We start from the raw sequence: 144,179 nt of genomic DNA, 5'->3' as shown, positions 1-144,179 counted from the left end.
AGTAATGTTGGAGTAGGGTCACAACCAGTAATGTTCGAGTAGATTCACCATCAGTAATGTAAGAGTAGGGTCACCACCAGTAATGTTAGAGTGGATTCACCACCAGTAATGTTGGAGTAGGGTCACCACCAGTAATGTTAGAGTAGATTCACCACCAGTAATGTTAGAGTAGAGTCACCACCAGTAATGTTAGAGTAGGGTCACCACCAGTAATGTTAGAGTAGGGTCACCACCAGTAATGTTAGAGTAGGGTCACCACCAGTAATGCTAGAGTAGAGTCACTACCAGTAATGTTAGATTAGGTTCACCACCAGTAATGTTAGAGTAGGGTCACCACCAGTAATGTTAGAGTAGAGTCACCACCAGTAATGTTAGATTAGGGTGACCACCAGTAATGTTCGAGTAGATTCACCACCAGTAATGTTAGAGTGGAGTCACCACCAGTAATGTTAGAGTAGGGTCACCATCAGCAATGTTAGAGTAGGGTCACCACCAGTAATGTTAGAGTAGGGTCACCACCAGTAATGTTAGAGTAGGGTCACCACCAGAAATGTTAGAGTAGAGTCACCACCAGTAATGTTAGAGTAGGGTCACCACCAGTAATGTTAGAGTAGAGTCACCACCAGTAATGTTAGAGTAGGGTAACCACCAGTAATGTTTGAGAAGGGTCACCATCAGCAATGTTCGAGTAGGGTCAACACGAGTAATGTTAGAGTAGGGTCAACACCAGTAATGTTAGAGTAGGGTCACCACCAATAATATTAGAGTAGGGTCACCATCAGTAATGATCGAGTAGGGTCAACACCAGTAATGTTAGAGTAGGGTCACCACCAGTAATGTTAGAGTAGAGTCACCACCAGTAATGTTAGAGCAGAGTCACCACCAGTAATGTTAGAGTAGAGTCACCACCAGTAATGTTAGAGTAGAGTCACCACCAGTAATGTTAGAGTAGAGTCACCACCAGTAATGTTAGAATAGGGTCACCACCAGTAATGATAGAGTAGAATCACCACCAGTAATGTTAGAATAGGGTCACCACCAGTAATGTTAGAGTAGAATCACCACAAGTAATGTTAGAATAGGGTCACCACCAGTAATGTTAGAATAGGGTCACCACCAGTAAAGTTAGAGCAGGGTCACCACCAGTAAAGTTAGAGTCGGGTCACCACCAGTAATGTTAGAGTAGGGTCACCACCAGTAATGTTAGAGTAGAGTCACCACCAGTAATGTTAGATTAGAGTCACCACCAGTAATGATAGAGTAGAGTCACCACCAGTAATGTTAGAGTCGGGTCACCACCAGTAATGTTAGAGTAGAGTCACCACCAGTAATGTTAGATTAGAGTCACCACCAGTAATGCTGGAGGAGGGTCACCACCAATAATGTTAGAGTAGGGTCACCGCCAGTAATGTAAGAGTAGGGTCACCACCAGTAATGTTAGAGTGGAGTCACCACCAGTAATGTTAGAGTAGAGTCACCGCCAGTAATGTTAGAGTAGGTTCACCACCAGTAATGTTGGAATAGAGTCAACACCAGTAATGTTGGAGTAGGGTCACCACCAGTAATGTTAGTGTAGAGTCACCGCCAGTAATGTTACAGTAGAGTCAACACCAGTAATGTTGGAGTAGGGTCACAACCAGTAATGTTCGAGTAGATTCACCATCAGTAATGTAAGAGTAGGGTCACCACCAGTAATGTTAGAGTGGATTCACCACCAGTAATGTTGGAGTAGGGTCACCACCAGTAATGTTAGAGTAGATTCACCACCAGTAATGTTAGAGTAGAGTCACCACCAGTAATGTTAGAGTAGGGTCACCACCAGTAATGTTAGAGTAGGGTCACCACCAGTAATGTTAGAGTAGGGTCACCACCAGTAATGCTAGAGTAGAGTCACTACCAGTAATGTTAGATTAGGTTCACCACCAGTAATGTTAGAGTAGGGTCACCACCAGTAATGTTAGAGTAGAGTCACCACCAGTAATGTTAGATTAGGGTGACCACCAGTAATGTTCGAGTAGATTCACCACCAGTAATGTTAGAGTGGAGTCACCACCAGTAATGTTAGAGTAGGGTCACCATCAGCAATGTTAGAGTAGGGTCACCACCAGTAATGTTAGAGTAGGGTCACCACCAGTAATGTTAGAGTAGGGTCACCACCAGAAATGTTAGAGTAGAGTCACCACCAGTAATGTTAGAGTAGGGTCACCACCAGTAATGTTAGAGTAGAGTCACCACCAGTAATGTTAGAGTAGGGTAACCACCAGTAATGTTTGAGAAGGGTCACCATCAGCAATGTTCGAGTAGGGTCAACACGAGTAATGTTAGAGTAGGGTCAACACCAGTAATGTTAGAGTAGGGTCACCACCAATAATATTAGAGTAGGGTCACCATCAGTAATGATCGAGTAGGGTCAACACCAGTAATGTTAGAGTAGGGTCACCACCAGTAATGTTAGAGTAGAGTCACCACCAGTAATGTTAGAGTCGAGTCACCACCAGTAATGTTAGAGTAGGGTCACCATCAGTAATGTTAGAGTAGAGTCACCACCAGTAATTTTAGAGTAGGGTCACCACCAGTAATGTTAGAGTAGAGTCACCACCAGTAATGTTCGAGTAGGGTCACCATCAGTAATGTTAGAGTAGGGTCACCACCAGTAATGTTAGAGTAGAGTCACCACCAGTAATGTTAGAGTAGAGTCACCACCAGTAATGTTAGAGTAGGGTCACCATCAGTAATGTTCGAGTAGGGTCACCACCAGTAATGTTAAAGTAGGGTCACCATCAGTAATGTTGGAGTAGAGTTACCACCAGTAATGTTAGAGTGGAGTTACCACCAGTAAGGTTAGAGTAGAGTCACCATCAGTAATGTTAGAGTCGAGTCACCACCAGTAATGTTACAGTAGAGTCATCATCAGTAATGTTAGAGTGGGGTCACCACCAGTAATGTTAGAGTAGAGTCACCACCAGTAATGTTAGAGTAGGGTCACCATCAGTAATGTTAGAGTAGGGTCAACACCAGTAATGTTAGAGTAGGGTCACCACCAGTAGTGTTAGAGTAGAGTCACCACCAGTAATGTTAGAGTAGAGTCACCACCAGTAATGTTCGAGTAGAGTCACCACCAGTAATGTTAAAGTACGGTCACCATCAGTAATGTTAGAGTAGAGTTACAACCAGTAATGTTAGAGTGGAGTTACCACCAGTAAGGTTAGAGTGGAGTCACCATCAGTAATGTTAGAGACGAGTCACCACCAGTAATGTTAGAGTAGAGTCATCATCAGTAATGTTAGAGTGGGGTCACCACCAGTAATGTTAGAGTAGAGTCACCATCAGTAATGTTGGAGTAGGGTCACCATCAGTAATGTTAGAGTAGAGTCACCACCAGTAATGTTAGAGTAGGGTCACCACCAGTAATGTTAGAGTAGGGTCACCACCAGTAATGTTAGAGTAGGGTCACCACCAGTAATGTTAGAGTAGGGTCACCACCAGTAATGTTAGAGTAGGGTCACCACCAGTAATGTTAGAGTAGGGTCACCACCAGTAATGTTAGAGTGGAGTCACCACCAATAATGTTAGAGTAGATTCACCACAAGTAATGTTAGAATAGGGTCACCACCAATAATGTTCGAGTAGATTCACCACAAGTAATGTTAGAGTAGAGTCACCATCAGTAATGTTAGAGTAGAGTCACCAACATAATGTTAGAGTAGAGTCACCACCAATAAAGTTAGAGTAATGTCACCACCAGTCATGTTAGATTAAAATGAGCATCAGTAATTTTAGCCTATGTCACCAACAGTAATGTTCGATTGGAGTTACCACCACTAATGATAGATTCGAGTCACCACCAGTAATGATAGATTAGAGTCACCACCAGTAATGATAGATTGGAGTCACCACCAGTAATGATAGATTGGAGTCACCACTAGTAATGATAGATTAGAGTCACCACCAGTAATGATAGATTAGAGTCACCACCAGTAATGATAGATTGGAGTCACCACCAGTAATGATAGATTGGAGTCACCACCAGTGATGTTAGAGAAGAGTCACCACCAGTGATGTTAGAGTAGAGTCATCATCAGTAATGTTAGAGTAGAGTCACCACCGGTAATGTTAGAGTAGAGTCACCACCAGTAATGTTAGAGTGGAGTCACCACCAGTAATGTTAGAGTAGAGTCACCACCAGTAATGTTAGAGTGGAGTCACCACCAGTAATGTTAGAGTAGAGTCACCACCAGTAATGTTAGAGTAGGGTCACCATCAGTAATGTTAGAGTAGGGTCAACACCAGTAATGTTAGAGTAGAGTCACCACCAGTAATGTTAGAGTAGGGTCACCATCAGTAATGTTAGAGTAGAGTCACCACCAGTAATGTTAGAGTAGGGTCACCGCCAGTAATGTTAGAGTAGGGTCACCACCAGTAATGTTAGAGTAGGGTCATCACCAGTAATGTTATAGTAGAGTCACCACCAGTAATGTTGGGGTAGGGTCACCACCAGTAATGTTAGAGTAGAGTCACCACCAGTAATGTTAGAGTAGGGTCACCACCAGTAATGTTAGAGTAGAGTCACCATCAATAATGTTAGAGTTGCGTCACCACCAGTAATGTTAGAGTCGGGTCACCATCAGTAATGTTAGAGTAGGGTCACCATCAGTAATGTTGGAGTAGGGTCAATACCAGTAATGTTAGAGTAGGGTCACCATCAGTAATGTTAGAGTAGGGTCACCACCAGTAATGTTAGAGTAGGGTCACCACCAGTAATGTTAGAATAGGGTCACCGCCAGTAATGTTGGAATAGAGTCACCACCAGTAATGTTAGAGTAGATTCACCACCAGTAATGTTAGAGTAGAGTCACCACCAGTAATGTTAGAGTAGGGTCACCACCAGTAATGTTGGAGTAGGATCACCACCATTAATGTTAGAGTAGAGTCACCGCCAGTAATGTTAGAGTAGGGTCACCACCAGTAATGTTGGAATAGAGTCACCACCAGTAATGTTAGAGCAGAGTCACCACCAGTAATGTTAGAGTGGAGTCACCACCAGTAATGTTGGAGTAGGGTCACCACCAGTAATGTTAGAGTAGATTCACCACCAGTAATGTTAGAGTAGAGTCACCACCAAAAATGTTAGAGTAGGGTCACGACCAGTAATGTTCGAGTAGATTCACCATCAGTAATGTAAGAGTAGAGTCACCACCAGTAATGTTAGAGTGGAGTCACCACCAGTAATGTTGGAGTAGGGTCACCACCAGTAATGTTAGAGTAGATTCACCACCAGTAATGTTAGAGTAGTGTCACCATCATAATGTTAGAGTACGGTCACCACCAGTAATGTTAGAGTAGGGTCACCATCATAATGTTAGAGTAGGGTCACCATCAGTAATGATCGAGTAGGGTCAACACCAGTAATGTTAGAGTAGGGTCACCAACAGTAATGTTAAAGTAGGGTCACCATCAGTAATGTTAGAGTAGAGTTACCACCAGTAATGTTAGAGTGAAGTTACCACCAGTAAGGTTAGAGTAGAGTCACCATCAGTAATGTTAGAGTCGATTCACCACCAGTAATGTTGGAGTAGTGTCATCATCAGTAATGTTAGAGTAGAGTCACCACCAGTAATGTTAGAGTGGACTCACCACCAGTAATGTTAGAGTAGGGTCACCATCAGTAATGTTAGAGTAGATTCACCACCAGTAATGTTAGAGTAGGGTCACCATCATAATGTTAGAGTACGGTCACCACCAGTAATGTTAGAGTCGGATCACCACCAGTAATGTTAGAGTAGGGTCACCATCATAATGTTAGAGTAGGGTCACCATCAGTAATGATCGAGTAGGGTCACCACCAGTAATGTTAGAGTAGGGTCACCATCAGTAATGTTAGAGTAGGGTCACCACCAGTAATGTTAGAGTAGGGTCACCACCAGTAATGTTAGAGTAGGGTCACCACCAGTAATGTTAGAGTGGAGTCACCACCAATAATGTTAGAGTGGATTCACCACAAGTAATGTTAGAGTAGAGTCACCACCATAATGTTAGAGTAGAGTCACCACCAGTAAAGTTAGAGTAATGTCACCACCAGTCATGTTAGATTAAAATGAGCATCAGTAATTTTAGCCTATGTCACCACCAGTAATGTTAGATTGGAGTCACCACCACTAATGATAGATTGGAGTCACCACCAGTAATGATGGATTGGAGTCACCACCAGTAATGATAGATTAGAGTCACCACCAGTAATGATGGATTGGAGTCACCACCAGTAATGATAGATTGGAGTCACCACTAGTAATGATAGATTAGAGTCACCACCAGTAATGATAGATTAGAGTCACCACCAGTAATGATAGATTAGAATCACCACCAGTGATGTTAGAGAAGAGTCACCACCAGTGATGTTAGAGTAGAGTCACCACCAGTGATGATAGATTGGAGTCACCACCAGTAATGTGGAGTCGGGGCACCACCAGTAATCTTAGAGTTGATTTTCCACCAGTAATGTGAGAGTACGGTCTCTCCCACCAGTGGTAGAGCACTGTTAACCGAATAATATGAGAGTAAATTCACCGCCTGTCATAATCACAGTACAATCCAATTTTATTGATGTAATGCATGAGTTTAGATTTCGATGAATTAATGTAAGGCCCCAAGAACCTAAAGCAGTCTCCGGAATGGACGTTCCCATCAGTGATCACAGAGCGTGCGCAGATCTCATTCCCTCTGGGATTACCATCCGTGCATTAACTTGAATGGATGGAGTTTCTTGGACTGGGCTGCACAATTTCCCATTGGCGGCCCAGGCGCACTGAGGCGGCAAATCTCTCTTTGTTTGTTAAGTGACTGTAACAAACGCCAATTATAGTGTAATCTGATTTTCGCACCGGAGCACCGATTGCCCTATAAAGGGGAAGCATTTACCGATCGCATATACACTCCGATCGGAGCCTTAAATCCGGACAGAATTCACTCAGTCTTCAAAAAATGGAACGGCCAACAATACTCCAGATAAAGGATATTTATTACCCTATTCTCGCATCCTTTGCTGTTCCCGGTAAGTCAATGTATTCTGTTGTTTAATAGCTGTTGTCTATCTTACTGTTAATGATCATGCAACAGATTCCCAGAATGTCCTCATTGCAGAGTCTCTTATCCACCTGGAGAAGATGGTGAATATCAGCGAGAATCCTCCCTGTTCTCCCGGCCGGTGAGGTGCTGTTCTGGTCGGTAGATGATGGGCACTGTACGCTCAACTATCCTCGCTGTACTGAGAGAGGGCGAGGCTGAACCCCCGACCCCTCCAACTGTACATAGATCACTAAAGGATGTGTTTCTGAGTGTCAATGGTCAACATTTCATTTATACCATTGTTCTCTGTCTGATTTAAGTTGATAATTCCTCTGACTGTATCCGCCTCCACCCAACAGGGGACTTTGAGCGATATTTGGAGAAATAATTGCAGCTCCCCTCACCTCGGCTGCAAAGAATCTTCGCGGTTCCACCAGTTCCTGCTCTGTTACTGAGCAGCCGAGTGGGTGAAGGGGAACAAATCACAATTACCTAACCAAATATAGAGGGTTCAAGGCTACCCATGTCGGTATTTATAAGGCTCAAAGAGACCTTATCTGAAGAAAGGCATTCTCATAGTATTCTCGCATATGCATACTATTAATAATCGCCCTCTCGACCGAAATACTTACCTCTTCTCCCACTTTCTTACAGCGAATCTAGTGACAATCGTGATTCTTTCCAGAGGAAATTGCGGCCTCTCCAAATGTATCTCAGTCTACATGGTGGCCATGGCAACAGCAGATCTCCTGGTCATGATCTTCAATGTAATAGTGTATCACATTTTCAGTAAACTCTTTCCACTTTCAGTCCTGTCCTATACTGCTGTGTGTACGTTCATTGTGTACATGCAATGTATCGCCCTGGATATATCGGTGTGGTTTACAGTCTCGTTCACATTTGACCGATTTGTAGCTATTTGTTGTAAGAAATTTAAAACAAAGTATTGCACATTGAGAACTGCGGCGGCAGTTTTAACAACTGTCGCTGTCCTTTTGTGTTTAGATAACGTCCCCTATTGGTTTGCATATGAACCTGAACGAATTATTAACAATATTCACTGGGGTTGCCTCCCCAGAGTGGAATTTTTAACATCGCCTGAAGGTGTTGCATACAACTCCTTTGAAAGTGTTTTAGTTCCATGGATTCCTTTTGCTTTGATGTTGCTGTTTAATTGTTTGACAGTCAGGCGTATTTTGGTGGCCAGTAGAGCCCGCAGGGGACTCCGGGGTCACAGCAGTGAGAACCAGAGTGATCCAGAGATGGAGAACCGAAAGAAATCCATCATTCTACTGTTCACTGTGTCGGGCTCTTTTATGCTGTTGTGGCTGACATCCGCCGTGAGCTTTTTAACTACCAGACTGACAAACACAGAACAATACCTAATCGATCATGCAAGCCCTGCGTATATCGCCACTGAAGCCGGCTATCTGCTCATGTATTTCAGTTCCTGTACAAACACGTGTATTTATGCAGCTACCCAAACTAAATTCAGGGAAGAGCTGAAGAAGTTGGTGAAATCTCCTTGGACATTTCTTCTGACATTGGTTAAATAAATGAAAAATCAAACCAAAGCTTCCTGTCCTAACTGCAGCTCAATTACAGACCGTGCTGAATTTTAGAATGGCCGTCAGGATTATTCTTCTGAAAATGAATAGGGATCAGAAAACATTTCTTCCATTTTGTGCCGTTTGTTTGATGTCGGCAGCTTTCCCCGGGTGAACAGAATCGTTTCCAGGTAAAACAGCCCACTTCTTGCTCAAGATTCAAAGAGAACAGTCCTGATTGAGTTTCAGCAATGGAGTAGAACATGTGGGCGTCAGCGTTAACTGCCTTACACGGCAGGGACTGGAATGATGCCCAGTTTTGTTAATAGTTCAAGCTTTAGTGTAGAAACAATAAAGGCTGTTACAATCGTGGTTATTTGTAATTCCTCTGTAATCTCGGTGTGAATGTTGCAGGCGCTGGTCTCCCCATCAGACACCGCTCCCCATTAACTCCTGGCCCAATGGAACGGGGCTCCAGTCCCCTGATAAGTGATGTCATGATGGAGGCAGTCGGAACGTGACTCCTCAATGTGACATTAGGCATCTTTGTTTACAGATTTTTATTAAAATCTCAACTGATCATTAAAATGTTGGAATGTTAAAACAGGAGAACAGACCATTCGACTCAACCAATCCCTGTGGGAGTTTACCCTCCACCCGAGCAAATAGTTCCAATCACTTTACCCTCTCGGTCTCAACATCCCTTCAACCTATTTTATTCATCCGTCTATACAATTTAATCTTGAATATTGACATAATTTATGCCTCCCTGAATTCCAAAGCCTCACAGCTCTCCACATGAAAAGGTTTCTCTTGCACTCAGTTCTAAATCTCTCACATTTATTCTTGTATTTACAACTGTTAATTCTTGATCCCCCAACGAATGGAAGCAGTCTGCTTCTATCCACCATGTCCTGTCCCTTCTTAACTTAAATCACCTAGACACAACTAGCCAAAAGACATCAATCTGGTATCAATACACAATCTAGTGAAAGTCAGGACATTTTGGGTAAGGTCCTTTAATGATAGCTTTCTCTTGGAGATCGTGGTGTCCTCACTTGTCCTGAACGATGGGAAGAATGTATTTGATAGTTTGGTCACTACCTGATAGATCGGTACCGTGCAGGGGGAGATTCTAGTCACAAACCTCCAGACCCCCCCCCCCCGATCTATTGATAGATAACCAGAAAGGGCAGGAATGGCTTGTATCGGATGTCTGGTGCTGCCTGATCTTGGGATATCGCGGTGTGTTCAGAAGTGACGTGTTGCGTGTGAAGCAACCAGCATGCAATATGCATGATGAAGATACCCTGAAGAACGGGTCCAAGACATGGTCAGTCATGCTGACAACACCACTACAGGAAATGGTTAGTGTGGGTCTGGAGAGTGAGAACATATGAAAAACCAATGGGTCGATATCTGCACAAAAGAATAGATGGAAGTAAATGTACGATGCTGATGGGATATTGTTCAGTGTTGATCTTAAACACACTAACACCAACAGAGAGGGCACTGTAAGGAAAGCGTTCATCAGACTGTCCTCAAATCTGCTAATGTTAGACTGTATTAGTTTCTGCTGTTAAGCAGGAAAGCATCAGTCAATTTAAAGTACCACTGGACTGTTGGGCCAGGGATAACCCTGCAGCTAAGGTCAGTTTCAGGATGAAGTAATAAGAGGTTTAATTGCAGACATGCCATTGTTTACTGAATCATAAATTTTAGAGAAATTCAATCATTTCAAACCAACGTGAGAAAGGAGTTAGTTCTACAAATATCTCGGCATACGTCATAATTTCTGATCGGTATGTATGTTACAGATACAAAGACAGACTTAAAATTAAATGTTTCATTTGGTAGAATTGCAATTCTATGGATCAAGAGTGAAACTACTGACAAGATAACGAACTATGGGAGTTATACTTGTTCACCCAACGGAAAAAGAGCTCGTTATAAGGAAAACTATCGCAATTAATAAAGGATACGTCAATTATATTCTCCTTATATAGAGTTTTATTTCAACACTCGTATAATTATGTAATCATAGAATCATAGAAAGGCTACAGCACGGAAGGAGGCGATTCGGCCCATCGAGTCCGTGCCGAGTCTATGCAAGAGCAATCCATCCAGTCCCACACCCCCACCCTATCCCCGTAGTCCTGCAATTTTCTTCCTTTCAAGTAATATCCAGTTCTCTTTTGAAGGCCGTGATTGAATCAGCCTCCACCAACCCCTCTGGCGGTGCATTCCAGATTCTAACCACTCGCTGTGTGAAAAGCTTTTTCTCAAATCACCTTTGGTTCTTTTGCCAATCACTTTATTCTATTTCTAAATGAACAGTTACTGTGTTCCCTCCATATTCCACTTTATTCTATTTCTAATGCAACAGTTACTGTGTTCCCCCTATATTCCACTGTATTCTATTTCTAATTAAACAGTTACTGTGTTCCCCCTATATTCCACTGTATTCTATTTCTAATTAAACAGTTACTGTGTTCTCCCTACAATCCAATTTATTCTATTGCTAATTGAACAGTTACCGTGTTCCCTCCATATTCCACTGTATTCTATTTCTAATTGAACAGTTACTGTGTTCCCTCCATATTCCACTTTATTCTATTTCTAATTGAACAGTTACTGTGTTCCCTCTATATTCCACTTTATTCTATTTCTAATTGAACAGTTACTGTGTTCCCTCAATATTCCACTTTATTCTATTTCTAATTGAACAGTTACTGTGTTCCCTCAATATTCCACTTTATTCTATTTTTAATTCAACAGTTACTGCTTTCCCTCTATCTTCCACTTTATTCTTTTTCCAATTGAACAGTTACTATTTCCCGTATATTGCATTTCATTCTATTTCTAATTGAACAGTTACTGTGTTCCCGCTATATTCCACTTTATTCTATTTCTAATTAAACAGTTACTGTGTCCCCTCTATATTCCACTTTATTGTGTTTCTGATTAAACAGTTACTGTGTTCCCTCTATATTCCACTTTATTCTATTTCAAATTGAACAGTTACTGTGTTCCCCCTTTATTCCACTTTATTCTATTTCTAATTAAACAGTTATTGTGTTGCCCTAAATTCCACTGCCCTCTTCTTGCAATTAAACAATTGCTGTGTTCAATTAAATTCGTCTATCCTCCAGTTTTATTGATACGGATTGGGAAAAATGCCTGTTCCACAGATTTGCAGAGATCGACCACTCACTCACTGAAATAATATTTCCACAATTTAGTTTTGAATTTACCCCCTTCAAGCGCAGGCCCTGTCCTCTGGTTCTACTGTTATGAACGAGATGAAAACAGCTTGTTATGCTTTACATTATCTCGTAGATTAACCGGACACACTCGCACACACTCTACAGGGGAGACGAAAGAGGCGGAACAGGTGAGCGCGGAAGCATAGAGGGAGAGGAGAGAAGGGAGGAGCGAAAGGGGGAAGAGGGGAAGAAGTGGGGAAGGAGAGTAGCAGGGGGAAGGGGAACAGAGGGATGTGGAAAAAGCAGGGGGAAGGGGTGAAGCAGGGGAAAGGACGGAAACAGGGGTAAGGGGAGAGAAGCAGTGAGAGGAGAGCAGAGCTAGGGGGAAAGCGAGAATCAGAGAGAACGGTAGAAACGGGGAGAAGGGGAGAAACGGGGAGAAGAGGAGAAGGGCAGGAGCAGGTGAAGGGGAGAAGCCGGTGAACGGGAGAAGCCGGGGGAAGGGGAGAGAAGCAGGGGGAAGGGGGAAGAACCATGGGGAGGAGAGAAGAGCCCGGGGGAAAGGGAGAAACAGGAGGAAGAGGGGAGGGGAGCAGCAGGGGAAGGGAGGAGCAGGGAGAAAGAGCGGAGCAGGGGGAAGGGGAGAAGCAGGCGGCAGGGGAGGAGCAGGGAGCAGCGGAGAAGCGGAGGGAACGGGATTTGTTGAAGAGCAGAAAGCAGACAGTTGAGATAAACGGGTCATTTTCAGGTTGGAATGATGTAAGTATTGGGGTGATGCAAGGATCAGTGCTTGAGCCTCAGCTATTTACAATATATATTAATGACTTAAATGAAGGGACCGAGTGTAATGTATCCAAGTTTGCTGATGATACAAAGCTCGGTGGGAAAGTAAACTGCAAGGAGGACACAAAGAGTCTGCTAAGAGATATCGACAGCTTCAGTGGGTGGGCAAGAAGGTGGCAGAATGAGTTTTATGTGGGGAAATGTGAGGATATTCACTTTGGGAGCAAAAATAGAGAAAAACAGAATATTTTTCAAATGGTTAGAAGCTATTGGTGTTCAAAGGGATTTGGATGTCCTTGTGCATGAAACACAGAAAGTTAACATGCAGTTACAGCAGGCAATTAGGAAGGCAAATGATATGTTGGCCTTTATTGCAAGGCTTTGGTGTACAAGAGTAAGTAACTGTTGCTGTAATTGCACAGGGCGTTGGTGTGGCCACACTGGATTACTGTGAGAAGTTTTGATCTCCTTATCTAAGGAAGGATATATTTGCCTTAGAGGCGGTGCAACGAAGGTTCACTCGATTAATTCCAGGGATGAGAGGGTTGTCCGATGAGGAGAGATTGAGTAGAACGGGCCTATACTTTCTGGAGTTTAGAAGAAGGAGAGGTGATCTCATTGAAACATATAAGTTTCTGAGAAGGCTTGAAATGATAGATGCTGAGAAGATGTTTTCCATGGCTGGAGAGTCTAGAACTAGGCGGCTTAGTCTTAAGATAAGGGTTTGGCCATTTAAGACTGAGAGGAGGAGGATTTTTTTCAAGCAGAGCGTTGAGAATATATGGAATTCTCTACCCCAGAGGGCTGTGGATGCTAAGTCATTGAATATATCAAAGACTGCGATCGATAGATTTTTGGACTCTCGGGAATTGAGGGATGTGGGGGTTGGGCGGGAAAGTGGAGTTGAGGTCGAACATCAGCCATGATCTGGTTGAATGACGGAGCAGGATCGTGGGGCTGTATGGCCCACCCCTGCTCCTATATCTAACGTTCTTTTGTTCTTTAGTTTGATGGGAGTGATTAGTGACAATGCGGATATTTCCGGTTTGTGTTCAACCCATGACGTCACATGCGCCGTGCCACCTGATGACTTCACTCGCAGCGCGTGTTTAAAAGCTACGGCTCCGTTAGTGACCGCTTGCAATGACGTCACTCTCAGCATTCTCGTTGAATGAAATGCGCTCTCACTGAACCAACCTTAGAGCTCACAATATGTAAAATAGTCAATGCGGTAGATTTATCAAATTCAGCCTCAGAGAAATGGTTGTCGCTCCCCGCATGATCTTGCAGTGCCCGTTCATGGGGCCACATATTTGAAGGAGCCCACAAGTCAATTACCGGGCTGGCCTGGCTTGGAGTTTTTTTCAGAGTCAAAGCGAGGTGGGAGGCTGCTCAATGTGGAGGCCTCACTCCCCCAGGAGGCGGGAGTTTGGTGGGAGTTTTTACAGATGATGCTGATAACATTCGACAAGGTTCCATATAAGGGACTGTTAAAGAAAGTGAGAGCACATAGAACGTGAGACAACCTAATGGCTTGAATGGGGAATTGATTAGTAATTAGGAGACAGAGAATAGGAATAATGGATATATTCTCAAATTGGCAGGATGTGACTTGGTGATCTATTCTGGGACCACGGCTTTTCACTATATTTATCAACGACTTGGGTGAAGGAACAGCTGTATATCTAAGTTTGCTGATGAAACTAAGTGAGGTGTAACAGTAAATAGTGCAGATGGGAGCAGAAAGTTGCAAAGGGACATTGATAGATTAAGTGAGTGGGCAAAACTGTGGCAGATAGAGTTCACGTGGGACCTAAGAAAGACAGTCAGAGAATGTTCTAAATGGTAATAAGCTCGGAACTGTGGATGAGCAGGGAGATTTCGGGGTCCGAGTACAGAAATCACTAAAAGCTAATGGACAGATACAAAAAAAATTAAAAGGCTAAGGGAATGTTGGCCTTTATCTCGAGAGGACTGGAATGCAGAGGGGTAGAAGTTATATTACAGCTGTACAGAGCTCTGGCTAAACAGCATCTGGAGTATTGTGTTCAGTTCTGGGCACCACACCTCCGGAAAGATAGACTGGTCTTGCAGGGGGTGCAGCACAGATTCAACAGAATGATACCGGGACTAAAAGGTTTCAATTATAAGGACAGATTGCATAAACCAGTATTTTATTCCCTTGAGCATAGAAGATTAAAGGTTGATCTAATTGGGGTGTTTAAGATGATTAAACGATTTAATTAGGGTAGATGGAGAGTCCAGAACAAGGGGCATGACCTTAAAAATAGAGGCAAGGCGGTCGGGGTGACGTCAGGAAGCACGTCTTCACAAAAAGCGTAGTGGGAATCTGGAACTCTCTCCGCCCTAAAATGCTGTTGAGGCTGGGGGTCAATTGATAATTTCAACACTGAGACTGATAGATTTTTGTTAGGCAAGAGTATTAAAGGGTCTGGAACCAAAGCAGGTAGATAGAGTTAAGATACAGATCAACCATGATCAATAACAACAACAACTTGCATTTATATAGCGCCGTTAACGTAGTAAAATGTCCTAAGGTGCTTCATAGGAGCGATTGTCAAACAATATTTAACACCGAACTACACAAGGAGATATTAGGACAGGTGACCAAAAGCTTGTTCAAAGAGGTAGATTCTAAGGACCGTCTTAAAGGAGGAGAGAGAGGTGGAGAGGCGGAGAAGTTTAGGGAGGGAATTCCAGAGCTTGGGGCCGAGGCAGCTAAGGGCAGAATTGGAGGAGCACAGAGATCTCGGAAGGTGGTAGGGGTGGAGGTGTTTGCAGAGATAGGGAGGGGAGAGGCCATGGAGGGATTTGAAAACAAGGATGAGAATTTTAAAATTGAGGCGTTCCCCGACCGGGAGCCAATGTAGATTAGCGAGCACAGGGGTGATGGGTGAAAGGGACTTGATGCAAGTTACGATATGGGCAGCAGGGTTTTGTAAGAGGTAATGCATATGGAGGGTGTAAGATGGGAGACCGGCCAGGAGAGCATTGGAATAGTCAAATCTAGAGGTGACAAGGGCATGGATGAGGCTTCAAGCAGCTGATGAGCTGAGGCAGGTGCGGAGACGGGCGATGTTATGGAGGTGGAAACAGGTGAAGGAGCAGATATGTGGTCAGAAACTCATCTCAGATCTCCAAGGTTGTGAACAGTCTGGTTCATCTTCAGACAGTGGCCAGGAAGAGGGATGGAGTCAGTGGCTAGGGAATGGAGTTTGCAGCGGGGACCAAAGACAATGGCTACAGTCTTCCCAATTTTTAGTTGGAGGAAACTTTTGCTCATCCAGTACTGGATGTCGGAGAAGCAGTGTGGCAAATGAGAGACAGTGGACGGGTCGAGGGAGGTGGTTGTGAGGTAGAGCTGGGTGTCGTCATTGTACATATGGAATCTGACGTTGTGTTTTCGGATGATGTCGCCGAGGGGCAGCGTGTAGATGAGAAATAGGAGGGGAGCAAGGATAGATCCTTGGGGAACTTCAGAGGTAACGGTGGAGGAGAGGGAAGAGAAGCCATTACAGGTGATTTTTTGGCTACGACTGAATAGATAAGAATGGAACCAGGGGAGCGCAGTCCCACCCAGCTGGACGATGGAGGAGAGGCGTTGGAGGAGGATGGTGTGGTCAACCATGTCAAAGGCTGCAGACAGGTCGAGAAGGATCAGGAGGGATATTTTACCATCGTCACCGTCACATAGGATGTCATTTGTGACTTTAATAAGGGCCGTTTCAGTAACGTAGCAGGGACGGAAACCTGATGGGAGGGATTCACACATGGAGTTGAGGGAAAGATGGGCACGGATTTGAGAGGTGACAATATGTTCTAGGAGTTTGGAGAGGAAAGGGAGTTTGGAGATGGGGCGGTAGTTTGCAAGGAAAGAAGCGTCAAGGTAGTTTTTTGAGGAGAGTCTTGATGACGGCGGATTTGAAGTGGAGGGGGACAGTTACTAAGGAGAGGGAACCGTTTACAATATCAGCAAACATGGGGCCCGGGAAGGGAATTTGGGTGGTCAGCAGTTTAGTGGGAATAGAGTCGAGGGAGCAGGAAGTGGGTCTCATGGTCAAGATGAGCACGGAGAGGGTATGAGGGAAGACAGGAGAGAAACAAGAGAAAGATGTGAGTTCAGGGCTAGGGCAGGGGGAGCCGGAGCGGAAATTTGGCTTGGTGGGCTGAGGGAAGGGAGGCAGCTGAACGGATGGTCTCAATCTTAGTGACAAGGAATCCATGACCTCCTCACACTTTACGTTGAAGGTGAGGGTGGAGGGGGCTGGGGAGAGGGGTTGCAGAAGATGGTTTGTGGTGGAGAAGAGAAGCCGGGGTTATCTTTGCATTCCAGGGTGATCCTGGAATACTGAGCTTTGACAGAGGAGAGCAGGACCCGATAGTGCCCGAAAGAAGGCCCAAAAGAAGGAGATATTGGGAGGGATGACAAAAGCTTGGAGCAAGAGATGGGTTTCATGGAAGGTCTGAAAGAAGGAACGAGCTTGCCTTTTATAGCGCCTTTCAAGGCCTCAGGACGTCACAAAACAGTCAATGAAGTGTAGTCACTCTCGCAATGTAGGAAACGTGACAGCCAATTTGTACACAGCAAGATCCCACACATTTCACTGAGATAAATGACCAGAAAATCAGTTTCAGTAATGTTTGTTGAAGGATAATTATTGGCCAGGACACCGGGGAGAACTCCCCTGCACTATTTTGAATATTGCCGGGTGATCTTTTACACCTACCTGAGAGGGCAGATGGGCCCTCGCTTTCATGTGTCCGACAAAAGTCGGTACATCCGACATTGCTGTGCTGCCTCAGTACTCACCCATCTACAGCACTGCGCTCCTTGAGTACTGCCACTCGAACAGTACTGTGCTCATTCAATACTGACCCTCCGACAGCACTGCGCTCCCTCAGTACTGACCTTCCGAAAGCACTGCCTCCCTCAATCGTGACCCTCCGACAGCATTGCACTCCCTCAGTAGTGACCCTCGACAGCATTGCACTCCCTCAGTAGTGACCCTCCGACAGCACTGTGCTCCCTCAGTATTGACCCTCCGACAGCACTGCACTCCCTCAGTAGTGACCCTCCGACAGTGCTGCGCTCCCTCAGTACTTACCAATGCATCCAATTATGCTGACGCTACAAGGCTAGGTTGGAAAGTAAGCTGATAGGAGGACATAAAGAGTCCGCAAAGCGATATAGACAGGTTCAGTGAGTGGGCAAAAGGTTGCACATGGAGTATAATGTGGAGAAATGTGAGGTTATTCACTTTGGTCGGAAGAATAGAAAAAACAGTATGTTTTTGAAATGATGAGAAACGAAAAAATGTTGGTGTTCAGAGAGATTTTGATGTCCTTGTCCACGAAACACAGGAAGTTAATTGACCTGCACGTACAACAAGCAATTGGGAAGGCAAATGGTATGATGGAATTTATTGAAAAATGTTTGGAGTACAAGAGCTAGGAAGTCTGGCTACCATTGTACAGAGCTTTGGTGAGATCATTTCTGGACTACTGTGTACAGTATTGGTCTCCTTATCTAAGGAAGGATATACTTGCCTTAGTGGCGGTGCAACAAAGGTTCACTAGATTGATTCCTGGGGTGAGAGGGTTGTCCTCTGAGGAGAGATTGAGAAGAATGGTTCCATATTCTCTGATAATTTAGAAAAATGAGAGGTCATCTCATTGAAAGGTATACAATTCTTAGACGGCTTGACAGGGTAAATGCGGAGAAGCCGTTACCCCTGGTTCGAGAGTCGAGAACATAGTCTAAGGATAAGGGGTCTGCCATTTAGGACTGAGATGTGGAGGAATTTCTTCTACCTCTGAGGACTGTGGATGCTCAGTCATTTAACACATTCAAGACTGAAATCAATAGATTTTTGGATTCCAATGGAATCGAGGATTGGGCGGAAAGGTGGAGTTGAGCTCGAAGATCAGCCATGATCTTATTAAATGGCAGAGCAAGCTCGATGGGTCGTATGGCCTAATCCTGCTCCTATGTCTTATGTACTTATGACCCTCCGACAGTTCGGTGCTCCCTCCGACAGTACTGCGCTCCCTCAGTACTGCACTGCATTGTCAGCCTGGATTATGTGTTCAAGTTTCTGGAGTGGGACTTGAACACACAATCTTCTGTTTCAGATGTGAGACTGCTACCACTGAGCCACTGCTGACACTTGAAAGGAGGAGCGGGAGATGGAGGAGCTTAGGGTGGATATGGATGAAGGCACAGCTGTCAAAAGTAAGGCAAATGGACTGCGGATGCACAAGCGGCTGCAGGTGGAGGAGCAGAATGTTTTGGAGGGGCTGTCGGACTGGATGAGGTGACAGAGATAGGGAGGGGTGAGGTTCTGATGGATTTTAAGTTGTCAGATAGGATACAAATAAACTACAGGATTATGAGACTGGAATCCAATGCAGTTCAGAAAGGGCTTGGGTGATTGGTGAACGACTCAACAATCAATAAAACAGGGATTGTTGTGGAATTCGTAGCTAGGATGTGGAGCCACAGATCAGGACTGGACAATTTTTAACTGGAGGGTATTGAGGCTCAACTCAAACAGGATGTGGGTCTGACGTCACAAAGACATTGGAAGGGTCAAGAGAGGCGGTGGTTTTGTCAGCGTCCATCTGAAAGCTGGTCCGTGTCTGTGGACTGTGTCACCAAAGGGCAGCATGTAGATGAGGAAGAGGAGGGAGCCAAGGATCGAACCTTTAGAAACATCAGAGATAACGGTAATCGGGTGGGAAGAGAAGCTTCTCCTGGTTCTGATCAGAAAGCTGAGTGGAACCAAGTGAGTGTAGTCCGAATAAAAGAGGCCAGTGTCCGATGAATGAGGTCATTGGTGGGTTAGCTGTCGGTGTGGAGATGGGAAGGGGTGGGCCATGGAGGGATTTAAACCAATGGATGAGAATTATAAATTTAAGGGATATGGAACTGGGAGCCAGTGAGGGTCAATGAGGCCGAGCAGGACCTGGTGCTGGTTGGACACGGACAACAGAGTTTTGGACGAGCTCATGTTTTTGGAAGGTGGAGGTTGGGTGTCCAGCCAGGAGTGCATTGGAGTGATGGAGTCTGGAGAGGAAAGATGTATTGATGAGGGTTTCAATGGCAATGGGCTGAGGAAGGAATGGAGGCGGATGAGGGAATCACGGGGCTTTGTGATTGAGGTCACTTCGGGTCATGAGCTCAGCTCGGTTTTACACGGGAACAATTCTACGGGAGCCGTTAACCAATATAGAATAAACGGGTAAACATCTGCAGTAAAATAGCGGAGAGAGGAATGTCAATGGGATACGTTCAGTATCCGTCCCCTAATATCACCCACAGTCTTTTCTAGGCTGCAATCCTCAATCTGCCCTTTAACTGTGCCCGTGTCAGAGACTCACAATTCATATTTTAACTGGGAAGCTGCAGGAATAGAGTGAAACGGGTCTGCTCGTATCCCTGGATTCAGTCTATACTGCGGAGAATCGGTTACATTTATAAATGAATCACCAGGATTGAACATGGTCAATAAAATTATATAAAAATTGTAAATGGAGCCGCTCATTATTATTGGATCAGTCCTGTATGAGAACAGATTTAAACTTTATTCCTGAGAGAGATCTGATTAAGATAATGACCTGGACTTTGAGATGTTTGTATTATATCCACCACATTATTCACATCAGAGTCAAAGCTGCTGATATAATGTGTTTGTTAAACTGACTGCAACTGATAGCAATGGTCAGGTGTATAACCGTGTCAGTGGAGACTTATCCCGTGTATAAATCAGGGCTTGTTGGAATGGATCAGCTCAGAGTGCCTGCTGGAGCTTTGGCTTCCAGGCCAACAGAAGTCAGTGCTTCTCACAGAAATGGAATATCCAGTAATCTATCAGATAGAACGAATTTATTATCCTGTTCTTGCAGCATTTGGAGTGCCAGGTAAGCCATATCCCAGCTGGTAATGGTGTAAATCGGTGTTAACTCTGTTGCTGTACTTTGCAAATTATATTTTCTCCCTGCATGTTTTACACAATCGCCTCTTCTGTTCTATTGGTTGAATGATGGAATGTGTTAAGTCTCTTTCGATCTTGCAGGAGCTGCATTATATCCGGAATGATTTTTGTGTATCCAATCCTCGCTTTGTTACTGGATTATTCTCTGTACTGAATGTATTGTTGAACAATGGTATGTCCTTATCTTCTAAAAATTCGGTCTTGAAGGAGTTACATTTTATCTGTAGTGCCCTTTCTATATCCAAGCACGGCATTGTTATTGGAATAATTACTGTACTGAATGTATTGGAGTCAGTTGTCTGGTCTAAGAGTTGCTATCAGACCATCAGAAGGTGTTAATAGTTTCATCGTGTGGAACTCACCGGTCCTGGAATATGTTTTCATCAATGTGTTTTCAGTGATTGATAATGAGACAGCTCACGGTCTCAGTGTTACAAGGAGGGAGCGCAGTGTCTTCCCTCCCAAATAACATGCTTCAGTTTAACAGGGATTTCAATTAGTTATCACTGTTATGAAATATTATTTCATTATCTGTGCATCTGACGCCGCTTCAGATCTCTGGTTACTGAACTGAGGTTTCTGCTGATTATTTCACATCTCCTCCTCTGCTTCACTGTGGATGAATTCATTGACTGTCACTGGACTTAATTGTAGAAAGACATGTTTTGATGTTATGATGTTTCAGTTTGCACTGTCCCTTTTGGAATCAGGAGCCCTTCTATGTATCTTTCGATTGTAAGTGTGATCTTGGCGTTTTGTTAATTGAACAATCCCGCCATCTATCACTTTACTTTATAATTACGGGTGAAGGAATCTCAATGATTTTGCGATCTGTCTGGAAGAGGCATTTGATTCAGTTTATTCCATGATTTGTGGAAGAAGTGAACAGTGTAGGTTAACAGGTGCAGAATTGAATGATCTGTAGAAATATTAAACTATTACACAGAGGCTTCACTATTTAACAAACGAACACTGAGAATAGGATCGGTGGAACACGGGGCTGGTGAACAGAATGCAGACACAGGATGATAGGATTTAATCGGAAATGAAAATGGACTTGAGAAAGAGAATAGAGTGAGTGATAGAGAGGGCGACTGAGAGGGAAAGCGAGAGGCTGTGATGTGAATAATTCATCAGAATGAACTGCTGAAACTTCCAGTAAAATTAAACAGAGAAAATGTGATTTAAAGGTGTTATTATGATGTTGTCAGATTGGGTGAGTTTTTATTGTGGGACTCGCTCCTTATGTTTATATCCCTGTCAGGACCTCAGTCTGTTTTTGTGAATGTTCCTTGTTTTCCAACTTAACACTAAACATAATTAAAATTTACTTCAAGAATAGAATCAGAAATTTCATGATCATAATGAATTATTCGGATTCTGTATTTTCAAAGCTCGGCTGAATTCAATAACAACGTGGTTGATTTTATTAAAACTTTTCAATTTAAGTTTAATTGAATGTGTAAATTAAATTAATGTAAGACATGTTATACTCAACAAGTTTCCTGACAACAATAACAATAGAAATGAACTGTTGAATGTATTAGTTGCATTGTGTTCGTAGGACCAAGAGATGAGATTTCCTCTCACACTCTGCTGCAGTCTCTGCCTGTGAATCCCAGCCTCTCCTCTCACTGCAATGAGTCTTCTGTCTCCTTATCCATTCATTCAGTTTTTCCGTTTTCCCAAACTACCTGCCCCTCATTCCCCTCCAGCTCCGACACGTTTATATAAACTACTCTTTTCCTTGTCTCCCTCCCAACCTCACTCACTGTCAGCTGTCTTAACACAGAGCAACACACAAGCTGCACTTCTCCCTGTCTCCTCACCTTCTCCACCCTTCCCTTTCTTTCCCCGTCCGTCTGGAGGCCAAACCCGGCTTTAATCTGCTGGATTCCAGGTGTGTAAAACCATTCCTCCCTCCCCGATAGGCACCGAGCCCTCACTCAGCCCTTCCAGTGGATCCGGTGCTCACTTTATTCACTTTCTCTATCCATCTCCCAATTCATTATTGATCATTGTGTTTAAAAACATCTCTCTGCCCGAAAGCGCTGCCCAGGTCAATCAATCACTTTCCACCCTTCGATGCAGAAACAAAGCTGGAAATTTCACCCCAGATCCTCTCAAACTGCTGCTTTGGCTCCAGGTCTGATCAGTAATTTCTCTGCTTCCTTTTCTCTCTCTTACAGTTAACTTGGTGGCGATTGTGATCCTGTCCCGAGGAAAGTGCGGTCTCTCCAAATGTATCAGTGTCTACCTGGTGGGAATGGCAGTGGGCGATCTCCTGGTCGTTATCATTCGTGTGATATTGGTGGTAATTAATGCGATATATAGCCCATGGCCATTCCTGCTCATTACTCCTGTATGTAGTTTTATTGCCTCCTTGAGTACTGCAGTCATCGTAGTTTCTGTCTGGTTCACAGTCGCTTTCACCTTTGATCGATTTGTGGCCATTTGTTGTGAGAAGCTGAAAACTAAATATTGCACCGAGAGAACGGCGGCTGTGGTTCTGGGAACAGTGAGTGTGCTGGGCTGTTTGGTGAATGTCCCCTGGTACTTTACATATCAACCTTTATATATAATTGATAATGTTCCCTGGTTTTGTGTGAGTAAACCGAGCTTCCGTTCTTCCCCCACATGGGCCGCATTTGACATGTTTAACTTCATTTTAACCCCGTGTGTCCCGTTCTGTCTGATTTTGCTGCTCAATGTTCCGACAGTCAGGCGTATTTTAGTGTCCAGTCGAGTCCGCAGGGGACTCCGGGGCCGCAGCAATGGAGAGAATCAGAGTGATCCCGAGATGGAGACCGAAAGAAATCCATCATTTTACTCTTCAGTATATCGGGCAGTTTTATACTGTTGTGGCTGACCCTGTGTATATCTCAAATCACACAGCAAAGATGCTGCAGCTTCTCAGTTCCTGCACAAACACGTGTATTTATGTCCTGACTCAGACTAAATTCAGAGAGGAGCTGAAGAACGCGCTGAAATACCCATTCAATCTAATTGTTAAATTAGTGAAATCATAGAAAGAGCTGAAGGGTTTCAAGCACTGGAACTAAATCTCATTTCATACTCCATCCCCTACCCTTCCAAGGGAATGGAAAGGACATTTTATATTAGCAGCACAGAAATATGAAATGATCTTAAATCAAATTCTGAGATTATATTTTATTGATAATCTGACCTATCGTGGCGGGATTTGCTTTGCAGGTGATCCGTGAATTGTTTTTTTAAAATGGCAGCACTAAAGAGCTCAGCTGGACTTTAATTAACTGACCGCAAGGCAAAATGGGCAAAGCTGGAAATCAAAGTCACTTCTGTGGACGTGATCAGGATGTGTGTACTTCACATAAATGGTGAGAGAGAGGGAGAGAGGAAGGGAGAGAGGGAGAGAGAAATGGGAGACAGAGAGAAGGACAGAGAGAGAGAGAGGGGAGGGGGAGAACGGCGGACAGAGAGAGAGAGGGGAGGGGGAGTACAGGAGACAGAGAGAGAGTGAGAAAGAGGGAGTGAGGGAGCGAGAAAGAGGGAGAGAAAGGGAGAGGCAATTCGAGAGAGACAGAGACAGAGAGAGGGAGACAAAGAGAATGAGAGTGGGAGAGTCAGAGACAAAGACAGAGTTGGAGAGAGACAGAGAAAGAGAGACAGATAAAGAGAGACAAAGGGGAAGAGAGAGGGAAAGGGCGAGAGAGGGAGAGAGGGTGGGAGAGAGAGAGAGGGAGAGAAAGAAGGAGAGGCAGAGAGACAGAGAGGGAGATATAGAGAGAGGGAAGCGAGGGAAAGAGAGAGACAGAGAGAGAGAGACAGAGAGAGTGGCACAGAGAGAGACAGAGATAGAGACCAGGAGAAAGACAAAGAGAGAGGCAGGGAGAGAGAGACACAAAGAGAGTGAGAGACAGAGAGGGAGAGAGAGGGAGAGAAAGAGATAGATAGAGAGGCAGAGGGAGAGAGACGAGAGCCAGAGAGAGACAGACAGAGAGAGAACATAAGGACAAAATATATGTACCAATTAGAAAAGTGCAGAATTAAAGAAGGGCAAGGAGAGTTACTCAGAGACGGAGAGAAATAAAGAGTAAATTATTAAGACAAGAGAGAAAAATGAAGAGAGAAAGAAAGCATATCTAACTATCTATATATATATATATATATATATATATATATATATACAATGAGAGAGAGAGACACTGCCAAATAATTACAAAGTGATAGGAGACGAGAGGTAAATAGACAGAAGAAATCAATTCAAAATAACTAGAGACTGAGAGAGAGTCAGAGCAGGAGAATGTCAGACATAAATCGACAAAGAGAAAGAGAAAAAGACGAACAGAAAGTAGGGAGAAAATAGAAAACAGGAGAGAGGAGGAGAAATACAAATATTAAAACAGAGACTGAGAAAGATGGAATGAAATACAGAAACAGATGCAAAGAAGAGTTCGAGAAGTCAAATAGAAACAGAGAGAAAGAAGGAGACAGAAGCAGTGCTGGAGAGAGTGAGAAGCAAACAGAATGAAATAAAGACAGATGTAAAGGGAAGGAGGAAGAGACAGATAGAAAGAAGGAAAAGGGAAAAGTAGATCCACAGAGAGAAACAAAGAGAGAGATGATGCCGGGAGGCTGCACAATAAAGTTACTCAGCCTTGTGCACCTGACCCTGACCATTACTTACTGCAGGAGTTTCCCAGCTGCTCTGTGTAGTAAACAATCATCTGATAAACGAAAGCCTGAGACGAAATCGGCTTCAGCATGTCTGACGGAAAAGGTCGATTAAAAGGAGGAAGGGCTGTTAGAAGGATTGTTAATGACACGTTGTGAAAGACCACACAGCAGAGGATAGATCACCACAGCAATAATAACGATTCCAGGAGGGCGAGAGATGGTTTGAACTCCTGCCGGCTTGACTTGGTTACGTTGTGGACACTGAGAGAAAACAAGTGAAATGTCAATCAATCGTGGGTTGTATTTGTAGGAACCTATTTTTGATAAGCTAACGTCCCAGAGGTGTGATTCTATGTTACAACGAAGCTGGGCAGAAGTTGAGTGGGGAGAGACGCAGATCCACCAATGCTGCTCCAAACTCACCTTTCGCTTCCTGGCAGCACCACCTCACCTGGAATCTTCATGACTGCTCGCAACCTCCCAGCTTGATGCCTCGATGCTGGTTTACAGATTGCCTGTGAAGCAGATGACCTGGATACAAGAGAAAGACAGGCTACACTACAATGGTATCCATCAAAACGCCTGGAATCTTACAGGCAAGCTTGAGTCAACCATGAGGATATAACTATCGTTATCAGCTTAGTCTAAGATAGACATTGGATTTCCAAACGGTTATGCATTTTGGGAATTCAGAATGTGTAGTTTTATTGGTGTTAAAGCAATTCTAAATCGGGTATAATCCCAAGATTTTGATTAAATTCTAATGTAAATTTTTCTAGTTTATTAAGAATAATAAACGATTGTTTTGTTCATAAAGCCATGGTTTGTGCCTGAAGTTTCTTTAGGATAAAGAGACCATTATTTAAACATAAATTTTAAACTTTTGGAGATAAAAAGGCAATGCCCCAAATTAAAGTGTAAAATCACTTTGCACCATTTTATTCCTCCATCTGTACCATGTGTAACTTTCCCAGTGAGCTGCTGGATTCTGTAATAAATCACAATGTACTCTTACCCCATCTGCTGTGTTACTAAACTGGGCAGGGTCCCGCAGCACTCTCCTGTACTGTTACTGTTACAAATACTGTTATTGTTTCAGATTAAAGAAAAATATGAATAATAGAGAAATGAACCAAATCCTAGATCAGAACTGCATTCAGATTGAGTCCAATTTTACTCTGATTTATTTGATAGAAACTAGAATTGCAAACACTACACAAAATGGCTCATTTGACTTTTCCTCCGAATGTCGGGTCTTTCCTTCTCCATAAGCATTACGTCCAAATAATCAAATGTTAATCCATTTTTTTGCAGAAGTCCAAATTTTGGTTTTTGATTTCCTCACTGCTCCGCTGTCTTTGTGTTAAACACCAGCTGGTGCCAGTCTCACTCCGTTTGTATCTTTAACCATAGTTCAACTGTGATTTAACAGGAACAGCAAATAAACCCTCTCCGTGTCTCTCACCATAACGAGCTTCACCTTGCCCCTCAGTAAGATGGCTGCCTTATTGGTGGCCATTAGGTTTCAGGATCAAGGCGCCCAATTTGTCTTAGCTTCATGGCGGCCAATTTGTTCAATATGACCATCTTGTCCCCCAGTAATTTGGCCGCCTTGCCCCTCAGTTAAATGGCCGCCTTTCCCCTCAGTGAAATGGCCGCCTTGCCCCTCAGTGAAATGGCAGCCTTGCCCCTCAGTTAAATGGCTGCCTTGCCCCTCAGTGAAATGGCCGCCTTGTCCCTCAGTTAAATGGCCGCCTTGCCCCTCAGCTAAATGGCCGCCTTGCCCCTCAGTTAAATTGCTGCCTTGCCCCTCAGTAAGATGTCCAGCTTGCCCCTCAGTTAAATGCAGCCTTGCCCCTCAGTAAGATGTCCAGCTTGCCCCTCAGTAAGATGACTGCCTGACTGGTGTCCATTGTGTTTCAGGTTCATGACATTGAAGTTGTTGTTCATAGATTTAAGGTTTCATGGTAACGATGGCACAAGAGGAGGCCTTTCGCCCCACTGTGCCTGTGTCAGCTCTTTGAAAGGGCTGTCGAATTCGTCCCATTTCCCCCTTTGCTCTTTCCCCACATCCTTTATGGAGGCTTTGTAATAGTAATTGTATTATGCAAATACATATATATGTATATGTGCAAATTGATGTTGTAGTAGTTGCTGTAAGATATAAATACAAATTGTTATCGATAAAGATTGTCGCTCAATCTTTTACTGCTTAGATTCTTCTCCTTTATAAACTGGGCTTTGTTTCTGTGAAAATTAATGTTGCTGAGAGATTGTCCCTGTAACTGAGTGAGGGATCATATTTGTGTGTTTGGTTTTTTTTTAAAAGTTTTGCTTTGGCTGTTTTAAATGTCGTGAATTTGTTTGAAATCTTTGGCTGATTGGAAAAAGCCACAAACTGTAAGTTGACCACAAACTGCAGGCTTTCTCTCCACAGGGCACTGACCGAGGCCTTCACCACAGGCTGCACCCAATGAGACTCACGTGAGTTTTGTCTGGGTCACCGTGGGATCAATGAGAGCACTGTGGGGTCACAGGTTGCTGTGGGATCACTGGGACACTGCAGGTTCATTGGGGTATTTTGGGATCACTGGGACACTGTGGGATCAGTGGGACACTAAGACTGGGTGTACTGTGGGATCACTTGGTCACTGTGGGAACACTGTGGGATATTTATTGACCTGGATGGGCCGAATGGCCTGTTTCTGTGACGTGCTGAATTCTATGTAATATTTATATAAAGATATATTGTATTGTATTTTATATAAAAGAAGTGGCTGTTGTAAAACAGAAATAGTAGTTGGGCCGAATGGACACTGTGCTGTGCTGTACTGTGCATTCGATGTTAAATATATATACATATAATATTTGATTATATATTGTATTATATTTTCTACTCCAGAAGTTGTTGTCAAATAAGAAATTCAGGGGAACTTCTTTACCCAGATGGGCTGAATGGCCTGTTTCTGTGCCGTGCTGTATTCTATGTAAAATATAGACAAAGATATGTACGGGGTTATCAGCCTGTCTTTTTCAAACTGGTGAGTCTGTTTGGAATCTCTGAGAATGTTAATCAAGTCGACAGCTTCCATTGTTTGTGACAGAAAGATAACAAAGAACCAGGATGTTCGAAAGTTCGGTCACAGTTTCGTATAGTATTTGTGAATTATTTATTATTTTCTTTTCCAAGAAGGATCTGGTTGATCTTTACTGTAAAACTGTTGTCTTACTGCTACTATTTTGTTGAACGACGCCCTAGTAAGAACGGGATATGACGCTCGACTCATCGATCGACAGTTCCGACGGGCCACAGCAAAAAATCGCATAGACCTCCTCAGGAGACTAACACGGGACGCAACCAACAGAGTACCCTTTGTCGTCCAGTACTTCCCCGGAGCGGAGAAACTACGCCATGTTCTCCGCAGCCTTCAACATGTCATCAATGACGACGAACACCTCGCTATGGCCATCCCCACACCTCCACTACTCGCCTTTAAACAGCCACCCAACCTCAAACAAACCATCGTTCGCAGCAAATTACCCAGCTTTCAAGAGAACAGCGTCCACGACAGCACACAACCCTGCCACGGTAACCTCTGCAAGACATGCCAGATCATCGACACAGATACCACCATCACACGAGAGGACACCAACCACCAGGTGCATGGTTCATACTCCTGTGACTCGGCCAACGTTGTCTACCTCATACGTTGCAGGAAAGGATGCCCCGGAGCATGGTACATTGGCGAGACCATGCAGACGCTGCGACAACGGATGAACGGACACCGCGCAACAATCGCCAAACAGGAGGGTTCCCTCCCAGTCGGGGAACACTTCAGCAGTCATGGACATTCATCCACCGACCTTCGGGTAAGCGTACGGCAAGGCGGCCTTCGTGACACACGACAGCGCAAAATCGTCGAGCAGAAATTGATAGCCAAATTCCGCACCCATGAGGACGGCCTCAACCGGGATCTTGGGTTCATGTCACGCGACACGTTACCCCACCAGCGAACAAATGTTATCTGTTTTTAATATAACGGGTCAGTTGCTGTCTTTTCTATGTTTCTACCTCTCTATCTCTGTTTTTTTTTTGTTTGTTGTTTTTTTTTGGTGATTTTAATATTCTGAGACCTTGCAGGTAACACCTGTCTGTCTGCACACTGATTGCCTTGGCAACGGGCAGTTGAAAAAACTGTCTGTAATCACCAAGCATTGTTCTATGAATTATAAATGCGATTTTATTTCGAGGATTTCATTTCGTTCACCTGAGGAAGGAGGAAGCCTCCGAAAGCTTGTGAATTTAAAATAAAATTGCTGGACTATAACTTGGTGTTGTAAAATTGTTTACAACTATTTTGTTTGTTCTCTTACTGTTTCATCAATTTGTTGGGCAGTTAAAGTCTAAAACAAGATCGAGTATCGTGTGAATCTGTCACCCTCTGAAGAGCAGGCACTATTAGGCACTGGATAGAAGGAGTGGGCTGAGATAATCTGAAGGGATTTCACTGTTCATTACCTGGAGCCCTTCAAATGTTACATTGATATCAGGACAAGCGGAAACACTGAGACATTGAGAGTGAAGCCTCACCTAACAGAGCAGCTGCTTTTTCAAGTTTAGAACTACAGCTGATTTTAAATCAGCAAACTTTCACTTCATTAAAGTCGGCAAAAAGGCAACTATCTCTGAACTGTCTCCACTATCTGAAAAACACGGACATTTTACTGATCTGGGAATAATGATCTTGTTCAAAAGTGCAAAGTAAAAATCAATTGTAATCTTTTTATAATAACGATCTGATATAAAGCATTCTCCAACCAAACAAAAGCACCAAGCATTCCCAGGACATTGAGAGATTATGTGAGTGGGCAAAACTGTGGCAAATGGAGTTCAATGTGGGGAAATGTGAGGTCATACACTTCGGATCTAAGAATGATAGATCAGAGAGTTTTCTAAATGGTGAGGAGCTCGGAACTGTCGGGAGCAGAGAGATTTAGGGTCCAAGTACAGAAATCATTAAAAGCTAGTGGACAGTTACAAAAATAATTAAAAAGGCTAATAGAATCTCGGCCTTTACTTCAAGAGGGCTGGAATATAAAGGGGTGGAAGTTATGTTCCAGCTGCACAGAGCTCTGGTTAGAGCCCATCTGGAGGACTTCATTCAGTTCTGGGCACTGCACCTCAGGAAGGATATATTGGCCTTGGAAGGGCTGCAGCGCAGATTCACCAGAATGATATCGGGTCTAAAGGGTTAAATTATGAGAACAGGTTGAATAGACAAGGCTAGTATTCCCCTGAATATAGAAGATTAAGGCGTGATTGAATTGAGGTGTTTAAGATGATGAAATGAGTTTTTAGGGTCCATAGAGAGAAACTACTTCCTCTGTTGGGGGAATCCAGAACAAAGGGGCATAACCTTAAAATTAGAGCTCGGCCGTCCAGGGGTGATGTCAGGAAGGACTTCTTCACAAAAGGGTAGTGGAAATCTGGAACTCTCTCCCACAAAAGTCTGTTGAGGCTTGGGGTCAATCCGAAATTTCAAAACGGAGATTGATAGACTTTTGTTAGTCAAGGGTATGAAGGATTCTGGAACCAATGTGGGTAGATGGAGTTAAGATACAGATCAGCCTTGATCTAATTGAATGGCGGAACAGGTTGAGGAGCTGAATTGTCTGCTCCTGTTCCTATATCTCAAGCTCGTGTGGCTGAATGAACTCCTCTTCTTCCTATGTAATATGCGCGAGAGGCTGAATGGCGTCCAGATCCTGTATAACAGTCTCGAAGGGCTGAATAGCCTCCTCCTCTGCCAGTGCAACAGGCTCGAGGGGTTTAATGGCCTCGTCCTTTTCCAGGCTAATACTCTCGAGGTGCTGAATGTCCTTCAGTTCCCATATAACATGCTCGAGGGCATGAATTGCCTCCTCCTGTTGCTATCTGACAAGTTTGAGGAGTTGATTTGCCTCCAGTTCCAGCAGAACAGTCTTGAACGGCTGAATAGCCTGCTCCTTTTTCAATGTAACAGGTTTGAGGGACTGATCGGCCTCTAGTAACAGTGTCACGGGCTCGAGGGGCTGAATGGCCTCTTCCTGTTCCTGTGTAACTGCCTTCAGGGGCTGAATGACCTGCTCTTTTAACTGTGTAACAAACTCGAGGGGCTGAATGGCCTTCTCCTGTTCCTGTCCAACAGCCTTGAGGTACTTGCCGCTTTTTCGTCCAAGATGGCTGCCGTAATCGCCGCCATTTTATCGAAGATTGCCGCCGTACTTGAATACAAATTGTTGTTGTTGTATCAGTTGTTGTGATGGTGGTCTAAACATTAAGACTGCCACCCTCGGAGCACTCTGGGGATCTGGGTGCACTCGGCGATCCCTGGGTGCACTCTGGGATGACTGGGTGCACTGTGGGTTCAGTCAAGAGTCACTGGGGCATTCTGGGGTCAATGTGGGATCACCGCGGACACACTGCCGCAATTTTGTTCAAGGTGGCCACCGAACCTGCCGCCATTTTATCCAAAATGCCCACACAACTTGCCGCCATTTTGTCCAAGATGGCCGACGTACTTGCTGTCATTTTGTCCAAGATTGCCCCCGTACTTGCCGCCATTTCGTCCATGAAGGCTACCATACATGCCGCCATGTGTGAATAAATGCATATATATATGTTATATATATTACAAATACAAGTTGTTGTATTAATAGTCGTTGTTGTGTTGGTGGTCTAAATATGAAGCCTGCCAATCTGGGATCCTTGGATGCTCTGTGATCCCTGGGTGTACTCTGGGATCACTCTGGGGTCATTGCACGAAATCTGGGAACCTTGTGTCCACTCTGGCATCACTCGGGGGTGACTGGGTGCATTCTGGGATCCAAGGGTTCATTCTGGGATCCTTGGTTCAACTCTGGGATCACTCTGGGGTGACTTGGTTTAATTCGAGATCCCTGGGTGCACTTTCGAATGACTCTGGGGTGACTGGGTGGAGTCTGAGTTGACTGGGTGTAAGCTGGGATCACTGGGAGCACTCTCGGATTACTTTGCGGTGACTGGGTGCATTCTGGGATCACTCTGGGTTGACTGGATGCACCCTGGAATCCCTGGGCGAACTTTGTGATGGCTCCATGGTGATCACTGGGTCCACTCTGGAATAAATCTGGGTTGACTGGGTGCACTCTTTGATGCCTGGGAGAACTCTGGGATCAGTCTGGGGTGACTGGGTGCACGCTGGGCTGCCTGTGTGCGTTCTGGGATCACGCAGGAGTGACTGGTTGCACTCTGGGTTCCCTGCGTGCAATCTGGGATCGCTATGGGGTGATTGGGTGCACTCTGGTATCCCTGTGTGAAAATAGGCATGACTCTGAGGTGACTGGGTGCATTCTGAGGGGGTCACTGGGACATTCTGGTGTCACTGTGGGATCGCTTGGGACACTCTGCTGCGTACTTGCCCACATTTTGTTCAAGAATGCCATCGTACGTGCGGCCATTTTGTCCAAGTTAGTCACCATGTTTGCCGCCGTTTTGTCCAAGATGGCTGCCGTGCATTCCGTCATTTTGTCCAAGATGGCCGCCACACTTGTGGCAAACTTGTCCAAGATGTCGACCGTACTTGCCGCCATGCTGACCGTGTGTAAATACACATACATATATCATATATACAGATATATGATATATATATACATATATATATTAAAAATACAAGTTTTTGTTGTAGTAGTAATTATTGTCGTGGTGGTCTAAATATAAAGACTGCCACTCTGGGATCACTCTGGTGTGACTGGGCGCACTCCGGGATCACTGGGTGTAATCTGGGGTCCCTGTGTGCACTCAGGAGTCCCTGGCAGCACTCTGGGATCACTCTGGGGTGACTGGGTGCACTCTGGGATCACTGGGTGCACTCTGGGTTCACTGTGGGATCACTGGGTGCACTCTGGGTTCACTGTGATATCACTGGGGACACTCTGTGCGGTACTTGCCGCTATTTTGTCCAAGATAGCTGCCATTTTGTCCAAGATGGCCGCCGTACTTCTCGCCATTTTGTCCAAGATGGCTATCCGACGAATGCAAGTTGTTGTTGTTGAAGTAGTGGTAGTTGTTGTGATGGTGGTCTAAATATAAAGACTGCCAGTTTGGGATCCCTCTAGTGAGACCTGTGCCTCCCCCAGAGGAGACCGACCGAGACCTTCTTCCCTAAAGGGGACTGATGGAGGCCTCCCCAAGAGGAGACCGAACGTGGCCTCCTCAACAGGCTGCACCCAAACAGGGCCCACGGGAGTTCGGTCTGTTTATTGCCCTGGGGTTTAATTTCCTCTCTGGGGCCTGGTTTTGGGACCTCGGTTTAATATGTTCCTATTCGATTGTGACCGTTCTTACTGGTGTTAAAGTAGCCCGGCCTGCAATGTTATACAAACGCATCAACCCAGTGTGAGACAAACAGGGGCCGAGAGGAGATTAACGTCTGAAACGTGAACCCCTGTACGGGCTTCGAGGGTTTGTTACAATTTCAAAATGATGCTTGTGTTTCGGGGAGATGGAACAACTTTGAGGGTTCTGAGCGGCCATTTGAGGGGTTTTGATGGAGTAAATAAGGAGAAACTGTTTCCAGTGGCAGGGGGTCGGTAACCGGAGGACACAGATTCAAAATAATTGTCAAAAGAGCCAGAGGTGAAATGAGGAAGGATTATATTTTTTATGCAGCGAGTTGCAATGATCTGCAATTCACTGCCTGAAAGGGAGGTGGAAGCAGATTCAATAATAACTTTCAAAAGTGAATTAGATAATTACTAGAAAAGGAAAAATGTTTTGGCCACGGGGAAAGATCAGGGTAATGGGACTATCTGGTTAGCTTTTTAAAAGAGCCGACACCGGCACGATGGGCCGAACGGCTTCCTTTTGTGAGGTATCATTCTGTGATTTTGCGACGGGTTCACGTTGGCCATTTTGCGGCAGGTGCATGGTGGCCATTTTACGTTGCATGTCGGGAGGCCAGTTTGTGGGGTCCCAGCTGAGCTCTTTTACTCACCATTTTGTGCAAACTGCATATCCAGCCTCCCGAGTAAGATCTCTCACAAACACACACCACCCCCTGCCTCCACACACACACGGTTCACTGGATCAAACAGTCATGTCTGCGATGCCGCTTGGAGGAGGAGGGATTAAATTTCCAGGAAATTTTATTCAATATTTTAAAACACTAACACCATTTTTAAAAACTAACGAGCCCAGGCCTGAGCTGAAGTAAACGGTGGAGTTTTATTAACACAGCACACTGACAACAACTTACATTTATTTTGCACCTTTATATTGGTAAAACGTCACAGGGCGCTTCACAGGAGCGATTCATGTGACACCGAGCCACACAGGAGGTATTAGGACAAATGACTAAAAGCTTGGGCAAAAAGGTAGGTTTTAAGGAGCGTCTTAAAGGAGGAGAGAGAGGCAGAGAGGTTTAGGGAGGGAATTCCAGAGATTGGGGCGTAGGCAGCTGAAGGCACGGCCGCTAATGGTGGATCCAAGGGAGTGGAGGATGTGCAAGAGGCCAGAATTTGAGGAGCGCTGAGATTTTGGAGGGTTGTTCGGTCACTTGTTGTCGAGTGCGACTCCTCATTGGGAGGGACACACACTGTACAGAGGGATACTTGTTACCCTGGACACTTCCTGTCTGTACATTGACCCAGTTACCATGTCCAATTGAACAAATCAACTGTATTTTTCCACAGTTTATTAGTTATCATGTCGAATTTAACCACTATCTGTAACTTTTCCACTCTGTATCAGTTATCTTTTTCATGATAACAATCCACTGCAATGTTTTTACTTCTATGATTCTATGGAGATCAGAGAAAGAAAAATAACAATTAAAAGCAGAGCATTAGGGAGAAACAGAAAGAGGGAGAGGGGGAAACCGATAGAGAGAGAGAGCAAGAGAAACAGACAGCTTTTCCTCTCTCAAGAAAGACATGGGGAGGGAAAGTGCAGACTGCATCCATCGCGGGATAACTGCGGCTTAAAGTGCTCTGTTCGACCAGGCAGAGACTCTCTTTTTATAATGGGAGGAGGAGCTGCATCTGAACATAGAGTCAGACACACATTATTTGATAACCAGGTATGACATTTGAACTCCGTTTTTAGCAGACAACCAACAAGGATTTTTTTTTGAATTTGGTTCAGATTTTTTTGAGGTTGATTTAATGATGCCAATGGAGAATTGGATAACTTGTGCAGATGTGGAGCTTTGTCCTCTCCTCACTGGGCAGACTGATCCTGGGTTTGTACCTCGAGAGATTCGGCTTTTCCTATCCTGTCCCTTACTGTCACGATGCACTGGTTTAGTTCTCAGTCCTGAAACAGGGATCTTCCCCGAGACCAGATGATGTCACTCTGAGATCTTCATGTACATTGTACCTTCAATCCTATTCATATCCTGACAACTGTAGCGTGGCTCATTCATACAGGTGGATTTAGATTTCATTCCATACTAGTGTTAGCTATGGTTCAGTGGGAGTACACTCGCTTCTGAACCAGAGCGTTGTGTGGTATAAGCCCGTTAGAACGCTGGTATTCAGTGCCCTAACAATTACATGGCAAGGGATCAGATGAACATTTGACCCTTCACCTTCCCTCCTCACGAAGGAACCGTCTGGATTTAACCTCCCAGCCTATGTCTAGAAGTGAATGATGCCTAATATTGCTCGCTGAACTGTCTTACATCTCCCAGTTCAGATTGAATGAGTTCACCTCACCGACCATTCATTAGGATCCCCACAAGCTACTGAGTGAATGGATTAACACTTTCTTACCAAATCTTCAAAGAAGTCAGTCAGCAAATCATGCACAACAATGGTTTATTGACTTGAAAATCATAATTATCATCATTTAAACATTGAGTACTCCAATAATAAGTACAAAAACAGTTGTAGACAGGGTCAAGTAGCAATCTTAATAACAAATAATCAATCAGCAGATACTTAACACAATGAATAACTAATTGGAAACGGAGCTGAGAGTATTACCGTAATTCCGCATCAGCTGGATAACTGATGATCACATGATAGTACAGATCAGTGTCTGACACGACTGCAGATTGGTGAGATTAATTTAAGATTCACCATTTAGATATCTGACAATTTAACCCCATTGGATCGGCAGTCCAGGGAACAGATCAGAGAATAAATTCACCTCGGGCGTTCGAGCAAAACGGGCGACAGCGAATCGGCAGCTCGTTTTCCACTCTGCCTGATTCTATTTTCCATTTAATGCTGCGTTCCCCGATGAGATGTTAAACCAGTGCCCTCTTTGTTTCAGTGGATGTAGACTGCAGACCCAGCGTGGACCCTTCCAGTCTCGACATTGACCCAGTGTCCCACTGCAGCTCAGGTTGAGCGCCACACTGGGCCATTCCTGTCTGTACATTGATCCAGTGTCACACTGCAGCCCAGACTGAGCCCCACCCTGGGCCCTTCCTGACTGTACATTGACACAGTGCCCCACTGCAGCCCAGACTGAGCCCCACCCTGGGCCCTTCCTGTCTGTACAGTGACACAGTGCCCCACTGCAGCCCAGACTGAGTCCCACCCTGGGCCCTTCCTGTCTGTACATTGACCCAGTGTCCCACTGCAGCCCAGACTGAGCCCCACCCTGGGCCCTTCCTGTCTGTACATTGACCCAGCGTCCAACTGCAGCTCAGACTGCATCCCACCCTGGGCCCTTCCTGTCTGTGCATTCACCCAGTGTCCCACTGCAGCCCAGACTGTGCCCCACCCCCGGCCCTTCCTTTCTATACATTGACCCAGTGTCCCACTGCAGCCCAGACTGAGCCCCACCCTGTGCCCTTCCTGTCTGTACATTGACCCAGTGTCCCACTGCAGCCCAGACTGAGCCCCACCCTGGGCCCTTCCTGTCTGTACATTGACCCAGTGTCCCACTGCAGCCAAGACTGAGACCCAACCCCGGCCCTTCCTTTCTATACATTGACCCAGTGTCCAACTGCATCCCAGACTGAGCCCCTCTCTGGGCCCTTCCTGACTATACATTGACCCAGTGTCCCACTGCAGCCCAGACTGAGCCCCACCCTGGGCCCTTCCTGTCTGTACATTGACCCAGTGTCCCACTGCAGCCCAGACTGAGCCCCACCCTGGGCCCTTCCTGTCTGTACATTGACCCAGTGTCCCACTGCAGCCCAGACTGAGCCCCACCCTGGGCCCTTCCTGTCTGTACATTGACCCAGTGTCCCACTGCAGCCCAGACTGAGCCCCACCCTGGGCCCTTCCTGTCTGTACATTGACCCAGTGTCCCACTGCAGCCCAGACTGAGCCCCACCCTGGGACCTTCCTGTCTGTACATTGACCCAGTGTCCCACTGCAGCCCAGACTGAGCCCCACCCTGGGCCCTTCCTGTCTGTACATTGACCCAGTGTCCCACTGCAGCACAGACTGAGCCCCACCCTGGGCCCTTCCTGTCTGTACATTGACCCAGTGTTCCATTGCAGCCCAGACTGAGCCCCACCCTGGGCCCTTCCTGTCTGTACATTGACCCAGTGTCCCACTGCAGCCCAGAGTGAGCCCCACCCTGGGCCCTTCCTGTCTGTACATTGACCCAGTGTCCCACTGCAGCCCAGACTGAGCCCCACCCTGGGCCCTTCCTGTCTGTACATTGACCCAGTGTCCCACTGCAGCCAAGACTGAGACCCAACCCCGGCCCTTCCTTTCTATACATTGACCCAGTGTCCAACTGCATCCCAGACTGAGCCCCTCTCTGGGCCCTTCCTGACTATACATTGACCCAGTGTCCCACTGCAGCCCAGACTGAGCCCCACCCTGGGCCCTTCCTGTCTGTACATTGACCCAGTGTCCCACTGCAGCCCAGACTGAGCCCCACCCTGGGCCCTTCCTGTCTGTACATTGACCCAGTGTCCCACTGCAGCCCAGACTGAGCCCCACCCTGGGCCCTTCCTGTCTGTACATTGACCCAGTGTCCCACTGCAGCCCAGACTGAGCCCCACCCTGGGCCCTTCCTGTCTGTACATTGACCCAGTGTCCCACTGCAGCCCAGACTGAGCCCCACCCTGGGCCCTTCCTGTCTGTACATTGACCCAGTGCCCCATTGGGGACCATCCAGCCCCGGATATCCGGCAGAATCAGCGCTGGGGGACCGGGTGACTGAGTCTCGTGACCCTGTCGCTGGGCCTCTGACGTCACAATGGGAGACGACGCTCGCTCAGCTCGAGCTGGAAACCGTTAAAGGGCCGTTCGGATTTAAACCTGGAGCGCGGCCGGTTAAAGGGGAGGGACAGAGAATCGGCCAAAAATGTTCATATCATGAGACCAGGAATGGTTATGAATTGAAATGTTCATATAATGAGACCAGGAATGGTCATAAATTGAAATGTTCATATAATGAGACCGGGAATGGTTATAAATTGAAATGTTCATATAATGAGACCAGGAATGGTTATAAATTGAAATGTTCATATAATGAGACCAGGAATGGTTATAAATTGAAATGTTCATATAATGAGACCAGGAATGGTCATAAATTGAAATGTTCACACTTCCACACTCAGTCCGGGTCTGAATTTTCGCAGTGACTCCAGGTGTCTCTTTCCGTTTGAACTGAACTGATTCTCCCACAGCCTGAAACAGATTAAAGATTAAACAGGAAATAAACAGATTGAACAACAGTGTAAATAACAGGGAGACTGGGGTTAATATTTCAATAACAATTGAAGACAAATATTACCCATAAAAGGGACTGAATCCCATTGATATTTTATATATTACATTAAACATTAACACAAACACTCACCCGATCCGCTCCAGACTCCTGCGGGTCAGTATGAGGGAGCGGAGAGCGGGGACAGATCGGTCTGTGAAGGAGTTTGATCCCAGGGACATATCCGTCAGTGAGCGGTTTGGACTGAGAGCGGAGACGAGATCCTCGGTACAAGAATCTGTGAGACCGACACCATCCAGACTGGGGATCAGAGAGACAGAAATAACAGGAATCAGAGTAAATCCCCAGTGTTTATTAATAACACTATTACTGATACTAATAATAATGTACAATGTTTATTAATATCCCCACCATCACGGAAGCCAGTCTTCAGCCAATTCGAATCACTCCACGTGATATCAAGAAACGGCTGAGTGCACTGGATACAGCAAAGGCTGTGGGCCCCGACAACATCCCAGCTGTAGTGCTGAAGACTTGTGCTCCAGAACTAGCTGCACCTCTAGCCAAGCTGTTCCAGTACAGCTACAACACTGGCATCCACCCGACAATGTGGAAAATTGCCCAGGTATGTCCTGTCCACAAAAAGCAGGACAAATCCAATCCAGCCAATTACCGCCCCATCAGTCTACTCTCAATCATCAGCAAAGTGATGGAAGGTGTCGTCGACAGTGCTATCAAGCGGCACTTACTCACCAATAATCTGCTCACCGATGCTCAGTTTAGGTTCCGCCAGGACCACTCGGCTCCAGACCTCATGACAGCCTTGGTCCAAACATGGACAAAAGAGCTGAATTCCAGAGGTGAGGTGAGAGTGACCGCCCTTGACATCAAGGCAGCATTTGACCGAGTGTGGCACCAAGGAGCCCTCGTAAAATTGAAGTCAATGGGAATCAGGGGGAAAACTCTCCAGTGGCTGGAGTCATACCTGGCACAAAGGAAGTTGGTGGTGGTTGTTGGAGGCCAATCATCTCAGCCCCAGGGCATTGCTGCAGGAGTTCCTCAGGGCAGTGTCCTCGGCCCAACCATCTTCAGCTGCTTCATCAATGACCTTCCCTCCATCATAAGGTCAGAAATGGGGATGTTCGCTGATGACTGCACAGTGTTCAGTTCCATTCGCAACCCCTCAGATAATGAAGCAGTCCGAGCCTGCATGCAGCAATACCTGGACAACATCCAGGCTTGGGCTCATAAGTGGTAAGTAACATTCGCGCCAGATAAGTGCCAGGCAATGACCATCTCCAACAAGAGAGAGTCTAACCACCTCCCCTTGACATTCAACGGCATTACCATCGCCGAATCCCCCACCATCAACATCCTGGGGGTCACCATTGACCAGAAACTTAACTGGACCAGCCACATAAATACTGTGGCGACGAGAGCAGGTCAGAGGCTGGGTATTCTGCGGCGAGTGACTCACCTCCTGACTCCCCAAAGCCTTTCCACTATCGACAAGGCACAAGTCAGGAGTGTGATGGAATACTCTCCACTTGCCTGGATGAGTGCAGCTTCAACAACACTCAAGAAGCTCGACACCATCCAAGATAAAGCAGCCCGCTTGATTGGCACCCCATCCACCACCCTAAACATTCACTCCCTTCACCACCGGCGCACTGTGGCTGCAGTATGCTCCATCCACAGGATGCACTGCAGCAACTCGCCAAGGCTTCTTCGACAGCACCTCCCAAACCCGCGAACTCTACCACCTAGAAGGACAAGGGCAGGAGGCGCATGGGAACAACACCACCTGCACGTTCCCCTCCAAGTCACACACCATCCCGACTTGGAAATATATCGCCGTTCCTTCATTGTCGCTGGGTCAAAATCCTGGAGCTCCCTTCCAAACAGCATTGTGGGAGAACCGTCACCACACGGACTGCAGCGGTTCAAGAAGGCGGCTCACCACCACCTTCTCGAGGGCAATTAGGGATGGGCAATAAATGCCGGCCTTGCCAGCGACGCCCACATCCCGTGAACGAATAATAATAAAAAAAATACTGATAATAATGTACAGTGTTTAATAATAACACTATTACTGATACTAATATTGTACACTATTTTAATAACACTTATTGATGCTAATAATAATGTATACTGATTTTATTAACACTAATTGATACTAATAATAATATACAGTGTTTAATAATAACACTATTTCTGATACTAATAATAATGTACAGTGTTTATTAATAACACTATTACTGATACTAATAATAATGTACAGTGCGTATTAATAACACTAGTACTCATATTTATAACAATGTACACTGTTTATTAAGAACACTGTTACTGATACGAATAAAAATGTACAATGTTTATTAATAACACTATTACTGATACTGATAATAATGTACAGTGTTTAATAATAACACTATTACTGATACTAATAATGTACACTGTTTTTTAATAACACTTATTGATAATAACAATAATGAACAGTGTATATTAAGAACACTATTACTGATATTAATTATAATATACAGTCTTTATTAATAACGCTATTATTGACAATATTAATAATGTCGATTATTAGTAGCACTATTAGTGATACTGATATTAATGCACAGAGTTCATTAATAACACTATTACTGATACTAATAATAATGTACACCGTTTAATCAGACTATTACTGATACTAATAATTATATACACTGTTTATTAATAACACTATTACTGATATTAATAATAATGTACAGTGTTTATTAATAACACTATAACTGATACTAATAATAATGTCGATTATTAGTAGCACTATTACTGATCCTAATAATTATGTACAGTGTTTATTAACAACACTGTTACGGATACTAACAATAACGTAGTTTATTAGTAGCACTATTACTGATACTAATAATAATGAATATAATTTGTTAATAACACCATTACTGATACTAATAATAATGTACAGTGCTTATTAATTACACTATTACTGATACTAATAATAATGTGCAATGCTTATTAATAACGCTATTACTGATACTGATAATAATGTACACTGTTTAATATCACTATTTCTGATCTAATAACAATATACAGTGTTTATTAATAACACTATTACTGATATTAATAATAATGTACAGTGTTTATTAATAACACTGTTACTGATATTAATAATAATATACAGTGTCAGATATCCAGTTATTATAAACACAATCTCAAACAGTCTGATACTTACCCCAGTTTCTGTACTTTACAATCCGGGTTCCTCAGAGCCCCAGACAATAGTTTCACTCCTGAATCTCCCAGTTTATTAATACCGAGGTTCAGATCCGTCAGTGACCGGTTTGTACTGAGAGTGGAGGGGAGATCCTTGGCGCAAGAATCTGTAAGACCGACATCCCATCTGCTGGGGATCAGAGAAAGCGAAATAGCAGGAATCAATGTAAATCCCCAGTGTTTATTAATAACACTATTACTGATATTAATAATAATGTACAGTGTTTATTAATAACACCATTACTGATACTAATAATAATGTACAGTGCTTAATAATTACACTATTACTGATACTAATAATAGTGAACAGAATTTTTTAATAACACTATTACTGATACTGATAATAATGTGCAATGCTTATTAATAACACTCTTACTGATACTAATAATAATGTACTGTGTTCGTCATCCAGTTATTACAAACACAATCTCACACAGTCTGACACTTACTGCAGTTTCTGTATTTTACAGTTCGGGTTCCTCAGAGCCGCAGACAATAGTTTCACTCCTGAATCTCCCAGTTTATTAATACCCAGGTTCAGATCCGTCAGTGACCGGTTTGTACTGAAAGCGGAGGAGAGATCCTTGGTGCAAGAATCTGTAAGACGGACATCTCATTTGTTGGGGATCAGAGAGAGCGGAATAACAGGAATCAATGTAAATCCCCAGTGTTTATTAATAACACTATTACTGATACAATTAATAATGTAGAGTGCTTATCAATAACAGTATTACTGATACTAATACTAATGTACAGTGTTTATTAATAACACTATTACTGACACTTTTATCCCCATCACCCTGAAAACTAATTCTCTTCCAATGCATGTCCCATTACCTTTTGAAAGTTCCTTTCAGCAAGCGCGTTCCAGATCTTCAAAAATATCTGTGTGAAAGGATTTCTCCTCATTTCCCCTCCAGTTCGTTTGAAATTATTTTAAATCGATGACCTCTGGTCACTGACCAAGTTGCCAAAGGAAACAGTTTCTCACTATTTGCTCTGTCAACACCCCTCGTAATTTTGAACACCTCAATTAGATCTGCCCATAACCTTCTCTGCTCGAAAGAGAACAATCCCAGCTTCTCCAATCTCGCCACATAACTGAAGTCCACCACCCATGATATCATCCTGGTAAATCTCCTCTGCACCCTCTTCAAGGCCTTGACATCCTTCCTCAAGTGTGGTGCCCAGAATTGTACACAATACTCCAGCTGGGGCCGAACCAATGATTTGTAAAGGTTTAGCTTGGCTTCCTTGTTTTTGTATTCAATGTCCCTATTTACGAAGCCAATCATCCCAGGCGCTTTCTTAACCGCATTACCAACTTGCCCTGTCACCTTCAAAGATTTGTGAATATGCGCCCCCAGGTCCCTCTGTTCTTCCACCTCCCTCAAAATACCATTTGGATTATACTGTCTCTCCATGTTGTTCCACCCAAAGTGCATCACTTCATACTTATCCGTGTAAAATTGCATCTGTCTTGTGTCTGCCCATTTCAACAATCTGTCTATGTCCTCCTGAAGTCTGCTTCTGACGTGTAACACGCTCAAGGGTTTGAATGACCTCGTCTTATTTAAAATCATTTCCTCGAGGGGCTGAATTGCCTCCTCCTGTTCCTACGTAACAGCCTCCAGAGGCAGAATGGCCTCCTCCTGTTTCTGTTCAACATGTTCCAGGGGAGGAATGGCCTCCAACTGTTACCATGTAACAGGCACGTGGGGCTGAATGACCTCCTCCTGTTCCTAAGTAAAACTTTCCAGGGGCTGACTGGCCTCCTCCTGTTCCTGTATAACAGACTCGAGGGGCCGAATGATCTCCTTATGTTCCTATGTAACAGGCTCGAGGGGCTGAATGGCCTCCTCCTGTTCCTGTGTAACAGACTCCATGGGCTGAATGGCCACCTCCTGTTCCAATGTCACAGTCTCCAGGGGATGAATGGCCTCCTGTTCCTGTGTAACAGACTCCAGGGGATGAATGGCCTCCTCCTGTTCCTATGTAACAGTCTCCAGGGGATGAATGGCCTCCTCCTGTTCCTGTGTAACAGACTCCAGGGGATGAATGGCCTCCTCCTGTTCCTATGTAACAGACTCCAGGGGATGAATGGCCTCCTCCTGTTCCTATGTAACAGAATCCAGGGGATGAATGGCCTCCTCCTGTTCCTATGTAACAGACTCCAGGGGATGAATGGCCTCCTCCTGTTCCGGTGTAACAGACTCCAGGGGATGAATGGCCTCCTCCTGTTCCTGTGTAACAGACTCCAGGGGATGAATGGTGTGCTTCTGTTCTTGAGTTCAAGGTTCAAGAGACTGAATGGTCCCCTGCTGTTACAGTGTGACAGGCTCGACGCACTGAATGGCCTTTTTCTGTTCCTGTGTTACAGGCCCGATGGTCTTAATGGCCTCCTCCTGTTTCTACAAATCATAATACAGTCGCTGAATTGCCTTCTCCTCTTCCTGTATAACATGCTCGAGGGGCTGAAAGGCCACTTCCTGTTCTGTGTCAGCAGCTCGAGGGGCTGAATGGCCTCCTCCTACTCCTCTGTAACAGACTCGAGGGGCTGAATGGCCTCCTCATGTTCCTGTGTAACAGACTCGATGGACTGAATGGCCTCCTCCTGTTCCTGTGTAACAGGCTCGAGGGGTTGAACGGCTACTCCTGCTCCTGTGTAATGGGCTTGAGGGGCTGAATGGTCTCCTGCTGTTACTGCGTAACATGTTCGAGAGGCTGAACGGCCTCCTCCTGTTCCTATGTCAACAACCTTCTTGTTTTTATACTCTATGCCTCTATAATTTTAAACCGGTTTCTCAACCTGTTCTGCAACCTTCACAGATTTGTGTGCATACACCCCCAGGTCTATCTGTTCCTGCACCCCCTTTAGAATTGTACCATTTAGTTTACATTGCCTCTCCTCATTCTTCCTGCCAAAATGTATCACTTCTCTGCGTTAAATTTCATGTTCCATGTGTCCGCCCATTTCACCAGCCTGTCTATGTCCTCTTGAAGTCTATTACTATCCTCCTCACTGTTTAGTATACTTGCAAGCTTTGTGTGATCTGCAAATTTTGAAATTATTCCCCATTATAATTTCTCCTGTCTCAGCCTCTAAGGGACCAACGTTTACCTTCGCTTATCTCTTCCTTTCTCCAGTCTTGCAGAAGCTTTTACAATCTGTTTTTTATATTTCCTGCAAGTTACTTGCATATTCAATTTTCTCCCTCTTTATCAATTTCTTGGTCATACTTCGCTGATTTCCAAATCTCTCCCAATCCACAGGCTTACTACTCTTTTTGGCAACATTGTATGTCTCTTCTTTAAACTGAACTTCTCCAGTTAGCCAAGGTTGAATATTTTTTTCCCATGGAGTTGTTATTCCTCAAGGGAATGTATATTCATTGGGAATTATGAATTATTTCTTGTAATGTTGGCCATTGATTATCTACTGTCATATCTTTTAATCTAATTTCCCAATCTACCTTAGCCAACTCGCCCCTCGTAACAAAGTAATTGGGTTTGATTAAATTTGAGACCCAAGTTTTGGATATAACTACATCACTCTCAAACTCAATATGAAATCCCATCATATTATGATCACTGTGTCCCAGAGGATCCTTAACTCTGAGATTACTAATTAACCTTGACATTACACAATATTAGATCGAAAATAACCTGTTCCCTAGTCGGTTCCTCGAAATATTGTTCTAAAGAACTATCTCGAATGTATTCCATGAAATCGTCCACCAAACTACTTTTGACAATTTGGTTTGCCCATTCGATATGAAGATTAAATTCCCTCACGATTACTGCATTGCCTTTGTTACATTCCCCTCGAATTTCCTGATTTAAACTTTCAAATCCTACAACAACTGTTAGGAGCACTATAAACTAATCCCACAGCACGGGTATGATGCAGAGTAAGTCTCTCTCTACACCATCCCATCAAGGCAGGTACAGTACGTGTGAGATACAGAATAAAGCTCCCTCTGCACTGTCCCATCAAACACTCCCAGGGCAGGTACAGTGCGTCTGAGATACAGAATAAAGTTCCCTCTATACTGTCCCATCAAACACTCCCAGGGCAGGTGCAACATGGGTTACATGCAGAGAAAGGCTCCCAATACAACTGTCCCGTCAAACACTCCAAGGGCAGATACAGCACGGGTTAGATACAGACTAAAGCTCCCTCTACATTGTCCCATCAAACACACCCAGGGCAGATACAGCATGGGTTAGATGCAGAGTAAAGCTCCCTCCACATTGTCCCATCAAACACTTCCTGGGCAGGTGCATAAGAACGTAAGTGATAGGGGCAGGAGTAGGCCATATGGTCCCTCGAGCCTGTTCCCCATTCAATAAGATCAGGGCTGAACTTCTACCTCCGCTCCACTTTCCCGCCCGATCCCCATATCCCTTGATTCCCTCAGTGGCCAAAAATCTATCAATCTCAGCCTTGAATATGTTCGACGACTGAGCATTTCAATTAACCAGTAAACACTATCATTTCAGGATATTAGATCTAAAATAACCTGTTCCCATGTCGGTTCCTCGACAAATTGTTAGAGAAAACTGTCTCGAATGTATTCCATGAACTCGTCCTCCAAACTACTTTTGCCAATTTGGTTTGCCCAATCTATATGAAGATTAAAGTCCCCCCACGATTATTGCATTACCCTTATTGCATGCTCCTCTAATTTCCTGATTTATACTCTGTCCAACACTACAACAACTGTTAAGGGCACGATAAACTATTCCCACAACATGGGTTAGATGCAGAGTAAAGCTCCCTCCACACTGTCCTGTCAAACACTCCCAGGGCAGTGACCGCATGGATTAGATACAGAGTAAAGCTCCCTCGACACTGTCCTGTCAAACACTCCCAGGGCAGTTACAGCACGGGTTCGATACAGACTAAAGCTCCCTCTACACTGTCCTGTTAAACACTCCCAGGGCAGTTACAGCACGGGTTTGATACAGAGTAAAGCTCGTACATGAAATACAGAAAGTTGGCATACAAGCAAAGCAAGCAATTAGGAAGGCAAATGCAATGTTGGCCTTTACTGCAAGACGGTTGGAGTACAAGACGAAAGAAGTATTTCTGCAATTGTCCAGGGCTTTGGTGAGAACTCACCTGGAGTACTGCGGACAGTTTTGGTCCCCTTATCGAAGGAAGGATGTACTTGCCTTGGAGGCAGTGCAACGAAGGTTAACGAGATTAATTCCTGGGATGAGAGGGTTGTCCATTCAAAACAGAGATCGATAGATTTCTAGATATTAAAGGCAACAAGGGATTTGGGGATAATGCAGGAAAATGTCGTTGAGGTAGAAGATCAGTGGAATTCAGTTGAATGGCGGAGCAGGCTCGAGGGGTCGGATGGCCGACTCCTGCTCCTATGTCTTATGTTCTTATATCCTATGAGGAGTGATTGAGTAGAATGGGCCTATACTCTCTGGAGTTTAGAAGAATGAGAGGTGATCTCATTGAATCATATAAGATTCTGAGGGGGCTTGACAGGGCTGGATAGTCTAGAACAAGGGGGCATAGTCTCAGGATAACGAGTCGGCAATTTAGGGCTGAGATGAGGTAGAATTTCTTCACTCAGAGGGTCGAGAATATTTGGAATTCTCTACCCCATTGGGCTGTGGATGCTGAGTCATTGACTATATTCAAGGCTGAGACCGAACGATTTTTGCACTCGAGGGGAATCAATGGATATGGGGATTGGGCGGGAAAGTGGAGTTGAGATTGAAGATCAGCCATGAACATATTGAATGGCGGAGCAGGCTTGAGGGCCTACTGCTGCTGCAATTTCTTATGTACTTATGAGCAGAAGCCGGCCATTAATCCCCTCGAGGCATTGGCATCGGAACAGGAGGAGGTCATTCAACCCTCGAACTAGTTACACAGGAAAAGAAGGCCATTCAGTCCTTAGAGCCTATTACAGAGGTACAGGAGGATGCCATTAGCCCATCGAGGCTGTTGCGCAGGAACAGAAAGCCAATAAGCCACTCAAGCCTGTTACATTTTAACAGGAGGAGGCCATTCAGCCCCTCGTGGCTGTTACACAGGAAAAGGAGGAGGCCATTCAGCCCCTCGTGGCTGTCACACAGGAACAGGAGGAGGCCATTAAGCCTCTCGAGCCTGTTACACAGGAAAAGGAGGAGGCCATTCAGCCTCTCGTGGCTGTTAGACAGGAACAGGAGGAGGCCATTCAGCCTCTCGAGTCTGTTACACAGGAAAAGGATAAGGCCATTTAGCCCCAAGGGCCTGTTACCCAGGAACAGGACAAGGTCATTTAGCCCCTCGTGCCTGTTATACAGGAACTGAAGGCCATTCAGCCCCTCGAGCCTATTACACTGGAAAAGGACGAGACCATTCAGCCCCTTGAGCCTGTTATGTAGGATCAGGAGGAGGCAATTGAGCCCCTCAAGGCTGTTACACAGGAACAGCAGGAGGCCATTCAGCCCCTCAACGCTAATACTTAGGAACAGTTGGAGACCATTTAGCCCCTAGTGCGTGTTACACTGCAACAAGAGGAGGCCATTCAACCCCTCAAGGCAGTTACACAGGAGCAGGACGAGGCCATTCAGCGCCTCGAACCAGTTATGTAGGAACAGGAGGAGGCCATTCAACCCCTCTCGGCTGGTACATCGGAACAGGAGGAGGTCCTTCAGCCCCACGAGCCTGTTACATAGGAACAGGAGGAGGCCATTCAGCCCCTCGAGCCTGTCACGTAGGTACAGGAGGAGGCCATTCAGCCCCGAAGGCCTGTTACACAGGAAGAGGAGGAGGCCGATCAGCCCCTCAAATCTGTTACACAGGAACAGGAGGAGGCCATTCAGCCCCTCAAAGCTGTTTCACGGGAACAGGAGGAGGCCATACAGCCCCTCAAGCCTGTAAGATCGGAACAGGAGGAGGCCATACAGCCCGTCAAGCCTGCTATACAGGAATTGAAGGCCATTCAGCCCATCGAGCCTATTACACTGGAAAAGGACGAGGCCCATTCAGCCTCTCGACCCTGTTAAGCACAAACAGGAGGAGGCCATTCAGCCCCTCAAGGCTGTTATGCAGGAAGAGTTGGCCAATCAGCCCTTGAAACCTTTTACATTGGAACAGGAGGAGGCCATTCAGCACCTCAAGCCTGTTACATAGGAACAGGAGGAGGCCATTCAGCCCCTCGAGCCTGTTACACAGGACCTGGAGGAGGCCATTCAACCGCATAAGCCTGTCACATAGGAACAGGTGGAGTCCATTCAGCCCCTAGGGCCTGTTACACAGGGGCAGGACTCGGCCATTCAGCCCCTGGAGCCTGTTACACAGGGGCAGGACTCGGCCATTCAGCCCCTGGAGCCTGTAACACAGGAGCAGGATGAGGGCAATCAGCCCCTCAAACCTGTTAGATAGGAACATTAGGCGGCCATTCAGCCCCTCGAGTCTGTCATGTGGGAATTGAAAGCAATTCGGACCCTATTACACTGGCAAAGAATGAGGCCATTCAGACCCTTGATCCTGTTATGTAGGATTAGGAGGAGGGCATTCAGCCCCTCGAGCCTGTTACACAGGAACAGGAGGAGGTCATTCAGTCCCTCGATACAGTCACATAGGAACTTGAGGAGACCATTCAGCCCCTAGGGCCTGTTACACAGCAGCAGGATGAGGCCACTCAACCCCACAAAACTGTTACACAGGAACAGGTGAAGAGCATTCAGCCCATAGGGTCTGTTACACAGGAACAGGAGGAGGCCATTCAGCCCCTCGAGCCTGTTATACATGAACTGAAGGCCATTCAGCCCCTCGAGCCAATTGCACTTCAAAAGGACAAGGCCGTTCAGCTGCACGTGCCTATCATGTAGGATCAGGAGGCGGACATTGAGCCCCTCAAGGCTTTAACACAGTTACTTGGAGGAGGCCATTCTGCCTCTCAAGGCTGTTACACAGGAACAGGAGGTCAATCAGTCCCTCAAGCCTGTTACATAGGAAAAGGGGGAGGCCATTCGACCCCTTAAGGCTGTTACAAATGAACAGGAGGAGGCCATTCATCCCTTCAAGGCTGTTTCACAGGAACAGCAGGAGACCCTTCAGCCCTCGAGCCAGTTACACGGGAATTGGAGGAGGCCATTCAGCCCCTCAACCCTGTCGCATAGGAGCAGGAGGAGGCCATTCAGCCCCTCGAGCATGTCGCGTAGGAACAGGAGGAGGCCATTTTGCCCCTCAAGCCTGTTAGATCGCAATCGGAGGCGGCCATTCAGCCCCTCGCGAATATTAGACTGTAGAACGGCGAGGCCCATTCAACCTCTCGATCCTGTTATGTAGGATCAGGAGGAGGCCATTTCGCCCCTCGAGCCTGTCGCATAAGAACAGGGGGAAGCCATTCAGCACCTTGGGCCTGTTACACTGGAGCAGGCTGAGCCCAATTAGCCACTCAGCTTGTTCGCTCGCAACAGGAGGCCATTCAGCCCCTCCAGCGTGTTATACCGGAACCGAAGGCCATTCAGCCCCTCGAGCCAAATGCACTTGAAAGTCGAGTCCATTCAGCGCCTCGAGCCGGTTAAGTAGGAACAGGAGGAGGCCATTCAGCCCCTCAACACTTTTACACAGGAACAGGAGGAGGCCACAGTGACTCAGTGAGGCCAGTGAACCCTCAATGCTCGACAGAGATCTCACAGCGACCCACTGATCCCACAATGTCCCAGTGATCGCACAATGTCCCAGGGATCGCACAGTTTCCCAGTGATCCCACAGTATCCCACAATGACCCAGTGATACCATTGAGCCCCAGTGATCCCATGGTGTCCCAGTGATCCCGCTGTGACCCACAGTGATTCCTCAAAAACACAGTCATCCCACGGTGACCCAATGATCTCACTGTGAACCTACAGTGATCCCAGTGATCCCACAGTGTCCCACAATGATCCCACAATGACCCAGTGACACCACAGTGACCCAATGATCTCACAATACCCCACAGAGATCGCACAGTGACACCACAGTGACCCAATGATCCCACAGTGACCCAGTGATCCCACAGTGACCCAATGATCCCACAATGACCCAGTGACACCACAGTGACCCAATAATCCCACAATGACCCAGTGACACCACAGTGACCCAATGATCCCACAGTGACCCAGTGATCACAGTGACCAAGTAATCCCTCAATGCCCCACAGAGATCGCACAGTGACCCCACAGTGACACAATGATCCCACAGTGACCCAGTGATCACAGTGACCAAGTAATCCCTCAATGCCCCACAGAGATCGCACAGTGACCCCACAGTGACCCAATGATCCCACAATGACCCAGTGACACCACAGTGACCCAATGATCCCACAGTGACCCAGTGACCCCACAGTGACCCAATGATCCCACAGTGACCCAGTGACCCCACAGTGACCCAATGATCCCACAATGACCCAGTGACACCACAGTGACCCAATGATCCCACAGTGACCCAGTGATCACAGTGACCAAGTGATCGCTCAATACCCCACAGAGTTCGCACAGTGATCACACTGTGCTCCCAGTGATCCCACAGTAACCCAGACACAACTCACGTGAGCCCCATTGGGTGCAGCCTGTGGTGAAGGCTTCGGTCAGTCCCCTCTGGAGAGAAAGCTTCTTCTCCAAGGAATCCTCCTCCTCCCAAAATTTCTCTTTCGACATCTTCATGTTACGGCATTTCCACAAAAATAATCCACCAGAGAGAGATAAATAAGGAATTGATTAAAAACAAAGCAAGAGATGAAAAAAGCACAGCGAGAGCCCAGAGCTCCCTCACACTCACACTCACTCATATTCATTCCGTTCAACAGGCAATCTCTCAGCAAACACCATTGATAAAATCCCCAGTTACAAATCTGAGACTCGAAAGAGAAGAGAGGAATGTTGGGAGAGAGAGAGACTCGGGACAGACTGAAGAGCGCATGTTGTTTCACTCTTTCTCCAATACAAGTTTTCAGGGTTTTCTCTCCTGCTTTGCCACTCACTCATTCCCCCTAAAAGGTGCCGGTCTGACTCTTTGTCCTGGTCAATATTTGCTGCAGGATCCAAACTACCCCGAGTTCGTTTTCTCTTCTGTTCCTGGAACAGGGAACAAAAAGGTGAACGAACTTTCCCTTTGCTCTTTTCTCTTGTTTTAATTAGCAGTGGATAAAAAGCCTGTAGTTTGTGGTCAACTCACAATTTGTGACTTTTTCAATTTGCCAAAGTGTTCAAATGAATTCATATCATTTAAAACAGCTGAAGCAAAGAACTTAAAAAAAACCAAATAGACAGCAAGATCCCTCACTCAGTTACAGGGACAATCTCTCAGCAACAATCATTTACAGAGAAACAAAGCCCAGTTTATAAAGTAGATAAATGTAAAGATTGAGAGACAATCTTTCTCGACATAACAACTTGTATTTATATATTACAGCAATTACTACAACAACAACTTGGATATATAAATATATATATTTACACATTACCACTACTACATGGCCCAGATAAAGGTTGTGGGGAGAGAGCTGAGAGGGAAATGAGATCACCCATTCAAAGAGTCAGCGCAGGCACGGTGGGCCGAATGGCCTTCTCCTGTGTTGAACCCACTATGATACCATGAACAACAACTTCAAAGTCTGGGACAGGAAACAAGATAGCCGCCTCTACGGCAGACATCATACTGAGGGGCAAGCTGGATATCATACTTGGTGCCAAGGTGGCCATCTTATTGGGGTCAAGGTAACCATGTTAAACAAAATGGCTGCCCTGAAGCTTAAACAAAATGGCTGCCCTGAACCTAAAAGTAAATGGCCTCCAGTCAGGCAGCCATCTTAATGACGGGAGGGGCGGCCATCTTAGTGAGGGACAAGGAGGGCATCGTCAGCAAAATGGCGGCCATGAAGTTCATTCAAAATGGCTGCATTGTACCGGAAGTAAAATGGGCAGCAGTCAGGGTGAGGGGCAAGGTGGAGCTTGTTGTGTTGAGAGAGACGGAGGGGGTTCATTTGCTGTTGCTGTTATATCACTGTTGCACTATAGTTAAAGATGCAAACTGTGTGAAACTCGCATTGGCTGGTGTTTAACACAAAGACAGCGGTGCAGTGAGGGAATTAAACACCAAAAAGTGAATTTCTGCAAAAATTGGATTCGCATTTGGTTATTTGGACGTAATGCTTTGGAGAAGGAGAGACCAGACATTTGGAGGGAAGGTCCAATTAGCCATTTTGTGTCGAAAATGTAATTCGAGCTTCTATTGAATAAATCAGAGTAAAATTGGACTCAATCTGAATGTAGTTGTGATCTGGGATTTGGTTAATTTCTCCTTTGTTCATATTTTTCTTTAATCTGAAACAGTAACAGTATTTGTAACAGTAACAGATCAGGAGAGTGCTGCGGGACACTGTCCAGATTAGTAACACAGCAGAAGGGGTAAGAGTACATTGTGATTTATTACAGAATCCAGCAGCTCACTGGGAAAGTTACACATGGTCCAAATGGAGGAGCAAAAAGGTGCAAAGTGATTTTACACTTTAATTTGGGGCAATGACTTTTTATCTCCACGAAATTTAATTTTACATTTAACTTGATGAGCTCTTTTTCTTAAAGAAACTTCAGGCACAAACCATGGCTTCATAAAGAAAACAATCATTTATTATTATTAATACACTGGAAAAATTGGCATTAAAATTTAAACAGCACCTTGGGTTTATATCTGATTTAGAATTGCTTTAGCACCAATAAAACAACACATTCTGAATTCCTAAAATGCATAACCGTTTGGAAATCAAATGTCTATCTTAGAATAAACCCATAATGAAAGTTATATCCTCATGGTTGGCTCAAGCCTGCCAGGAAGATTCCAGGTATTTTGATGGATACAGGTGTAATGTAGCGAGGCTTTCTCTTGTATCCAGGTCATCCGCTTCACAGGCAATCTGTAAACCTGCATCATGGCAACAAGCTGGGAGGCAGCGGGTCGTCAGGAAAATTCCAGGTGAGGTGGTGCTGCCAGGAAGCGAAAGGTGAGGTTGGAACAGTTATGGTGGATCTGTGTCTCTCTCCACTCAACTTCTGCCCAGCTTTTAAACAGATTTTTCACACAGAATCACATCTCTGGGACGGTGACTTATCAACAAAAGGTTCATAAAAATACAACCCACGATTGATTGACATTTCACTTGTTTTCTCACAGTGTCCACAACGTAACCGAGTTAAGTCGGCAGATGTTCAAACCAGCTCTCGCCCTCCTGGAATCGTTCTTATTGCTATGGTGATCTATCCTCTGCTGTGTGATCTTTTACAATACGTCATTAACAATCCTTTTTACACACCTTCCACCTTTGAAGAGTCCTTTTCCGAATGACATGCTGAAGCCGATTTATTCTCAGGCTTTCGTTTATCAGATGATTTTATACTACACAGAGCAGCTGGGAAACTCCTCCAGTAAGTAATGGTCAGGGTCAGGTACACAAGGCTGAGTGACTTTATTGTGCAGCCTCCAAGCATCACCTTTACAAATGTCAAAATTAAATCCACAAGAGTGTTACCCCAGAACAAACATTAACTGTCTGGCCTGCTTCATCTGCTGCTGTTCTGCTGGTCAGCACTTTCACACACTCCAGGCTGATTACACAGTTTGTTTGGTTATTTAATGCTTTCTGTGTTCTATTCTCACTCCTGTCTCTACCCTCCTATCTCTTTATGTGTTTGTCCGTCTTTCAATGTATCTGTTCTCTGTTTATGTCGTTTGTCTCTGTTTATTTTCTGCCTGTTTTTCTATCTTATTATTTCCACTTCCACTTCCATCACTTTGTAACTTTTTGTCAGTCTCTCTCTGTCCTTCCATCCATGTCTGCTTGCTCTCTCTCATTATATAGATGATTTCTTTCACTCTTTATTTTTCTCTCCTTTCTTACAAACTGTCTTTATATCTCTCCTTTGCCGAGTAGCTCTGTCTTTCTCCCTCTATGTTTCTCTCTCTCTCTGTGTCTCTCTCTCTCTATCACACACACACACCCTCGCTTTTATGTGAATCTGTCTGAAATTTTTCTGCGCTTTTTTAATCATTATATTTCTTTTGTCCCTGTATTCTCTCCCCGTCTGTCTAAATCGCTCTCTTTTTCCCCCTTCTCTCTGTTTCTCTCTCCCGCTGTTTGTGTGTGTGTCTCTCCCTCCCCTGTCTCGCTCTCCCTCTCCCTCTCTTTCTCTCCCCCACCTCTGTCTCTTTCTCCCTCTTTCTCTAAATCTCTGTCATTTTTTTTCTCTCTCTCTCCCTCTCTCTCTCGCTCTCTCCTTTTCCATTTATGTGGACTGTATCCATTCTGATCAGGCCCACAGCAGCTACTTTTGTTACCAACTTTTCAAAATTTGCCCGGTGGCCAATTGGTTGAAGTCCAGCTGAGCTCTTTAGAGCCGCCATTTCGAGCAACAATTCATGTGTCGTCTGCAGAGTAAATCCTGCCTCAATAGGAAAGATTGTCAATAAAATATATCAGAATCAGGTTTAAGATCATTTCGTGATTCTGTGCTGCTAATATAAAATGTACTTTCCATCCCCCGGGAAGTGTAGGGGATGGAGTATGAAATGGGATTTAGTTCTAGTGCTTGAAACCCTTCAGCTCTTTCTATGATTTCAGTAATTTAACAATTAGATTGAGTGGGTATTTCGCAACGTTCTTCAGCTCCTCTCTGAATTTAGTCTGGGTCAGGACATAAATACACGTGTTTGTGCAGGAACTGAGAAGCTGCAGCATCTTTGATGTGTGTTCTGTGATATAACCAGGGTCAGTGTGGGAGTAATAATACCGAATGTCTGCAATTCGCACATAAATGTAAAAGACAACCCATGTCAGCCACAACAGTATAAAACTGCCCGATATACTGAAGAGTAAAATGATGGATTTCTTTCGGTTCTTCATCTCTGGATCACTCTGATTCTCTCCATTGCTGCGGACGCGGAGCCCCCTGCGGACTCGACTGGACACTAAAATAAGCCTGACAGTCAGAACATTCAGCAGCAAAATCAGACAGAACGGGACACAAGGGGTTAAAATGAGGTGAAACATGTCAAATGCTGCCCATGCGGGGGAAGTACGGAAGATCAATTTAGTCCCACAAAAGAAGGAAACATTATCAATTATTAATTGGTTTTCAAGTGTAAAGTACCAGGGGACATTCACCAAACAGCCCAGCACACTCACTGTTCCCAGAACCACAGCCGCCGTTCTCTCGGTGCAATATTTAGTTTTCAGCTTCTCACAACAAATGGCCACAAATCGATCAAAGGTGAAAGCGACTGTGAACCAGACAGAAACATTCGCAGCTGCAAATCCCAAGAATATAATAAAACTGCACACCGGAGTAATGTTCAGGAATGAAATTGGGAGATACATCAAAGGAATCTCTCTCAGTATCGGATCCGCTATAACGACCATGAGATCGGCCACTGCCATTCCCACCAGGTAGCGACTGATACATTTGGAGAGACCGCACTTTCCTCGGGACAGGATCACAATCGCCACCAAGTTAACTGGAAGAGAGAGAAAATGAAGCAGAGAAATTATTGATCAGACCTGGAGTCAAAGCAGCAGTTTGAGAGGATCTGGGGTGAAATTTACAGCTTTGTTGCTGCATCGAAGGGTGGAAAGTGATTGATTGAACTGGGCAGCACTTTCGGTCAGAGAGATGTTTTTAAACGCAATGCCCAATAATGAATTGGGAGATGGATACAGAAAGTGAATAAAATGCGCACCGGATTCACTGGAAGGGCTGAGTGAGGGCACAGTGCCGGTGGGGAAGGGAGAAGGCGTTTTACACAATGGGAATACAGCGGATTAAATCAGGAGTTAGGTTCCAGGCACACAGGGAAAGAGAGGGAAGGGTCGGTATGTGAGGGGACAGGGGGAGGTGCAGCTGGTTTGTTGCTCTGGGTTAAGAGAGCCGACAGGGACTGGCACTAAACGGGAAAGGCAGCTGGAGACCGAGCCAGTGAGTGAGATTGGGAGGGAGACAAATAAAAGGACATCTAGGAGCTGGAGGGGAGTCAGGAGCAGATGGTTTGGGAAAGTGGACAAACTGAAGGAACGGATGAGGAGACAGAGGATTCAATGCAATGGGAGGAGAGGCTGGGATTCACAGGGAGAGACTGCAGCAGAGTGTTAGAGGAAATCTAATCTATCGGTCCCAGTAACACAATCCAACTAATACATTCAACTGTTCATTTCTTTGGTTATTGGTGTCAGAGAACGTGTGTTGGGTATCAAGCATGTTCAATATATTTACTTTGTACATTCAATTAAAATTAAATTGATGTTTATTAACTAAATCAATCTCGTTGTTCATTGAATTCACCCTAACTTTAAAGTACAGTATCCGAATAATTAATTACGATCAAGAAATTACTGATTCTATTCTTGAAGTAATTTTTAATCATGTTTAGTTATACGTTGGAAAACAAGGAACATTCACAAAAACAGACTGAGGGCCTGACAGGCATATAAACACGAGGAGCGAGTCCCACAATAAAAACTCACCCAATCTGAACATATCATAAGTCACATTTTCTATATTTAATTGTACTGGAAGTTTCAGTAGTTCATTCTGATGAATTATTCACACCACAGCATCTCGCTTTCCCTCTCAGTCGTCCTCTCTATCGCTCACTCGACTCTCTTTCTCAAGTCCATTTTTATATACGATTAAATCCTATCATCCTGTGCCTGCATTCTGTTCACCAGCCCCGTGTTCCACCGATCCTATTCTCAGTGTTAGTTTGTAAAAAATAGTGAAGCCTCTGTGGAATAGTTCAATGTTTCTACAGATCATCCGATTCTCCAGCTGTTCACCTACACTGTTCACTTCATTTACAAACCATTAAATAAACAGAATAAATTTCCTCTTCCAGATAGATCTCACAATAATTAAGATTCCTTCTGCTGTAATTATAAAATAAAGTGATAGATGGCGGGATTGTTCAATTAACAAAACGCCAAAATCACACTTATAATCTGCAGATACATAGAAGGGCTCCTGTTTCCAACAGATATATTGTTAACTAATACAAGATAACATCGAAACATTTCATTTAACAATGTAGTCCAGTAACAGTCAGTGAATTCATCCACAGTGAAGCAGAGAAGGAGATGTGAAAGAGTCAGCAGCAAACTCAGTTCAGTAACCAGACATCTGAAGCGGCGTCAGATACACACATAATGAAATAACATTTCATAACAGTGATCACCAATAAATACATTGAAATCCCAGTTAAACTGAAGCATGTTATTGGGGAGGGAGGACATTCCGCTGCCTCATTGTAACACTGAGACCTTGAGCTGTCTCATTATCAATCACTGAAAACACATTGATGAAAACATATTCCAGAACAGGTTAGTTCCACACGATGGAAATATTAACAGCTCCTGGTGGTCTGATACCAGCTCTTAGTCCTGACAGCGTCTGATTCCAACACATTCAGTACAGGGAATAATCCAGTAATGATGCCAGGTTTGTATGTACAAAGGTCACGACAGATATAATATAACTCCTACAAGTTCGAGCGTTTAGAAGTTAAGGAGATAGCATTAGTCAACAATATATTAATACAGGGAATAATCCAGTAACAATTCCAGGGTTGGATATACGAAGTTCATTACGGATATAATGCAGCTCCTCCAAGACCGAAAGAGCAGAGACTTAACACATTCCATCATTCAACCAATAGAACAGTACAGGTCACTGTGTAATATATGTAGGGAGAAAAAGTAATTTGCCAAGTACAGCATTAGACTTAACACTGATTGAAACCAATAATAGCTGGGATAATGGCTTACCTGGAACTCCAACGGCTGCAAGAACAGGATAATACATGCGTCGTACATGAATTATTACTGGATATCCCATTTTTGTGAGAAGCACTGATTTCCGTTGGCCTGGAAACCACAACTCCGTTAGGCACTCTGAGCTGATCCATTCCAACAAGCCCTGATTTATACAGGGGATAAGTCTCCACTGACATGGTTATCCTCCTGACCATTGCTGTTAATTACAGTCAGTTTAACAAACACATTATATCAGCAGCTTTGACTCCGATGTAAATAATGTGGTGAATAAAACACGAAGATCTCAAATACAGGATATTATCTTGATCAGACCTCTCTTCGGAATAAAGTTTAAATCTGTTCTCATACAGGACTGATCCAATAATAATGAGCGTGTCCATTTACAGTTTTTATATAATTGTATTGACCATGTTCACTCCTGGAGATTCATTTATAAATGTTACCGATTCTCCGCATTGTAGACTGACTCCAGGGACACAAGCAGGGTCGGTTGAGGGTTACAGCCTAGAAATGACTGTGGGTGATATTAGGGGACGGACACTGAACGTGTCCCATTGACATTCCTCTCTCCGCTATTTTACTGCAGATGTTTACCCGTTTGTTCTACATTGGTTAACGGCTCCAGTAAAATTGGCCCTGTGTCACACCGAGCTGAGCTCATGACCCGATTTGGCATCTATCGCAAAGGCCCCGTGATTCCCTCACCCGCCTCCATTCCTTCCTCAGCCTATTGCCATTGAAGCCCTCATCAATGCCTCTGTCCCCTCCAGACTTCATTCCTCCAATGCACTCCTGACCGGCCACCCAACCTCCATCTTCCATAAACGTGAGCTCGTCCAAAACTCTTGTCCATGTCCAACCAGCACCAGGTCCTGCTCGGCCTCGCTGACCCTCACTGCCTTCCAGTTCCTTAAATTTAAAGTTCTCATCCTTGAGTTTAAATCCCTCCATGGCCCACCCCTCCCCGTCTTCACACCTACAGCAAACCCACCAATGACCTCCTCATTCATCGGACACTGGCCTCTTTTGCTGGGACTAACCTCTCTTGGTTCCACTCACCTATCTGACCAGAGCCAGGAGAAGCTTCTCTTCCCACCCTATCACCGTTATCTCTGATGTTTCGAAAGGTTCAATCCTTGGCTCCCTCCTCTTCCTCATCTACATGCTGCCATTTGGTTACATAGTCCGCAGACATGGACCAGCTTTCGGGTGGATACTGACAAAACTACCGCCTCTCTTGACCCTTCGTGCGGGACAGAGATCTGAGCTTTTCTATACACAAATCGTTGAAGGTGGCAGTCCAAGTTGAGAAAGCTGTTAAAATGCATGCAGAATCCTGGGCTTTATAAATAGAGGCATAGAACACAAAGGCAAGGATATCATGATGAACCTTTATAAAACACTGGTTCGGCCACAATTGGAGTATTATGTCCAGGTCTGGGCCCCGCACTTTAGGAAAAATGTGAAGGCCTCAGAGGAGGTGCAGAAGAGATTTACTGGAATGATTCCCGGGATGAGGGACTTTAGTTACATGGATAGACTGGAGAAGCTGGGATTATTCTCCTTGGAACAAAGAAGGTTGAGAGGAGATTTGAGAGAGTTGTTCAAAACTATGAGGGGTTAGACAGAGCAGATAGAGAAAAATTGCTCCCATTGGCGGTAGGGTCAAGAATCAGAGGACATCAATTTAGGGAGATTGGCAAAAGAACCAAAGATGTCATGAGTAAAACCCTTTTTACACAGCGAGTGGTTCTGATCTGGAATGCACTGCCAGAGGGGATGGTGGAGGCAGATCCAATCATGGCCTTCAGAAGGGAACTGGATAAGTATTTGAACGAAATAAAAATGCAGGACAACGGGGAAAGGGCGGAGGAGTGGGACGAGGTGGATTGGTCTTGCATCGAGCTGGCATGGACTCGATACAAAGAATGGCCTCCTTCTGTGCAGTCACCTTTCTATGTTTCTAAGACTCCAGTGTTTTTTGTTTGTCAGACCCACATTCTGTTTTAGATGGGACACAATTTCCTCCAGTTAAAATTTGGAAAATCCGAGCTACCGATTCCATCCCACCCCTGGCATATTGATTGGTGAGTCTCTCACCACTCCCGTCTCCCACTTCTGGCAACTTGTGTATCCATAGTTCATTTGTCCTTCTTTTGACAGCCGTGCCTTCAGCCATATCCACTCTCCAATGTGGTCTCCGTAAGCCCCTCTATCGTCCTCTCCACGTTTCAGGTGCCGGCCGTGGCTCAGTGGTAGCACTCTCACCTCTGTGTCAGAAGGTTGTGAGTTCAAGTCCCATTCCAGAGACCTGAACACATAATCCAGGCAGACACTGTAGTGCAGTTCTGAGGGAGCATAGCGCTGTCGGATGGTTAGTACTGAGGGAGCACAGTGCTGTCGGATGGTCAGTACTGAGGGAGCACTGTGCTGTCGGATGACCAGTACTGAGAGAGCACTGTGCTGTCAGATGGTCAGTACTGAGAGAGCACAGTGCTGTCGGATGGTCAGTACTGGGGGAGCACAGTGCTGTCGGATGGTCAGTTCTGAAATAGCACTGTGCTGTCGGTTGGTCATTACTGAGGGGACACTGTGCTGTCGGATGGTCAGTACTGAGGGAGCACTGTGCTGTCGGATGTCAGTACTGAGGGAGCACAGTGCTGTCGGATGGTCATTACTGGGGGAGCACTGTGCTGTCGGATCGTCAGTACTGAGGGGACACTGTGCTGTCGGATGGTCAGTACTGAGGGAGCACTGTGCTGTCGGATGGTCAGTACTGAGGGGACACTGTGCTGTCGGATGGTCATTACTGGGGGAGCACTGTGCTGTCGGATGGTCAGTACTGAGGGAGCACTGTGCTGTCGGATGACCAGGACTGAGGGAGCACAGTGCTGTCGGATGTCAGTACTGAAGGAGCACAGTGCTGTCGGATGGTCAGTCCTGAAGGAGCACAGTCCTGTTGGATGGTCAGTACTGAGGGAGCTACTGTGCTGTCGGCTGGTCAGTAGTGAGGGAGCACTATGCTCTCGGATGGTTATAAGAACGTGACGAATAAGGAGCAGGAGTAGGCTGTACGGCACCTCGAGCCTGCTCCGCCATTCTATCAGATCATGCCTGATCTTCAACTTCACCTCCACTTTCCGGGCCTATCCACATATTCCTTCATTCCTTTAGAGTGCAAATGTTCATCGATCTCAGCCTTGAATGTACTCAACGACTCAGCATCCACACTCGTCTTGGTTTGAGAATTCCAACGAATCACAACCATCAGTGAAGAAATTCCTCCTCCTCTCAGTCCGAAATCGCCCACCCCTTATCCTGAGACGATGATCCCAAGTTCTAGACTCTCCAGCCAGGGGAAACAGCCTATCAGCATCTACCCTGTCAAGTCTTCTAAGAATTTTATAATTTTCAATGGGATCACCTCTCATTCTTCTAAACTAGAGAATATGGGCCTATTGTTCTCAATCTACCCAACAATGAGGAAAATTGCCCAGGTGTGTCCTGTCCACAAAAAGCAGGACAAATCCAATCCTGCCAATTACCGCCCCATCAGACGACTCTCAATCATCAAAAAAGTGATGGAAGGTGTCGTCGACAGTGCAATCAAGCGGTACTTAGTCTCCAGTATTCTGCTCACCGATGCTCGGTTTCGGTTCCGCCAGGATCACTCGGCTCCAGACCTCATTAAAGCCTTGGTCCAAACATGGATAAAAGAGCTGAATTCCAGAGGTGAGGTGAGAGTAACTGCCCTTGACATCAAGGCAGCATTTGACTGAGTGTGGCACCAAGGAGTCCGAGTAAAATTGATGTCAATGGGAATCAGGGGGAAAACTCTCCAGTGGCTGGAGTCATACCTGCAACAAAGGAAGATGGTAGTGGTTGTTGGAGGTCAATCATCTGAGCACCAGGACATTACTGCAGGAGTTCCTCAGGGCAGTATCCTCGGCCCAACCATCTTCAGCTGCTTCATCAATGACCTTCCCTCCATCATAAGGTCAGAAATGGGGAAGTCAGCTGATGATTGCACAGTGTTCAGTTCCATTCGTAAATCCTCGGATAATGAAGCAGTCCGTGCCCGCATGCAGCAAGACCTGGGCAACATCAGGCTTGGGCTGATAAGTAGCAAGTAATATTCGCGCCAGACAAGTGCCAGGCAATGACCATTTCCAAAAAGAGAGAGTCTAACCACCTCCCCTTGACATTCAACGGCATTACCATCGCCGAATCCCCAACCATCAATATCCTGGGGGTCACCATTGACCAGAAACTTAACTGGACCAGCCACATAAATACTGTGGCGACAATAGCAGCTCAGAAGCTGGTTATTCTGCGGCGAGTCACTCATCTCCTGACTCCCCAAAGTCTTTCCACCATCGACAAGGCACAAGTCAGGAGTGTGATGGAATACTCTCAACTTGCCTGGATGAGTGCAGCTCCAACAACACTGGAGAAGCTCGACACCATCCAGGACAAAGCAGCCCGCTTCTTTGGCATCCCATCCAACACCCTAAACATTCACAGGATGCACTGCAGCAACTCGCCAATGATTCTTCGACAGCACCTCCCAAACCCGCGAACTCTACCACCAGAAGGAAAAGAGCAGCAGGTACATGGGAACAACACCACCTGCAAGTTTCCCTCCAAGTCACACACCATCCCGACTTGGAAATATATCGCCGTTCCTTCATTGTCGCTGGGTCAAAATCCTGGAACTCCCTACCTAACAGCACTGTGGGAGAACCTTCACCACACGGACTGCAGCGGGTCAAGAAGGCGGCTCACCATCACCTTCTCAAGGGCAATTACGGATGGGCAATAAATGCTGGCCTCGCCAGCGACGCCCACATCCCATTAACGAAGAAAAAAATCTCTCCCCTTATGACAACCCTCTCATCCCAGGAATCAATCTGGATGACACTCGTTGCACCGCCACTAAGGCAAGTATATCCCTCCTTAGATATGGAGACCAAAACTGTGCACAGTACTCCAGGTGTGGTCTCACCAAATCCCTGTACAATTGTAACAAAACTTCCGTACTCTTGTACTCCAACCCTCTTGCAATAAATTCCGACATAGCATTTGCCTTCCTAATTGCTTCCTGTACCTGCATGTTAACTCTCTTTTTTTGTGGACAAGTTCCCCCAAATCTCTCTGAATAACAACTTTTAATAGTTTCTCACCATTTAAAATATATTCCGTTTCTCTATTATTTCCACCAAAGTGAATAACCTCACATTTCACCACATTATACTCCATCTGCCACCTTCTTGCCCACATATTTAATCTGTCTCTATCCCTTTGCAGAATCTTTATGTCCTCCTCCCAGCTTACTTAGCCACCTAGCTTTGCATCATCAACAAACTTGGTACATTGGTCAGTACTGAGGGAGTGCGGTACCGTCGGAGGGACAGTATTGAGGGAGCACAGTACTGTCGGAGTGGCAGTACTGAGGGAGTGCTGAACGTTCGGAGGGGCAGTAATGATGGAGCGCGACAATTTCGGAGGTGCCAACTTTTGTGGGACACGTTAAAGCGAGGGCGCATCTGCCCTCTCAGGTAGATGTAAAAGATCGACCGGCAATATATAAAATAGTGTAGAGGAGCTCATCCTGGTGTCTTGGCCAAAATTTTGTCCACCAACCAACATTACTGAAACTGATTTTCTTCTCATTTATCTCAATGAAATGTGTGGGAGCTTGCAGTGTGCAAATTGGCTGCCGCGTTTCCTACATTACCACAGTGACTGCACTTCACAATGTACTTCATTGACTGTTTTGGGAGTCCTGAGGTCTTGAAAGGCGCGATATAAAGACAAGTTCTTTCCTTCTTTCAGACCTCCCGTGAAACCCATCTCTTGCTCCAAGCTTTTGTCAACCCTCCCAATTTCTCCTTCTTTTGGGCCTTCTTTTGGGCACTATTGGGTCCTTCTCTCCTCTGCCAAAACTGCTCACTATTCCAGGATCATCCTGGAATGTAAAGATAAATCCCGGCTTCTCTTCACCACTACAAACCATCTTCTTAAACCCCTCTCCCCTGCCCCCTCCACCCTCACCTCCAAGAAAAAAGTGCGAGAAGCTCATGGAATTCTTTGTCACTAAGATGGAGACCATCCGTTCAGCTGCCTCGCTTCCCCGAGCCCACCGAGGCAAACTTCCCCTACGGCTCCCCCCTGCCCTCGCCCTGAACTCACATCTTTCTCTTGTTTCTCTCCTGTCTCCCCTCATACCCTCTCCGGGCTCATCTTGACCATGAGAACCACCTCCTGCTCCCTCAACCCTATTCCAACTAAACTGCTGACCACCCAACTTCCCTGCTCGGGCCCCATGTTAGCTGATATTATTAACGGTTCCCTCTCCTCAGGTACTGTCCTCCTCCACTTCAATTCTGACATCGTCACCCCCTCCTCAAAAAAACAACTCTTGACCCCTTTGTCCTTGTAAACTATCGCCTCCATCTGCAATCTCCCTTTCCTCTCCAAAGTTCTTGAACGTGTTGTCATCTCTCAAATCCGTGCCCATGCTTCCCACTACTCCATGTTTGAATCCCTCCAATCAGGTATCCGCTCCTGTCACAGTACTGAAATGGCCCTCATAAAAGTCACAAATGACATCCTATGTGACTGTGACCGTGGTAAACTATCCCTCCTCATCCTTCTCGACCTGTCTGCAGCCTTTGACACGGTTGACCGCACCATCCTCCTCCAAGGCCTGACCTCCGTTGTCCAGGTGGATGGGACTGAGCTCGCCTGGTTCCATTCTTAACTATCGAGTGGTAACCAGTGAATAACCTGCAATGGCTTCTTTTCCTTCTCGAGCATCGTTACCTCTGGAGTCTCCCAAGGACCAATCCTTGCTCCCTTTCTATTTCTCATCTACATGCTGCACCTCGGCGACATCATCCGAAAACACATCAAATTCCACATGTAGAATGACGACACCCAGCTCTACCTCACAACCACCTCCCTCAACCCCTCCACTGTCCCTCATTTGTCACATTGCTTGACCGACATTCAGTACTGGATCAGCAAAGATTTCCTGCGACTCAATATTGGGAAGAGCAAAGCCATTGTCATTGGTCCCTGCCACAAACTCCGTTCCCAAACCAGCGACTCCATCCATCTCCCTGGCCATTCGCAACTTTGGCGTCCTATTTGACCATGAGATGAGCTTCTGAACATATATCCGTTCCATCACTAAGACCGCCTACTTCACCTCCCTAACATCACCCGTCTTTGCCCCTGCCTCAGTTCATCTGCTGCTGAAACCCTTACCCACGCCTTTGATACCTCCAGACTGGACGATTACAATGGTCTCCTGGCTGGCCTCTTATCTTCCATTCTTCATAAACTTGAGCTCATCCACAACTCTGCTGCCCGCATCCTAACTCGCACCAAGTCCCTTTCTCCCATCACCACGGCCCGCATCCTAACTCGGACCAAGTCCCTTTCTCCCATCACCACGGCCCGCATCCTAACTCGGACCAAGTCCCTTTCTCCCATCACCACGACCCGCATCCTAACTCGGACCAAGTCCCTTTCTCCCATCACCACAGCCCGTATCCTAACTCGGACCAAGTCCCTTTTTCCCATCATCCCTGTGCTCGCCGACCTACATTGGCTCCAGATCCGGGAGCGGCTCGATTTTAAAATTCTCATCCTTGTTTTCAAATCCCTCCATAGCCTCGCCCCTCCCTACATCTGTCACCTCCTCCAACCCCACAACCCTCCGCGACCTCTGCGATCTTCCAATTCTGGCCTCTTGCGCATTACCGATTTTAATCGCTGCACCATTGGCGGCCGTGCATTTTGCTGCCTCGGCCCGAAGCTCTGGAATTCCGTCCCTAAACCTCTCCACCTCTCTACCTCTCTCTCCTCCTTGAAGGCACTCCTAAAAAACCTACCTCTTTGACCCCTGTTCTCATGTCTCCTCATGTGGCTCAGTTTTAAATTGTGTTTGCTAATCGCTCCTGTAAAGTGCCTTGAGACGTTTTCCTACGTTAAATGAACTGTATAAAGGCAAGTTGTTGATGTTCATGTTTCAGTTTGTAGAGGGGTCTGGGAGAGTGAGTCAACATGAAAAAGGGGTTCCAAGGACTGTAGATATGCAGACAGTCCCCAGATTGTGTCCTCATATGGAGGGATGTCTGTGAGTGAGCCAGTTTGTAAAATGGTTCCGAGGACTGTGGATATTCAGGAAGTTCCCAGATTCTGTCATTATTTAAGGGGGTCTGTGGGAGTGAGTCAATATTTACAGGGATACCAAGGACAGTAGATAGTCATGGAGTCCCCCGATTGTGTCAGTATTTATAGGGGTTTGTGAGGCAGAGTCGATATTTCCGGGATACCAAGGACTGTAGATATTCAGGGAGTCCCCCGATTGTGTCAGTTTTTACAGGGGGCTGTGAGAGTGAGTCAATATGTAAAATGGTTCCAAGGACTGTAGACATTCAGGGAGGCCCCACAAATTGTCAGTATTTACAGAGGTCTGTGAGTGTGAGTCAAAATATAAAGGGGTACCAAGGACTGTAGATATTCAGGGAGTCCCCAGATTGTGTCATCATTTACAGGGGTCTGTGAGAGTGTGTCGATATTTATAGGGCTACCAGGGATTGTATATATTCAAGCTGTACTAGTCCATGTCAATATTTACAGGGGTCTGTGCGACTGATTTAATATTTACAGTGTTACCAGGCAGTGCACATATTCAGACAGTCCACAGATTGTGTGAGGAAATCCAGAAGTGGATCAATATTTTAATGTATCCAGAGCCTTTCTCATAGTCTGTATGAATAATTGAAGTGAATTCCAAAGACTGTGCGAATATTTACAGTGGAATCCAAAGTCTGTGTCATTATTTACAGGTAGATCCAGAGACTGCCCCCAATATTTACAAGAGGATCCATAGACTTGCCAATATTGACGGGGTATCTAGAGATTGTACCAATATTCGCAGAATGGTCTCCAAACTGACCAGTAGAATGGTTCAGTTCCCATCTCTGAGTTTAAACCCATCCCTTGTTAAGTGGGTAGAAACTCTCTGAAATTAAAGGGTTTCACTCAGAAATAAGCTGCAATCTGTAAATGAAGCTGCTCTCCCTTCACATCAGTGCTGTCAGACTGTGGGTCTCATAGATTCTCTTCTTCCAAATATTTATTAAAATTATATACTGAGCTTTGGGTTTTCCACCTGTGTAATATTTGGTTAAATATATGTTGTGATATAAACATTGTTGGATTTAAAGTTGTTAACTGAATCTGTTTGTTCAGTGACTGTAATTAATGTCAGCCTCCATGGGCCCTACTTGTGTCAATGGAGTGTTTCTCCCTGCTCTTAATAAGCGAATACTTTCAACATGTTATCCCATAGTGTCAGTGGGAGCATCACCTCCAAGGTGGCCGACGGAACACGTCACGCTAGATTTATGTGCGCGCATTCCGGACGCCATCTGGGCACATTGGAAGGCCGCATAGCGCCGATACAACGGGTGTTACACGACCCAATTTATAGCCCAGTGAGCTGGCACACCGGGGGAGGCCTCACAGTTTTGGAAATGCAGTGAAATACATTGAAGTGTTTATAAATACAGAGAGCTGACAAACCAGGGGAGGCCTCACAGTGTTGCAAATGCAGTGAAATACATTGACGTGTTTATAAATACAGAGAGCTGACATACCAGGGGAGGCCTCACAGTTTTGGAAATGCAGTGAAATGCATTGAAGTGTTTATAAACACAGGGAGCTGACATACTAGGGGAGGCCTCGCAGTGTAGGACACGGAGTGAAATACAGTGAAGTGTTTATAAACACTGAAAGCTGATACACAAGGGGAGACCTCACAGTGTTGGGCACGGAGTGAAATACAGTGAAGTGTTTATAATCACTGAAAGCTGATACACAAGGGGAGACCTCACAGTGTTGGGCACGGAGTGAAATACAGTGAAGTGTTTATAATCACTGAAAGCTGATACACAAGGGGAGACCTCACAGTGTTGGGCACGGAGTGAAATACAGTGAAGTGTTTATAATCACTGAAAGCTGATACACCAGGGGAGGCCTCGCAGTGTTGGGCACGGAGTGAAATACAGTGAAGTGTTTATAATCACTGAAAGTTGATAGACCAGGGGAGGCCTCACATTGTTGTACAAGGAGTGAAATACACCGTAGTGTTTATAACACAGAAATCTGACACACCAGGGGAGGCCTCACAGTGTTGGACACGCAGTGAAATACAATGAAGTCTTTATAAACACAGAAAGCTGACACATAGTTACATTGGAAGATCGGAACAGGATTAGGCCATTTGGTCCCTCGAGCCTGTTCCACCTTTCAATGAGATCTGTGACCTAACTCCACATATCAGCCTTAGCCCCAAATCCCTTCATACCTTTGGTTACCATAAATCTTTCAATATCAAATTTATAATTAACATCTGAGCTAGCATCAACTGCCGTTTGATGAAGAGAGTTCCAAACTTCTCCCACCCTTTCCCTGTAGAAGTGTTTCCGAACTTCACTCCTGAAAGTCCTGGCTTTAATTTTCAGGCTATGCCCCTAGTCCGAGACTCCCCAAACAGCGGAAATAATTTCTCTCAATCGAACCGATCAGTTCCTCTTAATACCTTGAAAACTGCGATCAAATTATCCCTTAATCTTCTAAATTCCAGGGAACACAAGCCTCGTTTGTTTACTCTCTCCTCGTAATTGAACCCTTAGTGCCCAGGTATCATTTCAGTAAATCTGCTCTGCACTCCCAAGGCCAATATGTCCTTCCTAAGGTGTGGTACCCAGGACTGAACACAGTAATCCAGCTGTGGTCTAACCAGGGCTTTGTATAGCTGCAGCATAACTTCTACCCACGTATTATGGTCCTTTGGATATAAAGGCCAGCATTCCATTCGCCTTTTATGATTATTTTCTGCGCCTGTCCATGATATTTTAATGATCTATATACATGGACCTCTAAGTCTCTTGTGATTTTGTGATTTCAGTTCCCACTGCTGTTTCCCTGCACCAGTTACAAAGTACAGTCCTGGTCCCACTGCTGCTGAGACCCTGTGCTTCTGCCATCTCAAGCCTTCATTTCTCCAACACTCTCGTCACCTCACATATTTAAATTAGCTGAGCGAGGACATACCACCTGGAATCACAAAGCCTTTCCCTGATTTCTCTCGGTGTGACCCGTCCAGTTAAAGAGGCCTCATTCTGTTATCTCACGGTGTGACCCAGCCAGTTAAAACAGTCTCACCCTGAGATCTCACGGTTTGATCCGTCCAGTTAAAGGGGGTCTCACCGTGTGGTCTCACGGTGTGACCCGTCCAACTAAAGAGGCTTCAACCTGTGATCTCATGGTGTGACACCTCCAGTTAAAGGGGCCTCACGCTATGATCTCACGGTGTGACCCGTCCAGTGAAAGAGGTTTCATCCTGTGATCTCACGTTGTGACACCTCCAGTTAAAGGGGCCTCACCATGTGATCTCACGGTTTGACCTGTCCAGTTAAAGGGGCCCCACCCTGTGATCGCACGGATTGACCCGTCCTGTTAAGGGGACGAGAGAGAGACAGAGGAAATTGTCCCAGCTCCAGAAAAGCATGCAGGATCTGCTCCAGCTGCAGTCGATGGGGATCGATGTCGGGGAGGAACTCAGAGAGTTGAAGGGCCAGAAGTCTCAATCTTCACCTCCGAGGCCTCAAAGATCACCTTTTGGTCCAGAGTCCGCTCCGTGGGGCAGGACGAGAAGTGCTCGCGCTTCTTCTTCCAGAAGCTGCACAGAGAGACCTCTGATGATCAGCAGACTGAAGGAGGAAGAGAGCTCGGTGACGTCTTCACAGACCGACATACTGAGTGTCAGCAAGTCCTTTTGTGCCGGGCTGTATGACGCGAAGCCCAGAGACAGCACAGCCTCTCAGTCCTTCCTGTCCTCTCTCTGTTTGAGGACAGCGAGCGGGAGACCCTGGATTGGTCACTGACCTTGGACGAGTTGACAAAGGCCGTCCAGTCCTTCGAGAAGAGTAGAAGTCCGGGTAACGATGGTTTACCGGTTGAGTTGTTCTCAGCTCTGTGGGACTGGAATAGTCCAGACCTACTGGAAGTGTATGGGGTTACGCTTCTGGCAGGCAGCATGTCAGAATCCATGAGGAAAAGCATCATCATCATCATCTACAAGCAGAAGGGGGAGAGGGAAGAAATCAGAAATTGGTGACCCATTTCCTTGCTAAATGACGACTTGAAAATTCTGTCTGCGGCCATCGCCAACAGGCTCAAGTCTGCTCTGGAGAGGTTGATCCATCCGGATCAGTCCTGCACGGTACCCGGCAGGAAGATCTCTGATAGCCTTGTGCTGCCCAGGCATACGATCGCCTACGTGCAGGACAGGGGGCTAAACATGGAACAGGAGAAGGCCTTGCTCAGAATATCTCACACCGACATGATGGACGTGCTCTCCAAAATGGGCTTTGGGGAGGGAATCCGCGATTGGATCCGACTGCCCTATGTGGACATCCGCAGCACATTCCTAATCAATGGGCGGGAGTGGGAGAGTTTTCCAATCATATCTGGAGTCAGGCAGGGCTGTCCTCTCTCCGCGGTCTTGTTCAAGTGTTGTATCGAGCTATTTGCCCCGTCCATCAGGAAGGGCACAGGTATCAGGGGGATGACGATCCCAGGCAGCGGAGGCTCTCAGGTTAAGGCCTCCCTGCACATGGATGACGTCACCGTCTTTTGCTCCGATCAGCAGTCGGTCCACAGACTGATGGGCATCTGTGAACGATTCGAACTGGCCTCGGGGTCCAGAGTGAAACGCAGTATGAGTGAGGCTACGTTCTATCGCAGGTGGGAGACCGGATCCTTTGTCCCTTTCACCGTCAGGTCCGACTACCTGATTCAGGGGGGCCCTGGCCTCCACCAAGCCATGGGGGGAGCGGGTCGCCAAGGCGAAACAGAAGCTTGTTACGTTGGGGGGCTCAATAACGGGCAGGAACCTGGTGATAAAGTGTGAGGTGCTCGCGGTGTTGCTCTACGTGGCCCAGGTCTGGTCCATTCCCCACCGCTCGGTCGCCACAGTCACCCGAGCTATCTTCCACTTTGTCTGGAGGTCCAAGGTAGAATGTGTCCACAGGGACACCATGTACAAGTCCCCAGGCAAATGGAGCAGAAGCGTCCCTAATGCTGCCCTGATCCTGATGGATATTTTTGTGTGTGGCTGCCTCAGGATGTGTGTAGAGCCCCGGTACACAAACAGCAAGTGTCACTACGTGCTGAGTTTCTACCTGACCAATACACTGAGAAAACTGGGTCTGGCCATGCTGGCCGAGCAGACGCAGGATGTACCTTCCAGCTAGACAGTCCCCCACCACTGTCCCAGGTGGAGAATTTCCTGAGGAGGAACCACTTCGACCACAAGGCCGTCGGACAGTGGTCGACAAGGAACGTTCTGGGGGTCCTGCAGGAAAAGGAGAGGGTGAATCCGATCGGGCAGATCCCCGACCAGACGGTTGATGCCATTTGGCAGAACATCTCGTCGCTGGAACTGACCAACAGGCACCAGGATGTGGCCTGGATGGTGGTGAGAAGGGACCTCCCAGTGCGGTCCTTCCAACACGCACGGAATCTCAGCACCACCTCGAGCTGCCTTCAAAGCTGCAACAGGGATGAGACCGTTGTCCGTCTCCTGGTGGACTGGACCTTCACGCAGAATGTGTGGAGAGAGATGCGTTTGTCTCTGTCCCAGTTCATCCCCAACACCTCGGTAACACAGGACGCTGTGCTCCATGGGTTGTTCCCCAGGACGTACACTGAGACAGATATCGACTGCTGCTGGAAGACCATCAACTCGGTGAAGGAGGCCCTTTGGTCCACTCGAAACCTATAGGTTTTCCAGCTGAAGGAGCGGTCCACGAGCGAGTGTTGCCGACTGACACACTCCAAGGTCCAGGGAAATGTGCTGCGGGATGCACTGAGGCACGGTGCGGCCTACACAAGGGCTCTATGGGGAAAGAGCACCGTGTAAACCCATCCTACCTTTTATTATACAGAATGTATGACAAGAAATGCACTCTGCATTGTATCGAAATAATGGGATCAGAGTGTGTGCGATCTGTTTTGTATTGTTTAGAATTGAAATTGCGATTTTTACCCTGAACTGTATGCATCCTTAAATTTTATGAAATTTGAAAATAAAGAAAAAATGCTGCTCAACGGCACTCCTCTGAGCAGCGAGAGACCTGTCTGACTGTCTGAGAGAAGTCTTTTTTGCCTGAAAGTGAGTCCGGTTTGACGTGTTGTTGCACAAAGGCACTCCCTGCTGGTGAGCAGTGGAAAATGCTCGAGCAAAACAGGCGTGTTCGGACAGACACAGAAAGCTTTCAGGTTTGAGAAAGGAAAAGCGCCAATATTTTAAGCAGTAAGCAATCTGTAAAGTTAAGAAAGCGGCCTTGAGCTCAACACCATTCGCTCCAAAAGCAAGTTTGCTACTTTGCGCCGGAATTAAACCAGCGATTTAAGAGTAATTTTGCTTTCAAGATTTAATCTCTACAAGTTTTCCGCATTACCAGCTGAGCTATCGAAGGGAAGCAGCAAAGGTGATTGTTCACCGTGCGCCTTTTGACACTCCCGGACTCGTGGAGTTGCGTGGGCATGACCGAGACTGACTCGGTACCTGCTCATACCGCAGCGCTTTGAGAGTGTGAGCTGCTCCTTACTCTCCACAACCTGGGTTAGTGGAGCAATGGAGAACGTGTCTGGCCAGAATTCAGAAGATTGTTGGTTCGATTTCCACCTGGATGGAGAGTTTTTTGCAAACTGCCGATTAGTTTATGATTTTACAACTTGCAAACTGTCCTACTTGGTAGTGCTGCCTAGATGTTTGTGCATCAAGTGCCTTCTTAGCGCAGCAGGCAGCGCGTCAGTCTCATAATCTGAAGGTCCTGAGTTCAATCCTCAGAGAAGGCATCTTTAAGCTTTTTTTCCCATCTTTGCTCAAGACCAAAATCAAGAATTTTTGCTGCCTGCAGTACACCAAAAGATTTGCTGCCCCTTGACCCCTCTGTACCGTAGCACGCAGTGAAGCTTAAGAAGTACATGGACCATGGGCTCGCTGAAAACTGACACCACTTTTGTTTCTGGACAATTGACCCAAGTCAAAAGGTGAGTGGAGAATGCAAGAAACGATCCTACTATCTCTTACATGCTCAGCGAGCACTCTATCAGAATCATAGAAAGGTTACAGCACGGAAGGAGGCCATTCGGCCCATCGAGTCCACACCAGCTCTATGCAAGAGCAATCCAGCTTGTCCCACTCCCCCGCCCCATCCCCGGAGACCTGCAATTGTTTTCCTTTCCATGATTGATTCACCCCCTCGGGCAGTGCATTCCAGATCCTAACCACTCGCTGCGTAAAAAAGTTTTTCCTCCTGTCACATTTGGTTCTTTTGTCAATCAACTTTAATCTATGTCCTCTGGTCCTTGACCCTTCCGCCAATGGGAACAGTTTTTCTCTATCTACTCTGTCTAAATCCTTCATGATTTTGAATAACTCTATCAAATCTGCTCGCAACAGTCTATGTTCCAAGGAGAACAATCCCAGCTTCTCCAGTCTATCCATGAAACTAAAATCCCTCATCCCTGGAATCATTCGAGTAAATCTCTTCTGCACCCTCTGCAAGGCCTTCACATCTTTCCTAAAGTGCGGTGCCCAGGAGTGGATACAATACTCCAGTTATGGCCGAACCAGTGTTTCATAAAGGTTCATCATGACTTCCATACTTTTGTACTCTATGCCTCTATTTATAAAGCCATGGATCGCGTATGGTTTTGAACTGCTTTTTCAACCTGCACTGTCACCTTCAATGATTTGTGCACATACACCCCCAGATCTCTCTGTTCCTGTACCCATTTTAGAATTGTGCCCTCTAGTTTATATTGTCTCTCCTCGTTATTCCCACCGAAATGCATCAATTCGCATTTTTCTACGTTAATGTTCATCTGCGACGTGTCCGCCCATGACAACAGCGTGTCTATATCCTCTTGAAGTCTATCACTATTCTTCTTACTGTTTACTACCCTTCCACTGTGGGAGAACCTTCACCACACGGACTGCAGCGGTTCAAGAAGGCGGCTCACCACCACCTTCTCAAGGGCGATGAGGGATGGCCAGCGATGCCCACATCCCATGAACGAATAAAAAACAATTTCGTGTCCTCTGCAAATTTGGAAATTGTGCCCTGTACACCCAAGTTCAAGTCATTAATATATATCAAGAAAAGCAGTGGTCCCAGCACTGACCGCTGAGGAACAACACTGTATACCTCCCTCCAGTCCGAAAAAACAACCGTTCACCACGACTCTCTGTTTCCTGTCCCGCAGCTAATTCTGTATCCATGTTTCTACTGCCCCCTTTATTCCATATTTGTGGTTGTTTATTGTAAATTGCCCTTCACAGTAGCTGCTTCGCACTCGCCTCCAAGCGGCTCCACGACCAGCAGAGAAATCTTGCCTTGGGTTGGCCCCCTCCCTGAATACAATCAATACTTTACTCCAATCGGTAGTATCGAGCATCAGCAAGTGAGCAACAGCAGAACTGGAAGCCACAGCAATCGTGAATGATGCTGAGAAGAGCCCGAGCCTGCAGAAGGCAGACGAAGTCACCGGAAAGGAACAGCGGCCCCGAGTTTGAGGGAGCAGCGAAGGCCCTGTCTGTCTGACTGACTGACTGACAAAAGTCTTTTGCCTGAAAGCGGTTTGAAGTGTTGTTACGCAAAGGCACTCCCTGCCGGTGAGCAGAGGCAAATGCTCGAGCAAAACAGCCGTTTTCGGGCAGACACAGAAAGCTTGAATGTTTGAGAACGGAAAAGAGGTCTCCTGTGCCTCAGCGCCAACATGTTAAGCAGTCGGCTGTCTGTAAAGTTATGAGAACGGCCATGAGCTAATTGCTGCTTATTCCAAAAGCACGTTCACTACTTCGAACCAGCGACACTAAGGATGATTTTGATCTACTTTTGTATTAAACACTTCGATTCGACCAGCTGAGCTATCCATGGGAAGCAGTTAAGGTTTTTCTCTTTGGTGATTGTTCACTGTGCGCCTTTTGACACTCCTGGGCTCGTGGAATCGTGTGGGCATGACCGAGATCGACTCGGTACCTGCTCATACCGCAGCGCTTTGGGAGTGTGAGCTCCTACTTACCTTGTATCAGTTGGGCCAGTGGAGCAATGGACAACATGCCTGTTTACTGATAAGCCCATTGTAGATTCGGTTCCCTTTTCACACGAAGGTTTCTGTAAACTTTTTTTATTACATTACTACATAAAATTTAAGAATACACAGAGTTAAAATTAAATTTCACAATTTCGAAGCAATACAATACAATAAAGACCGTGTCTCACGGTATGGCCCGTCCAGTTAAAGGGGCCACACCATGAGATCTCACGGTGTGACCTGTCCAGTTAAAGGGCCTCACCCTGTGATCATAAGACCAAAATAGATGGGAGTAGGAGTTGGCCATTCGGCCCCTCGACCCCGTTCCGCCATTTAATGAGATCATGGCTGATCTGATTTTTACCTCAACTCCACTTTCCCGCCTTTTCCCCATATCCTTTGACTCCCTTGCTGACCAAAAATTTGTCTGACTCAGCCTTGAATGTATTCAATGGCTCAGCCTCCACAACTTTTTGGGGTAAAGAATTCCAAAGATTCATGACCCTCTGGGAGAAGAAATTCCTCCTCATTTCCGTCTTAAACGTGCGAACCCTTATTCTGAGACTATGGCCCCTAGTTTTAGATTCCTCCATGAGGGGTTCCATCCTCTCAGCATCTACCCTATCGAGTCCCCTCAGAATCTTGTATTTTTCGGTTAGGTCTCCTCTCATTCTTCTAAACTCCAACGAGTATAGACCCAACCTGTACAATCTTTCCTCATGAGACAACCCATCCATACCTGGAATCAACCAGGTGAACCTTCTACAGGCATTTGGAGAGGCAGGGAGTGATTAGGAACAGTCGGCATGGTTTTGTGAGAGGAAAATCATATCTCACGAATTTGATTGAGTTTTTTGAAGGAGTAACCAAGAAGATAGATGAGGGCTGTGCAGTAGATGTGGTCTACATGGACTTTAGCAAAGCCTTTGACAAGGTACCGCATGGTAGGTTGTTACATAAGGTTAAATCTCACGGGATCCAAGGTGAGGTAGCCAATTGGATACAAAATTGGCTTGACGACAGAAGACAGAGGGTGGTTGTAGAGGGTTGTTTTTCAAACTGGAAGACTGTGACCAGCGGTGTGCCTCAGGGATCGGTGCTGGGTCCGCTGTTATTTGTTATTTATATTAATGATTTGGATGAGAATTTAGGAGGCATGGTTAGTAAGTTTGCAGATGACACCAAGATTGGTGGCATTGTGGACAGTGAAGAAGGTTATCTGGGATTGCAACGGGATCTTGATAAATTGGGCCAGTGGGCCGATGAATGGCAGATGGAGTTTAATTTAGATAAATGTGAGGTGATGCATTTTGGGAGATCGAATCAGGCCAGGACCTACTCCGTTAATGGTGGGGCGTCGGGGAGCGTTATAGAACAAATGGATCTAGGAGTACAGGTTCATAGCTCCTTGAAAGTGGAGTCACAGGTGGATAGGGTGGTGAAGAAGGCATTCGGCATGCTTGGTTTCATTGGTCAGAACATTGAATACAGGAGTTGGGATGTCTGGTTGAAGTTGTACAAGACATTAGTAAGGCCACACTTGGAATACTGTGTACAGTTCTGGTCACCCTATTATAGAAAGGATATTATTAAACTAGAAAGAGTGCAGAACAGATTTACTAGGATGCTACCGGGACTTGATGGTTTGACTTATAGGGAGAGGTTAGATAGACTGGGACTTTTTCCCCTGGAGAGTAGGAGGTTTCGGGGTGATCTTATAGAAGTCTATAAAATAATGAGGGGCATAGATAAGGTAGATAGTCAAAATCTTTTCCCAAAGGTAGGGGAGGCTATAACGAGGGGACATAGATTTAAGCTGAGAGGGGAGAGATATAAAATGATCCAGAGGGGCAATTTTTTCACTCAAAGGGTGGTGAGTGTCTGGAATGAGCTGCCAGAGGCAGTAGTAGAGGCGGGTACAATTTTGTGTTTTAAAAAGCATTTGGACAGTTACATGGGTTAGATAGGTATAGAGGGATATGGGCCAAGTGCAGGCAATTGGGACTAGCTTCGTGGTACAAACTGGGCGACATGGACATGTTGGGCCGAAGGGCCTGTTTCCATGTTGTAAACTTCTATGATTCTCTGAACTGCCTCCAATGAAAGTATGTCCTTCCTTAAATAAGGGCACCAGTACTGTATGCTGTCCTCCAGGTGCGGTCTCACCAGCACCCTGTACAGTTTTAGCATGACTTCCCTGCTTTTACACTCCGCTCCCACATAAATAAAGGCCAATATTCCGTTTGTCTTCCGGATTACCTGCTGCACCTACATGTTGACTTTTTGTGTTTCATGTACGAGGACACCCAGATCCCTCTGTACCGCAGCATTTTGTAGTATTTCTCCATTCAATTAATATTTGCTTTTTTATTTTTCCTCTCAAAGTGGATGTCTTCACATTTTGCCACGTTATATTCCATCTGCCAAATGTTTGCCCATTCACTTAACCTGACAATATCCTTTTGCAGACACTTTGTGCCCTCATCGCAACTTGCTTTTCCACCTATCTTTGTATCATCAGCAAACTTGGCCACAAGATACTCTGTTCCTTCATCTAAGTCATTGATATATATTGTAAATAGTTGAGGCCCCAGCACGGAGCCCTGTGGCACCCCACTAGTTACAGATTGTTATTTGGAAAATGACCCTTTTATCCTGACTCTTTGTTTTCTGTTAGTTAGCAAATCCTCTATCCATGCCAGTATATTACCCCAACACCATGAGCTCTTATCGTGTGCAGTCATCTTTTATGTGGTACCTTATCGAACGTCTTTTGGAAATCCAAATATACTGCATCCATTGGTTCCCCCTTATCCACCCTGAGCATTACTTCCTGGTGGTGGATGGGGTGCCAATCAAGCGGGCTGCTTTGTCCTGGATGGTGTCGAGCTTCTTGAGTGTTGTTGGAGCTGCACTCATCCAGGCAAGTGGAGAGTATTCCATCAAACTCTTGACTTGTGCCTTGTAGATGGTGGAAAGGCTTTGGGGAGTCAGAAGTTGAGTCACTCGCCGCAGAATACCCAGCCTCTGACCTGCTCTTGTAGCCACAGTATTTATGTGGCTGGTCCAGTTCAGTTTCTGGTCAATGGCGACCCCCAGGATGTTAATGGTGGGGGATTCGGCGATGGTAATGCCGTTGAATGCCAATGGTAAGATAGTTAGACTCTCTCTTGTTGGAGATGGTCATTGCCTGGCACTTGTCTGGCGCGAATGTTACTTGCCACTTATGAGCCCAAGCCTGGATGTTGTCCAGGTCTTGCTGCATGCGGGGACGGACTTCATTATCTGAGGGGTTGCGAATGGAACTGAATACTGTGCAATCATCAGCGAACATCCCCATTTCCGAACTTATGATGGAGGGAAGGTCATTGATGAAGCAGCTGAAGATCGTTGGGCCTAGGACACTGCCCTGAGGAACTCCTGCAGCAATGTCCTGGGGCTGAGATGATTGGTCTCCAACAACCACTACCATCTTCCTTCTTGCTAGGTATGACTCCAGCCGATGGCGAGTTTTCCCCCTGATTCCCGTTGACTTCAATTTTACTCGGGCTCCTTGGTGCCACACTCGGTCAAATGCTGCCTTGATGTCAAGGGCAGTCACTCTTACCTCACCTCTGGAATTCAGCTCTTATGTCCATGTTTGTACCAAGGCTGTAATGAGGTCTGGAGCCGAGTGATCCTGGCGGAACCGAAACTGAGCATCAGTGAGCAGGTTATTTGTGAGTAAGTGCCGCTAGATAGCACCGTCGACGAAACCTTCCATCACTTTGCTGAAGATCAGTGATCGAAATTTCGCTTTCCCCATGAGTGATCTGTGTTCGATTCGCGGCCAATGCACTCTCAATTTCATTTTAGATCTTTAATTCGCCAGCACCACTCAACCCCGCTTATAGCTGAAATTCACCATTTATTTAGGGCTGCAAGTAGTGTGGCCACTGTTTTCGGCCAGAATGGAGATGATTGGGTAATTCCCCCGTCAATCACTGCTGTAACTGACTGGGATTAATTTTACACACATAATTTGTATTATGTAATTATCCTCCCTCATTGCATTTTACAAACATACAAACATACGAACAAGAACTAACAGCAAAAGATACTCTGGTGCATCCAGCCTGTCTCATGCAATTCTCATACCTTGTGTTTCACACTAAATACAATCCCCACTCCACCCAAAACTACGCCATCTCCTGTGAGAGGCGAAAAAACAAATGAAAACTCAGGCCAATCTGGGGGGAGGGGGAATCTTGGAGTTTCCTCTCGACCCTTAGGAGATCGAAACTGGAGCAGGAGGTTATTCTGGCCCTGGATAATTCTATGCATTACCTACCTTTTGCATGCGATGATCTGCCCCAGCCTGAAAGAGGTCCAGCTCTCGATTGAAATATTGCTGGAGAAATAATCAATTTATATTATGTAACTATCCTCCACTCATTGCATTTTACTGGATCAATAATCAATATATATTATGTAACTATCCCCCACTCACTGCATTTTACTGGATCAATAATCAATTTGTATTGTGCAACTATCATCCACTCACATACTGCATTCTTCTGGCGAAATAATGAGTTTTTATTCTGTAAATCTCCTTTTAAAGTCCGACGTTATGTATTTGTTTGTCTATAATAGGAAGTGTATGCATACTTTGTTTAAAATTGTTGTAGATTTACAGTAAAGTAGTAAAATATCTGGCAATTTCTGAAGCAAGTAGAGTTTGTTGAAATATCAGAGGTTTTTGCAAACATGCTGAGAAGGTGGGAGTTACAGAATCGAGGTTCTACAGCGTCACCTCTGGTGGACAGGTGTAATTACAGCATTTCACATTTACAGAGGCAGTTTTTTATTGTAAAAATTAATACAATATAGGAATTTCTAATGGAAAGAGGTGACGCAGAAGTGTAAGTACTTTTTAAAAACAATATTGGGTGCAGGCATATGATTTATAATGTATTGGTAATTGAACTCGCTGGGCTTTGTTGTAAGGTGTCAGTAGTGGCCCAGTTGATAGCCTCCTTAACTCTGATATTGGACATTGTAGTTTCGACTCCCACTCCAGAGACTTCAGCACAAAATCTAGGCTTACTGGATTAGTCCAGTGCAGAACTAATGGAGTTTGGTACTCTGAGAGGATCTGTCTTTCAGATAAGACATTAAACAGAGGCTCTATATTCTCTCTCAGGTGGACGTGAAATAGTCTAAGGCACTATTGGAAAAAAAGCAGGCGAGTTCAACCGGGTGTCCTGGTCAATGTTTATCCCTCAACCAACATCACCAGTACAGATGATCTGCTTATTATTACATTGCTGTTTATGGGACCTTGCTCTGTGAAAATCGGCTGCTGTGTTCCTACATTACAAGTGATTACACTTCAAAAAACACTCCATTGGCTGCAAATCGCTTCCGGACCTGCTTTGATCGTGAAGGGCGCTTTATAAATTAAAGATATTCCTCTTTTATTGTTAAATAGCAAAACCTTTGCCAAATTGTGAAGCAAAGATGTCGAGTTGGTTGGTGCATAGATTTTCCTGTACAGTACAGCAGAAGTAGGCCATTCGGCCCCTGGACCCTGCTCCTCCATTAAATAAGATCATGGCTGAACTTTAACCTTAATTCCACTTTCCCACCGTATCCACATATCACTTGATTCCCTCAGTGTCCAAAAATCGATCGATGTCAGTCTTGAATATACTCAACAACTGAGCATCAACAGCCCTCTGGGGGGCAGAAAATTCCAAAGATTCACAACCCGCTGAGTAATTGTTTTCCTCTTCTCGGTCCTAAATGGCCGACCCCTCATCTTGAGACTATGACCCCTAGTTCTAGAGTCTCCAGCCAGGGAGAGCAGCCTCTCTGCATCTACCTTGTCAAGCCTTCTAAGAATTTTATACGTTTCAATTAGATCACCACTCATTGTTCTAAAATCCAGAGAACATGAGCCCATTCTACTCAATCTCTCCTCATAGGACAACCCTCTCATCCCAGGAATCAATCCAGTGAACCTTCGTTGCACGCCCTCTAAGGCAAGTATATCCTTCCTTAGGTAAGGAGACCAAAACTGTGCACAGTACTCCAGATGTGGTCTCACCAAAGTCCTATATATTTGCAGCAAGACCTCCTTATTCGTGTACTCCAACCCCCTTGAAATATTGGATAACATAGCATTTCCCTTCCTAATTGCTTGCTGTACCTGCATGTTAACTTTCTTTCATTCGTGTACAAGGAAACCCAAATCCCCCTGACTACAACATTTCTTAGTCTCTCACCATTTAAAAAAATATTCTGCTTTTCTATTCTTGCTACCAAAGTGAATAACCTCACATTTCCCCACATTATACTCTTTTTGCCACCTTCTCGCCCATTCACTTAACCTGTCTATATCCCTTTGAAGCCTCTTTGCGTCATCCTCACCACTTACTTTCCCACCTTTGTATCGTCAACAAGTTTGGATACATTATTCTCGGTCCCCTCCTATAAGTCAATGATATAGATTGTAAACAGCTGAGGCTCCAGCACTGATCATTGAAGCACCCGTCTCGTTACTACCTGCCAACCCGAAAATGACCCATTTATTCCTTACTCCTTTTTTCCAGTCCGTTAACCAATCGTCAATCCATGCTAATATATTACCTCCAATCCTATGAGCCCTAATCTTGTGTAACAATCTCTTGTGTGGCTCCTTTCTCCTGTCCCAGTGGTTTCTGGACCATCAATAGATTACCGGAAGCCCCAATAGATATCTGGAGCACCAATAGATTTCTCCCATCCCAATGGTTTACTCCAGCTTTTTTTTTTCAAAAAAATGTACTTTATTAATAAAATTTGCAGCAATGCATACAGTACAGTTGTCATATCACATTCCAAACGTACACAATACAGATTATACAATTTGCAGGTTACATCAAGTACGGTTCAATGAACACATTGTACATAATTACAGTTCATCACACTATGGGGTGTCTCATTGCATTATACTCAACACAGATTGTTGATTACAGATTCATTACAGGTACATTACAGATTCATTACAGGTACATTACAGCAATTTGAATTTTACATTCTGCCCAGGGTTTTTTTTCCCCTGATTGCAGCCCCTCGGTATACAATGGCGGGAAGGCTATAAACGGTTGCCTTTCCCCACAGAGCCTTTGCGGTGGCCGCACCCATCCTCAGTGCGTCCCTGAGCACGTCGTCCTGGACCTTGGAACGTGCCAGTCTGCAACACTCGGTCGAGGACAGCTCCATGCACTGGATGACCAGCAGGTTTCGGGCAGACCAAAGGGCGTCTTTCACCAAGTTAATGGACTTCCAGCAGCAGTTGATGTCTGTCTCGGTGTGCGTCCCCGGGAACAGCCCGTAGAGCACACAGTCCTGTGTTACGGAGCTGCTCGGGACGAACTTGGACAGATACCACTGCATCTCTCTCCAGGCCTTCTTTGCAAAGGCGCATTCCAGAATGAGATGGGTGACGGTTTGGTCTGCACCGCAGCCTCCTCGGGGACAATGTGCGGTGGCGCTGAGAGACCGGGAGTGCAAGAAGGATCTGAAAGGAAGGGCCCTTCTCACCACCAGCCAAGCTATGTCTTGGTGCTTGTTTGAAAGTTCTGGCGATGTTTTTATTTATATATTTCAAAAATATACTTTATTCATAAAAATTGTAAAGGTAAACAGAACAATGCAACTATCACAATACAACTACAGGTCATACATGATAAATACAGTTCATGACACTGCAGGGTGCCTCATTGCACTTGCAATCAGTATAGATTACAGTTACATTACAGCAATTACAGTCATTACAAGGAGTTTTTTTTGGTTTCCAGTCCCTCGGCCTACGATGGCGAGAGTGTCCTAATCTGTGGCCTTTCCCCATCGAGCTTTTGCGGTGGCTGCATCTCAGCGCCCTGTCCTAGAAATGCTTTAATATCTAAGGGTTACTAGGTATTTTACAGAAAAGAACGACGAACACCATTGTTAATCGGCCAGCAAGTCCTTCGAGGTGATAGCTCAGATTGTAAACAATTTTACAACACCAAGTTATAGTCCAACAAATTTATTTTAAATTCCTCAAGCTTTCGGAGGCTTCACCTGACGAAGAAGGAAGCCTCCGAAAGCTTGTGGGATTTAAAATAAAATTGCTGGACTATAACTTGGTGTTGTAAAATTGTTTACAATTGTCAACCCCAGTCCATCACCGGCGTCTCCACATCATAGCTCAGATAGGCAGTGATTCGAAGTTGCCATTAAAGTCACCGCTCTGGGAGCACACATTATTTCTGCTTTTAGTCATGAACGAGGGAAGAGCGCGAACGCAGTCCCCACTACCACAAATTTTGCAGTCGAGTATCCCGCATTTGGGGACATCGCAGGCGTCAGCACACCCGGAGTGCAATGGGTTAGTTTCGTACTGGGAGAACCTCCTTCCTGATCAAGGTCTCTCCCCTGCCAGGTAAGTATGCTCGAATGGTGTTGCAAATTTCCATCCAACGGCAGTCAACACTCTTTCACATTAGGGCAAATAAGAATTTTAAACGTTCATTTTCCATTTTTATAAGGAATGTTTACTGGAAATGTAAGAATCATTGTTTTTCCATCATTTCTTTGGTTAAATATGATCGTTTTTGCAGATTCAACAGTATTCGCTGCCTCATTTGCATATCACCCATAAAAGGAAAGAGCGCCCCCCATTCGCCGGATGGAACGGAGCATTCCTGAATGGCTCTGCCCATTTACAGCTCATCTCTTGTTTCTTCACTTGTCCCACTACCGCCCTCCTCGCCTTGAATCTTTTTTTTCCAAAAAATATACTTTATTCATAAAATTTGCAGCAGTACATACAATACAGTTGTCATATCACTTTCCAAACGTACACAATACAGATTATACAATTTGCAGATTACGTCAAGTACAGTTCAATGAACACATTGGACATAATTACAGTTCATGACACTCTAGGGTGTCTCATTGCATCATACTCAACACAGATTATTGCTTACAGATTCATTTCAGATTCATTACAGGTACATTACAGGAATTTGAATTTTACATTCTGCCCGAGGGGGTTTTTCCCTGATTGCAGCCCATCGGTTCACAATGGCGGGAAGGCTCTAAACGGTTGCCTTTCCCCACAGGGCCTTTGCGGCGGCCGCACCCATCCTCAGTGCATCCCTCAGCACGTAGTCCTGGACCTTGAAATGTGCCAGTCTGCAACACTCGGTCGAGGACAGCTCCTTGTGCTGGAAGACCAGCAAGTTTCGGGCAGACCAAAGGGCGTCTTTCACCGAGTTGATGGTCTTCCAGCAGCAGCTGATGTCCGTCTCAGTGTGCGTCCCCGGGAACAGCCCGTAGAGCACAGAAACCTGTGTTACGGAACTGCTCGGGACGAACCTGGACAGATACCACTGCATCTCTCTCCAGACCTTCTTTGCAAAGGCACATTCCATAAGGAGATGGGTGACGGTCTCGTCTCCACCGCAGCCTCCTCTGGGACAGCGCGCGGTGGCGCAGAGAGCCCGGGAGTGCATGAAGGATCTGACGGGAAGGGCCCTTCTCACCACCAGCCAAGCTAGGTCTTGGTGCTTGTTTGAGAGCTCTGGCGATGAGGCGTTCTGCCAAATGACATTGACAGTCTGCTCGGGGAACCAACCGACAGGATCCACCATCTCCTTTTCCCGCAGGGTCTCGAGGACGTTACGTGCGGACCACTTGCTGATCGCCTTGTGGTCAAAGGTGTTTTCCTGCACAAACCTTTCCACGAAGGACAGGTGGGGCGGAACGGTCCAACTGGACGGAGCGTTCCGTGGCAGCGTGGCCAGGCCCATCCTTCTCAACACCGGGGACAGGTAGAACCTCAGCACGTAGTGACACTTTGTGTTTGCGTACTGAGGGTCTATGCACAGCTTGATGCAGCCGCACACAAAGGTGGCCATCAGGATGAGGGCCACGTTGGGCACGCCTTTCCCCCCTTTCTCTGGAGATTTGTACATCGTGACCCTGCGGACACGGTCCATTTTTGATCTCCAGACAAAGTGGAAGATGGCTCGGGTGACTGTCGCGGCGCAGGAGCGAGGTATGGGCCAGACCTGCGCCACGTACAGCAACACCGAGAGCACCTCGCACCTGATGACCAGGTTCTTGCCCACGATCGAGAGGGATCGTTGATGCCACAGTCCCAGTTTCTGCTTAACCTTGGAGATACGCTCCTCCCAGTTTTTGGTGCACGCCCCGGCCCCCCCGAACCAGATCCCCAGCACCTTCAGGTAATCCGACCTGACGGTGAAGGGGACAAAGGATCGGTCGGTCCAGTTCCCAAAGAACATGGCCTCGCTCTTGCTACGATTTACCCTGGCCCCCGAGGCCAGTTCGAAACGGTCGCAGATGCTCATCAATCTGCGGACCGACAGCTGATCCGAGCAAAAGACGGCGACGTCATCCATGTACAGGGAGGCCTTGACCTGAGTGCCTCCGATGCCTGGGATCGTCACCCCTCTTATGCCCGCATCCCTCCTGATGGACTCGGCAAAGGGTTCGATGCAACACACGAACAAGACGGAGGAGAGAGGACAGCCCTGCCTGACTCCAGATTCTGTCAAAGAGCCAGCACAGGCACGATGGGCCGAATGGCCTGCTTCAATGATACAACATTCTCTGATATTGCTGGCTGGTTCATAACGGCCAAGAAGGTTCACTCGGTTAATCCCGGGGATGAGGGGGCGGACGTATGAGGAGAGGTTGAGTGGATTGGGACTCTACTCATTGGAGTTCAGAAGAATGAGAGGCGATCTTATTGAAACATATAAGATTGTGAAGGGTCTTGATCGGGTGGATGCGGTAAGGATGTTCCCAAGGATGGGTGAAACTAGAACTAGGGGGCATAATCTTAGAATAAGGGGCTGCTCTTTCAAAACTGAGATGAGGAGAAACTTCTTCACTCAGAGGGTAGTGGGTCTGTGGAATTTGCTGCCCCAGGAAGCTGTGGAAGCTACATCATTAAATAAATTTAAAACAGAAATGGACAGTTTCCTAGAAGTAAAGGGAATTAGGGGTTACGGGGAGGGGGCAGGAAATTGGACATGAATTTAGATTTGAGATTAGGATCAGATCAGCCATGATCTTATTGAATGGCGGAGCAGGCTCGAGGGGCCGATTTGCCTACTCCTGCTCCTATTTCTTATGTTCTTATTTTGTGACAGGTGCATGGCAGTAATTTTACGTTGCCTTGAGGCCATGTTACGTTGCATGTCGGGCGGCCGTTTTTTGGAGTCCCAGCTGAGCTCCACTCAATTTGTGTAAATTGCACATCCACCACCCCCCCCCCGAGTAAGACCCACCAGGTTTAATAGACCGACAAGTCACATCTGTGACGCTGATTGGAGGAGTTGGGATGTACTTTCCAGGAAACTTCATTCAATATTTTAAAATACGAACACCAGTTTGTTGATTTTAAATAATGAGGAGACCAGGCCTGAGCTGAAGTAAACGGTGGAGTTTTATTAACTTAGCACATGGACAGCAACTCACGTTTAGATAGAAGCCTTTATAGCAGTGAATCGTCTCAACGTGCTTCACAGGAGCAATCAGACAAAATTTGACACTGAGCCATAAAGGAAATATTACTCCAGGTGACCAAAAGCTTGGGAAAACAGGTCGTTTTAAGGAGCATCTGAATGGAGGACAGAGAGCGGAGAAGAACAGGGAGGGAATACCAGATATTAGGGCCAAGGCAGCTAAAGGCAAAGCACACAGGGATGCTTGTTCCAGATTCTGATTCCTGACTGGGAGAGGCACCCAGTAGTACTGAATGCAATTATCAGTTTTCCACTGGAGACCAGACTGAGCCCCACTTTGAGCCCTTCCTGTCTGTACATTGACCCAGTGTCCCACTGCAGCCCAGACTGAGCCCCACCCTGGGCCCTTCCTGTCTGTACATTGACCCAGTGTCCCACTGCAGCCCAGACAGAGCCCCACCCTGGGCCCTTCCTGTCTGCACATTGACCCAGTGTCCCACTGCAGCCCAGACTGAGCCCCACCCTGGGCCCTTCCTGTCTGTACATTGAGCCAGTGTCCCACTGCAGCCCAGACTGAGCCCCACCCTGGGCCCTTCCTGTCTGTACATTGATCCAGTGTCCCACTGCAGCCCAGACTGAGCCCCACCCTGGGCCCTTCCTATCTGTACGTTGACCCAGTGTCCCACTGCAGCCCAGACTGAGCCGCACCCTGGGCCCTTCCTGTCTGTACATTGACCCAGTGTCCCACTGCAGCCCAGACTGAGCCCCACCCTGGGCCCTTCCTGTCTGTACATTGACCCAGTGTCCCACTGCAGCCCAGACTGAGCCCCACCCTGGGCTCTTCCTGTCTGTACATTGACCCAGTGTCCCACTGCAGCCCAGACTGAGCCCCACCCTGGGCCCTTCCTGTCTGTACATTGACCCAGTGTCCCACTGCAGCCCAGACTGAGCCCCACCCTGGGCCCTTCCTGTCTGTACATTGACCCAGTGTCCCACTGCAGCCAAGACTGAGCCCCACCCTGGGCCCTTCCTGTCTGTACATTGACCCAGTGTCCCACTGCAGCCCAGACTGAGCCCCACCCTGGGCCCTTCCTGTCTGTACATTGACCCAGTGTCCCACTGCAGCCCAGACTGAGCCCCACCCTGGGCCCTTCCTGTCTGTACATTGACCCAGTGTCCCACTGCAGCCCAGACTGAGCCCCACCCTGGGCCCTTCCTGTCTGTACATTGACCCAGTGACCCACTGCAGCCCAGACTGAGCCCCACCCTGGGCCCTTCCTGTCTGTGCATTGACCCAGTGTCCCACTGCAGCCCAGACTGAGCCCCACCCTGGGCCCTTCCTGTCTGTACATTGACCCAGTGTCCCACTGCAGCCCAGACTGAGCCCCACCCTGGGCCCTTCCTGTCTGTACATTGACCCAGTGTCCCACTGCAGCCCAGACTGAGCCCCACCCTGGGCCCTTCCTGTCTGTACATTGACCCAGTGTCCCACTGCAGCCCAGACTGAGCCCCACCCTGGGCCCTTCCTGTCTGTACATTGACCCAGTGACCCACTGCAGCCCAGACTGAGCCCCACCCTGGGCCCTTCCTGTCTGTACATTGACCCAGTGTCCCACTGCAGCCCAGACTGAGCCCCACCCTGGGCCCTTCCTGTCTGTACATTGACCCAGTGTCCCACTGCAGCCCAGACTGAGCCCCACCCTGGGCCCTTCCTGTCTGTACATTGACCCAGTGTCCCACTGCAGCCCAGACTGAGCCCCACCCTGGGCCCTTCCTGTCTGTACATTGACCCAGTGCCCCACTGCAGCCCAGACTGAGCCCCACCCTGGGCCCTTCCTCTCTGTACATTGACCCAGTGTCCCACTGCAGCCCAGACTGAGCCCCACCCTGGGCCCTTCCTGTCTGTGCATTGACCCAGTGCCCCATTGGGGACCATCCAGCCCCGGATATCCGGCAGAATCAGCGCTGGGGGACCGGGTGACTGAGTCTCGTGACCCTGTCGCTGGGCCTCTGACGTCACAATGGGAGACGACGCTCGCTCAGCTCGAGCTGGAAACCATTAAAGGGCCGTTAGGATTTAAACCTGGAGCGCGGCCGGTTAAAGGGGAGGGACAGAGAATCGGCCAAAAATGTTCATATAATGAGACCAGGAATGGTTTCAATTGAAATGTTCATATAATGTGACCAGTAATGGTTATTAATTGAAATGTTCATATAATGAGACCAGGAATGGTTATAAATTGAAATGTTCACATTTCCACACTTAGTCCGGGTCTGGATTCCCGCAGTGACTCCAGGTGTCTCTTTCCGTTTGGACTGAACAGATTCCCCCTCAGACTGAAACAGATTAAAGATTAAACAGGAAATAAACAGATTGAACAACAGTGGAAATAACAGGGAGACTGGGGTTAATATTTCAATAATAATTACAGAGAAATATTACCCATAAAAGGGACTGAATCCCACTGATATTTTATTTATTACATTAAACATTAACACTAATACTCACCAGATCCGCTCCAGACTCCTGCGGGTCAGTATGAGGGAGCGGAGAGCGGGGACAGATCGGTCTGTGAAGGAGTTTGATCCCAGGTTCAGATCCGTCAGTGACCGGTTTGTACTGAGAGCGGAGACGAGATCCTCGGTACAAGAATCTGTGAGACCGACATCATCCAGACTGGGGATGAGAGAGAGAGAATTAACAGCAATCAGGGTAATTCCCCAGTGTTTATTAATAACACTATTACTGATAATAATAATAATAATGTACATTATTAGTAACACTTAATTTTACTAATAATAATGTTTAATGTTAGACAGCCAGTTATTATAAACACAATCTCACACAATCTGATACTTACCGCAGTTCCTGTATTTTACAGTCCGGGTTCCTCAGAGCCGTAAACAGTAGTTTCATTCCTGAATCTCCCAGTTTATTATTACCCAGGTTCAGAACCGTCAGTGACCGGTTTGTACAGAGAGCGGAGGAGAGATCATCGGCACAAGAAGCTGTGAGACCGTTGTACCATAACCTAGAGATCAGAGTGAGGAGAGAGACGAGCAGAGATAACAGGAATCAGAGTAAATTCCCAGTATTTATTTGTATTATTATTACTTATACTGACCTTAATGTACAGTGTTAGACATCCAGTTATTACAAACACAATCTCACACAGTCTGATACTTACTCCAGTGTCTGTATTTTACAGTCCGGGTTCCTCAGAGCCGCAGACAATAGTTTCACTCCTGAATCTTCCAGTTGATTTCCTGCCAGTCTAAACACAAACATACAGAGAGTGAGAAACAAACTGAATCCAATCCCCGATCTGACACAATTTCTCTCTGATTTTTCAGTGTTTCCTGTAGTATCTTCAGGAAATTAATAACTAGATTTCCCTGTCGCTGACAATGAATCTTACTCTGTCCAACGCCCCATATATTCAGGGACTGTCAGTAAATATATTTATTAAATAAAGTGCTGTCTGTGTGAAGCCTTCAAATGTCCCTCAGTCCGGTCTCATTCCCTGATGATCAGAATCACCCTCCTGGAGGTCCCGTCATGTTTGGGGAAATTGTCTCATTTCTGCTGATTCTTAAATCCCAGATTTTATGGGAATGGGGCAATTTTCCTGAATTAAATGATAAAGTGGTGATTACCTGTACTTTATGCAGTATTATATTAATCTGTTTCATACCTCGGGGTGAGTTATATTGTGAAACGGCACTAAAGGCTGCTGTAAAATCCATCCCCCAGGATTTTATGTAACAAGGAGAGTTTATTCTGTCCTGTTACTAGTTTTAAATGTCCCTGTACTTCTAGTTTATCGGGGAGGGGAGTCTCTCACTTTATTCCCATTAAATTCTCTCCACATTTATTTCAGGCGCAACGTTCCCGACAGTTTATGGGGATTTTTCTGAAGTTCCCTCCCCGAGCGGGGCCTCACACACAGGGGGCAGATTATGGGAAATTCCCGGGTTCACTGCCCCCTGGTTAACCCAGGAGCCTCCCGCTGTGTGTGAGGCCCCACCGCTGGCCGGTGTGTGTCTGTACTCCTGGCCTAATACCCCACAACCCGTTAGATTGGAACCTTTTCAAAGGCAGATTTTAGTTCCCAAATCTCACTGAAGTGTCGGCCTGGATTAATGAGCGAGGGGCCTGAATCCACGACCTTCTGACTCAGAGGCACGAGTGCTGCCAGCTGGGTGAAGAGATGATGGATGTATTGGAGAGTGTGAAGGGCTGTGTCATTGATGAGTTAAGATAACGGACCGTCGTCCTGCGGGGAAAGCTCAGCTCGCCCACTGGCGGTTGACTGCCCGAAAGCTGTGTTTTGCTGTTTGTTACTGAATGTTTGGTGTTTCTGCTTCCCTCTCCAACACACGTTGACAGTCCGGTGACTGTCACTTGCCCCCACACCTCGGTAAGAGGGTGGGATGCTCCGACACACAGACTGCTGCAATTAGTGTCGATCTACTTGTAAGTAACAGTGAGAAGGAGCCTCTTCAATGGACGCATCTCAGTCAGTGAGAAAAACAACAATAAATATCATTTATTACAATTAAATTATCAGACTCTTTCAGTGACCTGTATTTACTGATCGGATAAAAATTGTGAAATCCCGAATTGTTCACAAGGATCCATTTTAGATTCTCCAGTCCTGAGGGAATTACTAACCGATCCTCTTATCATTTGTCATATTTGTGTTGAATCTGTTTCTCTCTGGTTTAACTGAACTGTTTGTTTCCCTTCATTTCGGATCAGCAATACAATCCGTGATTGTTCTACAATTGGCCTGACAGTTAGAGACAAATAATCATTCACCTCAACACCTGGCATTTGTGCAGTACGGATCTCAGCCGCTGGAGTCCTTCACACCGAATGGAGCAGCTCCCCAGATTGAGGTGTTTTATTGTATCACAGAGTCCAATGACATGAGACAGAACGGCACAGTCAATCGGGGTCAGTCCCAATCCATGAAATGTAAGTATTTCCACAGATCCCACTGTGACCCGAGCCAGTGTTTGATTCTGAGACTCAAACAGGTAGTGGAATGTGTTCAGGAGGTTCCTTTTCCCAGTTTCACGCTCTGTCTTTCCAATCTGTCCTTCAACCTTCTCCTTCACCCAGTCAATCACTCCGCAGATCGTTTGATGAAGAAATGGACCCAGAAACTCCTCCAGGGGCCGAGCTGACTGTGAGGAGGAGAGACCAACAACAAAACGGAGAAATATCTCAAATCGCCCATCATCCTTGCTGTGGGCTTCACTGAGGAGTTTCCGGATGTCCCCTGGATCTGCAGTCAGGAATTGTGCGAGTGCGGCCACAAACTCTTGGATGGTGAGGTGCGGGAATGTGTAAACCACACTCTGGGCAGAATCATCTCTCTCCAAAAGTTCCATCATGAACCCAGACAGGAACTGGGAAGGTTGCAGATTGTACTTGATCAAATCTCCATTTCTAAACACAATCTTCTTCTCGGAGACTCCAGTGAAGGCCATCTCACCGATCTTCAGTAATACATCACGGGGGGATTCAATCTCTCGGCCATGGTTTTTCAGAATGTTGTAAATATAGTAGGAATATAGTTGGGTGATGGTCTTGGGAACTTGCTGCTGTTTCCTGTCTCTTTGTGTGAAGAAGGGACCCAGTGACAGACCGAGGATCCAGCAGTAGGAAGGGTTGTAACACATGGTGTACAGGATCTCGTTCTCCTCCACATGTTTGAAAACAGCTGCTGCCACAGACTGATCTTCAAAAAAATTGTTGAAATATTCCTTCCGTTCTTCACCAACAAATCCCACGATTTCAGCCCAGACACTGATCTCAGCCTTTTCCAATAAATGTAATGCAGTGGGGCGGCTGGTCACCAGCACTGAACATCCTGGGAGCAGCTTGTACTGTGTTAAACTGTACACAATTTCAGACACTTCACACCAGTCTTCAGGATCTGTGCACATGTAATCAGCCTCTGTATTTCTCCGATTGTCAGCAAAATCGATACTGTCCTTGAATTCATCTAAACCATCGAATATAAACAGTAATCCCTCTGGGTTCTTCCAGAGCTCTCCCAGAATATTCCCAAAGTAAGGAAACAAATCTAGTATCAGATTCCTCAGGTTTATTCTACAGTTAATGGCGTTCAAATCCCGGAATTTAAAACTGAAAACAAATTGAAAGTGTGGGTATATTTTCACAGTGGCCCAGTCATAAACAATCTTTTGAACCATTGTTGTTTTTCCAATCCCCGCGACTCCGCTCACTGCTGCTGAACTCCCAGATTTGGATTTTCTCTTGGAAAAGCTGCTCTGGAACAATTGATCAGTTCGGATTTTTTCCAGTTCTCTCCGGAGATGTTTCTCTCTCCACTCTTCATGCTCTCGGCCTCTTGCCAGCAGTTCATGTTCTACAAGTGTCCGATCTCGAATAGTAGAAATGACCGTTAGTTCAGTGTATAGAGTGACCAGCTGGAAAATCTTAACCTTCTCCTTTATTCGGATCGTGTTCACTCTCAGTGTTTCAGTTTGGACCCGGAGTGTTTCCTTGTGTTTCTGTTGAACATCTTCAATTAGAACAGACAGAAAGTGATTCTTAATGTGAGTTGTATAGGCATAAAACCAAATTCTCAATATCACTTTACTATTCAGTAAATGTTCCGAGATTGAATTCCCAGCTTCAATAGAGGTGCGAGCAGGAAATTAAACTGAGTTACTGAAAACCTCGCTTGAAAGTGAATGATGGCGGAGAGAAGTTTCAAATCCTCACATGATTCTAATATTTACTGAACATGGAGATTTCTGTGAAAGTGATATTTTCCCTCTGATGATTAATACTATCAACCCTGGAATGAACCATGGACATCTCATTAAAATCCAAATGTGATTCTGGTTATACGAAACTGGAGGTTCTAGTGGATTATCCTATGAAACCATCAGAGGTGCTAACCTTCTGCGGAAATGGGAAATATGTTATTGTGTGCATTGGGAGAGGGATTGACTGTGAGTTGACAGAAGTTCCACTGTTATTGTATCAGACCTCGGGCAGGTTATCTGTGATATTGTGGGCACTGGGTGAGGGACGGACTGTGAATGGACAGAAGTTCCACTGTTATTGTATCAGACCTCGGGCAGGTTATCTGGGATATTGTGGGCACTGGGAGAGGGACAGACTGTGAATGGACAGAAGTGCCACTGTTATTGTATCAGACCTCGGGCAGGTTACCTGGGGCATTGTGTGCACTGGGAGAGGGACAGACCGTGAATGGACAGAATTTCCACTGTTATTGTATCAGACCTCGGGCAGGTTATCTGGGGTATTGTGTGCACTGGGAGAGCGAAAGATTGAATGGACAGGAGTTAAGTTGCTGTTGTTTTTGGACTCGGTTGGGTTATCTGGGATATTACGTGCATTTCTATCGTCACCTGATCACAGGTAAAGGTTACTGCCATTCTGAAGTTACAGAGGGGAATCAGAAAGATGAATTAAGGTATTAGGAGTTTAGTTTGAAGGAATGGTGAGAGTGTTAGATGTATTTTGTTTGGGCAAGAAACTTCTGAATTGAAATGTTTTAATGGAATTCCCAACATTCGTAAGTACAAAAGAACATAAGAAATAGAAGGAGGAGTAGGCCATACGGTCCCTCGAGCCTGCTCCGCCATTCAATCAGATCATGGCTGATCTACCTCAAATCCACTTTCCCGCCCAATTCCCTTATCCACTGATTCCCTTCGTGTCCAAAAATCTATCGATCACAGTCTTGAATATACTGAATGGAAACAGGAAACAGGCTCACAAACAACAAAATAATTAATAAGGGAGAAGGGAAGTCAGGGTAGTTTTCTCACACAAAGGGCCAGAGAAACTTGGGAAGGATACTAAAAGGGCAGTGTAAGTGGGGTCAAGAGAAAAGTTGTACGTGTTTCTGTGGATACACTGTGAGGAGGGGTAGTTGGTGTCATCTCTCTTAGGGACATGCTTATTTGGGCCAAATGGCCTTTTGCTGTCTCTAATCATTCTCCTGTTATATTGTGTTTCAGAAATTGTGAACAATTTTTTAGCAGTTTTACACCTACATTGAATGTGTTTTTCGAACAGTCCTTTCATATCACCGATTAGAATTAGAATTACTGCCCACATCACTCAGTGTGATGGTGGAGCAGAAAACATTCACAGTTCATTTCAACTGTTCTCCGAATAATTATACTCCGTTATTTCATTTTGGTCTGAATTTCTTATAATGCAGGTTTGGGAAATTACAAATCTGTTTCCATTATTCATTGCATTGGGTCTAAAAAGACCCCTGAGTTAAACTACTATTCTTTGAGCAGAATAAGGTTCTCACTTTCTCTGCCATTCGGAAGTTAACCCATAACTTCCGAATTACCCTGAATATTGTCTTTCCCTCCACGGATTAATGATCCATTGTGTTAACATCTTCTGAGATGAGATCGAGCACTTTGACGTCTCATTCTGTGCTGTGAAATGATAATATTTTAATATTTCGCATTTATCCAACTCTTTCCCTCTAGTTGATGGTGGGCAGATTTATGGGGGTGGGGGGGGTGGATGGGGGTGGCGCCTGGTAACCCTTAACATCTGGCTCAAGGCACTGCTCATTAAATTTGAGCCCAGAGCATCTGTGCGGTGCATACGCATAGTGTGTGGGATTCACAGTGCACAAAGGTTCCTGCCAGGTAAGTATGAGGATTCACAGTGTATCAGGAACCTGCCAGGCGTGTATGGGGATTGACAGTGTATCCGGATCCTGTCAGGTGGTAATGGGGATTCACAGTGTATCAGGATCATACCAGGTGTGTATCGGGATTCAGTGTATAAGGATCGTGCCAGGTGTGTATGGGGATTCACAGTTTATCAGGATCCTGCCAGGTGTGTATGAGGATTCACAGTGTATCAGGATCCTGCCAGGTATGTATGGTGATTCACAGTGTATCAGGATCCTGTCAGCTCTGTCTGGGTATTGAAAGTGTATCCGGATCCTGCCAGGTGTGTATGGGGATTCAGTGTATCAGGATCCTGCCAGGTGTGTGTGGGGATTCACCGTGTATCAGGATCCTGCCAGGTGTGTGTGGGGATTCACCGTGTATCAGGATCCTGCCAGGTGTGTGTGGGGATTCACCGTGTATCAGGATCCTGCCAGGTGTGTATGGGGATTCACAGTGTATCAGGATCCTGTCGGGTGTGTATGGGGATTGACAGTGTATCAGGATCCTGCCAGGTGTGTATGGGGATTCACAGTGTATCAGGATCCTGCCAGGTGTGTATGGGGATTCACAGTGTATCGGGATCCTGCCAGGTGTATATGGGGATTCACAGTGTATCGGGATCCTGCCAGGTGTGTATGGGGATTCACAGTGTATCAGGATCCTGCCAGGTGTGTATGGGGATTCACAGTGTATCAGGATCCTGCCAGGTGTGTATGGGGATTCACAGTGTATCAGGATCCTGCCAGGTGTGTGTGGGGATTCACAGTGTATCAGGATCCTGCCAGGTGTGTGTGGGGATTCACAGTGTATCAGGATCCTGCCAGGTGTGTATGGGGATTCACAGTGTATCAGGATCCTGGCAGGTGTGTCTGGGGATTCACAGTGTATCAGGATCCTGGCAGGTGTGTATGGGCATTCAGAGTGTATCAGGATACTGCCAGGTGTGTATGGGGATTCACAGTGTATCAGGATCCTGGCAGGTCTGTATGGGGATTCACAGTGTATCAGGATCCTGGCAGGTGTGTATGGGGATTCACAGTGTATCAGGATCCTGGCAGGTGTGTATGGGGATTCACAGTTTATCAGGATCCTGCCAGGTATGAACGCTTTTTCACAACTTTTAAGCCTGGATTAACTGGAGTAATAAAACATCTGCAAATTTACAAATAATTGAGAACTGCGAATAGGAATGGATCGCGCAGACAATTCAAAGATTATTCGCAAATCAAAATCTAACTTTATTCTGTTTCCTCCACCCTTTGAACTTGATTCCAAGATTCTGACAATCTCTAAACAAAAAACTACAGTCAAACATTCTGATTCTCAGAAGTGAAATAAACGGTTTGAAATCTCCATTTCATCACTTACCTTTCAGGTGACTGGGTATTTCAGATAAACCTCGTCCGATGTTCATATAATCAAATGGATCAGGACCTGTTTAAATCAATGAGCTTTCGTAAAATCTGATCTGTGTAATATTATAGTAAATTCTGCAGTGTTTCAATCTGAAATTGAATTCAGTGTGTGATTTTAACGTACCAAGTTCCTGAATCTCTTTCAGTATTTTGACAAACTTTGGTATTCTGTGCATTTTCACAAAGGATTCCCACATCACCCTTCGGGCCCGGGAGCCTTTCTCCATCACCAGATTGAGGAGAAGTTTGGAACTGTCTGCCCTGTTTCCCTTCTCCGCGAGCTCAGTGGCTTTCTGTAAAGAATAATAATGAATATATTGAGGAGTGGAGTGAAAGACAAAGACTGAGAATGAGAAGGAAAGGAGCTGCTCCGTGATGGGATCGCCCAGTTTATATTGAGTGGAGTGGAGTGAAAGACAAAGACTGAGAATGAGAAGGAAAGGAGCTGCTCCGTGATGGGATCTCACAGTTTATATTGAGTGGAGTGGAGTGAAAGACAAAGACTGAGAATGAGAAGGAAAGGAGCTGCTCCATGATGGGATCTCCCAGATTATATTGAGTGGAGTGGAGTGAAAGACAAAGACTGAGAATGAGAAGGAAAGGAGCTGCTCCGTGATGGGATCTCACAGTTTATATTGAGGAGTGGAGTGAAAGACAAAGACTGAGAATGAGAAGGAGCGGAGCTGCTCCGTGATGGGATCTCACAGTTTATATTGAGTGGAGTGAAAGACAAAGACTGAGAATGAAAAGGAGCGGAGCTGCTCCGTGATGGGATCTCCCAGTTTATAAAGAACACAGAAAGTAATCACAGGGCCGGGTATTGATCAATTCTGAACATGGGCAGAATATTCTGTTAACACCTTGATTCAGTCATTATGGGAATGAAATGTGATGAAACTATAATGTAAATGAGAAATATTGTTCTCAGAGAGTGAGGAATCACTGAGAACCTGCAATAGTTTTAATGGGACTTGTTTTCTCTGTCCTTCAGTGTCCAACATGACATCAGATTACTGATTGACAATATGATACTCCTGTTACTCGCACTTACCTCCTACTCTCACAAATTATTGATTTGTCTAAAAATAAAACAGCAGCGAATCAGAGCTGAAGTGACAGGGAAGGGACGATTCTAAAGTGAGGAAATCAGCTGGAAAACTGTCTGAGAAATTACCACTCTTGATTTACCAGTGAGGACAGCCGACCAATAATAATAACGGTGCTAAATATCCGTCACTTTTCTGTAAGTAATTAAATGTCTGACACCCAGTTTTCTGCACATCCACTGCCGGTATGAAACCTCGGTAACCGGGAGCACATATCCAGCAATGGGGCTCGTGCAGCCAAGACTGTCATCAGTAACAATGTATATTTATATAATGCCTTTAATGTAGAAAGACGTCCCAACACTGGACCACTACTGCTTGGGTGATGATGAGATGCACAAGATGTCAGAGCCAGAGCAATAGAGAATTCTAGGGGGCAGGAGGGCTGTAAGGCTGGAGGAAGTCACAGAGTTTGGGTGGGACGAGGCCATGGTGTGGCTTAAACAGGAGGATGGGAATTAAAAACTGACGGCATTCGAAAACTGTGAGGCAGCAGGTGAGTGAGCACAGGAGTGAGAGGTGAGTGGGATGGAGGAGGGACAGGGTACAGGCAGCAGCGTTTGGGATGAGCTGAAGTTTACCGAAGGCAGAGGACGGGAAGCCAGCCAGGAAAGCATTGGAATAGTTGAGTCCGGAGGAAATTTCCTCCAATTAAATATTGGAAAGACCAAATCCATCCCTTTTCACCTACAGACTCCACTATTCCAATGGTCTCCTGGCCGGCACTCCATCTTCCACCATCCATAAAATTGAGCTCACCCAAAACGCTGTTGCCTGTATCCTAACTACACCAAGTCCCATCACCCACTGTGCTCGCTGACCTACATTAGCTCCCGGTCCGGGAACACCTCTATTTTAAAATACTCATCGATGTTTTCAAATCCCTCATCATTCGCTCCTCCCTGTCTCTGTAACCTCCTCCAGCCCGACAACCCTCCGACATCTCTGCACTCCTCCAAGTTTTGCCTATTGCGCATCCCCGATGGAAATCGCTCCACCATTGGCAGCTGTGAGTCAGCTGCCTAGGCCCTAACCTCGAATTCCCTCCCTAAACCTCTCCACCTCACGCTCCTTTCCTTCAAAGAAACTCCTTATAACCTACCTCTTTGACCGAGCTCTCCTAATAACTGTTCACGTGGCTCGGAGTCAAAATTTATTTGATAATTGCTCCTATGAAGCGCCTTGGGATGTTTTACTATGTTAAAGGCACGATGTAAATGCAAGTTGATGTTACCCTGTCCTTTCTCTGTACAGATACTGACCATTCCGCTGGGTATTTCTATCTCATCCAATCATTGGTTCAGATTCAGAATATTTGTAATTTCATCCATTTCTCCTCTGTTTGGCCTGTTTCTGTTCTGTAACATTCTATGATTCGAAGATGTGATATTCTGTCAGTTCTGTTATGTTATGTTTAAATAATCCAAACTCATTCTGTGTCCATCCCACTTACGTGATACTCTTGTCCACTGAAATGTTTCTCATACGTTAATACGAAGTTGACGCCCTCCACTCCCTCTTCAATCGCCTGTTCCAGTCTGTCCCGGTAGAATTTCGTCAACTGGAACAGCTGGTAATCGTCGCACTTTGTCAGGAGCTCAGTGATTGCAGTGTTCGGATCTGTGAACAAAAATGGGGAAAACTAAACACATTATCGACTTTCTATCCGGGCGGCGACATTTCCTCTTAAACCAAACAGCTGAAGCCTCCTGTGAGGCACATTATCAAACACCTTCTGAAAACCCATATACACCGCATGTGCTACATTCCATCGTTCCGTACAGTCAATTCTTAAAAAAATGGTGTTTAAATATGTGAAACACGACTTGTCTATAGTGAATCTGTTCCAGCCTCCCGATCATCCCCTGTATCTCTAATTCGATCTGGAATTATAGATTCGAGGAGTTTGCCCACCACTGACGTACACTAATTGATCTCCAGTTACCTGGTTTACCTTGTCTCCCTCTTGAACAGATACACTACTTTGTCTCTTTCTAATCTATCAGCACAGTTTTTATATGCAAAGTCTCCTCCCTGACTTCATTTCACCGCATTCGTTGTGGGTCCAGTGGCTGCTCCACTTTGGCTATTCTTCTCAGATGCAAATCCTTCACTAGTTATCTCTAACTCTAGTCCCACATCCTCCTCCATTACACCCACATTCCCACTAACACCAGTGTTAGAATCTTCATTAATCTCCCCTCAAAATGTTATAACCAGGAAGATTTTGCTCTGAGTCCCGTGTAAACATAAACCATATGGTCTCATATCTCCTGGACCATATCTCTTATGCTTCTGACTTTCCAAATGTGTTTGGAATGATTTGTACATTCACAGACACAACATTTAAAACGAACTCTGATTTATGGGGAATTTTAAACAGTATTCGTTTTTTCCCTGACATCAATAAGCTTATCTCTCATTACTTCTAAGTCCCCTTCCTTTATTCTGCTAATATCTTTTCATTATTTCTTAAATCTTCTATTTCTGCTCCAACAGTCCATTTAGAGGAGGATGTGGGACCAGAGTTAGAGATAATTAGTGAAGGATTTGCATCTGAGAAGAATAGCCAAAGTGGAGAAGCCACTGGACCCACAACGAATGCGGTGAAATGAAGTCAGGGAGGAGACTTAACTCACTCTACTCCCCAAGACCGTGAATCCTTCCCTCCTGCTCCAGCCCAAGAACCACACATTGACCTGCCTCATATTTCCCTCCTTAAGTGGCCGAGTGTAAAACAATCCGGAGATCACCACCTGGAGGTCTTATCTTATATCTAGAGCCTCGGTCCTAATATTCCCTCTATAAACGTATTTCTATCCGTGTAATTGGTTCCGACCATGACTATCCACTGCTCTCCTTTCCTTCAGAGATGGTCCCACCTGTTCCAGGATGTTCTTCTTTCTGGCACCAGGGTGGTAACTTACTATTTGGGACCTGCTCAGGGCTGCAGAAGAGTCTGTATATTCCCCTGACTATAGAATCTCCCACCACTATCACTCTCCTATTCCTGTGCCCCGCCTGCCTCTTACCCCCACCCCACTCGGGGTGTCCCCCAGCTCCCCGTTCTCACACTTACTCAGGAAGACAATCCTCTCAGCCACTGTCTCTATCCACCTTACAGTCCCCAACACCAGGTACCAATTGGACAGTTCCAGTAATCACAAGATCCCTCCACCTGTGACTGCACTGTCCCTCTAGATGGTCACTCACTTCCCTCTATCTACACAGTATCTGTGATGTTACCTCTTCTTGTGTGAGCTGCAGGTTCCTGCTCGTGATCTGGACCCCTTGTCAGGACAGAAATTATATTTTGATGAATTTTCTGAACCTACCTGTGTCCATTTGCATTCTTGTTGAAGATGTTGGATCTTTTCCCCTGTTTGGACTTTCAGCCATGGTGGTGACAAACGTTCCTAGATTCTGATGCTCTGTAATAAATATAATATTAACAGGAGGGTTAGACAGAAATATTAAAATGAGCAGGAGCGCGTTCCCTTGTTAAACATGAAACCAAGTCCCTCCTCCCCCATCAGTACAACAGCCGTTAGTTCTGGGATCGAGCATATCTCGATTGTTATGATCAACGCTCTACATCAGGTGGGACACAGACAGCTGCCCAGTGAAATCCAGTGAGTCCTGCTGATCTCCACAACCCAGTTCCCGTCGGTCGAGACTCTGCACCGGGAGCGCCCATTGGTAAGATTTGCTCACACAGTGCCAGCAGAACCAGCCTTATAGCTGAGGTAGTGAATAATCTGAAAGGAAATATGGAGCAGCATCATCATTGATGAATTAAATGGTCCTTCATTCGGTTTTACATTCTGGCGCTATTATATTATTTTATTCACAGAAGTGTTTAATATTTTTGATTTGTTCAGTATTGATAGTAAATCCTCGTACTTTATGAATTTGATATCTATCCACATATATAATATATAGCTGGGTTTAATTCCTCTGGTCACTGTGGGCAGCGATATTGTCCGTGTGTTAATGGAGATGTGTCCTGGTTGGTGCTTCTATTAGAATATATTTACCACATCACTCATGTTGTCAGCACATGACAATTGAGCACTGCAGGAAGTGAGGAGATTTACCACTGTTCTAATATTAACACGAAGGAGCACTGTAGGAGGTGAGGAGATTTACCACTGTTCTAATATTAACACTAATGAGCACTGTAGGAGGTGAGGAGATTTACCACTGTTCTAATATTAACACTAATGAGCACTGTAGGAGGTGAGGAGATTTACCACTGTTCTAATATTAACACTAATGAGCACTGTAGGAGGTGAGGAGATTTACCACTGTTCTAATATTAACACTAATGAGCACTGTAGGAGGTGAGGAGATTTACCACTGTTCTAATATTAACACTAATGAGCACTGTAGGAGGTGAGGAGATTTACCACTGTTCTAATATTAACACGAAGGAGCACTGTAGGAGGTGAGGAGATTTACCACTGTTCTAATATTAACACGAAGGAGCACTGTAGGAGGTGAGGAGATTTACCACTGTTCTAATATTAACACTAATGAGCAGTGCAGGAGGTGAGGAGATTTACCACTGTTCTAATATTAACACTAATGAGCACTGTAGGAGGTGAGGAGATTTACCACTGTTCTAATATTAACACTAATGAGCAGTGCAGGAGGTGAGGAGATTTACCACTGTTCTAATATTAATACTGATGTATAATGTTATGAATCGTGTAACTTTAAACCGTTAGGTGATGCACATCATTCATATTTGGAATCTCATTAAGGGTTTCACAATCTCAGAAAACACCATGAATATATGAGATAGATTTGACTGCTGTTTTACAATCTGAATTCTCCTCTTGTGTTTGTGTTTCGAACAGAATTCGTGGCGGGGGCTGAAGATGGTGTCTTCATTCTTCCCAATGTTTAATTGGAGAAGTTATTGAACTCGTCTAAGACTGGATCTCGGACTGGCAGCGTAACAGAGCAGAGGGAGTAGAGGGGTCGAGAGAGGTGGTGGAGTGGTAGAGCGGAGTGTTCTCTGTATACCTGTGAAAGCTGATTCGGATAATGTCTCCAAGGGGCAGTATATAGATGAGAAATAGGAGGGGGTGAGGTTAGATCCACGGGGGGATTCCAGAGGTAACAGTGCGGGGGTGGGAAGAGAAGCCATTGGTGATGATTCTCCTGATACGACTGGACAAGTAAAAGTGGAACCAAGTGAGGGCAGTCCCACTGAGCTGGACAACGGAGGAGAGGCTTTGGAGGAGGATAAAGTGATCGACCATGTCAAAGGCTGCAGAGGTGGTGAAGAATGAGGAGGGATAGTTTACCATGTTCACAGAAGGTGTTATTTGTGACATTGAGTATTTCCACTTCAGTGCTGTAACAGGAGGGGAAACCCGATTGGAGAGATTCAAACATGAAGTTGTGAGAAAGATGGGCAGAAATTCTGAAGGCGACAAAAGATTGAGAGGAAAGGAAGGCTGGCAGTAGGGATACACGTGTCTAACTATTCACCCACTTGTCTATCTGGGCGCCTCTCATTGATCAAGCCCTCTCCTCTGTAATACAAAAGTCTCATTTGTGGTTTAATCTTAACGAACAAGTTAAACTCAGTCAACTTTTCCATAACATTCCACGCTCTGGCTGGGATACTGGAATCTCGCAGTTTCACCGGAGGAGTTCGCTTGTTCCAAGATACAGAATTAGAGAAAAGATTCCAAAATTCCCTTTTTGCAAAACTGATTCATAAAATGCAGCCTCGTCACTTCCCTTTATTACATAGAATCACACAAGTGGACAGCACAGAAATAGGCCATTCGGATCAACTGGTCGAGGCAGGTGTTGATGCTTCACTTGAGCCTCCTCCAACCACACTTCATCAAACCTGATCAACATATCCTTCCATCCCTCGTGTTTATCGAGTTTCAAACTTCAAAGCATCTTTTCTTTGTAGTGAGGCTTTGTAATCTGGAGATTGCCTTCTCACCGACCCTGTACAGTTCACGTGTTGTTGTTTGTCCATCCCACAAAGTCAAACTGACACCGACACCCCACTGACCCGGCCCCGCACCCACACCCCGCTGACCCGGCCCCACACCCACACCCCACCGACCCGGCCCCACACCCACACCTCACTGACCCGGCCCCACACCCACACCCCACTGACAGTGGACGAGAGGTTACACTCCAATTTTAATACCTGAATTGTGTATTCTGATGTGTAACAGGAAGTGAATGTGACAGGAGACGAGTGAAGCATTAATTGTGACACGTAGGGCAAATGAGCGTTAGAAATAAGACTTTTAATTCGTTACTAGAGCATCTCGATGGCCTTGTTCAAACTGACAGGTGAACTGGAATGTGTTCTCGCTGTTTTTGAAACAGGCCAGAATGGGAGGCGGACATGTGTGAATGTTCACTATAATACCAGCAGTGCTGGGAGGACTGAATAACTCGTAGAATAATTTTCTCAGTTAAAATAGTATTCAAACAGGAGTTGTTTGTTTTAGAAAAGTATTATTAAACCATGGCAACAGGAAGTCTTATGAATTATACATATCTACACAACCTACTGCTGGATTATAATCTCATTTTTCTGATAATACAAACTCTTTAAAATTTTTATCGTATCCAGATGTCCCAACTCCTGGTATGCCAAATATATAGAGAGGAGTTTACACTGAAAGTTTCATGGTCTGAATATATCGATCGTTTACACTGAATGTTTCATTGTCTGAATATATCGATAGGAGTTTACACTGAATATATTCAGACCATGAAACATTCAGTGCAAACTCCTATCGATATATTCAGTCCATGAAACAATCGATAGGAGTTTACACTGAATGTTTCATGGTCTGAATAGAGAGATAGGAGTTTACACTGAATGTTTCATGGTCTGAATATATCGATAGGAGTTTACACTGAATGTTTCATGGTCTGAATAGAGAGATAGGAGTTTACACTGAATGTTTCATGGTCTGAATATATCGATAGGAGTTTACACTGAATGTTTCATGGTCTGAATATATCGATAGGAGTTTAAACTGAATGTTTCATGGTCTGAATATATCGATAGGAGTTTACACTGAATGTTTCATGGTCTGAATATACAGATAGGAGTTTACACTGAATGTTTCATGGTCTGAATATATCGATAGGAGTTTACACTGAATGTTTCATGGTCTGAATATATCGATAGGAGTTTACACTGAATGTTTCATGGTCTGAATATATCGATAGGAGTTTACACTGAATGTTTCATGGTCTGAATATATAGATAGGAGTTTACACTGAATGTTTCATGGTCTGAATATATCGATAGGAGTTTACACTGAATGTTTCATGGTCTGAATATATCGATAGGAGTTTACACTGAATGTTTCATGGTCTGAATATATCGATAGGAGTTTAAACTGAATGTTTCATGGTCTGAATATACAGATAGGAGTTTAAACTGAATGTTTCATGGTCTGAATATACAGATAGGAGTTTAAACTGAATGTTTCATGGTCTGAATATACAGATAGGAGTTTAAACTGAATGTTTCATGGTCTGAATATACAGATAGGAGTTTACACTGAATGTTTCATGGTCTGAATATATCGATAGGAGTTTACACTGAATGTTTCATGGTCTGAATATATAGATAGGAGTTTACACTGAATGTTTCATGGTCTGAATATATCGATAGGAGTTTACACTGAATGTTTCATGGTCTGAATATATCGATAGGAGTTTACACTGAATGTTTCATGGTCTGAATATATCGATAGGAGTTTACACTGAATGTTTCATGGTCTGAATATATCGATAGGAGTTTACACTGAATGTTTCATGGTCTGAATATACAGATAGGAGTTTAAACTGAATGTTTCATGGTCTGAATATACAGATAGGAGTTTAAACTGAATGTTTCATGGTCTGAATATACAGATAGGAGTTTGAACTGAATGTTTCATGGTCTGAATATACAGATAGGAGTTTAAACTGAATGTTTCATGGTCTGAATATACAGATAGGAGTTTACACAATGCTCATCCGCTTCATTCCTGACAGTATTAATATTCCCGGGGTTCATTACTCAGACTATTAATGCTCCTCCGCTCCATTCCTGACAGTATTAATAATCACAGGCTTCATTACTCACGCTGTTAGTACTCCTCTGCTCCATTCTAGACAGTATTAATAATCCCGGGCTTCATTACTCAGACTATTAATGCTCCTCCACTCCATTCCTGACAGTATTAATAATCCCGGGTTTCATTACTCAGACTATTAATACTCCGCCGCTACATTCCAGACAGTATTAATAGTCCCACGCTTCATTACTCACGTTGTTAGTACTCCTCCGCTCCATTCCAGACAGTATTAATATTCCCTTCCCACACCCACCGTCCGCTGGGGCCGCAGACAACGGCGAAGGTGGACTCTCAGGCCGCCCGGCCCGCTCCTCCTCCTCTGCTTCCACCACCCCCGGGCCCTTCAACCCCCGCTCCTCCTCCTCCTCCTCTTGGCCGCCCTCCGCCTGCCGCTCATCCTTCTCCTCTGCGCCGCCCGCACTCTGCCTCTGCCTCTTCCTCCACCACCGCCACATTGCCGACTCTCGGGCGGACGCTCCACCAGCCCCGCGCGGCCGCCCGCTCCCAACAAGAGCCCTCCACCGTGAGTCTGCAAAAGCGTCAGTGCGCCTGCGTCAAACGCAGCCCCGCCCCTGAAAAACGGACGGTGAGTGACAGCCCCGCCCACTCCATCACCACGGCAGCTGATTGGTTGGTTGACTGACTGACAGGGAGGCGGTGACCCCGCCCTCGCCTCCCCGGCAGCCGCTCGGTGAGTGACAGCGAGGCCCAGGCCCGTCCCCTGTTACCCTGACAACCAAAGTGATTGACGGAGAGGGCGCTTCCAGGGACTGGGAATCATGGGTCAGAGAATCATTGTATTGTCAGGGGGGTGGAGTACAGGGGTGAGGAAGTCTGACTGTAATTGTACAGGGACTTGGTGAGAGCTCACCTGGAGTACAGGGGTGAGAAAGTCTGACTGTAATTGTACAGGGACTTGGTGAGAGCTCACCTGGAGTACAGGGGTGAGAAAGTCTGACTGTAATTGTACAGGGACTTGGTGAGAGCTCACCTGGAGTACAGGGGTGAGGAAGTCTGACTGTAATTGTACAGGGACTTGGTGAGAGCTCACCTGGAGTACAGGGGTGAGGAAGTCTGACTGTAATTGTACAGGGACTTGGTGAGAGCTCACCTGGAGTACAGGGGTGAGGAAGTCTGACTGTAATTGTACAGGGACTTGGTGAGAGCTCACCTGGAGTACAGGGGTGAGGAAGTCTGACTGTAATTGTACAGGGACTTGGTGAGAGCTCACCTGGAGTACAGGGGTGAGGAAGTCTGACTGTAATTGTACAGGGACTTGGTGAGAGCTCACCTGGAGTACAGGGGTGAGGAAGTCTGACTGTAATTGGACAGGGACTTGGTGAGAGCTCACCTGGAGTACAGGAGTGAGGAAGTCTGACTGTAATTGTACAGGGACTTGGTGAGACCTCACCTGGAGTACAGGGGTGAGGAAGTCTGACTGTAATTGGACAGGGACTTGGTGAGAGCTCACCTGGAGTACAGGGGTGAGGAAGTCTGACTGTAATTGGACAGGGACTTGGTGAGAGCTCACCTGGAGTACAGGGGTGAGGAAGTCTGACTGTAATTGGACAGGGACATGGTGAGAGCTCACCTGGAGTACAGGTGTGAGGAAGTCTGACTGTAATTGTATTGGGACTTGGTGAGAGCTCACCTGGAGTACAGGGGTGAGGAAGTCTGACTGTAATTGGACAGGGACATGGTGAGAGCTCACCTGGAGTACAGGTGTGAGGAAGTCTGACTGTAATTGTATTGGGACTTGGTGAGAGCTCACCTGGAGTACAGGGGTGAGGAAGTCTGACAGTAATTGTATTGGGACTTGGTGAGACCTCACCTGGAGTACAGGGGTGAGGAAGTCTGACTGTAATTGGACAGGGACATGGTGAGAGCTCACCTGGAGTACAGGTGTGAGGAAGTCTGACTGTAATTGGACAGGGACTTGGTGAGAGCTCACCTGGAGTACAGGTGTGAGGAAGTCTGACTGTAATTGGACAGGGACTTGGTGAGAGCTCACCTGGAGTACAGGGGTGAGGAAGTCTGACTGTAATTGTACAGGGACTTGGTGAGAGCTCACCTGGAGTACAGGGGTGAGGAAGTCTGACTGTAATTGGACAGGGACTTGGTGAGAGCTCACCTGGAGTACAGGGGTGAGGAAGTCTGACTGTAATTGGACAGGGACTTGGTGAGAGCTCACCTGGAGTACAGGTGTGAGGAAGTCTGACTGTAATTGGACAGGGACATGGTGAGAGCTCACCTGGAGTACAGGTGTGAGGAAGTCTGACTGTAATTGTATTGGGACTTGGTGAGAGCTCACCTGGAGTACAGGGGTGAGGAAGTCTGACTGTAATTGTACAGGGACTTGGTGAGAGCTCACCTGGAGTACAGGGGTGAGGAAGTCTGACTGTAATTGGACAGGGACATGGTGAGAGCTCACCTGGAGTACAGGTGTGAGGAAGTCTGACTGTAATTGTATTGGGACTTGGTGAGAGCTCACCTGGAGTACAGGGGTGAGGAAGTCTGACTGTAATTGGACAGGGACATGGTGAGAGCTCACCTGGAGTACAGGTGTGAGGAAGTCTGACTGTAATTGTATTGGGACTTGGTGAGAGCTCACCTGGAGTACAGGGGTGAGGAAGTCTGACAGTAATTGTATTGGGACTTGGTGAGACCTCACCTGGAGTACAGGGGTGAGGAAGTCTGACTGTAATTGGACAGGGACATGGTGAGAGTTCACCTGGAGTACAGGTGTGAGGAAGTCTGACTGTAATTGGACAGGGACTTGGTGAGAGCTCACCTGGAGTACAGGTGTGAGGAAGTCTGACTGTAATTGGACAGGGACTTGGTGAGAGCTCACCTGGAGTACAGGGGTGAGGAAGTCTGACTGTAATTGTAAAGGGACTTGGTGAGAGCTCACCTGGAGTACAGGGGTGAGGAAGTCTGACTGTAATTGGACAGGGACTTGGTGAGAGCTCACCTGGAGTACAGGGGTGAGGAAGTCTGACTGTAATTGGACAGGGACTTGGTGAGAGCTCACCTGGAGGACAGGGGTGAGGAAGTCTGACTGTAATTGTACAGGGACTTGGTGAGAGCTCACCTGGAGTACAGGGGTGAGGAAGTCTGACTGTAATTGGACAGGGACTTGGTGAGAGCTCACCTGAAGTACAGGGGTGAGGAAGTCTGACTGTAATTGTACAGGGACTTGGTGAGAGCTCACCTGGAGTACAGGGGTGAGGAAGTCTGACTGTAATTGGACAGGGACTTGGTGAGAGCTCACCTGGAGTACAGGGGTGAGGAAGTCTGACTGTAATTGGACAGGGACTTGGTGAGAGCTCACCTGGAGTACAGGTGTGAGGAAGTCTGACTGTAATTGGACAGGGACTTGGTGAGAGCTCACCTGGTGTACAGGGGTGAGGAAGTCTGACTGTAATTGGACAGGGACTTGGTGAGAGCTCACCTGGAGGACAGGGGTGAGGAAGTCTGACTGTAATTGGACAGGGACTTGGTGAGAGCTCACCTGGAGTACAGGAGTGAGGAAGTCTGACTGTAATTGTACAGGGACTTGGTGAGAGCTCACCTGGAGTACAGGGGTGAGGAAGTCTGACTGTAATTGTACAGGGACTTGGTGAGAGCTCACCTGGAGTACAGGGGTGAGGAAGTCTGACTGTAATTGTACAGGGACTTGGTGAGAGCTCACCTGGAGTACAGGGGTGAGGAAGTCTGACTGTAATTGTACAGGGACTTGGTGAGAGCTCACCTGGAGTACAGGGGTGAGGAAGTCTGACTGTAATTGTACAGGGACTTGGTGAGACCTCACCTGGAGTACAGGGGTGAGGAAGTCTGACTGTAATTGTACAGGGACTTGGTGAGAGCTCACCTGGAGTACAGGGGTGAGGAAGTCTGACTGTAATTGTACAGGGACATGGTGAGAGCTCACCTGGAGTACATGGGTGAGGAAGTCTGACTGTAATTGGACAGGGACTTGGTGAGAGCTCACCTGGAGTACAGGGGTGAGGAAGTCTGACTGTAATTGTACAGGGACTTGGTGAGAGCTCACCTGGAGTACAGGGGTGAGGAAGTCTGACTGTAATTGTACAGGGACTTGGTGAGAGCTCACCTGGAGTACAGGGGTGAGGAAGTCTGACTGTAATTGGACAGGGACTTGGTGAGAGCTCACCTGGAGTACAGGGGTGAGGAAGTCTGACTGTAATTGGACAGGGACATGGTGAGAGCTCACCTGGAGTACAGGGGTGAGGAAGTCTGACTGTAATTGTACAGGGACTTGGTGAGAGCTCACCTGGAGTACAGGGGTGAGGAAGTCTGACTGTAATTGGACAGGGACATGGTGAGAGCTCACCTGGAGTACAGGGGTGAGGAAGTCTGACTGTAATTGGACAGGGACTTGGTGAGAGCTCACCTGGAGTACAGGGGTGAGGAAGTCTGACTGTAATTGGACAGGGACATGGTGAGAGCTCACCTGGAGTACAGGGGTGAGGAAGTCTGACTGTAATTGTACAGGGACATGGTGAGAGCTCACCTGGAGTACAGGGGTGAGGAAGTCTGACTGTAATTGTACAGGGACTTGGTGAGAGCTCACCTGGAGTACAGGGGTGAGGAAGTCTGACTGTAATTGTACAGGGACATGGTGAGAGCTCACCTGGAGTACAGGGGTGAGGAAGTCTGACTGTAATTGGACAGGGACTTGGTGAGAGCTCACCTGGAGTACAGGGGTGAGGAAGTCTGACTGTAATTGTACAGGGACATGGTGAGAGCTCACCTGGAGTACAGGGGTGAGGAAGTCTGACTGTAATTGGACAGGGACTTGGTGAGAGCTCACCTGGAGTACAGGGGTGAGGAAGTCTGACTGTAATTGTACAGGGACTTGGTGAGAGCTCACCTGGAGTACAGGGGTGAGGAAGTCTGACTGTAATTGTACAGGGACTTGGTGAGAGCTCACCTGGAGTACAGGGGTGAGGAAGTCTGACTGTAATTGTACAGGGACTTGGTGAGAGCTCACCTGGGGTACAGGAGTGAGGAAGTCTGACTGTAATTGGACAGGGACTTGGTGAGAGCTCACCTGGAGTACAGGGGTGAGGAAGTCTGACTGTAATTGGACAGGGACTTGGTGAGAGCTCACCTGGAGTACAGGGGTGAGGAAGTCTGGCTGTAATTGGACAGGGACTTGGTGAGAGCTCACCTGGAGTACAGGGGTGAGGAAGTCTGACTGTAATTGTACAGGGACTTGGTGAGAGCTCACCTGGAGTACAGGGGTGAGGAAGTCTGACTGTAATTGGACAGGGACTTGGTGAGAGCTCACCTGGAGTACAGGAGTGAGGAAGTCTGACTGTAATTGTACAGGGACTTGGTGAGAGCTCACCTGGAGTACAGGGGTGAGGAAGTCTGACTGTAATTGGACAGGGACTTGGTGAGAGCTCACCTGGAGTACAGGGGTGAGGAAGTCTGGCTGTAATTGTAAAGGGACTTGGTGAGAGCTCACCTGGAGGACAGGGGTGAGGAAGTCTGACTGTAATTGTACAGGGACTTGGTGAGAGCTCACCTGGAGTACAGGGGTGAGGAAGTCTGACTGTAATTGTACAGGGACTTGGTGAGAGCTCACCTCGAGTACAGGAGTGAGGAAGTCTGACTGTAATTGTACAGGGACTTGGTGAGAGCTCACCTGGAGTACAGGGGTGAGGAAGTCTGACTGTAATTGTACAGGGACTTGGTGAGAGCTCACCTGGAGTACAGGGGTGAGGAAGTCTGGCTGTAATTGGACAGGGACTTGGTGAGAGCTCAGCTGGAGTACAGGGGTGAGGAAGTCTGACTGTAATTGGACAGGGACTTGGTGAGAGCTCACCTGGAGTACAGGGGTGAGGAAGTCTGACTGTAATTGTACAGGGACTTGGTGAGAGCTCACCTGGAGTACAGGGGTGAGGAAGTCTGACTGTAATTGGACAGGGACTTGGTGAGAGCTCACCTGGAGTACAGGGGTGAGGAAGTCTGACTGTAATTGTACAGGGACTTGGTGAGAGCTCACCTGGAGTACAGGGGTGAGGAAGTCTGACTGTAATTGGACAGGGACATGGTGAGAGCTCACCTGGAGTACAGGGGTGAGGAAGTCTGACTGTAATTGTACAGGGACTTGGTGAGAGCTCACCTGGAGTACAGGGGTGAGGAAGTCTGACTGTAATTGGACAGGGACATGGTGAGAGCTCACCTGGAGTACAGGGGTGAGGAAGTCTGACTGTAATTGTACAGGGACTTGGTGAGAGCTCACCTGGAGTACAGGGGTGAGGAAGTCTGACTGTAATTGTACAGGGACTTGGTGAGAGCTCACCTGGAGTACAGGGGTGAGGAAGTCTGACTGTAATTGGACAGGGACTTGGTGAGAGCTCACCTGGAGTACAGGGGTGAGGAAGTCTGACTGTAATTGTACAGGGACTTGGTGAGAGCTCACCTGGAGTACAGGGGACAGTTCTGGTCTCCTTATCTGAAGAAGGATATACTCGCCTTACATGCAGTGCAACAAAAGTTCACTGTATAATTCCTGGGATGAGAGGGTTGTCCTATGAGGAGAGGTTGAGTAGAATGGGCCGATACTGTCTGGAGTTTAGAAGAATGAGAGGTGATCTCATTGGAACAAATGAGATTCTGAGGGGTTTTTACAGGGTCGATGCGGAGAGGATGTTTCCCCTGGCTGGATAATCTAGAACAAGGAGGCATCGTCTCAGGATACGGGGTTGGAAATTCAGGACTGAGATGAGGAAGAATTTCTTCACTCAGAGGGTTGTGAATCTTTTGAATTCTCTACCCCAGAGGGCTGTGGATGCTGAGTCATTGAGTATATTCAAGACTGAGATCGATAGATTTTTGGACTCTTAGGGAAATTGAGGGATATGGGCAGAAAAGTGGAGTTGAGGTCGAAGATCAGCCATGATCTGATTGAATGGCAGAGCAAGCTCGAGGGGCCGTGAGGCCGACTTCTGCTCCTATTTCTTATGTTCTTGTAGATCTCACAGGACCGTAAAATGATTGACTAACCGACCATAGAATCTGAAATCACAGGATGATGGATCACATATCACAGAATCATATCGAATCTTAATCATAGAGATTTACGGCCCAGAAGGTTGCCATTCGGCCCATCGTGCCTGCGCTGGCCGAAAATGAGCTATCCAGCCTGATCCACTATCACTGAAAGTGTTAATACTCCCCACTCCATTACTGACAGTATCAATACTCCCTGTTCCATCACTGACAGTTTTAATACTCCAACGCTCCATTCCTGGCGGTATTAATAATACCCCACTTTATTACTGACGGTATTAATAATCTCATGCTCCATTACCGAGGGAATTAAGACTTCACAGCTCGAATCCTGACAGTATTAATACTCCCCATTCGATTCCTGACAGTCGTGATAATCCGCTGCTAAATCAGACTGTATTAACACACTGACAAAATGAATACGCCTCAGCTCCATTCCTTACAGTATTAATATTAAAGTGAAGAAATGTTGACGGTTTGAATACTCCCCCTCTCCATTCCTGACGGTATTGATCTTCCCCGCTCCATTCCATAAGGTAGTAATACGCCCCAACTCCATTTCTGACGGTATTAATACTCCTTCACTCGATTTCTGACGGTATTAATACTCCTTCACTCGATTTCTGACGGTATTAATACTCCTTCACTCGATTTCTGACGGTATTAATACTCCTTCACTCGATTTCTGACGGTATTAATACTCCTTCACTCGATTTCTGACGGTATTAATACTCCTTCACTCGATTTCTGACGGTATTAATACTCCTTCACTCGATTTCTGACGGTATTAATACTCCTTCACTCGATTTCTGATGGTATTAATACTCCCTCGCTCGATTTCTGACTGTATTAATTCCACCCACTCCATTCCTGAGAGCATTAATACTCTCCATCACTGACTGTATTAATAAAGATGTGGAGATGCCGGTGATGGACTGAGGAAGGAGGAAGCCTCCGAAAGCTTGTGAATTTAAAATAAAATTGCTGGACTATAACTTGGTGTTGTAAAATTGTTTACAATTGTATTAATAAAATCAAATATCACATGTCACAGAACCACATACCATCTCAGAATCATAGAAATTTATGACCCAGGAGGCCATTCTGCCCATCGTGCCTGTAGCTGAAAATGATCCACCCAGGTGACTGACATCACGCGCACTCCCGGCTCGCGCGGTTTCGGTTTAACGGCCGCGCAGTTTTAAAATCAGCCGTCTCGTGATCGGGGCCGCACCGCCCCCCTCGCGGTCAATTCATCGAGCTCGGGGCGGGGGCCGAGCCCCGATTGGTGAGCGGGGATGTCAATCAGCGGGTTCTGACCCAATCGCAGGGGTGAATGTCCGCAGTGCGCATGCCCCGACCCGCCCAACCCCGGATGGAGCGCAGTCGGTGGAGAAGAAGGCGTTTTGGAGACAAAATGGCGGTCAAGGCGGAGCGGGTGTAATGGAGAGAAAAAAAAAAGAGAGAGAAGGTGAGTGAGTGAGGCTGAATCCACCTCACCCCCCGCGGACGGACGGAGCCGCCGCCCTGTGGATGGAGGGAGCGGGCGGGCGGGTGAGTGAGGGGAGCTTGAGATGAGCGGGCGGTCGGTCTCGGTGATCTCCTCCCTCCCTCCGGAGATGGCGGGGCGCGGGGAGATCTGTGGATCGGAGATTAGATCAGCCCGGGTCCCGGGACTGAGAGCCGGAGCTCCTTTAATCAAAACCCCCGGCCCCGGGGATTGAATAAACTCCCGGGGAAAAACAATCAGAGAGAAGGAGGAACTGAGGGGGGTGGTCTCAGTATTTGATGAACTGAGGGGGGGGGTCTCAGTATTTGATGAACTGAGGGGGGGTCTCAGTATTTGATGAACTGAGGGGGGGTCTCAGTATTTGATGAACTGAGGGGGGGTCTCAGTATTTGATGAACTGAGGGGGGGTCTCAGTATTTGATGAACTGAGGAGGGGGGGTCTCAGTATTTGATGAACTGAGGGGGGGTCTCAGTATTTGATGAACTGAGGGGAGGGGGTCTCAGTATTTGATGAACTGAGGGGGGGGGTCTCAGTATTTGATGAACTGAGGGGGGGTCTCAGTATTTGATGAACTGAGGGGGGGTCTCAGTATTTGATGAACTGAGGGGGGGTCTCAGTATTTGATGAACTGAGGGGGGGGGTCTCAGTATTTGATGAACTGAGGGGGGGGGTCTCAGTATTTGATGAACTGAGGGGGGGGGTCTCAGTATTTGATGAACTGAGGGGGGGGTCTCAGTATTTGATGAACTGAGGGGGGGGTCTCAGTATTTGATGAACTGAGGGGGGGGTCTCAGTATTTGATGAACTGAGGGGGGGGTCTCAGTATTTGATGAACTGAGGGGAGGGGGGTCTCAGTATTTGATGAACTGAGGGGGGGTCTCAGTATTTGATGAACTGAGGGGGGGGGTCTCAGTATTTGATGAACTGAGGGGGGGTCTCAGTACTGATGAACTGAGGGGGGGGTCTCAGTATTTGATGAACTGAGGGGGGGGTCTCAGTATTTGATGAACTGAGGGGGGGGTCTCAGTATTTGATGAACTGAGGGGGGTCTCAGTATTTGATGAACTGAGGGGGGGGTCTCAGTATTTGATGAACTGAGGGGGGGGTCTCAGTATTTGATGAACTGAGGGGGGGTCTCAGTATTTGATGAACTGAGGGGGGGTCTCAGTATTTGATGAACTGAGGGGGGGGTCTCAGTATTTGATGAACTGAGGGGGGGGTCTCAGTATTTGATGAACTGAGGGGGGGTCTCAGTATTTGATGAACTGAGGGGGGGGTCTCAGTATTTGATGAACTGAGGGGGGGGGGGTCTCAGTATTTGATGAACTGAGGGGGGGGGTCTCAGTATTTGATGAACTGAGGGGAGGGTTTCAGTATTTGATGAACTGAGGGGAGGGTTTCGGTATTTGATGAACTGAGGGGGGGTCTCAGTATTTGATGAACTGAGGGGGGGGGGTCTCGGTATTTGATGAACTGATGGGAGGGGGTCTCGGTATTTGATGAACTGATGGGAGGGGGTCTCGGTATTGTTCAGTCAATCGAGTGCGGGTTTGGGGGCCACTCGGAGGGAAGGATCAGGATCAGACTGTGCGGGACTGGGGGCCACTCGGAGGGAAGGGGGGGATCAGGATCAGACTGTGCAGGACTGGGGTCACTCGGAGCGAAGGATCAGGATCAGACTGTGCGGGACTGGGGGCCACTCAGAGGGAAGGATCAGGATCAGACTGTGCGGGTCTGGGGGCCACTCGGAGGGAAGGGGGGGGATCAGGATCAGACTGTGCGGGACTGGGGGCCACTCGGAGGGAAGGGGGGGATCAGGATCAGACTGTGCGGTTCTGGGGGCCACTCGGAGGGAAGGGGGGGATCAGGATCAGACTGTGCGGGACTGGGGGCCACTCGGAGGGAAGGGGGGATCAGGATCAGACTGTGCGGGGCTGGGGTCACTCGGAGGGAAGGATCAGGATCAGACTGTGCGGGACTGGGGGCCACTCAGAGGGAAGGATCAGGATCAGACTGTGCGGTTCTGGGGGCCACTCGGAGGGAAGGGGGTGGATCAGGATCAGACTGTGCGGTTCTGGGGGTCACTCGGAGGGAAGGATCAGGATCAGACTGTGCGGGGCTGGGGTCACTCGGAGGGAAGGATCAGGATCAGACTGTGCGGGACTGGGGGCCACTCGGAGGGAAGGATCAGGATCAGACTGTGGGACTGGGGGCCACTCGGAGGGAAGGATCAGGATCAGACTGTGCGGGACTGGGGGCCACTCGGAGGGAAGGATCAGGATCAGACTGCGGGACTGGGGGCCACTCGGAGGGAAGGATCAGGATCAGACTGTGCGGGACTGGGGGCCACTCGGAGGGAAGGGGGGGATCAGGATCAGACTGTGCGGGACTGGGGGCCACTCGGAGGGAAGGATCAGGATCAGACTGCGGGACTGGGGGCCACTCGGAGGGAAGGGGGGGGATCAGGATCAGACTGTGCGGGACTGGGGGCCACTCGGAGGGAAGGGGGGATCAGGATCAGAATGTGCAGGACTGGGGGCCACTCGGAGGGAAGGGGGGATCAGGATCAGACTGTGCGGGACTGGGGGCCACTCGGAGGGAAGGGGTGGATCAGGATCAGACTGTGCGGGACTGGGGGCCACTCGGAGGGAAGGGGGTGGATCAGAATCCAGAGGAAAATATGATCCTAAAAACAGGGGTGGCACATGGAGAGGGAATTGCCTCAAACTGGGGCAGGAGAATGAAACGATCACATATTGTGGTCGGGATGGTGAAGAGACATGGAATGTGGGAACAGAGTTCCTCAAACAGTGTATTAAATTCAATATTTAAGTTAAAGTGTAGATTAGATTCTCCTTCAGACCGTCAATATTGATCTCATTTTCTGCCCCGCCATAATTAGATATCCTGGTGAATGACGGAGTGATTGAGAAAAGTCCACAGCTGGAAGTAAACAGGGATTGTAGACTGAGGAACAACAGCAGGTGAATCAGCACAGGATTGTGAGAGCAGCAACCAGAGAGAATCCTTCCGATTCGAAAAGCTTCCATAGATCGACTGAGGAGAAAGGTAAGAGAAAGTCCCATTTACTCAGATAAACACTGGTCCTGTAGACAGTCCACAAAGGTTACAAGGTAATGGGGGAAATGGTGAGAATGAGACTGGGAGAGTCTGATCACCGAGTACAATTATCCAGCATGAGGCCGTGCAATGAAACGTGAAGTGAGATCAGTTTCTGTCTCAAAACACACAGTCACAAATGAATCTTGTGTGTGTTTTAGAGAAAAGGGGTTTGATCTAAGAGGTGACTCCAGTCTGAGGCAGTGCCTAGCAGATATACAGTGTCTCCCCGCCCCCAGCACCAACTCGGAAAGAACCCACCTTTATAGCCCCGATAATATCGATATTACACTGTGAGTTAAGGTAGTGCCAGACAGTGTTACCGAATTCAAATATATTTCCTATCCAACAGTCAAAATAAATCAACTTAAAATTCGGAACTGGATATTGGGTTTAACTTAATGTTATTTCCCATCAGTAAATCTATTTCTGGATTTAACTATTGTAGTTGAATTAAATGATTATCATTTAAATATAAACTGGTGATAAAATGATGCGTAAATCTTATTTAATGATTTGTAAAATTTCTTCCAATTGATTATTCTGATACAAAGCACAAAATAATGTTCTGGGTGATCACATGATCCAGCTCCCGGCCTCGGCCGAGGGTTCTTTTTATTAAACTGAGAGCGATGTTTGTCCCGATACAATCCAGATTCATTTCCCTGCTCTTTGATTTGATAGAAGTGTTCAAAATCATGGCGATTTAGATAAAGTAAATAAAGAGAAACTGTTCCCATTGGCGGAAGGATCAAAAACCAGAGGACACACATTAAAGGTGATTGGCGAAAGAACCACATTCAGTGAGTTTAATGATCTGGAATGCACTGCCTGACAGGGTGGTGGAAGCAGATTCAATAATAAATTTCAAAAGCGAATTGGATAAATTGTGTAAGGGAAAATATTTGCAGACCTGCGTGGAATGAGCGGGGGAATGGGACGAACTTGAATGCTCTTACAAAGAGCTGGCACAGGCTCGATGGCCTGAATGGCCACCTTCGATGCTGTAATCATTCCATTATTCTATCCAATTCCCTTTTGAAAGTTACTATTGAATCTGCTTCCACCACCCGTTCAGGTAGTGCATTCCAGATCATAATATCTGGCCACATCAAAATGAAAATCTCTTCATTTCCCCCACCCACCCCGCCCTGGTTCTTTTGTCAATTATCTTAAATCTGTGTCCCCTAGTTATCGACACATATTAATCTTAAAAGCCTTTTTCTAACCATCCGTTTATCGATTAATAAATATCTTTAATCTAACTTAACAGGTATAAATAGAGGACCGTGTTTTAATATGTGATTTTAAAACATCACTGAGACAGGTCCTTTAGATTAAAGTACAAGTCTGGTGTGTAAAGTTACTTTCATATTATAAAGAGATCATTTTCAGTAATACCATTGTTAAGAAATGGCAGGGTTATAATATGTGTTCTATGAAAAACAAATATAATTGCAGCGACACAAAGTTCAAAACACTTCTTTCCATTTGCCGGCTGTAAGTTGTCAGCGAGCTCAAGGAACGGAAACGAGATCTGTTGCATCGCCCCCCTCTGCTGACTGAGGTTTGTAACCTGGAGACTTGGGGGGTAAAGTAGATCTGTTGCATCGCACGCCTCTGCTGACGGCGGTTTGTCATCTGGAGACTAGGGGGTAAAGTAGATCTGTTGCATCGCCCCCTTCTGCTGGCGACGGTTTGTAACCTGGAGACTGGAGGGTAAAGTCAATCTCCCCTCTTTCTCTCATCACACACACGGTTCTGGGTGGAAACCAGATGGTGATCAGAATTAAAGATAAAACCTAATGCAGAGAATCAATCAACACCAAATGCGGGTGACCCCATTATTCTCAGGTGGATGTTAGGGTCGAATTGTAACCCAGATCTACTTTAATCAAAAAGCACTGGGATTGAAGAAGCCTTCTGGTAAAAAAATCACACTGAAGGGGGAACTGAGTGGGTCTCAACATTTATGCCCGAGTGACACAAAGTAAAAGCAAAATGCTGAAACTCGCAGAGACAGAAGCGAAAATTTTCCGTTTGTGGGAACCTCACTTCCTCCAACTTTGGATCGATATGAGGAAGAGGTTTCTGATCCTTTGCCCCGAGACGCCACTTGCTGTGTCTGATCCAACCTGTGATATGGACACGTGTCTTCTGGCAATTTAACTTGTTCAATCCCAGTCTGTGCCGGATTTTACAAATCGTTGATGGTTAAAGGTCGGGTTTCATCATCCTGGCACTTCTCTCCACACAAAACACTCAGTCACTCACTGATGTTCAGAGGCATCTTCTCTCTCTCACACTCATTGATGTTCAGAGGCATCTTCTCTCTCTCACACTCACTGATGTTCAGAGGCATCTTCTCTCTCTCACACGCATTGATGTTCAGAGGCATCCTCTCTCTCTCACACTCATTGATGTTCAGAGGCATCCTCTCTCTCTAACACTCATTGATGTTCAGAGGCATCCTCTCTCTCTCACACTCATTGATGTTCAGAGGCATCCTCTCTCTCTCACACTCATTGATGTTCAGAGGCATCCTCTCTCTCTCACACTCACTGATGTTCAGAGGCATCCTCTCTCTCTCACACTCACTGATGTTCAGAGGCATCCTCTCTCTCTCACACTCATTGATGTTCAGAGGCATCCTCTCTCTCTCACACTCACTGATGTTCAGAGGCATCCTCTCTCTCACACACTCACTGATGTTCAGAGGCATCCTCTCTCTCTCACACTCACTGATGTTCAGAGGCATCCTCTCTCACTGTCTCTCTCACAGGGTACACTGCCATCGTGTGGTGACACAATGCCTTCCCCAAAGTGTGTGACACTGTATCATCACCCGTTTGTTTCACACTCCACCCAATGACATTAGACAGGAACAGGAGGATGCCGTTCAGCCCCTCGAACCTGTCCCGTCACTCTATTAGATCGTAACCGATCTGTACCTCAACTCCATTTCCCGCCTTAGCTGCATGTCACCTTAATATACCTAATAAAAGGGTAGATTTCATTACCTGTTACTTTGTGCTGATAACAGAATCTGACCCTATTGGGGAACTGGAAACCAGGGACACAGACAGACTCAGTGAGTGAGGAAAACTGTGGGAGATGGTGTTTTATGTGGGCAAGTGTGAGGTCATCCACTTTGGATCAGAAAAAGACACATTCCCCTTTCTGTCTGGAGAGGCCCCGAGAGATGTTTCCCCTCAATTCCCCACCAACTATCGATAGTTTCAGTGATTGGGTTTATCCTAAGACGAAGAGTGGGCCGTATTTCTGGTCATTCATTCCTTTCTGGTGCAAAAACACAAAAGGAAACGTGGCTCCGCCGAGGCTAACAAAAGAGATTAAGGATAGATTCAAAGAAGAAGTTACCAGAAAAAGCAGCAAACCTGAGGATTGGGAGCAGTTTAGAATTCAGCGAAAAAGGACCAAGATGATTAAGAGGAAAAACAGAGTATGAGAGTAAACGTGGAAGGAACATAAAAGTGGACTGTAAAATCTTCTACAAGTATTTAAAAAGAAAAAGATTAGTGAAGACAAATGTGAGTCCATCACGGTCAGAAGCGGGAGAATTTATGGTGGAGAACAAGGACTCAGTGGGTTTCACTGGGCAGCTGTCTGTTTCACACCTGATGTGGAACGTTGATCATAACACTCGTGAAATGCTCGATCCCAGAGCTAACAAATGTTGTACTGATGGGGGAGGAGGGACTTGGTATCATGTTTAACAAGGCAACGCTCTCCTCATTTTAATATTTCTGTCTAACTTCATATTAATATATTTATTACAGAGCATCAGAATCTGGGAATCTGTCACCACCATGGCTGAAGGTTCAAATAGGGGAGGAGATCCAACATCTTCAACAAGAATGAGAATGGACACAGGTAGGTTCAGAAAATTCATCAAAATATAATTTCTGACCTCACAAAGGGTCCAGATCACGAGCAGGAACCTGCAGCTCACCACAGGAAGAGGTAACAGCACAGATACTGTGCAGATAGAGGGAAGTGAGTGACCATCCAGAGGGACAGTGCAGTCACAGGTGGAGGGATCTCCTGAGTACTGGAACTGTCCAATAGATAACTGGTGTTGGGTACTGTAAGGTGGATAGAGACAGTGTCTCAGAGGATTAACAGTGTGAGACCGGGGAGCAGGTGGACACCCCGAGTGGGGCAGGGGTGAGAGGCAGGTGGGGCACAGCAATAGGAAAGCGATAGTGGTGGGAGATTCTATAGTCTGGGGAATATACAGACTCTTCTGCAGCCCTGAGCAGGTTCCAAATGGTAAGTTGCCTCCCTGGTGTCAGAGGGAAAAATTTCCAGGAACAGGTGGGACGATCTCTGGAAAGGAAAGGGGAGCAGAGAATAGTCATGGTCGGACCCAATAACATGGATAGAAATACGATTATACAGGTAATATTGAAACTGAGGCTCGACACATTAAACAAGGCCTTCAGGTGTTGATCTCTGGATTGTTTTACGGTGGGCCACTTAAAGAGGGAAATATGCGGCAGGTCAATGTGTGGCTGCAGGGCTGGAGCAGGAGGGAAGGGTTCACGGTCTTGGGGATAGAGTGAGTTCAGGGAGAAGGGAAGGGACGGTCACGGTCTGAACTGACCAACAATGGTTTTACAGACTGGGTGAATGGAGCAGGAGGGAAGTGTTCACGGTCTTGGGGATAGAGTGAGTTCAGGGAGAAGGGAAGGGACGGTCACGGTCTGAACCGAGCAACAATGATTTTACAGACTGGGTGAATGGAGCAGGAGGGAAGGGTTCACGGTCTTGGGGATAGAGTGAGTTCAGGGAGAAGGGAAGGTACGGTCACGGTCTGAACCGACCAACAATGGTTTTACAGACTTGGTGAAAGGAGCAGCGGGAAGGTTTCAGTTGATATGACTGGAGGGGGGGAACTATCTGGATCTGAGATTTAAGCGTGGAATTAATAAAACTGTTGGGGCAGGAACAGATGATTTATGAAGTAATGAAATGATATTGGCAGGAAAAAGGGTAGGAGGTTTTTAAGTATTGAGAGATAAAGTTATGGATGTCGAGGGGGGAAAGAAAAACGAATTATAGGTAAATTACCCCCAAAATCGGAGTTTGGATTCAGTTTTATGTCTGTGAATGTACAAATCATTCCAAACACATTTGGAAAGTCAGAATCATAAGAGATATGGTCCAGGAGCTATCAGACCACATGGTTTAGGTTTACACGGATTCAGCGAAATCTTCCTGGTTATATCATTTTGCGGGGAGATTAATGAAGATTCTAACACTGATGGTGTTGGTGGGAATGTCGGTGTACTGGAGGAGGATGTCAGAGATAACTAGAGAAGGATTTGGATCTGAGAAAAATAGTCAAAGTGAAGAAGCCAATGGACCGACAACCAATGCGGTTAAATGAAGTCAGGGAGGAGACTTTGGATACAGAAACGGATTAGAAAGAGACAAAGAAATGTATCTGTTCAAGAGGGAGAGAAGGTAAACCGGGTAACTGGAGATCAATTAGTGTACGTCAGCAGTGGGCAAACTCCTCGAATCTGTAATTCCAGGTTGAATTAGTGAACATTTAGAGATACAGGGGATGATCAGGGGAGGCTGGAACTGATTCGCTGTAGACAAGTCGTGTTTCACATATTTAAACACCGGTTTTTAAGAATTGACTGTACGGAACGATGGAAGGCAGCACATGCGGTGTATATGGGTTTTCAGAAGGTGTTTGATGATGTGACAGGAGGCTTCAGCCGTTTGGTATAAGAGGAAATGTAGCCGCCCGGATAATGTGTTTAGTTTTCTCCATTTTTGTTCACAGGTCTGAACACTGCAATCACTGAGTTCCTGACAAAGTGCGACGATTACCAGCTGTTCCAGTTGACGAAATTCTACCGGGACAGACTTGAACAGGTGATTGAAGAGGGGTTGGAGGGACTCAGTCTCATGTTAACAGGCGAGGACCATTTCAGTGGGCAGGAATATCACGTAAGTGGAATGGACACAGAATGAGTTTGGATTATTTAAATGTAACAGAAGTGACAGAATATCACATCTTAGAATCATAGAATGTTACAGAACAGAAACAGGCCAAATAGGGAAGAAATGGATAAAACTGAAAATATTTGAATCTGAACCAATGATAGGAAGAGATGATACTACCCAATGGATCAGTCAATATCTGTACAGAGAAAGACAAGGGAAACGACAACAGCAACATGCATTTATATCACGCGTTTAACATAATAATTCGTCCCAAGGTGCTTCATAGGAGCGATTATCAAACAAAATTTGACACCGAGCCACATGAGATATTCAGAGAGGTGATCAAAAGCTTGGTCAAAGAGGCGGGTTTTGAGGAGCGTCTTAAAGGAAAGGAGAGCGAGGTAGAGAGGCGGAGACGTTTAGGGAGGGAACTTTCAGAGCTTGTGGACTCGGCAGTTGAAGGCACGGCCACCAATGATGGAGCAACGACAATCGGGGATGCACAAGAGGTCAGAATTGGAGGAGTGCAGAGATCTGAGGGGTTTGTAGGGCTGGAGGAGGTGACAGAGATAAGGAGAGGCAAGGACATGGTAGGATTTGTGCACAAGGATGAGAATTTTAAAATCGATCAGTTTCCGGATCGGGAGCCAATGTAGGTCAGCTAGCACAGGGGTGTTGGATGAACTGGACTTGGTGTGAGTTAGGCTGTGGGAAGCAGAGTTTTGGATGAGCTCAAATTTACGGAGGCTGGAAGGTGGGAGGCCGGCCAGGACACCATTGGAATGGTGGAGTGTGGAAGTGACAAAGGGATGGTTTCGGTCTTCCCAATATTTAATTGGAGGAAATTTCCTCCGGATGCAACTATTCCGATGCTCTCCTGGCCGGCTTCCCATCCTCCGCTTTCTGTAAACTTCAACACATCCAAAACGCTGCTGCCTGTAACCTGTCCCTCCCCCGTCCCGCTCACCCCTCACTCCTGTGCTCGTTCACTTATCGCAGTTCTCGAATGACTTCAATTTTAAATTCCCATCCTCCTGTTTAAATCACTTCAAGGTCCTGCCCCTCACTAGAATTCTCTCTTGCTCTGACTCTGGCATCTTGTGCCTCTCCCCATCGCCCTACCAGCGGTGGCCGAGCATTCCGCAGTTTTTGGACCCAGGCTCTGGAATTCACTCCCTAAAATCCTCCGCCTCTCTATCTCCCTCTTCTCTTTAAAATTTGATTCTTTATCCAGCTTTTGGTCATCCCTAATAATATGCCCTCCTTTGTCTCAGGCCCATTGTATGATTCCACTCCTGTGAATCGCCGTGGGACATTTTTCTATATTAAAGGTGCTGTGTTGTTGTTGTTGATGAATCAAGATGTTTACAGAATATTTTGCCCATGTTCAGAATGGATCAGAACCCGGCCCAGTGATTACTTTGTGTTCAATATAAACTGGGTGATCCCATCACGGAGCAGCTCCTCTCCTTCTGATTCTCAGTCTTTGTCTTTCACTCCACTCCTCAATATATTCATTATTATTCTTTACAGAAAGTCACTGAGCTCGCGGAGAAGGGAAACAGGGCGGCAAGTTCCAAACTTCTCCTAAATCTGGTGATGGAGAAAGGCTCCCGGGCCCAAAGGGTGATGTGGGAATCCTTTGTGAAAATGCACAGATTACCAAAGTTGGATAAAATACTGAAAGAGATGCAGGAACTTGGTACGGTAAAATCACACACTGAATTCAATTTCAGATTGAAACACTGCAGAATTTACTATAATATTACACAGATCTGATTTCATGAAAGCTCATTGATTTAAACAGGTCCTGATCCATTTGATTATATGAACATCGGACGAGGTTTATCTGAAATACCCAGTCACCTGAAAGGTAAGTGATGAAATGGGGGTTTCAAACCGTTTATTCCACTTCTGAGAATCAGAATGTTTGACTGTAGTTTTTTGTTTTGAGATTGTCAGAATCTTGGAATCAGAAGTTCAAAGGGTGGAGGAAACAGAAAAAAAGTTAATTTTCATTTGTTGTTAATCCTGTGAAACCGCATGCATCTGGCAGGATCCTAATACACTGCAGCACTTCATACACATCTGTGAGGTGCCCTGGCATCGCAGGAAAAGAATGTTTTGCGTAGCTTGAAGTTAAAAGTCACTCCGAGTTTTGAATTATTAGTGAGTTTGTATTACTCCAATTAATCCAACTACATACACACCTGGCAGGATCCTGATACACTGTGAATCCCCATACACACCTGGCAGGATCCTGATACACTGTAAATCCCCACACACAAAAGGCAGGATCCTGAAACACTGTGAATCCCCACACACCAGGCAGGATCCTGATACACTGTGAATCCCCATACACACCTGGCAGGATCCTGATACTCTGAATCCCCATACACACCTGGCAGGATCCTGATACTCTGAATCCCCATACACACCTGGCAGGGTCCTGAAACACTGTGAATCCCCACACACCAGGCAGGATCCTGATACACTGTGAATCCCCATACACACCTGGCAGGATCCTGATACACTATGAATTCCCAGACACACCTGGCAGGATCCTGATAAACTGTCAATCCCCATACACACCTGGCAGGATCCTGATACACTGTGAATCCCCATACACACCTGGCAGGATCCTGATACACTGTGAATCCCCATACACACCTGGCAGGATCCTGATACACTGTGAATCCCCATACACACCTGGCAGGATCCTGATACACTGTGAATCCCCATACACACCTGGCAGGATCCTGATATACTGTGAATCCTCATACACACCTGGCAGGATCCTGATACACTGTGAATCTCCGTACACACCTGGCAGGATCCTGATACACTGTCAATCCCCATACACACCAGGCAGGATCCTGATACACTGTCAATCCCCATACACAGCTCCGATGTGCCGCACAGATGTTCTGGGCTCACAATTAATGAGCAGTGCCATGAGCCAGACGTTATGGGTTACCTGCTCCCCGGGAAATCTGCCCACCATCAACTGTAGGGAAAGAGGTGGAGAAATGCGAAACATTAAAATGTTTTCATTTCACAGAACAGAATGAGACATCAAAGTTTTCAATCTGCTCTGAGAAGATGTACAGATGTTCACACAATTGATCATTAATCCTTGGAGGATTGTGAGGGAAAGACAATGTTCAGGGTAATTAGGAAGTTATGGGCTTGATTTAGAATGGCAATGAAAGAGAGAACCTAATTCTACTCAAATAATAGTCCTTTAACTCAGGATCTTTTTAGACGCAATATAATGACTAATGGAAACAGATTTGTAATTTCCCAAACCTGCATTATAGGAAATTGAGACCAAAATGAAACAATGGAGTATAATTATTGGGAGAACAGTTGAAATGAACTGTGAATGTTTTCTGCACTAACATTACACTGAATGATGTGGGCAGTAATTCTCATTCTAATCGGTGACATGAAAGGACTGTTCGAAAAACACATTCAATGTCGGTGTGAAACTGCTGAAAAATTGTTGACAATTTCTGAAACACAATATAACAGGAGAATGATGAGGGATAGGAAAAGGCCATTTGGCCCAATTAAGCCTGTCCCTGTTAGAGAGATGACCCCACCTCCCCCTCCTCTCAGTGTATCCACAGAAACACGTTCAATTATCTCTTCACCCCACTTACACTGTCCCTTTAGTGTCCTTCCCATGCCCTCGGGCCCTTTGGGTGAGAAAATTACCCTGACTTCCCTTCTCCATTATTAATTATTTTGTGAGCCTGTTTCCTGCACTAATGTTCTGAATTCCATTAAAACATTTCAATACCAAAGTTTCTTGCCCAAACAAAATACATCAAACCCTCTCGCCATTCCCTCAACCTGAACTCTAATATCTTAAATCATCTTTCTGATTCCCCTCTGTACCTTCAGAATGGCAGTAATCCATACCTGTGATCAAATGACTATAGAAGTACAGGTAATACCACACATAACCAACCCGAGTCCCGTTTCTAAAAGTTTCCCCACCACCGAGGTTAAACAGAGGGACTTCTGTCTATTCACAGTCTGTCCCTCTCCCAGTGCCCACAATATCCCAGATAACCTGCCAGAGGTCTGATACAATGATATTGGGACTTCTGTTAAGAAACGGAGATGTTTAGGGAGGGAATTCCAGAGTTTAGGGCCTAGGCAGCTGAAGGCAAATCCACCAGTGGCGGAGTGATGGAAATCGGGGAGGCGCAAGATGCAAGAATTGGAGGATCACAGGACTGGAGGAGATCACAGAGACAGGGAGGGGCGAGGGCCATGAAGGGATTTTAAAATACGAATGAGAATTTTAAAATAGAGTCTTTTCCGAACCGGGAGTCAATGTAGATCAGTGTGCACAGGGGTGATGGGTGACTGGGTCTTGGTGCGCGTTGGATACGAGCTCAAGTTTACAGAAGGTGGGAGGCTGGTCAGGGGAGCCTTTGAACAGTTGAGTCTTGAGGTAATAGAGACATTGATGGGGGTTTCAGCAGCAAATGGGCTGAGTGGGTAGAGGAGGCGGGTGATATGGAGGTGAAAGAAGGCGGTCTATGTGATGGAGAGGGTGAGGGGACGGAACCTTTTCTCAGGGTCAAAGTGGAATTTCTGTCCATTCACAGTCTGTCCGTCTCCCAGTGCCCACAATATCCCAGATAACCTGCCCGAGGCCTGATACAATAACAGTGGAACTTCTGCCCATTCACAGTCTGTCCCTCTCCCAGTGGCCACAATATCCCAGATAACCTGCCCGAGGACTGATACAATAAGAGTGGGACTTCCGTCCATTCACAGTCTGGCCCTCTCCCAGTTCCCACAATATCCCAGATAACATGCGCAAGGTCTGATACATTAACAGTGGGACTTCTGTCCATTCACAGTCTCCCTCTCCCAATGCCCACAATATCCCAGATAACCTGCACAAGGTCTGATACAATAACATTGGGACTTCTGTCCATTCACAGTCTGTCCCTCTCCCAATGTCCACAATATCCCAGATAACCTGTCCGAGATCTGATACATGAACATTGGGACTTCTGTCCATTCACAGTCTGTCCCTCTCCCAGTGGCCACAATATCCCAGATAACCTGCCCAAGGACTGATACTATAACAGTGGAACTTCTGTCCATTCACAGTCTATCCCTCTCCCAATGCCCACAATATCCCAGATAACCTGCCCGAGATCTGATACATGAACAGTGGGACTTCCGTCCATTCACAGTCTGGCCCTCTCCCAGTTCCCACAATATCCCAGATAACATGCGCAAGGTCTGATACATTAACAGTGGGACTTCTGTCCATTCACAGCCTGTTCCTCTCCCAGTGCCCACAATATCCCAGATAACCTGCACAAGGTCTGATACAATAATATTGGGACTTCTGTCCATTCACAGTCTGTCCCTCTCGAATTCACACAATATCCCAGATAACCTGCACAAGGCCTGATACATTAACAGTGGGACTTCTGTCCATTCACAGTCTGTCCCTCTCCCAATGCCCACAATATCCCAGATAACCTGCACAAGGTCTGATACAATAACATTGGGACTTCTGTCCATTCACAGTCTGTCCCTCTCCCAATGCCCACAATATCCCAGATAACCTGCCCGAGATCTGATACATGAACAGTGGGACTTCTGTCCATTCACAGTCTGTCCCTCTCCCAATGCCCACAATATCCCAGATAACCTGCACAAGGCCTGATACATTAACAGTGGGACTTCTGTCCATTCATAGTCTGTCCGTCTCCCAGTGCCCACAATATCCCAGATAACATGCACGAGGTCTGATACAATAACAGTGGAACTTCTGTCCATTCACAGTCTGTCCCTCTCCCAGTGCCCACAATATCCCAGATAACCTGCCCATGGTCTGATACAACAACAGTGGAACTTCTGCCCATTCACAGTCTGTCCCTCTCCCAATGGCCACAATATCCCAGATAACCTGCCCGAGGACTGATACAATAAGAGTGGGACTTCCGTCCATTCACAGTCTGGCCCTCTCCCAGTTCCCACAATATCCCAGATAACATGCGCAAGGTCTGATACATTAACAGTGGGACTTCTGTCCATTCACAGTTTCCCTCTCCCAATGCCCACAATATCCCAGATAACCTGCACAAGGTCTGATACAATAACATTGGGACTTCTGTCCATTCACAGTCTGTCCCTCTCCCAATGTCCACAATATCCCAGATAACCTGTCCGAGATCTGATACATGAACATTGGGACTTCTGTCCATTCACAGTCTGTCCCTCTCCCAATGTCCACAATATCCCAGATAACCTGTCCGAGATCTGATACATGAACATTGGGACTTCTGTCCATTCACAGTCTGTCCCTCTCCCAATGTCCACAATATCCCAGATAACCTGTCCGAGATCTGATACATGAACATTGGGACTTCTGTCCATTCACAGTCTGTCCCTCTCCCAATGTCCACAATATCCCAGATAACCTGTCCGAGATCTGATACATGAACATTGGGACTTCTGTCCATTCACAGTCTGTCCCTCTCCCAATGGCCACAATATCACAGATAACCTGCCTAAGGTCTGATACAATAACAGTGGAACTTCTGTCAACTCACAGTCAATCCCTCTCCCAATGCACACAATATCCCAGATAACCTGCCCGAGGTCCGATACAATAAGAGTGAAACATCTGCCCATTCACAAGCTATCCCTTTCCGACTGATACCCAATACCCCAATTCCCATTTCTGCAACAGGTCAGCACCACTGACGGTTTCATAAATTATTCCACGAGAACCTCTAGTTTCGTATAAAAGAATCACGTTTGGATTTGTAACGAGATGTCCATGGTACAGGGCAGGGCTGATAGTATTAATCATCAGAGGGAAAATATCACCTTCATAGAAATCTCCATGTTCAGTAAATATTAGAATCAAGTGAGGATTTGAAACTTTTCTCAGCCATTATTCACTTTCAAGCGAGGTTTCCAGTAATAGAGTTTAATTTCCTGCTCGCACCTCTATTGAAGCTGGGAGTTCAATTTCGGAACATTTTACTGAATAGTAAAGTGATATTGAGAATTTGTTTTTATGTTAATACAACTACCATTGAGAATCACTTTCTGTCTGTTCAAATTGAAGATGTTCAACAGAAACACAAGGAAAGACTCCGGGTCCAAACTGAAACACTGAGAGTGAACACGATCCTAATAAAGGAGAAGGTTAAGATTTTCCAGCTGGTCACTCTATACACTGAGCTAACGGTCATTTCTACTGTTCGAGATCGGACACTTGTAGAACATGAACTGCTGGCAAGAGGCCGAGACCATGAAGAGTGGAGAGAGAAACATCTCCGGAGAGAACTGGAAAAAATCCGAACTGACCAATTGTTCGAGAGCAGTTTTTCCCGGAGAAAATCCAAATCTGGGAGTTCAGCAGCAGTGAGTGGAGTCGCGGGGATTGGAAAAACAACAATGGTACAAAAGATTGTTTATGACTGGGCCACTGGGAAAATATACCCACACTTTCAATTTGTTTTCAGTTTTAAATTCCGGGATTTGAACGCAATTAACTGTAGAATAAACCTGAGGAATCTGATACCAGATCTGTATCCTTACTTTAGGAATATTCTGGGAGAGCTCTGGAAGAACCCAGAGGGATTACTGTTTATATTCGATGGTTTAGATGAATTCAAGGACAGTATTGATTTTGATAACAATCGGATAAATACAGAGGCTGATTACATGTGCACAGATCCTGAAGACCGGTGTGAAGTGTCTGACATTGTGTACAGTTTAATACAGCACAAGCATGGTTAGTAAGTTTGCAGATGACATCAAGATTGGTGGCATTGTGGACAGTGAAGAAGGTTATCTGGGATTGCTACGGGATCTTGATCAATTGGGCCAGTGGGCCGATGAATGGCAGATGGAGTTTAATTTAGATAAATGTGAGGTGATGCATTTTGGTAGATCGAATCGGGCCAGGACCTACTCCGTTAATGGTAGGGCGTTGGGGAGAGTTATAGAACAAAGAGATCTAGGAGTACAGATTCATAGCTCCTTGAAAGTGGAGTCACAGGTGGATAGGGTGGTGAAGAAGGCATTCGGCATGCTTGGTTTCATTGGTCAGAACATTGAATGCAGGAGTTGGGATGTCTTGTTGAAGTTGTACAGGGCATTGGTGAGGCCACACTTGGAGTACTGTGTACAGTTCTGGTCACCCTATTATAGAAAGGATATTATTAAACTAGAAAGAGTGCAGAAAAGATTTACTAGGATGCTACCGGGACTTGATGGTTTGACTTACAGGGAGAGGTTAGACAGACTGGGACTTTTTTCCCTGGAGAGTAGGAGGTTAAGGGGTGATCTTATAGAAGTCTATAAAATAATGAGGGGCATAGATAAGGTCGATAGTCAAAATCTTTTCCCAAAGGTAGGGGAGTCTATAACGAGGGGGCATAGATTTAAGGTGAGAGGGGAGAGATACAAAAGGGTCCAGAGGGGCAATTTTTTCACTCAAAGGGTGGTGAGTGCCTGGAACGAGCTGCCAGAGGCAGTAGTAGAGGCGGGTACAATTTTGTCTTTTAAAATCATTTGGACAGTTACATGGGTAAGATGGGTATAGAGGGATATGGGCCAAGTGCAGGAAATTGGGACTAGCTTAGTGGTATAAACTGGGCGACATGGACATGTTGGGCCGAAGGGCCTGTTTCCATGTTGTAACTTCTATGATTCTAAGCTGCTCCCAGGATGTTCAGTGCTCGTGACCAGCCGCCCCACTGCATTACATTTATTGGAAAAGGCTGAGATCAGTGTCTGGGCTGAAATCCTTGGATTTGTTGGTGAAGAACGGAAGGAATATTTCAACAAGTATTTTGAAGATCAGACGGTGGCAGCAGCTGTTTTCAAACATGTGGAGGAGAACGAGGTCCTGTACACCATGTGTTACAACCCTTCCTACTGCTGGATCCTCGGTCTGTCACTGGGTCCCTTCTTCACACAAAGAGACAGGAAACAGCAGCGAGTTCCCAAGACCATCACCCAACTATATTCCTACTATATTTACAACATTCTGAAAAACCATGGCCGAGAGATTGAATCCCCCCGTGATGTGTTACTGAAGATCGGTGAGATGGCCTTCACTGGAGTCTCCGAGAAGAAGATTGTGTTTAGAAATGGAGATTTGATCAAGTACAATCTGCAACCTTCCCAGTTCCTGTCTGGGTTCATGATGGAACTTTTGGAGAGAGATGATTCTGCCCAGAGTGTGGTTTACACATTCCCGCACCTCACCATCCAAGAGTTTGTAGCTGCACTCGCACGATTCCTGACTCCAGATCCAGGGGACATCCGGAAACTCCTCAGTGAAGCCCACAGCAAGGAAGATGGGCGATTTGAGATATTTCTCCGTTTTGTTGTTGGTCTCTCCTCCTCACAGTCAGCTCGGCCCCTGGAGGAGTTTCTGGGTCCATTTCTTCATCAAAAAATCTGCGGAGTGATTGACTGGGTGAAGGAGAAGGTTGAAGGAGAGATTGGAAAAACAGAGAGTGAAACTGGTAAAAGGGACCTCCTGAACACAATCCACTACCTGTTTGAGTCTCAAAATAAAACACTGGCTCGGGTCACAGTGGGATCGATGGAAACACTAACATTTAGTGGATTGCGACTGACCCCGATTGACTGTGCGGTGCTGTCTCATGTCATTGGACTCTGTGATACAATAAAACACCTCGATCTACAGAAATGCTCCATCCAGTGTGAAGGACTCCAGCGGCTGGGAACCGTAGTGCACAAATGCCAGGTGTTGAGGTAACTGTTTATTTGTCTCTAACTGTTAGGCCAATTGTAAAACAGGCACAAATTTTATTGTTGCTCCATAATGAAGGGAAACAAACAGTTCTGTTAAACCAGAGAGAAGCAGATTCAACCCAAACATGACAAATGATAAGAGGATCGGTTAGTAATTCCCTAAGGACTGAAGAATCTAAAATTGATCCTTGTGAACGAGTCGGGATTTTACAGTCTTTATCGGATCAGTAAATACAGGTCACTGAAAGAGTCTGATAATTTAATTGCATTAAATAATATTTATTGGTGTTTTTTTCTTACTGTCGGAGATACGCCCATTGAAGAGATTTCTTCTCACTATTACTTCCACGTTGGCCAACACTAACTGAGCAGTCTGTGTGTCGGAGCATCCCTCCCTCTTACCGAGGTGTGGGTGCAGGTGACACCGGACTGTCAACGTGTGCAGGAGAGGGAAGCAGAAACTCCAATCATTCAGTAACAAAGAGCAAAACACAGCTTTCGGGCACACACCCGTCAATGGGCGGGCTGAGCTTTCCCCGTTGGACGTCGGTATGTTATCTTAACTCATCAATGACACTGCCCTTCACACTCTCCAATACATCCACCATCTCTTCACCCAGCTGGCAGCACTCGTGCCTCTGAGTCAGAAGGTCGTGGATTCAGGCCCCTCGCTCATTAATCCAGGCCGACACTTCAGTGGGATTTGTGAACTAAAATCTGCCGGTAAAAAGGTTCCAATCGAACGGGTTGTGGGATATGAGCCCAGGAGTACAGACACACACCGGCCAGCGGTGAGGCCCCACACACAGCGGGAGGCTCCTGGGTGAACCAGGGGCAGTGTCGGGAATTACCCATAATCTGCCCTAATTTGTGAGAGGCTCTGTTCGGCGACGGAACTTCAGAAAATTCCCAAGAACTGTCAGGCCCGTTACACCTGAACTAAATGTAGAGCCAGTTTAATGTGATAAAACAGAGAGACTCCCCTCCCCTATAATCTCGGAGTGCAGGGACATTGAAAACTTGTAACAGAACACAATAAACGTTCCTTGTGACATAAAATCCTGTGGGACGGATTTTACAGCAGCAGTTAGCGTCATTTCACAATATAACTCACCCCGAGATATTATACAGATTAATATAATACTGCATAAAGTACAGATAATCACCGCTTTATCATTTAATTCGGGGAAAATCGCCCCATTCCCATAAAATCTGGAATTTAAGAAGCAGCAGAAATGAGACAAGTTTCCCCAAACATGACGGGACCGGTCACTGACATCCAGGAGGGTAATTCTGATCATCAGGGGATGAGACCGGAATAAGGGACATTTAAAGGCTTCACACAGACAGCAGTTTATTTAATAAATACATTTACTGACAGTCCCTGAATATATGGAGCGTCGGACAGAGTGCGATTCATTGTCAGTGACAGGGAAATCTGGTTATTAATTTCCAAAAGATTTTTCAGTGTTTCCTGTAATATCAGAGAAAAATTGTATCAGATCGTGGATTGGATTCAGTTTGTTTCTCACTCTCGGTCTGTTTGTGTTTAGACTGGGGAGCAATAAACTGGGAGATTCAGGAGTGAAACTATTGTCTGAGGCTCTGAGGAACCCGCACTGTAAAATACAGGAACTGGAGTAAGTATCAGACTGTGTGAGATTGTGTTTATAATAACTGGATGCTGGACACTGTATATTAATGTCAGTATAAGTAATAATAATACAAATAAATACTGGGAATTTACTCTGATTCCTGTTATCTCTGATCGTCTCTGTCTCTTCCTTTCTCACTCTGATCTGCAGGTTATGTGATAACGATCTCACAAATTCCTGTATCAAGGATCTTTCCTCCGCTCTCACGACAAACCGGTCACTTACGGGTCTCGACCTGAGCAATAATAAACTGGGAAATTCAGCAGTGAAACTGCCGTCTGAGGCTCTGAGGAACCCGGACTGTAAAATACAGAAACTGGGCTAAGTACCAGATTGTGTATATTAATTGGATGCTGAACATGGTACATGAATGTCAGTATCAGTCATAATAATATAAATAAATACTGGGAATTTACTCTGATTCCTGTTATCTCTGTTCGTCTCTGTCTATCTCCAATTTCTTTCTCTGATCTCCAGGTTATGGGGTAATGATCTCACAGATTCTTGTAGCGAGGATCTCTCCTCCGCTCTCAGTGCAAACCTGTCACTGACGGTTCTCAACCTGAGTTATAATAAACTGGGAGATTCAGGAGTGAAACTACTGTCTGCGGCTCTGAGGAACCCGGACTGTAAAATACAGGAACTGGAGTAAGTATCACTGTGTGAGATTGTGTTTATAATAACTGGATGTCTGACGCTGTATATTATTAGTAGTATCAATAATAGTGTTTTTAATAAACACTGTACTTTATTATCGGTGCCAGTAATAGTGTTATTAATAAACACTGTACATTATTATTAATGTCAGTAATAGTGTTATTAATGAGCACTACTTTATTAGTATTAGTAATCGTGTTAAACACTGTACATTATTAGTATCAGTAATAGCGTTATTAAATTCTGTACATTATTATTGTCAGTAATAGTGTTATTAATAAACACTGTACATTATGATTAGTATCAGTAGTAGTGTTACTAATAATGTACAGTGTTTATTAATATCAGTATCAGTGTTATTAATAAACACTCAGGATTCACCCTGATTCCTGTTATTTCTCTTTCTCTGATCCCCAGTCTGACTGATGTCGGTCTCACAGATTCTTGTACCGAGGATCTCGTCTCCGCTCTCAGTACAAACTGATCACTGACAGGTCTGTCCCTGGGATCAAACTCCTTCACAGACCGATCTGTCCCCGCTCTCCGCTCCCTCATACTGACCCGCAAGAGTCTGGAGCGGATCGGGTGAGTGTTTGTGTTAATGTTCAATGTAATAAATAAAATATCAATGGGATTCAGTCCCTTTTATGGGTAATATTTATCTGTAATTATTATTGAAATATTAACCCGTCTCCCTGTTATTTACACTGTTGTTCAATCTGTTTTTTTCCTGTTTAATCTTTAATCTGTTTCAGGCTGTCATTGAATCAGTTCTGTCCAAACGGAAAGAGAAACCTGGAGTCAGTGCGGGAATCCAGACCCGGACTGAGAGTGGAAATATGAACATTTCAATTTATAACCATTCCTGGTCTCATTATATGAATATTTTTGGCCGATTCTCTGTCCCTCCCCTTTAACCGGCCGCGCTCCAGGTTTAAATCCTAACGGCCCTTGAACGGTTTCCAGCTCGAGCTGAGCGAGCGTCGTCTCCCATTGTGACGTCAGAGGCCCAGCGACAGGGTCACGAGACTCAGTCACCCGGTCCCACAGCGCTGATTCTGCCGGATATCCGGGGCTGGATGGTCCCCAATGGGGCACTGGGTCAATGTACAGACAGGAAGGGCCCAGGGTGGGGCTCAGTCTGGGCTGCAGTGGGACACTGGGTCAATGTACAGAGAGGGTGGGGCTCAGTCTGGGCTGCAGTGGGACACTGGGTCAATGTACAGACAGGAAGGGCCCAGGGTGGGGCTCAGTCTGGGCTGCAGTGGGACACTGGGTCAATGTACAGACAGGAAGGGCCCAGGGTGGGGCTCAGTCTGGGCTGCAGTGGGACACTGGGTCAATGTACAGACAGGAAGGGCCCAGGGTGGGGCTCAGTCTGGGCTGCAGTGGGACACTGGGTCAATGTACAAACAGGAAGGGCTCAGGGTGGGGCTCAGTCTGGGCTGCAGTGGGACACTGGGTCAATGTACAGACAGGAAGGGCCCAGGGTGGGGCTCATTCTGGGCTGCAGTGGGACACTGGGTCAATGTACAGACAGGAAGGGACCAGGGTGGGACTCAGTCTGAGTTGCAGTGGGACACTGGGTCAATGTACAGACAGGAAGGGACCAGGGTGGGGCTAAGTCTGGGCTGCAGTGGGACACTGGGTCAATGTACAGACAGGAAGGGCCCAGGGTGGGGCTCAGTCTGGGCTGCAGTGGGACACTGGGTCAATGTACAGACAGGAAGGGCCCAGGGTGGGGCTCAGTCTGGGCTGGAGTGGGGCACTGGGTCAATGTACAGAGAGGAAGGGCCCAGGGTGGGGCTCAGTCTGGGCTGCAGTGGGACACTGGGTCAATGTACAGACAGGAAGGGCCCAGGGTGGGGCTCAGTCTGGGCTGCAGTGGGGCACTGGGTCAATTTACTGACAGGAAGAGCCCAGGGTGGGGCTCAGTCTGGGGTGCAGTGGGAAACTGGTTCAATGTGCAGAGAGGAAGGGCCCAGGGTGGGGCTCAGTCTGGGCTGCAGTGGGACACTGGGTCAATGTACAGACAGGAAGGGCCCAGGGTGGGGCTCAGTCTGGGCTGCAGTGGGACACTGGGTCAATGTACAGAGAGGAAGGGCCCAGGGTGGGGCTCAGTCTGGGCTGCAGTGGGACACTGGGTCAATGTACAGACAGGAAGGGCCCAGGGTGGGGCTCAGTCTGGGCTGCAGTGGGACACTGGGTCAATGTACGGACAGGAAGGGCCCAGGGTGGGGCTCAGTCTGGGCTGCAGTGGGACACTGGGTCAATGTACAGACAGGAAGGGCCCAGTGTGGGGCTCAGTCTGGGCTGCAGTGGGGCACTGGGTCAATGTACAGACAGGAAGAGCCCAGGGTGGGGCTCAGTCTGGGCTGCAGTGGGACACTGGGTCAATGTACAGACAGGAAGGGCCCAGGGTGGGGCTCAGTCTGGGCTGCAGTGGGACACTGGGTCAATGTACAGACAGGAAGGGCCCAGGGTGGGGCTCAGTCTGGGCTGCAGTGGGACACTGGGTCAATGCACAGACAGGAAGGGCCCAGGGTGGGGCTCAGTCTGGGCTGCAGTGGGCCACTGGGTCAATGGACAGATAGGAAGGTCCCAGGGTGTGGCTCAGTCTGGGCTGCAGTGGGTCACTGGATCAATGTACAGACAGGAAGGGCCCAGGGTGGTACTCAGTCTGGGCTGCAGTGGGACACTGGGTCAATGTACAGACAGGAAGGGCCCAGGGTGGGGCTCAGTCTGGGCTGCAGTGGGGCACTGGGTCAATGGACAGATAGGAAGGTCCCAGGGTGTGGCTCAGTCTGGGCTGCAGTGGGACACTGGATCAATGTACAGACAGGAAGGGCCCAGGGTGGGACTCAGTCTGGGCTGCAGTGCGGCACTGGGTCAATGTACAGACAGGTAGGGCCCAGGGTGGGGCTCAGTCTGGGCTGCAGTGGGACACTGGGTCAATGTACAGACAGGAAGGGCCCAGGGTGGGACTCAGTCTGGGCTGCAGTGGGGCACTGGGTCAATGCACAGACAGGAAGGGCCCAGGGTGGGGCTCAGTCTGGGCTGCAGTGGGACACTGGGTCAATGTACAGACAGGAAGGGCCCAGGGTGGGGCTCAGTCTGGGCTGCAGTGGGATACTGGGTCAATGTACAAACAGGAAGGGCTCAGGGTGGGGCTCAGTCTGGGCTGCATTGGGACACTGGGTCAATGTACAGACAGGAAGGGCCCAGGGTTGGGCTCAGTCTGGGCTGCAGTGGGACACTGGGTCAATGTACAGACAGGAAGGGACCAGGGTGGGGCTCAGTCTGGGCTGCAGTGGGACACTGGGTCAATGCACAGACAGGAAGGGCCCAGGGTGGGGCTCAGTCTGGGCTGCAGTGGGACACTGGGTCAATGTACAGACAGGAAGGGCCCAGGGTGGGGCTCAGTCTGGGCTGCAGTGGGACACTGGGTCAATGTACAGAGAGGAAGGGCCCAGGGTGGGGCTCAGTCTGGGCTGCAGTGAGACACTGGGTCAATGTACAGACAGGAAGGGCCCAGGGTGGGGCTCAGTCTGGGCTGCAGTGGGACACTGGGTCAATGTACAGACAGGAAGGGCCCAGGGTGGGGCTCAGTCTGGGCTGCAGTGGGACACTGGGTCAATGTACAGACAGGAAGGGCCCAGTGTGTTGCTCAGTCTGGGCTGCAGTGGGGCACTGGGTCAATGTACAGACAGGAAGAGCCCAGGGTGGGGCTCAGTCTGGGCTGCAGTGGGACACTGGGTCAATGTACAGACAGGAAGGGCCCAGGGTGGGGCTCAGTCTGGGCTGCAGTGGGACACTGGGTCAATGTACAGAGAGGAAGGGCCCAGCGTGGGGCTCAGTCTGGACTGCAATGGGACACTGGGTCAATGTACAGACAGGAAGGGCCCAGGGTGGGGCTCAGTCTGGGCTGCAGTGGGACACTGGGTCAATGTACAGACAGGAAGGGCCCAGGGTGGGTCTCAGTCTGGGCTGCAGTGGGACACTCGGTCAATGTTGGATCAATGTTCATCGGAACACCAGGGACTTCCCATGTCTTCTTGTGTTCGTGTTGCTGGATCTGTTCCGTCCACTAAAATGGGCAGAGGGGTCCATCTCATCGTTAAAAGCAACAGTCAATTGAAAATAAAATCAGTCAGAGTAGAAAACGAGCTGCCAATTCACTATCGCCCGTTTTGCTCTCACGCGCGGGGTGAATTTATTCTCTCCTCGATTCCTTAGGCTGGCGATCATCTTGTGGGGTATATTGTCAGATATCTAAATACTGAATCCTAAATCAGTGTCAGACACTGATCTGAACTATAATGTGATAATCAGTGATCCAGCTAATGCTGAATTACGGTGATACTCTCAGCTACTTTTACAATCGGTTATTCATTGTTTTAAGTATCTGCCTATTAATTATGTTTTTCAATTCTCAGATGGCCCTGTCTACAACTGTTTATATGTATTATTATTGGTATACTCAAAGTTTAAACAATGATAATTATGAATTCCAAGTCAATAAATCGCTGTTGTGCATGATTTTCCCTCTGCCTTCTTTGAAGATTTGGTCAGAAAGTGTTAATCCATTCACTCAGCAGTTTGTGGGGATCCAAATTAATGGTCGGTGAGGTGAACTCATCCAATCTGAGCTGGGAGATCGAAGACAGTTCAGCGAGCAATATTAGGCATCATTCATTTCTCGACATGGGTCACAATCGAACAGGAACATGTTAAACCGAGGCCCCAAAACCAGGGCCCAGAGAAGAAATTAAACCCCGGGGCAGTGAACAGACCGAACTCACGTGGGCCCTGTTTGGTTGCAGCCTGAGCAGGAGACCTCGGTTGGTCCCCTCTGGGGAATGCTTCAATTGGTCGCCTCCAGGTGAGGCATTGGTCCATCCCCTGCAGTGGGGTCCGCGGCCAGTCCCTTCTCAGGCAGACAATGGGCACCACAACAACAACAACGGTAGCAACAACAACTTGTACTCATAATATGAATATATATATATATAGATATGTGTGTATTGACACACGACCAGCACATCGGCATCTTGGACAAAATGGCAGCAAGTACGGCTACCATCTTGGAAAAATGGCAAAAAAAATGCGCAGAGTGTCCCCAGTGATACCACAGTGCACGCAGTCACCCCAGACTGCTCCGAGACTGCACCAAGGAATCCTACAGTGCACGCAGTCACCCCAGACTGATCCCAGACTGCACCCAGGGATCCCACAGTGCACGCAGTCACCCCAGACTGATCCCAGACTGCACCAAGGAATCCCACAGTGCACGCAGTCACCCCAGACTGATCCGAGACTGCACCAAGGAATCCCACAGTGCACGCAGTCACCCCAGACTGATCCGAGACTGCACCAAGGAATCCCACAGTGCACGCAGTCACCCCAGACTGATCCGAGACTGCACCCAGGAATCACACAGTGCACGCAGTCACCCCAGACTGATCCGAGACTGCACCCAGGAATCCCACAGTGCACGCAGTCACCCCAGACTGATCCCAGACTGCACCCAGGAATCCTACAGTGCACGCAGTCACCCCAGACTGATCCCAGACTGCACCCAGGAATCCTGCAGTGCACGCAGTCACCCCAGACTGATCCCAGACTGCACCCAGGAATCCTGCAGTGCACGCAGTCACCCCAGACTGATCAGAGACTGCACCCAGGAATCCTGCATTGCACGCAGTCACCCCAGACTGATCCCAGACTGCACCCAGGAATCCTGGAGTGCAGGCAGTCACCCCAGACTGATCCCAGACTGCACCCAGGAATCCTACAGTGCACGCAGTCACCCCAGACTGATCCCAGACTGCACCCAGGAATCCTGCAGTGCACGCAGTCACCCCAGACTGATCCCAGACTGCACCCAGGAATCCTGCAGTGCACGCAGTCACCCCAGACTGATCCCAGACTGCACCCAGGAATCCTGCAGTGCACGCAGTCACCCCAGACTGATCCCAGACTGCACCCAGGAATCCCACAGTGCACGCAGTCACCCCAGACTGATCCCAGACTGCACCCAGGAATCCTGCAGTGCACGCAGTCAGCCCAGACTGATCCCTGACTGCACCCAGGAATCCTGCAGTGCACGCAGTCACCCCAGACTGATCAGAGACTGCACCCAGGAATCCCACAGTGCACGCAGTCACCCCAGACTGATCCGAGACTGCACCCAGGAATCCTACAGTGCACGCAGTCACCCTAGACTGATCAGAGACTGCACCCAGGAATCCTACAGTGCACGCAGTCACCCCAGACTGATCCGAGACTGCACCCAGGGATCCCGCAGTGCACGCAGTCACCCCAGACTGATCCGAGACTGCACCCAGGGATCCCGCAGTGCACGCAGTCACCCCAGACTGCTCCGAGACTGCACCCAGGAATCCCACAGTGCACGCAGTCACCCCAGACTGATCCCAGACTGCACCCAGGAATCCCACAGTGCACGCAGTCACACCAGACTGATCCCAGACTGCACCCAGGAATTCTACAGTGCATGCAGTCACCCCAGACTGATCCCAGACTGCACCTAGGAATCCCACAGTGCACGCAGTCACACCAGACTGATCCCAGACTGCACCCAGGAATTCTACAGTGCATGCAGTCACCCCAGACTGATCCCAGACTGCACCTAGGAATCCCACAGTGCACGCAGTCACACCAGACTGATCCCAGACTGCACCCAGGAATGCAGTCACCCTAGACTGATCCGAGACTGCACCCAGTAATCCAGTGCATGCAGTCACCCCAGACTGATCCCAGACTGCACCCAGGAATCATACAGTGCATGCAGTCACACCAGACTGATCCCAGACTGCACCCAGGGATCCCGCAGTGCACGCAGTCACACCAGACTGATCCCAGACTGCACCCATGGAGACTACATTGCACGCAGTCACCCCAGACTGATCCCAGACTGCACCCAGGAATCCTACAGTGCACGCAGTCACACCAGACTGATCCCAGACTGCACCCAGGAATTCTACAGTGCATGCAGTCACCCCAGACTGATCCCAGACTGCACCCAGGAATCATACAGTGCATGCAGTCACACCAGACTGATCCCAGACTGCACCTAGGAATCCCACAGTGCACGCAGTCACACCAGACTGATCCCAGACTGCACCCAGGAATGCAGTCACCCTAGACTGATCCGAGACTGCACCCAGTAATCCAGTGCATGCAGTCACCCCAGACTGATCCCAGACTGCACCCAGGAATCATACAGTGCATGCAGTCACACCAGACTGATCCCAGACTGCACCCAGGGATCCCGCAGTGCACGCAGTCACACCAGACTGATCCCAGAC

At 46.5% G+C, this 144,179-nt stretch overlaps 3 protein-coding genes and 2 non-coding genes across 9 annotated transcripts; 3 read left to right on the top strand and 2 right to left on the bottom strand.

Annotated features, from left to right (window-relative positions):
• The first annotated feature begins 73,898 nt into the window (after nt 1–73,898).
• On the top strand, nt 73,899–73,971 carry trnam-cau (transfer RNA methionine (anticodon CAU)). Its single transcript has one exon. It is a non-coding gene; the product is annotated as a tRNA-Met (tRNA).
• A 10,538-nt stretch (nt 73,972–84,509) lies between these two features.
• On the bottom strand, nt 84,510–84,672 carry LOC137313383 (U1 spliceosomal RNA). The gene has a single exon (XR_010961035.1). It is a non-coding gene; the product is annotated as a U1 spliceosomal RNA (small nuclear RNA).
• Nucleotides 84,673–87,685: 3,013 nt separating this feature from the next.
• On the bottom strand, nt 87,686–115,362 carry LOC137313329 (NACHT, LRR and PYD domains-containing protein 3-like). 3 transcript variants are annotated; one of them, XM_067979445.1, is made up of 10 exons: nt 115,199–115,362; nt 102,300–102,395; nt 100,418–100,584; nt 97,983–98,151; nt 97,812–97,877; nt 92,545–94,282; nt 90,911–90,997; nt 90,584–90,754; nt 90,232–90,399; nt 87,686–90,059 (listed from the first exon to the last, which is right to left on the bottom strand). In XM_067979445.1, exons 2-10 carry the CDS (start codon nt 102,361–102,363, stop codon nt 89,972–89,974), a joined length of 2,718 nt encoding a protein of 905 aa, XP_067835546.1. In that variant the 5' UTR covers nt 102,364–102,395; nt 115,199–115,362; the 3' UTR covers nt 87,686–89,971. The 3 variants fall into 3 exon arrangements, with proteins under 3 accessions (XP_067835546.1, XP_067835544.1, XP_067835545.1); XM_067979443.1 differs by lacking the exon at nt 115,199–115,362 and adding an exon at nt 107,347–107,638; XM_067979444.1 differs by lacking the exon at nt 115,199–115,362 and adding an exon at nt 107,288–107,437.
• A 119-nt stretch (nt 115,363–115,481) lies between these two features.
• Nucleotides 115,482–132,936, top strand: LOC137313330 (NACHT, LRR and PYD domains-containing protein 12-like). Of its 2 annotated transcripts, none has more exons than XM_067979447.1 (7): nt 115,482–115,605; nt 118,548–118,714; nt 122,566–122,659; nt 124,587–124,678; nt 126,284–126,452; nt 126,558–126,623; nt 131,871–132,936. In XM_067979447.1, exons 3-7 carry the CDS (start codon nt 122,596–122,598, stop codon nt 132,545–132,547), a joined length of 1,068 nt encoding a protein of 355 aa, XP_067835548.1. In that variant the 5' UTR covers nt 115,482–115,605; nt 118,548–118,714; nt 122,566–122,595; the 3' UTR covers nt 132,548–132,936. The 2 variants fall into 2 exon arrangements, with proteins under 2 accessions (XP_067835548.1, XP_067835547.1); XM_067979446.1 differs by having other exon boundaries at nt 115,483–115,605; nt 124,587–124,753.
• Nucleotides 132,937–133,031: 95 nt separating this feature from the next.
• LOC137313331 (NLR family CARD domain-containing protein 3-like) lies at nt 133,032–141,390 on the top strand. 2 transcript variants are annotated; one of them, XM_067979449.1, is made up of 6 exons: nt 133,032–134,539; nt 136,093–136,179; nt 136,345–136,566; nt 136,672–136,842; nt 137,269–137,436; nt 137,607–141,390. In XM_067979449.1, the coding sequence occupies exons 1-3, from the start codon at nt 133,671–133,673 to the stop codon at nt 136,517–136,519; spliced, it is 1,131 nt and encodes a 376-aa protein (XP_067835550.1). In that variant the 5' UTR covers nt 133,032–133,670; the 3' UTR covers nt 136,520–136,566; nt 136,672–136,842; nt 137,269–137,436; nt 137,607–141,390. The 2 variants fall into 2 exon arrangements, with proteins under 2 accessions (XP_067835550.1, XP_067835549.1); XM_067979448.1 differs by having other exon boundaries at nt 136,345–136,842.
• The last annotated feature ends 2,789 nt before the right edge of the window (nt 141,391–144,179 follow it).

Source organism: Heptranchias perlo, unplaced genomic scaffold (assembly GCF_035084215.1).
Source record: "Heptranchias perlo isolate sHepPer1 unplaced genomic scaffold, sHepPer1.hap1 HAP1_SCAFFOLD_47, whole genome shotgun sequence".
Classification (NCBI taxonomy): domain Eukaryota; kingdom Metazoa; phylum Chordata; class Chondrichthyes; order Hexanchiformes; family Hexanchidae; genus Heptranchias; species Heptranchias perlo.
This window is presented reverse-complemented; position numbering and strand designations above follow the sequence as displayed.

Bases quoted from the DNA above. Each gene is read 5' to 3' on its own strand.
- LOC137313329 (XM_067979443.1), bottom strand. From the start codon at position 107,548: ATGTGGCGGTGGTGGAGGAAGAGGCAGAGGCAGAGTGCGGGCGGCGCA. The intron at 98,152-100,417 runs GTAAGTGGGATG...TATTCTTTACAG, and splicing joins TCAGTGGACAAGAGTATCAC to AAAGCCACTGAGCTCGCGGA. The intron at 94,283-97,811 runs GTAAGTGATGAA...TTCTAATTGAAG, and splicing joins AATACCCAGTCACCTGAAAG to ATGTTCAACAGAAACACAAG.
- LOC137313330 (XM_067979446.1), top strand. From the start codon at position 122,596: ATGGCTGAAGGTTCAAATAGGGGAGGAGATCCAACATCTTCAACAAGA. The intron at 122,660-124,586 runs GTAGGTTCAGAA...TTTTGTTCACAG, and splicing joins AAGAATGAGAATGGACACAG to GTCTGAACACTGCAATCACT. The intron at 126,453-126,557 runs GTACGGTAAAAT...TGATTTAAACAG, and splicing joins GAAAGAGATGCAGGAACTTG to GTCCTGATCCATTTGATTAT.
- LOC137313331 (XM_067979449.1), top strand. From the start codon at position 133,671: ATGTGTTACAACCCTTCCTACTGCTGGATCCTCGGTCTGTCACTGGGT. The intron at 134,540-136,092 runs GTAACTGTTTAT...GTTTGTGTTTAG, and splicing joins CACAAATGCCAGGTGTTGAG to ACTGGGGAGCAATAAACTGG. The intron at 136,180-136,344 runs GTAAGTATCAGA...TCTGATCTGCAG, and splicing joins TGTAAAATACAGGAACTGGA to GTTATGTGATAACGATCTCA.